General features: G+C 38.6%; 2 protein-coding genes across 3 annotated transcripts; both read left to right on the top strand.

The window, feature by feature from the left end:
• The first annotated feature begins 23,274 nt into the window (after window positions 1-23,274).
• Window positions 23,275-75,107, top strand: tfpia (tissue factor pathway inhibitor a). 2 transcript variants are annotated; one of them, XM_072397902.1, is made up of 7 exons: window positions 23,277-23,598; window positions 48,715-48,918; window positions 63,440-63,616; window positions 64,483-64,560; window positions 66,631-66,690; window positions 69,859-70,047; window positions 72,962-75,107. In XM_072397902.1, exons 1-7 carry the CDS (start codon window positions 23,283-23,285, stop codon window positions 73,027-73,029), a joined length of 1,092 nt encoding a protein of 363 aa, XP_072254003.1. In that variant the 5' UTR covers window positions 23,277-23,282; the 3' UTR covers window positions 73,030-75,107. The 2 variants fall into 2 exon arrangements, with proteins under 2 accessions (XP_072254004.1, XP_072254003.1); XM_072397903.1 differs by lacking the exon at window positions 48,715-48,918 and having other exon boundaries at window positions 23,275-23,598.
• A 2,515-nt stretch (window positions 75,108-77,622) lies between these two features.
• On the top strand, window positions 77,623-110,351 carry calcrla (calcitonin receptor-like a). The gene is made up of 13 exons (XM_072397901.1): window positions 77,623-77,835; window positions 97,268-97,376; window positions 99,530-99,671; window positions 99,911-100,021; window positions 100,517-100,629; window positions 100,980-101,071; window positions 101,174-101,300; window positions 101,477-101,630; window positions 101,709-101,769; window positions 102,005-102,071; window positions 103,772-103,990; window positions 104,698-104,739; window positions 109,435-110,351. Exons 2-13 carry the CDS (start codon window positions 97,302-97,304, stop codon window positions 109,654-109,656), a joined length of 1,425 nt encoding a protein of 474 aa, XP_072254002.1. The 5' UTR covers window positions 77,623-77,835; window positions 97,268-97,301; the 3' UTR covers window positions 109,657-110,351.
• The last annotated feature ends 32,729 nt before the right edge of the window (window positions 110,352-143,080 follow it).

Here is a 143,080-nt window from a genome sequence, read left to right as displayed (position 1 = left end):
CTGGTAATGATGCTCATGGTGAGAGACAACATACTGTCACAAGACAAGGGAAACACAGACTATTTGAACACATGAGGGACCAACGGGAACAGGTGGAAACACTTGCGAATCAGGGAAGACAATCAGATGCTTGACACGGGAGGAAGGGCAAGATACCTGAAACGAGAGGAGAAGGTCAGTGCTTTTTCAAAATAAAACAGGAAATGACGAGACAAGACATGAAACAGAACGTAAATCGTGACAGTTATAGAGATCAGTGCCTTAGATATTTTTATAGTGTTTATTTCTCTGACTGGAGACCTGTTAAGAAGTTTATTAATAAACATCTTATTCTGAAATTGATCCTGCACCTGTGTCCTGCCGGTTCCTGTCACACGGAAACAAGAGCTAACGTTTGCTACAACAGTCCTGGTATAGGCAAACACTGTAGCCAGCCTACAATAGACCAGTTGATGGGATTCAGACCCAAAATAAGTACATCTGCGTCTGACAAATGAACAACTAATGCACTGATAAATATAAATGAACATATTATGTTGCTTAAGTTTACATATGTGTATTATTTGAATTGAAAAACTTTGCTTATATTTTCAAACATTGCTATTTGATAAAAATGTGAACCTCTAATTAGATCTTTTTTTATTGCATTCCACCCCAAATACACACACACACACATATATATATATATATATATATACAGTACATGCATATATACCATTGTGTATGCACACAAACACATTCTGTTTTTTCGACACCACTATGTTCATCATTTTACGCAGCATTCTTGTTTGCACTCTCAGTTCTAGGGGCTCCAGAGCAGTCTCCAGCACATAGCTTCTTTATCAGTTTCTCAAGTGTCTTTGTGTGATGGGATTGATGCTGGTGCCCCAATAGATGGCTGCAAACCTGATTCTACTCTTTACTGCAGATTTATAGACAAAATGCTTTTTTTTGGTGTAGACACTGATGGACCTAAGCTTTCTTGTGAAGTACAGTCTACTTTGTCTCTTCTTGCAGACAGCCTAACTGTAATTACTCACAACCTTCAATTCCTTTTCCCAGGATGAGAAGTGTTTGGATAAAATCCCCAGTCATCTATTTTGTTTTGTTTGCATGCCAAAAAGTAGTCGACCAGTTCCCTGTACTCCCCTGACCATCTGATACAACTGATGCACTCAACAGCTGTAGAGACATTGCATTTCACCTCACTCCCACATTGATGACTATATCTGAGGCAACGTGGGATTTGGTGACTTACCAAAGAACATTTTGACATGTGGAGGAGCTCAGGATTGGACCACTGATTTTCTGGTTGGAAGCCGACCTTGATCAAAGTTTTCCTGGTCCAGTGAAACAAACACTTTCTTTTGGCTTGTTTATATGGTTGTTGATAAACTACACATGCATCCCTGCCATACATACCACTGTTGTACAGTGTTTTGGTTGCCATCTTATTGACTGATTACACTTTCACCCTAAAAATCAACTGTTAAGCTATGTTTGTGCTGACATACAACATAGATAATGTGAATGTGTGTAAGATAGAGAAATGGGCTTGATGCACTATACAAAAAGTGTTTTATGAATGTGTGTCTGAATAAGTGAATATGGCTTGCAGTATGAAGGCATTTTAGGGGTCCTAGAAAAGCAGAATATAAATTCAGTCAATTTACGATTTAAAAAGGGTTACAAACCATGTAGTGTTTACAATTTTTCAAACACTATCTTTTTCTGAAAGGGAGACAGCAAGGTTTTCAAAAAACTAAGGATAATCACTCAATTTACTGACTTCATGAATGTTACTGTGAGATGTAATTTTGCTATTTTCAGTTTTGCCCTATAATCAAATTTAGATAGGTGTAGCTTGGGTTAGCATAAAAACCTTAATTGCACAGCAAATCCTTTGTAGCTCTATTTCTGTATGAAGATATTGTGTGCGCTGAGAATCTATTTCAATTCCTTTGTTTGACTTTAGCCGAGTTTACAAATCCATTTTAATAAAGTTCCGGAGGAGTTCTGCTTTTATGTGGCATAGCAATGCGGCCTATTATACTAAGAGAAATATGCTTCTCAAAAATAACAAGTGTTCTTCTTTGAAATTAGTTCAAATGTAACAACTTTAGCAAAAAGCTTACATTGTAATGTTGATTTAATGCAGTGGTTCACAACAAAGAATACCTCCATTCTAGGGAATGCTTTCACAATATCTTCTCAAGTATTGTGAAAGAGGCTCCTCCCCCAAACAAGTCCATGCAGACATGATCAGTCATTACATTAAATCAATATGCAACCTCTGGTGCTCATGAGAGCAACTGCATGAGAAAATTGAAAATGGCATCCATGACAATAGTGTTGCAAAAGTTTTTATCCCTAACAGTCCGACTAGACATACTCCCTTTTTTCTTGATGTCCATTTCTAGGTTTTGTCTTGTTACTTCTGTGAGTTATTTCTGGTTGATTAGTTACAGCTCCTGGCAAAAGATATTGAAACAACATATTTGGAGGATGTTCCTTCAGCCATCTTCAGCCATTTTATTTCACAGAAAAATGTCATATGACACAAAACTATTGTAATCAACAGCTGAATATTGGAATCGCTCAGTCATGACGAAAAAAAGATGGAATAACCTTGTGATTTTCACAAGTCTGAACATGCAAAGATTCTGCATTTCAGATAACATGATATTTTAGAAAACACAACAACATTTAAAAAAACATGACAAAATTTCAGAAACCACAATGACATTTCAGAAAACGCCATGAGTCGGAGACATCCCAGCCAGAGCCATTCACAGCCCCCATGGACATTATTACATTATTGGTTGCTATAAGCCTACATATTAAAATATTGTGGAGTGTAGGTATGAAGGAGCATTAAATGTGAATACAAAAGTAGTTGCCTACATCAGAGTTGTTTACAAGAGTTAATTTTGTTTTGTCCTAACAAAATCTAAGAGACCAGGGTCACTTCAATGGCACCCATGAGCACCAGTACCTTCTACAGTTCTGTTTCATGAGCGTTCTTCAGACAGACCTGGATGAATGTGTTCACCTCTGGAACATGCTTAGAATCCGGCCCTCCTGGCTTGCCTCTTGTCCTGGTGGAATTCCTCATGAGCTGTATTCACTATCTCATAGGTATATTGTTTGCACTGTGTAGTTAAACTTAAAATAATTTAAAAGAAAGCTCTATACTATACTGATATATTTTAATTAAGAATTAATTTCTGGAATAATGGTCCATAAACCAAATGTCTTGACCTTTTTAGGGCTATCCTTAAGTGTTTTAAAAATTGCCAAGCTGCAAAACTAACTAATGGTTTACAGGTTTGGATCATGAGACTGTGGCTTTGACGTGGATATCCGTGATTATCTTCAGCAGGCAATGCAACAAGGACCTCAAGAACCAGACACCTGGGAGGCAGCATCACAGCTTTTTTAATTACGCTGACGGGAATAGCTGGGCTTTAAATGGGACAGTAGCTTCACAGTGGAGTAGCTGGATCCTTCACTGACTTAGCAGGAGTATGTGTTAGTCTGACTGCTTAAGGGAAGGACAGTGGAACTGTCAAAGAAATGTACAATACAATTTCTGGACAATTTTGAACGAAGATGTTTTAAATTTGTTTTAAAAATGTTATGATAGAGTTAAGAAATCTCTGAAAAACAACTATTTGAAGTTTTATATTTTAATATGTTTATTAAAACCTTTTTATAAACGTCTTTATAATCCTGCATCAATCACTAAAATGAACATTTGGAATGACTGTAAACCAGTAAAAAAATATATTTTTTAGCATTTCGAATCAAATCCAAACTCGGACTGCTTAAGTTGGTCCTTCAGGTGTTTACTTTCTTCCTGTGTGGCATACAGTTCTCTTTTCAGAGCTTCATAGGAGCTGTTGTACTGCAGGTTGAGTTGGTGCATCTCTTTTCTGGACACAAACTTACATTCATCTACAACACAAAAAGGAGATAAATTAACTCATGTGCAACACATGAACTTTCAAACATACAGACACACACACAGACTATCTGTCTTTTTCTCTATCACTCTACTCATCCGACGACCAACCAACACAAACACACACTGTCCCTAACTTATGCATAGCTTCAGAAGAAGCTTCAGAAGAATCTACAGGATCTGCCTGAGGCTTGCTTGTAGTGCAGATAGCAGGGGCCTTATCTTCACCCCGAATTCTCTTTCTTTCATGTCTAGCAGAAACAATACAGTACAGTTTAGTTAAAACCCAAAATAATCCACACATTAAGAGATAATGTAATAACATAATAAAGACGCCCATTCAAATAGATCAGATAGTTAACAAGCTACCCTGAAAGTAGGAAATTACAAATGCATGACAAGACACTGACCTTGCCATCTTTCCTGAGGTGTCTCTGGTGCTGCTGTGTGAGGTGGTGCTCCTGATAAGAGAGAGAAATAAGATTAGCTCTACTTATTGTTTATTTTAACATTTTGCTTAACCTGTTTGCTACTTTACGAGCTCAGCCATAATGAGCACCAATAGCACAAGCATTAATGTTACTTCAGAGTTAAAGAAAATCGTAAACTACATTTAACATTAGCTGTTGGAAGACAATTTCCTGTATGATTTTCAGCCTGAACCAAGAAACCTAAACCAGTCATGCAGCTAATGTTAGTACTTAACAACAAAAGCTAAACTTAACGTTACACCAGAGAGCCAACGTTAAACTTTACAAACATTAAGTAAAAGACAGACAAATTTGATGGCCAGTTAGTTAGCCTATGACCAATTGAGTCACATATTGTCTCTTTAACTGTGGTAAATTCACATGCAGTCCTAACTTACTCATTACCCAGCTGACGTTGACAAACACAAACATATCTGACACGAAGTGGGCACTGCACAGACTCTCGCTGCCTTTAGGACCTTTGGTTCGCCCTTTTAATGGCCTGGAGCCATTATCTTTTTCTCTTTTGGCAAACAGATGAGATCCCCTTGGGATATTACACAATTTCCATCCTTTTGCCGTTTATGCAGTTAAAGCACAACTCCTTGTCATTTTCTTTTCCTGCTTGACTCCGCTTGTGAACAATGACAAATGTTGCGCTTTCTGCCTCCTGGCAGCGCACATATCTGCGATGACATTGCACAGAAACCCAACACAAGAAATGACATGTCACCAGACTTGGGTTCGTCCAATCACAAACAAGAAGTGTTGTTCCCATGGTCCCTACCCTTTCCGTAATCTGAAATGTTGTGTTTTCTGAAATGTCATAGTGTTTTCTGAAATGTCATAGTGTTTTCTGAAATGTCGTTGCGTTTTCTTAAATGTCTTTATGTTTTCTGAAATGTTGTTGTTTTCTTAAATGTCGTCGTGTTTTCTTAAATGTCGTCGTGTTTTCTTAAATGTCGTCGTGTTTTCTTAAATGTCGTCGTTTTCTGAAATGTCGTCGTGTTTTCTTAAATGTTGTCGTGTTTTCTTAAACGTCTTCGTGTTTTGACCCTCAGGGCCACCATAGAAAACACGTCAACCAAGGAAGACATCCCAGAGAACAGAAAATTCAAATCAGTATGCCTAAAAAAGAGAAAATGAACACACACACACAACATGAACAAACCAACAAAAAATAAAAGGAAAGAAAAACAAATAGGCAGAGACAGTGTCAATGTTTCTGACTTGTCAAAGTAAAAAACAGGCCAAGGGTAAAAATGGAATTTGCATCCATATAACCCAAAGAATTATAGTTATTGCTTCCAGTCATTGCTTCTATACTTCAATCAAACTTTCAAATGTTCTCAAGACATTGGGCTAGTCAACTGATGATCTCCAGTTCAGCCAAAAGTATAATTCATAATAGGCCTCAATTTGATTAAATGTTCAGAGCTAAAGTGGGGCAATTGAGTAACGGAGCAGCAGAAGGTAAAAGGTCATCAGTAAAAAAAATAACTACTTCAAAATAACTATTTAACTATCTTCTCTATAATAACTAGATATTTACTGGTACCATTTTGCCATCAAAGTGTGGGACAATGTTGTCACATTTTCACAAAGTGACTTTCTTAGACATATTTATACTTCTAGTCCTGTACACATGCTGCCATCCAAATGCCCACTTGAAGACCAATCAAACTGAGAGAAGGATTTTTGCCAAAAAGCTGAAGTGACACACAATGCCAACACAAAGAAATACACAGATCAACTCACATGGTCTCACATGTACCAGAACATATTCCAAACAACACTTATCTGTCACATATCAGTCATTCCCGTTTAAGTAATGTCACTGTTTTACATGTTTATCATTCAAATATTTGACTTATTATTGCATCTATTTTTTTTTATGCAATTTAATCGATTTAGTATGATCACAACATGTTGAACTTCTTTGGACATTAACATAAGCTTCAAAGTTGATATTGCAGTGCTTTCAGCCCTTTCATACAATGCTATTCAGTTCCTGAAATTACTGCAGTTTTCAGCTTAAGCAGCCTAGGCTGAAACTTGCAGGAGCATAGGCAGCCCAAAGTAAATTGAAAGTTGTTCTTGAACCATTTGTAGTAGCGTAAGACACATGGTCTGACGAAAATTCCGTGATGATTTGGTGCGTACTAAAAAAAAACTAGAAAAAGCTGTGAAACTGCAAAACAGCAGTGAGAATGATGATAAGCAGAATGGGGATAGCTGACCATGCAAAAAAATTTAGCAGAAGTGAGTAATAGTTAAAATGGCTACAGTGTCATATGTAGTAGAGTAGTGGAAGAGAGATGTCCTCACAGTTATTGGAATGTGTGTAAGGAGCTGCAGCTTAATGAGATCACTCTCAGCAGAAAATGGCTACATGAATACCATGACCTTCTGTGAGAAAACTATAAGAGTAAGGAACATAATTTGAAGACTGTCTGCACCAGAAGGGTTAGAGGAACATGGTAATGTAATTTTTATTTCAATGGCGTGAAAGATTTTTTTTTTTTTTTATAAACAGTAGCGAGTTGAACACTCTTGAAGTTGTCTGCTGTCATACCAAACTTCCCATTGGAGTTAGTGAGAGCATTTGAAAGGTTTCTCTCGCTTCAAGGCTCATAGCTGAAATCCTGTAAATGTCAGCTCTTTAGTAGTTACGTTGACTGAAAGAGGACAAATTTTCCTACATTTTAAGGTATAAATTGTTTCTCTACGTTAAACTTGAAGAAAGCCAGAGGAATTTGTTTGAAAAAAAAAAGAGAAAAGCTGAAAGTTATCAGTGCTCATGTCACAGGTGGGAATAAGTTGTTTGTTGCTTGATCCATTATTTGCATGCATAATTATGATTGTGATGTGTTTTTATTTTGTATATAGATGTTATTGCTTGTGGTGTGTTGGGGCCTGGTTTGTTTTTATTTTTTCTCACTCATAGATGGGATCAAGCAAATGAGACTGATGTGATGCACCTGTGACAGACTGGTCTGACTTGAGAGTGATGGGAGGAGGCACAGTGAGGGAGCTGCACGGATCTTTTCGGGTGTAGGTGGCAGGGAGAGGAGAGCAGACAGAAAAAAAGTAACGTGTGGATGGAGGAACACGGAGGGAACAGGCTGCAGTGATAAAAGACCAATGAGTCCACTGAGGAGCAATGTGGAGTAATGGACGGCAAAAAGGCTTGATTCGATGCAAACACACTATTCAATAAAAGCTGTAACTGAGGAAGGACCCAGCACGTCTTGGCCAGAACAAAGGAGTCACCGGTCAGCACCCCCTCCCCATCCAAACTAAAACCCTGGACTTAAGTAGCCTCTCTTCCCCCTTTTTTTTTTGGGACTGGACTGTTTTAGTCACATTTTTATACAAAGGTTGTTGTTGATTTTAAACGAGACTTTAAATGAAAGTAAAAGGAACACTATAATACTATTCACTTGTCCTGTGCCTTTCTCGGTGGTGATAATTGCTGGTGAAAAAGAATCATACACTACTGTGTGACACTCACTCTGCTGGCTGCTCGTTCATAAAAACCAAGAAGGAGCAAAAATGTTTTTTGTTTTTTTTTAAACTGTCATATTTCAAAATTGGCTTGATATTTGAAAAAGCTGAACCATTTGGTAATAGCTGAATGTCTTGTAACCCATTTAAAGTTTGAATGGTGTCTAGCTGAAAGTATGCAGAAGTAATTAGGTTGAAAAGAGGAAGTTTTTGAAGAGTTGAAAGCACTTTCCATTCATTTGATGGACAGGAAAATTTTAATAAAAGTTAAATACTTTTAAGAAGTATAAAAGTTTGAAACATCAAAAGATATTGCATAAATCTCCTGAACGAGCTGAACGTTTTGAGACCAAAATTGTTGAAATCAGTGAACGTATGCAGGAGTATTTAAAGTCCCAAAAATGTATGGAAGAACTAAGATGTTGGAATAATAATAAAGTGAAACAGGAAAACAATCAAATCTGTCTATAGTTAAAATAAATAACAAAACTAAGATCATTAAAAGACGCTTGCAGTGCTACCTAGGTTGGAGCCTAGGACTCTTAAAAGCACATGTTCTTAACAAAAAAAACCAAACAGGTTTGAGCAGATTTCTGTGTGGAGTTTGCATGTTCTCCCCATGTATGCATGGGTTCTCTCCAGGTACTCTGGCTTCCTCCCACCATCCAAAAACATGGATGTTAGGTAAAGTGGTGTCTCTAAAACTGTCCTAAGGAGTGAGTGTGAGCGTGTGTGTGGTTGTGTGTCTCGTTTGGCGGGGTACATCTATCCGGGCTGTACCTCCACCAAACTCGACCGATGACTTCTGGGATAGGCTCCAGCCCCCCGCGACCCGACCAATGGATTAAGTGGGTATAGAAAATGGATGGGTGTTTTCCTTCTATACCAACAATTTGTACTGCAGCAATAATGAAGTATTATTGAACTAAATTGGATTTAATTGAAATTATCTGATTTATTGTAAGTTGTTGGTCATCTGTTTTTCTTGATTATTTTTCAGTTAAAATGAAAAAGAGCCAGTCATAATCGACAGTCAACAGAACTATTTTTTTTTCTCTCTCTTGTCACCACTTAGGCTGGAACAAAAAATAAATAAATAAATAAAAAATCATCATAGGAAAGGAAACTTACACCTAATCTGATCATACTGCCTCTGTGATTTTCAAATACACTGTCCAGGTTCCAAGTATCATGTGCAGCACTAGCATATAGCCTTAAAATAAGAAAAGCACCTGACACAAGTTGAGGAACTATGAAATGTCCAGTTCAAAGTATATTGCTTTACATAAAAGTAGTAACGGTACAGAATACAATATTATACCACCATACTATTATACTATTATACCATACTACCATTCTGTGGAGATGCTAGATTCCTATAAGAATGGCATTACTTCTCATGGCTTCTTGAACTTATTCTTTGCCAATTCAAGGTTTTTAGAGAGGAACATATCAATGTTGTCTTGGTTCAGTCTTGACCGTCTTGGACTGACAATAATCCCTAAAGCACTGAATACTCTCTCAGAAGACCTTCTGTCAAAATCGGATAACTGAGGTAATGTACTTTCATTGGTTTTCCAACAGGAGAGTGGATCCTCCTCAGCACTGAGTTCTGGCATTTTGCTGTATACCAGAATCTCACCATTCACTTGGTGAGAGCCTTGCTTGAGTTGATGTGGCATCAGTGCCTTTCTTTTCTCCTTGTATACTCAAAAACATCTGTTTCAAATCAGTCTTGGACATTTTTGAGGGCTTGTCTTGACTTGAGGCCTCTGCTTTTCTTGGCACATGGGTTGCACTTCCATCATTAGCAGCATTCTTTACTTGGTCCTAAAGACTTTGTTCGACATCATCCTCAAGTGAAATAAAGCTGTCTTTAAACCTTGGGTCAAGGTAGGTGGCAGTGTTCAAAACAAGCTGTAACTCCCTGACATCTTTATGTTGCTTCAGATATTCTTTGATTGAACCCTTCATCTCCCCAGCAAGTGGAGAGTCATCCTTTCCATCTCTGAGACGTGAATATTTTCCACACCAATAGTAAGACAGAGGAGAGGGTCAGTAAAAGGACTCAGTGGTCCAAGGACTTCTTTCACAGTTTCTAAAGTTGTAATGTAAGTGTCTTTGGGCATCAGGTGCCATTTTTTTCTGTCGTCTGCCACACATCTTGCTGTTGCTCCAAAAACATTCCCACCATATCATATGAAGAATTCCAACGAGTGGGTTCATCATGTATGAGTTTATGTTCTGTGAGTAAGAGGTCTGTCTGTTTTTTTCCAAATTGAGTGAAAGCTTTCGTGATCTGGTGAAAGTGGATATGGTTTTCCGAAACCTCAACAGTGCTGCACATACCATGCCAATATTGATGGCTTTGTTGACTGCAAGGTGCAGATTGTGGCCAAAACTTGGGCTCCATGTGTAGTCTTTAAAGACATTCTTGTTGTTGGAGGCATTGTATGTTGTGATGCCTGCCATTCTTGAAATATCTAACTTCATTCCTCTTCAGTCTTCTCTTCAAAGGCCTCCTTCAAACTCTCACTTGTATGTTCTGTGTTCAGGTCGCTACAGCCTAAACACCAGGAGCGCATCTCCCATGACTTTGTTATGTACTGCATAGTAATAGACATGAAGGTGTCTGCAGCTCTGCTTGTCTACAAATCAGTTGTGCAGGCATAAAATGGCTTCTCTCCAAGATGCTGGGTTATGAGGTCTCTAGTTTCAGTGTAGATTTTGGATATCTCTGTGTACATGAAATAATTTCTACTTGGTAGCTGATATCTGGGGTTGATATCAAGCATTTCCCTGGAATCCATGCTTTTCTACAGTGTAGACAAGAACTTGATCGATGCATATGAATTCAGCAACTGCCTTATCCATTTTCCTTGTGTTATGGTTGGCTGTGTGTGTGTTTGCTGACTTTGCTCATGCCTATCCTGGTTGACATCCTCTTCTGTCTGATACTGTGGAAAGGAAAATTTATCAAATTTCAGTTATCAAGTATAGCTCAAAAACTGTAAGAAAACAGTAATTTTTTTTTTTAAAGGCTAACGTTATATTTTGATGACAGATGAAAGACTGAAAGGTAGCCTAGTACTACAAGCTATGATTAAATTACATTACCCTAAACATTATCCTTTAGCATTTAGCAATTGTAGACGTCGTATGTAACATAGTTGGCTAGACAGATTAATTAGTTAACCCTATGGGCCGAAGGCTATTTTGTGGGTGATTTCACTACCTTTATTTAATGGGGAACTCCGGTATTTTTAAGACCTTATTTCTGGCATGAAATACGTTCATCTACTCACCAAGCGCAGTTTGGTGAAAGTCGGCGTCCTTCGGAAGATATTTAAATTCCTCGAGATCCATATAACGGAGTGAATAGGACTTAGACAATGCAGCCTCTTAATAAGGCATTTTCTGTCTTTATTTCACCAATACTTTAAGACGAATGAATGAATTAACGCATACTATTGCAATATTAGCTTATAGCTTCCATGTTGTTGTCCTCCAGGGAAATAGGTGGGCTCAGGGGGCTTTCTACATAGGCACCTACTTGAATGACATCATTGATGCGCGCTTGTATACTCCGTGCTCTGAAACAGTCGGCTAACTTCATACAGAGTTTACTACTGCTAGTTTTGTTCAGCATGTTAGAATGTTTATCAGATTTTGACCACGTGGACGATGACTTTGAGTATACAGATGAGGAGATCTTGGAAAGGAGGATGCAGAAGCAGAGAGAGGAACAGCTGGCCAGAGAACAACAGACTGCTACACGTCCGCGTATCGATGCTAACTGGTGGTGTTCTTGTGGATGATGTTAACCTATGCCAACAGAGGAGGAATGTCTTTGTTGCTCCAAGTGGGATTTTAGGCCAGGAGACACACATCTGGATGTCTCCAGAAATGACTGTCTCATACTCTGGCTCAAAACGGTAAGGACGTCCATTGTACTCATAGTCGTCGTCCACATCATCAAAATTCTGATAAATATTCTAACATGTTGAACAAAACTAGCAGTAGCAAACTCTGTATGAAGTTTTCCGACCGTCTGGAATCAGGCAATATCAGAACCATGATAGTGGGATATTCTATGACTTCATTAGAGTAATTTGAAAAAATATCTGCTTAGTGCCTATCACGCATGTGCACTGTAGCCTTAGCTTACCAGCGCAGAGGTGATCTTCGCACGTCGTTTGAACACAACTTTAGTCTTTGAAATGTAAGCAGACAAATTTTTTGATCTATTTCAAAACCGGATAACTCACGCTGTCACAGAGAAACAAGATATACTTACGGAAAGGGTACGTTCTGCTGTTTAGTTTGATATATGTTGGATTGTGTAGTGATGGGGACTTCGCAACTTATTCAGCCATACTTTGTAAAGACGTAACTTTGATCTGTTTGTTTGTTGTCTTCATTATGTGATTATTTCGGTATGTACAGGTTGGAAGTTGGAAAAAGCCTGTATAAAGACAGGTGTGCCAGGTGGTTAGAGGATCCAGAGTGGAAATTTCACATTAGAGACAGCAGGAGTTGAAGGAGTTATTCACACTCTGTACTATGCCTGTACATTAATCTACGATACAATACGATACAAGATATTCAGCCAACGATTCGATATGATTTTATACACTTACATCATTTTCTGAAAGATTTTAAAGGGACAGTGTGATTTGACATGAATCGTCGCTGATTGGACTGGTGGTCCGTCCTTTGAACTGGAATGACAACACCGCCAGACAAACAGAAACAAACAAACATGTCACAAACGTGTCTTCAGCGTACGCAGACTCATGTTTATGTTGTGAATATTACATAATCAACCTGCTTGTTTTACTTGCTAAATACCATATACACAACTCCAAATTCTATAATCACAAACCATCTTTTAATTTTTGAGAAGAAGCTCAAACAATAGGGGAATTCCCACTGTAGGAACCTTTTGCAGTTCCTATAACCTTTTCAGGAACTCGGCCGTTTTTTCGCGCATTCGGACATACAGGAACAAGGGACCACTGCCCTCAGTTCCTATAACCATTTTAGCTCCTTCTCCGAGGCAGGGTCTTTTCTGGGTTCCATAGGAACACATATGACATTGGTGTTTGGTGGCTGGTAGCTACGCCCCTTGTCTGAAATATTTACTCATACGACACGGACACAACCGGCGCATGTTTAATAAGTTAAACTTACACGTTGTCTCCTTTGTATGCGGTGCTCTGCTCTCCTTCTTTCCTTCATGAAACGAAGAAGTATCGCCTGCTGCTCGATTCTTTGTCTCCTGATTCTCGCTGTGTGCTCCTCCGGCCTCGCCTGATTTGATCGTCCATGATTAATATCACCGTCATGCAGACCATAAACACGGTGGCCTCCTCGCTCTCCATGTTAGCTTCTTGGTGGTATTATTGTCTTCTGTCCTTACTTTTCACGGGTTTTGTTGTTGAGTGTGGCACTACAGTAACACGTCACTGTCGCAGACGGTTGCGTTACATCAGTCCCGACCAAGGTCCCCGACTTATGTGCGAATGCAAAATTGAACTGTTCCCCTGGGGAAGGGCAGTTCTTATAACTAAATTTGAGGTGGACAGTTCTTAGAACTACGTTCTTAGAACTCTCTGTCCGAATACGCCTAATACATTGCAACAATCCTACACGCTATAAACAGAAAAGCCATCAAAACCACTGAGCTGTGCACTTTATAAAACATTTTTATTAACTAATTATAACTGTTTTGTATGATGTGATTCCCCCCGGGTATTGTATTGCATTATGTTAATGTTCTGTGTTTTCACTAATTGATGTCTGACTTTTCAATAAAGTTTGCTTAAGAAAAAAAAAACGATACTCGCAAATGAAAAATCGATACTTTATCAACAAAAAATCAATATGTATCGCAGTATCGATAAAATCGCCCATCCCTACTCTGTACATTGATTTACAAATGGTCATATATTTCAGCCCATCAGTTCCTAAAGTATATTCAATGTTATAAAGGGGCACTGAGTTGAACTGGTGTGAATGAGATGTAGTAGAAAAAAAGACCATAACCGGTATGGAAAGCTTCAGGCTTATCATTTTATTACCGGCTCATATGATATGTTTTAGGCCATCTGAGGATTTCTGATAGTGCTAACATACAGCAACTGTTACCGGAGCCCAGTGGAATACAAGAAAATAAAGAGCTCTTGAGCAGAGCTTATTCTAAGTCTCCTGAGTCGAGCGGCAACAGGACAAGAAATGATTGCTTTGAGGACTGAGACTTAAGCCTGACAAAACACCACAGTTGTCCTGCAACTAGGTTTCTGTTTCACATGCAGGAAAATTTAATATATATTTAATTATTTATTCATGTATTCATTTAAAAATTGATCTGTCGTTTTGTGAGGAAAAGAAAGTAATGGACATTATATTATCTTTGTAACTCACAAGCTCATAGAAGAGGAAGTTTTTTGGTCACTGACAAACAAATTCTATTGCTAACCTGCACTGCTAATAAACCATTGTAGTAGCAGCAACATTTTCAATTTCTAGATGTGGGTTATTGGAGCTGGTGACATCAGAGTGGAAATCCTGAGCACTGAAATATAAAAAGTAGTTATAGATCCTAGTGACGTGGAAGAGTTTATACATAAATAGAAGGACATTGTCACAGCGTGAAATTAATGCACACAAATGATAAAAATGAATGGTGCAATGCCAGCAGGCTAGTTCAGACAGTCAGTTTGAGTTGGAATGCTTCTTCAAACTCCACACACACATTCATCAAATGTATCCTTTCAATTTGGACAGTATATCTAAGCTTCAATGTCCCTTGCTTACTCTATAATTTCCATATTGCTTCGTCCGCATGCTGTCTACTAATATTTTCAGCCTGTCCACCTCCCCAGCATCAACCTGTAGGCTCTGGAGCAGAATGCACTCATCACTCCAATAGCATACTTTATTTGGATGGATAAGTGGCTATTTATTGTCACAGGTTCCATAATATTTATGAGTTCTAATGTTCACTAAGATCATGTGTTCATGATTGGAGAGTCACAAAGATGTGTTAAGTCTTTTCACATCCAATACAATCACATTCCAAACATTCTCAATTGGATTAAATATTATGTGGTCACCAATCCATGTCCAAAAATAATGTCTCATGTTCCCCTAATAACTCTTTTACAATTTGACGTTCTGTTTCATGTCTTGTCTCATCATTTCCTGTTTTATTTTGAAAAGTCACTGACCTTCCCCTCTCGTTTCAGGTATCTTGCCCTTCCTCCCGTGTCAGGCGTCTGATCGTCTTCCCTGATTCCCAAGTGTTTCCCAAGTGTTTCCACCTGTTCCCCTTGGTCCCTCATGTGTTCAAATAGTCTGTGTTTCCCTTGTCTTGTGCCAGTATGTTGTCTCCACTCATGAGCCTCATTACCAGCCTTACTTCGACCCATAGATTCCACGAGCCTGCAGTGAGTGATTCTCCTGCAGTGCTATCTTGTTTGTAATTTATTCTTTTTCTTAGTCATAGTTTATTTATTCTATATGGTAAGTTTCATAGCCTTGTGTGTTCCTCCGTTTTCAAGGAGAGATTTTTGTTGCAACCTTTCATAGTCGCCTCCGTTTTCAAGGAGAGATTTTTGTTTATAGTTAAAGTTTCATAGAGCCTCTGTTTTATAAGAGTGCGTCCTTTGTTAAATCCGCCTCATTAGGAGAGTGTGTCTTTGTTTAGTTAAATTGTTCATAGCGTTTCTGTTTCCCTCCTGAGTTGGAGCGGTTTATGTTTTGTAGATTTCATAGCTGCACTCATCCTCCCCCATAGTTACGGAGGTGAGCGCTTAGGTCTTTCACAGCCTTTACTTTGCTCTGCTTGGAGATCCTCGTCCTGCCTTGCTGTGCTCTGTGTGTTTATTATAAACATCTCTTTGAATCCAAACTGACCCTGCACCTGAGTCCGAGGTTCCTGACAAATCCAAGCATTGTCATCTTGAGATATGCACATATCATCATACTGAAAAAATATATTGATGAAATGTGGTCATTCAGTATATTAGGTATTACAAATTCTCTCTGACAGAAACATGGTTTTCCATCAAGATGACTATGTTACCTTACCATCAACTCCACAATTTTGTTGTACCCTAATGTACAATGACAATAACGTTTATTTTATTCTACTGTTCTAAATGAATACACTCCTCCCATTCAATCCTATGAAAATACCAATTTTCATATATCCCATAGCCCTGGAAGAGGAGGAGGAGTTGCAGCCGTAGCTAAATCATGCATTCATTTAGGCTTTTGAATGTTCTTCAATTTGAAAGCCAAAAACATGTTAAAATCTTTCAAAAGCCTCACATTCATGATCACTGCATTCCCCACACTGCTTAGCAGTTGTTGTTTTATGGACTTTTTAAAACATAAAACATAAAAACTAGGGAAAATGTCTGTCTTTTAATTCCAGATGCTGATAGAAATTCATAGATTATCACTACTACTCAAGAAAGTAGAGTACGATGTAATTCATTCTCTTTTTCAGAACAGCTTTTCGCTCATTGATCTGTCTGAGTTGATGTCAACAGTTTGTGTTTCACAATCATCTTCATATCTGTTGGATCCCACACAAACCCAGCTGTTTAACCCTGTAAGACCCACAGTTGCAAATTTACAACATCACTTTTAACAATGCTATTGGACAGAAAATGTGTTTATAGGTCCGGTCATCTGGCCTTGAATTCACTCTACCTGCAAATTTCCCATTGAGCTCTCCTTTTTTTGCATAACCGGATTTGTCAGGATTAAAGGGAACTCCAATATTTTTAAACCTAGACCTTATTTCTGGCATGAAATACATTTATCTACTCACCGAGAACAGTTTGGCAAAAGTCGGCGTCCTTCGGAAACTATTTAGATAACTTGCGATCGGCATATATCAATATAACGGAGTGAACAGGGCAGGGACGATGCAGCCTCTAAAGGCATTATCTGTCTTTATTTCACCAATACTTTAAGATACTATAGCTCTGTTAGCTCATAGGTGCTTTTATGTGGCTACTTGCAGCTGTAGGAGAGCTAACGGAGGGATTTCTACACAAGCACTCTACTGGGACACGCCCCCCTGGAGCACAGTTTATTTAGTAATTTCTCTGTGACAGTCAGCTAACTTCACACGGAGTTTGCTTCTGTTAGTTTTGTGCAACATGGCAGGATATTTTTCAAATTTTGACAATGTGAACGACGAATTTGAGGAAGATGGATGTTCTTACCGGAGTGAATGAGCTGTACTGCAGTCATGTGTGTCGATGAAGTCGTCCCAGTAGAGTGTCTATTCAGTTACTGACCTATATCTAACTTACCTTTCATTGTTAAAATTCTTAAATAGTCCTTAATCAACTTATTATCCACTTGAAAAACAGTTTATATGAGGAATTTCTCTCTGGTTCTAAAGTAGACCAGATCATTGAAACTGTATTGATTAAAGTCACTAATTGTTGTTTCTGTGTTGGTCCTGTTTGATCTCAGTGCAGCTTTTTAGACCCTTGAACATCTTATTACATAGACTTGAACATTTTATTGGGATCACGGGTACTGCTTTGGACTGAGGTAGGTCATATCTATCTAATAGATTCCATTATGTACATGGTGTGTCCTCTTCTCGTAACAGTTTGTTATGGTGTCCCACAAGGTTCTTGACTTGGACTTGTAACTTGGAAAGTTAATGTCTCAGTAATAGACACCCTTAGATTTTGTTTTTCCACACCTTGACTGGTCAGAACTCTTTTATCAGCATGTGTCATGATTATGCCTGGCTGTGGTGTTTTGGTGTGCTGAGTTGCAGGTTGGGTTGAGTATGCTGCAGAGTTTCCTTCTGAGCAGAGTCTGGCCGCTCCTGCATATACACCTGTTCTTCATCTACCATTGTTATGAGGACCTGCAGAAGCAACCAGCCTTTGCTGGAATATCTTCATCTTCCATGTGATAATCAGGGCTTCTCTGAGTTGCGCCTGCGTTCAGTATGAAAGAAGTTACTCATCTGTTAATCCTGCTACCTCATCATTCCCTGCTTCCTGGTTTGTTTATCTTCCATAGTTCAACTTCCTTCTACCTCCTCGAGTCAGTTTTCTGCAGATTACTTGTATTGGATCTACTGCTATTGCCTGCCTGCTCACCCTCCTGTTTCTCCAGCCTTCCTTGGCCACAGCCAGCACCTCCCTCAAATATTACACCTTCATCAAACCAAGTTCGGAAAATCAGTATTCCCAAAACATTGTGGATTCAAGTTGATGTCAGAAGAGAACACTTCTACAAGGACTAACGCCTATATCCATCGTTCAATGACTCAACCACCGGTTTGTATTGCCCCGTGTACTCTCCATATCCACCTGAGAAAGAATAAACCCTCTTTGCATCTTTTACAACATTTCTTGAGTCTGCTTTGGAGTCTGTTTTAACTTGGGCTCTTCAAACCATGACCTTATGAGGAAGCCCTAATGTTAATATTAGCATGGAGGCCATAATGTCATGGCTAACTACACAGTCTCTTTTGCAATCTGAACAATTTCACCAAGTAAGAAAAGTTGAGCAGTGTTTTTTTTGTTTTCTGTCCCTCCAAAGTTTTTTTTATTCATTTAATGTTTTATCATTAATTTTCTAATGTTTCAAACAAATGTCATTGTAAAAGCTGACACTCCTTTGAAGTTATCATTGACTTTTTTGCTGTAAACAAATCTCTACCAATAAAAGTGTGTGTGTGTGATATATATATATGTAGTTTGTGTGTCCATATGTATATATGAGATTAATAAAACAGAGGCCACAACCTTCAAAATTGCCAGAAAGTCATTTCCTGAGAAATGAAAATGGACCATGTCACCATTTTATCTGCTACAAGCTACAGTGTCAGATATCTTCTGCTCAAACATTATTTCAAGCGCAAAATATTAAGGTCAAAATATGGTGAGGGGAAAATTAGCACACAGGAAATTCCATCAGCTTGTCTGCAGATTTGACAATGACTTTTAATTTCTTTTTCTCCACAACTTTCCACACTGAAGGTGGAGGATGGCAGAGGCACAGTTTCCATGAGCGGTGTGAGTAATGGCTCTGCAAGCTTAATTTCACAGACAGGCACATTCTTGTCCACTGACATCCCACACGTGAACAAAGGCACAATAAAGAATGCACACCCAGAAACACACTGGCTGAGACTGTGGACTGATTTGTTACAAGTGAATCACTCTTTTCTCTAAAAGAACAAATCTGCTAGAGAATTTAGCTGTTTCCCAGGGTAGCTTACTTTATTTCAGAAACCTTAAGTGAGTAATATCACCTTAAAGAAAATCAGCTGACCCACTACTTTCAGTCTTATTCACTGTTGCCTCTTACATGATATCAGATCAAAAATGGTAAAAATGCTGAATTGTCTCATATCAAAGAGAATTGCTCTGTTACTAATACACTTATGTGCAGTCTTGCAGACTTGTTTCTATACAATACTGAAATGTAGTCCTACAATAAATGTTATTTGAAGAAGTAAAAACAAGTGATCAAAATGACTTGCTTAAGATTTAGAAAACTGTATTTGTAGAAGTCATTTTCACTTCTGTGAGTTCAGACAACAAACATACAACCAGGGAAAACTTAAGGTACAAAGACAGCTGATTTTTTTGCCATCTGCCAGGTAGTTCCGTACCAAAAGCCTGTCCTTCTTCCATTGCTGTGCTACTTGAGAAGAATGTCAAAGCTTTTCATACTACACAAAATGAGACAATGTTGACTACATACATGCAAGAGGGTGTCCTGTGTGAACTAGTGTGGCTGGCATCCAAGCAGTCTCCAGGGCATCTGCATGCTAATGCATAAAAAGAGGGAGAGATTGATTTGATAATGCCCCACAGCTGCACTAATCAGTCTGTGAAACCACACCTCAGTATCACAGCACATTGTGGCTGACATCATTAAAGTTACTGTGGCATTTCTTTGTGACCTCACTGAGCGATATCTTAACCGACTGTGACACCCCTCTATGTAGTGAGTCAGACATTTTGTAATGCAGTTCTCAATTTCAACCGGAACTTTTTATTTACAATGTGGTGCGCTACAAACTCATCACATGCTACACCAAAAGTAGTGTACAGAAGCTGTACGATACATGGGAAAACTTGGACTTTCACCCTTTGCGGTTTGAACCCAGAAGATATGGAGCTGACAGTGTGCCACTGCTAGCCACAGTTAATGTTTGCAGCTCAACATGCATGTTTTTGGATGGTGGGAGGAAGCCAGAGTGCCCAGAGAGAACCCACGCATACATGGGGAGAACATGCAAACTCCAAATCGAACTGGATTTTAAGTATTTGAAGATTATCATTTAGTTACAGCTTGAGGTTACTCAGATTTGTATCATAACACTTTCTATCAGTACAACATGGTCTCAACTTTAATAAAGCTAAGTTGAGTCGTCCATCATCTCAGATTTAATGTGCCTTTCTGCCGGGCATTTGCTCATGCACCGTATAACTGAGTATCTGGAGCTTAATTATGAAGCACTGCTGAATTCAAAAAGTGTTAAGATACATCAGCAGCCAGCTGCCCATATTCTATAGTGAGAAAGTGAACTATTGAATAACCTGAACACAGATTCTACAATAATTTACAGTAATTTATCATTCTGCAGCTAATTTATGCTCCTAGCAAACGGTTGCCAGTTAACAGTGCAGACATGAATGATGTTAGCAATCATTTTACTTGATGTTTGTGTTCAGTTAGTTCAGTACTTTGGCTGCTATCTTTATAACTCTATTTTGATCTCACCAGCTACTGAAAGGAAATACTCTGTCTCCGTTAGACTTGCTAACTTGTCATTAACAGATAGCCTAAAGACAGATTGTTGTTGGGTAGGTTGTAGACTCTGAGCTTGTTGGTGCTGTTTTCTCAAAACGCTAAATGTTTGCAGTAGGTAGCAAATGATTAGATAAACCAGAGAGTAAATTATAAATGTGTTGCTGGTGCTCTAACACCCAGGCAATAAAGTTCAGGGGTTTAAAATGCTTTCAAGAAATTTTCCAAGGTGCAGAGTTGGGCCACAAGTGGTAGTGGATAGATCCTTCAAGTACCTCCCAATCTTTCAGAGTTTCAATCCATAATACTGAGTTTAAAAATAAGTCAAACACAAAGAAACAAACACTAAAAAATAAATATGAATAATACAGTGCCACTTTATTCAAGTCACTTGCACACTGTGTTAATGAGTTAGAATATGCCAGGCCTTCTGTGTCTCAGGATATGAAGCACAGACATTGACCCATGAAAACGAAACAGTCATAGTTTGCTCAGGGTGTGTTGTTGTGATTCAGTTGATTCATACAGTTAACAACATTTCCTTAAAAGTATTACCGTCAGCTATCTTCATCATATTTAGAGATACACAACACTGTTTTCTCTTTTTATCATCATATTGCCAAACATAAACCCTTGCTTTCCTGGTTTGCATCACAGAGGATGTTCAAAACAGTCACTCAAGGAAGCTAACCAAGTATGACAACTAGCCTGCGCCCAACTGCCTACGAACTTAATGACAGCAGTTGCCACGTAGGCTGTCTCCTCTCCCTAAGCTGACATCAAGCCAAATACTAGTTTTCTTCTGTCCAGACTCTCCAAGCTGTTCTGCTGTAGACTTTAACCAAGACACTCTGTCACAGTCTTGTCTGGAAATTTAAATTAGGTTATGGCAACTGATGATGGCACACAAAAGTGTGGTCATTTCAGTTTCAATTCACCATATTGACTCATTATTATAATATTATTTTTGGACTGGAGGCCCTTGCATTGTATGTGATGCCCTGCTCTGAAACCAAGCAGCAGCTGAGAATAACTTTATTAAATTATATAGAAGCTGTCCCTTGACTAAAGATAGGTGGTTTTAAACCCTATCATTCTGTTGTATATAATGGAATGACCACAGTGTTAAACAACAACCAACCGATGAACAATGAGAAAGCATGAATGCATATTTACAACAATGGAGGAGACACAAATGTGGCTACAAAAAGTCCCTTTCACATACTTTTCATTAATCTGGTGGCAACTGACTGTGTCAGTGTGGGTAAATTACCCCCAATGCTTTTCTGTAACATCTAGAGATGGAAATCTCACTAGGTCTCACCTCGTGACATAAATGTATCACTTTCAATACGGCACACGTGTGAGCTTTTTCATAACAGTTGCAAGCTTGGCATGCTACAACAAATTGCTATGGCGATATGACATGTTGTCAAGAAACTAACTCTATGTGGACTTTGTCAGAGAATTCTCTTGACTCACTATCCAGTCTTGTGCAAATGGCAAATATCTTGAACACTCTGTGGCTCTTTCTGTCACTTTCACAGGCATGTCTGAATAAAGTGCGAGGAAGTGTGATGAGGCAAAGAGCATAGTATGAGGTGGCAGTAGCTCAGGAGGAAGAGCTGTTGTCTGCCAATTGATGGCTTGATTCTGGTTTATCTAATCGAAAGTGTACTTGGATGAACCCCATGTTGCTAACCATCGTAAATGAAATCATTGAGGGCGAAATAGCTGGAAGACTGTTAGCTGTTTTTGTATGTTTCCTCTGAAATAACTAAATAGTCAGAACTGCTTGCAATATCACTGCAAACTGAGGAGGTTAAACATCAATTCCATTAATCCTGTGCCAAATAGCACAATGTGTGCAAAGAGATTAAATCTAATGTTGGCATGAGTACACCTTATAGTCTACGGTCTGCTGTGGATGGCTGTAACATAAAAACAAACTATCTTTGCTAAACATTTACTAATGTCCAGACAATTTGTTTCTTTACTTGTTACCCCTTGTGATTCGGTACATAAATAGGGAATTTAACAGTGTAATGACTTTTTTCATGTTATGACAGAATAATGTTCAGAGACTGAAGCCTAGTATTTCAACATAAATGTAATCTTGAAGCTCAATTGCAGCATTGCCTGTGGGAGCTGAGCTAAGGTTTCAGAACCTCTCCCAAGGCTATAAATCCAGTCGCATTCCCTGACTGAAACAGACGGCCAGTCTTGGCTTCTCGTGAAAATTTCTCATTATTTTGAGACGTATTCCTGTAGATTAAAGACGTGTTAAGGCGAAGAAAAGAAGCAACCCTAGGCTCTGTTTGCAACAGTGTACAGGCTCAAAAGAGATGAAAGCGAACTTGTGTGTGTTTCGAGGTTTTACTTTGAGGTGCTGTTGGTCGATCCCACATCTATTATCATTGTTATAGCTTCACAAGCATTACGTCATGCTTCTGAACTGGCAATAATGATTACATGATATCCAGTGTCAGTCGTCGTTAGCATTCAATAAATAGCCTGATTGGTATATGGGTGAGGTTAAATATCTGTATTTATTTTTAATGAATCATGACAGATTGACATTATTGAGAATTTCACTTTCATGGTGCCCTGCAGCTGACGTTTTTATCAAACGGAAGTACGCAACCGAGCACAGACACACATATACACAGACACTTGCTGACACACTCAAACTTCAGCCTTACAACTTGAAGTTTTCCTCTTGTCCTTACACTTCGCGTGGATCAGCTCCGTACTGCGGCATGTCTCTGACCAAGTGGTGGATTTTGTGTGCCGTCTTGCTCAGCTGTCTCTCCCGTCCTGGGTCTTGCAGAAGAAACAGAGGTAAGACGACTGATTAAAAAAGTGGGGGAAATGACATAAAGGGGAAAAAAGCAATGAGTAGATTTTTATTAGAGGAGGATACCCCGCGTTCACATTTCCTCTGAGTTGTTGTACAGTTGCTGGAAGTTTTTCCCTGAAACGTGTGCGTAAAATGGCACTGCGTCCAGTATTCGAGCAGTTTCAAGTCCTTGCTTTTGTTTAGCTTTGTTGGAATCTTCGATTATTATTTTTTTTTGCTACCTGTTTTTTTATGATCTGTTCATTTAATATCTAATTTTTATTTGAAAATTCAAGCATGAACTTGTTTTCAACCAGGATTTGCGCCTCAAAGTTGAACTGGATAACTTCTCTAAAACTTCATAACATATTTTTATTTATTTATTTATTTATTCATTCATTTATTTATTTGTCTTTGTTTAATATGTATTTCGTCATTATGTGCAACACTAATATCAAAGTGTCCCTACACTCTTAAGAGTTCTGAGGTCCTGCGTGGTATTAATACGCTTTAGTTGTGCTGAAAGCTGTTTATGTCCTCACTATTGACGTGAGAGATGTGGTGTCAGACGAGGCCGAAGTCCACACCAGCAGCAGTTCTCATACCGGCCACCTGGACCGCCAAGACACCCCTCCTGTCCTGTTGTATCATAACAACAGACTTGTAACGAGGCTGTTGATGACGCATAGCCAACAGGCTGTGAAAGATCTGATTGAGACAGGTCTTGTTTGAAGTGTATGTGATACCCTGATTTCCTGCAAGCAAATGTCGATTTCTGTAAAATAAGCAGTGAATAGGGAAGTCCAGAGACATCACTCCTAGTGTGGTAGGTCAAACTTTGGCTTGAGGCAGCTGGGAGGTTTTGGTGATTAAATGCAACACTTACTCCAAGCCTTAAATGTCAGTGTCTGCCTTCTCTTATCTTAAACTGACGTACAGTGTTTTTACGCATCATTTCCCAGTATAGACAGAGCATTTTCAGGCTATGATTAGAATGTGTTATCGCGGAAGCCTGGAAATCCTCTTATGGTGACAGCAGTTTAATGTGCTTCCCCACATGTGTGGGAAATGTGGCCCAGCGATTGTGACAAACAGATGAAAGCAATATTCTACCACAAATACTTTCTTTTTGGGCTTAATTAAAAGCCAGCAAAGGTAAAACTGCTCTTCCTACTTACATATATTGTGACTACTTAAACACTTCATGAGCCTTGAGGCAGAATTCAGCTGTGGCTCCCTTTTGACTCCATTGATTTCATCCATTCTATTTATTTTGTATACCCATCTGTGTTTTAGTGTCTTTTACACACACTTCTTAAAGTCTCTACAGATGGTAGCTTTTAATTATTTTCCCCACAAACCAGAGACAAACTAATGTGCATCCAATATACAATTTCATTATGATTTGTATTATAACCTGATTTATTTGATTAATCCGACTACATTCATTGGAATTGGATTGGAATGGATTGCATTGTTGAATGCATCCCACTGAGATGGGCTTGTGAGAAGAGCTAATGCGGAAAAAGTCAGACCCAGATTGTCTTTCTCCTGAAAAGTTTTGGTGTTGTTTTCGGTGCAATTGTTTAATTTCCTGAGCTTGGGAATTGTATTTGAATTTTCACTCTATATATGAATTGGACTAATTTTGAATTTAACTAATTGGATTTGATTGGATTATGATTACAATGAATTGGACTCTAATTGGTTTGAACGTTATCATTGAAGTGCCTTGAGATGACATTTGTTGTGATTTGGTGCTATATAAACAGACTAAATTGAAATTGAAATGATACGTGGAAACGGCTATACTATTCAGCCCAGCAACTACTTTTACTTACCTATACTAGCAATCTGGTTCTCTCTCTCATGACAATAACTTCATGGGTGAGAGATGAAAAGTGCAAAAAGTTGTATCCACAGAGCTTTTCTGACTCTGTAAGAGTCGGAGCCACCTCGATGAAGAATGACAATACTTTAAAGAAATTCATGTGTTCATTCCTCAGTTGTACTGTCGCTTCTATGACAAATAACTGATTGACGGCATGTATTAATCCTTTAAGGTAAATATATGCTGTTTGAGCACCTTGAAACAAAGCTTTGCATTGAAAGTGCTACACAATTACCACGTTTGATTGTGTTTTAAGAGGAGTCATCACAGTTTTAATAAGATTCTTAAGTTGAATGTATTCTAATTTGTTCATTCATAAAAGTCTAACTGTTTTCATCCCCTTTCCTGAAAAAAAGCTTTTAATTTATCTGAATTTTAAAAGGCATTTTCCAGCATGTCGCCTTTATTTGACTCTTAACTCAATCGACTTAACTTTTGGCCACATGAAAACAAATATATTACATGCTTAAATATATATCTGTAAATACAGAAAGGCAAATCATACTGTCACACTGGCCTTCATCAAGGTTTTCTTTTTAAAAAGAGGATCAAAAGCTTTTACTATTTGCATATCACATTGTATGTTCTCTCTTGAAGGTGACGCTTTTAGGAACTTGCTTAGCCTTTTTGGAGATGAATATCAACATGATCTTAGCACGGTCCTTGCTAGCTTTACTCTAATTGTCTCATGGAACTGTAAACATTGTGTCTAATTAATTTGTACAGAATTTTAATTAAATGCTGACTTGTTGTTTGAAGTGGTCCTGTTTTTGTGAGCCTCAGGCAATAGACGGAGAAAAAATGGTTGAGCATGTGCCATCTTAATTATCGTTTGCAGGAAGGAGTAGACTTCAGATAAGCACTTCCCTGAGACTGTAACAGATGTTTTTAATACCGTCTATCATACAGGCCTTAGTTTCATACTGTCGAAACAGTTCCACTATGCAAAAGCAGCAGCACTTCCCGGGGGTCAAACCAGCAGTATAATACAGACTGCTAAAAGTAAAACTGTTAAGTAAACTTGGCCCCTCCTTTCTTTAGCTGCATATTTGCAGTTGTCCTAAAGGGACTGACAAAAGAGATATAGATGGCCAGTTACAGAAAGATTCAACAATTTATGTGACTTACTTGTTTCACAATAGTTTATTCTAAAGCACAGATAAATACATGCATCTGGCCCGTGCATATAAATGCACCACCACATACTTTCACTGGGTCATGTTTCACTTAGAATGCCTTAGAATGCATGAAACTTTCTGTTTGTGCATGCAAACAAACAAAACCTCAGTTTTAAGTTTTAAAGTGCTAATTCTCAGGTAGCATTTTGTGACAAAGCGAGATCTGCCAACTAAATTAAGTAACAGCTACATGTAAACCAACACCAGTAGTGTTATCCTATAGGACAGTCTTGATATCCTTTGTTGAAAATGAAAACACATCATGAATTTTCATTTTCCAAAGTTGCTCTCCTATGGAATCAATGCATTTTGAAAATCATATGAAAAAACTGTTGTGTTTTTGTATTCTCTACTTGCTTATGTAGTGTCCTGAGGACTATTTTTTCTAATTGTCCGTCTTACCAGTGATCCCAGCAGACAAAGAACTGAGTGGACTGGAACATGTGGTAACCATGATGTAAGAATTTGGGATTGGTTGGTGGACTTGAGCAGTAAAACCTGACGGGTACGTTGGACCCAATCAGGATAACTTGGGATTTTAACTTGCTCTAAGACTTGATTTGCTGCCTAAAACCCTGAAACTTGTCATGGATCCAACTTGTGTCCGAAGTGTCTAAGGCTGGATAAAGATTTGTTTCAAAAGACTTGAGATTTACACCTATAGAATATGTTTTATATTTTATTCTAAGTTATGACTTGCTCTGTCTGATACTGGGTGAAAACATCAGTATCCGGTCAGGTGAAATCCCTGTCACAGTCTGAAACAAATCATCTTAGCATGAAGGTGGGTGCAACTTCAGCATTATTTGATATTAAAAACTTCTGATCACTGCCACAGTGCTCTGATCTGAAGAGTGCAGACTCTTTTTATCGCAGTACAGGATCGCTCCTGACAGCATAGAGACAAAAAGCTTTCAATCCCAGATACAGACAAATACACGACCGCCTTCATGCAGAGCACTGTGAACGGGGATTTCATCTTCCACTATCATCTTATACGGATGTTTTTATCCAATGATTCTTCCTCTCTACAATCCAAGGACATTATTTTGACTTCCTCTTGAAAGACTTGGAAGAGTACTTGGTCTTTTTAACTTCCAAAGAGATCCATTGAGAGATCTCAAAGTATCTTTGTTGGCCTATGGTAATACATTGCAAATGCATGACAAAGACTTAAAATAATGTACCATTACAGTGTTTCATTTTCTTAATTATGAGAATAACATTTGAACAAACATGTGAACAAACATTTACAATACGTTTTGTGGACTGATACTTGACATTCAGTTTTTAGAGACTGGGATGTAGCATGTCAACTTCTATGATATTTCAAATTGTCCCAACACATCAGTTTTTGTCAGAATTATTTGAAGGGGTGTTTTTACACAAGGAGGGATCATTTGAAAAATAAGAATCATTGCAGAAATGACTTATGTGCGTATAATAACAGCAGAAAAAAAAAAACATATAGATATATACTGTGTATTATCTGTAGCAAAAACAAATGTAATCCCTTTAATAGCCGCCATTTTTTCTTTTGTCAGCTTTCACTCAGCCCTCCTACTATTGCTGCCCATTTTCTGGATAAAATCTGACAATGACGTGACATAGAAACAAACTTGATCAAATCCTATTGATGAAGGTGGATTAGTATTGGCGCTCCCAGCCTGCTGCCACCCATAAGAGTTATGTTACTGTAACTCATGACGGCAGAGTCTTGAATTCTGCTTGACGCCTACAGCTGTTATGCAGGTTTGTGAGTTATGTTGTGTTTTGCATCTGTCTTTTCCTGTCACCATCTAAAGTGCAGGGAAGACATGCAGTGTTCTTACCTATAGTAACAGTGTGCACACAGAAACACATCTGCATCAGGATGCCCCATAGCTGAGTGGGAATCATAAAGCCATTGTGACATGTCCATTTGGAATTTGACTGACTTGGACCTTGTTTTATTTGACTGACCAGCTTTTGAATGCCACAGAGTTCAAAAGTCGTTGCTGATTAATCTCCTGCAGAATATAAAGTCAAGGACACCCTGGTGCGTAACATGACAGCGAGAATATGAGCATAGGGCATAAATGAAAATATTTCTTTGGGCAGCACAGATGAAGCACAGATAAGAAAACAGGGGATAAACAATGCCCTTTGAATCAGACAAAACACTCTAGACAGAGACAATAGACTATGGCACAGCATATAACATTTCCATATGTGAGTCATACTAAGAAGAATACACTTATTCCATGGAACAATTGAATCACTGTTGAAACACTTACAGATATAATGACTACACTGCAGTATGGTGAGTAGTGTCCTCTGGGAAGAAGAACCTGTCCACTCGAGTTTGACACAGCTAGGGAGATGACAGATGCACTCAGAGGAGCATCGGCCCCAGGTTAATCTGGAGTCCTGTGCACTGTCGTCTGTAACTTAGCTCTGTATTTAGAGAGGACACTCTTTCCGTTTGTCATCCATGTTTTTGTTCTCCATAGTAAAGAATGTTACAAAAAGTTTGTTTGTGGTATTGAGACAGACATATCAGCTGAATTTTCTGCTATCTTTTAGGAAATTATACTACGTTTGCCTTTTTAACAATAAACACAACTTTTTAACATTTGTGACATACAAAATCCTGCTTGTCGAGTTTACCTTTGAATGTCAGATTTCAGGCAAGGGCACAGAAATAACCCCCTTTAGCTGAGGAATATGAAAATGCCTCTGTTATACCACTGTTATGAGTGTTAGGTGAAACAAATATAAGATAAAGATGCTTATGTTTGGAGGAGAACAAAAACAATAAAACCATATTTTAAAAAAATCGAAAACAAAAAAAAAAACAGTTGTTTAAAGCCTACATGTCATATTTGTAGATAAAAGGGTGTAAAGGTGAATCATCAATCATGGGACTTAACTGTTGTACATACTATTTTATTTGTCACTCTATTGTAAAAATAGGGCACAATTTATTGAAAGAGAATCTTCTCACAGATGGGAATTTCTGAATTTCTGGCCTTTTTTTCATTAGTCTGGTTTAATTTGTTTTCCTTTTGAACGGATTTAATAATTTTGAACTGATCTAAAATACCAATGTTAACCTGGACTAAGAAGAGCAGTATGATTTAAGGTCAAACTCAAAGTTGTTCTTCAAATTCAATATTTCAGAGAGGACTGGTTCAGTTCTGAGTATATTAGGATACGCAGCTTCATGCTGTGCTTGATATTTAATGCTGACTGGCCTAACAGGGACGCTGTCTTCAAAGGTCAGATTCCTCAAAATAAGACATGCTGCTTTCCCTGTTGTGGTGGTTTATTTGAAACAGGCTTATATGGCCAGTGTTGACATGTTTCATTTCTGATATTGGTGATGTGTCTTTATCATTCCAGGAGCATAACCACACAAAATAAGCCTTAGATCTCCTTTCATCTGAGCTTGAACATTGTGTTGAGTCCTGACATTGTCCAAAGCAGGGGACACATTACTGCTGTCTCTCCAAAGCTTACAGGGCCTTTTATCTCTTCAAATTTGACATGTAACTGGCATTTTCTGCAGGGGTGATTGACACCAACAAGGATACTAATTAGAACTGTATATATGCCTTCAAGACTCACTGGAGTTTATTTAAAAAAGATAGTGATGTTTCTTTTGCGCATGGAAATTTGTGCAGTTAAGTTCAGCCTGGTGTCTGTGGATGGATAAGACCTTAGTACAGTTTCCTGTATGACCAGTGTTAACGATAAATGTGAGTTTTATTCAAGAGGGGGAATTTCAGGAAGTCATTATCTTACAGGATACAGAATTTGTAGGAGATAAGTTTCTTAATATAGAAATAAATAGTGTTCAGATGTCTAATGGAAAGGTGGTTGGGTTACTGTGTTCTTTTCTTTTTACCAAAGTTTGCAGAATATTAAAACTCATCTCAGCATGACTGTTCTCATGTTTTTAATGTTTCACGGGTGTGCAGAGAATAAGGTCTTGGTCTTTGCCACATCAGCAGACACACTCACTTACTGTAAGTGCTCTGTTGGACTACCTGCTGTGTTAATATTTGAATTTTGTATAGCACCTCTGGATCATAAATTTTGAGGCTGTAGTGCATGTGTGAAAACAGCTGTAATTATTCAAAAGGAAAAAAAAAGCTCTTTGTTCTTCATCAGAAGGTTTGTTGACCAATTGACTAATTTTACTCAACTATTACCAGCTTAAGTCAGCAGAGCGAACAAGTTGATCGCTCTGCTGACTTTAGGTGAACCATGTCCGGGGTGACCCATGTCCGAACTTGTTGAAAGGAAATCACTTTGTGTTCAGTTTGTGCAAGTTCAGACAAAGTAAAAGTGGAGCATGGTGGACAAATAAGTTAATATGAAAAGTACTACATGAAAGAAATAAATGAAGTGTGAAAAATGACAAGTGGAGGCTGATTTAGCATCAAAACTTGAAGTGAAGAGATAGTTATCGGGTACCTGCACTGTGTAGTTCTGTTTTTTTCAGCTGTGCAACATTTAACAATATGAATGCACACATGAGAGCAGTGTCAGTTTCAAAAACAATACTTGATGTTTCAGTGCTGCGAGAAATAACAAAAGGACAGCCACTTATTTTTCTTCTTTACCCTTGCAGGGCTCTGAGTCCAAAAACATTAGTACGTAACCCAGTTCATCTCTTTGGTGCAGCCTGAAATATTGCAATAAGTACTGGATGGATTCCAGTTATCTTTTGTACAGACATTCATGTTGTCCAGATGATGAATTCTAATGACTTTGACATCCTTTAGCTGTGTCTTAATGGCCGCAGCAATGATGAGGTGGTTGATAAATGTCTATAGGACCCAAGTTTCACAGCAGCAATTTTTACAATGTGAGCAGTGTAAATTATTGTTACTGTTTCACATGACATGTCTGAAGGTTTGATATTGGGGCTCCTTTTTGTAGTAGGTTTTGCTGCTCAATGAGCTTTTAGGATAATTATTATAGCTGCTAAATGTTCCGGCATTATCAAGGTTAGCAGAGACGTGCTCATCAGAAAATACATTTTTTGTGTTTTTATCCACATCTCCAAAGCTTAGAGTCACAATTTATGGTTAGAAACTGTGAGATGGAAAGGTATCCCTCATACCCCAATTTCTTTAAGTCGGGCAGTTTCTATAATATAGAAAATATGCAGGCCATGTATATTTTCTAACCCTTACCATCTGATTGCAACTCCCAACCCTAACCTTTCATGAGTGACAGTGAAGTAGAAAAATCCATTCATCCATTATGTTCGGCTTATCCGAGATCAAGTTGTGCGGAAACAAGTCCAAGAGGAAAACCCGGACATCCCTCTCCCTAGTGACACTCTCCAGCTGCTCATGGGGGATCCCAATGTGTTTCCAAGACCAGGAGGGATAAATAATCCCTTCAGCAAGTTCTGGGCCTTCCCCTGCAGACTTGCATGAATTTGCATACAATTGCATTTTTAATGGACTTCTAAAATTGATTTTGTGTTAAATTTAGGCAGACATGATCGTAGTTTGCAATTAGAAAGCTCCTGGAACTAGGTATACTATTTCCTTCCTTGGTGAAGATGCTGCCCATGTATTTGCGAACCATGCTAATCTTTTTTGTTGAGAATGTTAGTGATTGGGCATTGGGCACTGATTTAGAAAAAGTGGTGATAAATCAAAAGTAGACTGCAGTCTGAGCTGAACTTTCAGTTGCGACTCTAGCAGCAGCAGGATTGATCCCTCAGAGGAACGCATGTTTTCAAACTTTCCGTCTAACTTTCACTCCTCTCTTGTTAACAGAAGAAGCGTTTCCTTTTCTTCTCTGTATTGTTTGAATAATAACCTGCAGTGAAAAAGACAAAAAGTACAAAATACAAAAAGATTCCCTAACTGAGTGCATCTACAGCACAGTCAGCTGAGAATGACATTGGCACAGATGGGAAATGAGCCACTTTTAATGATTGCAAAAATACTACCCGGCAGGTAGTTGTTCTTTTTATGTCACAGATCATGTCAGTTGTTGGTGTCGACACAGATGCAGGATCAAGTTCAATGCAACGGTATTTATTAATGCACAGGTGGTTGAGGATCTCCAGACAGAGCAAACAAAAGGGCTCTGAAACTCCTGAAACACTCCCCTCAAGAACTATGGTTGATGGGGAGTGCAGCTATGAAAATGATCCAAATCAAAACTCTCTCCACTCTAGAAGGAAAACAGAAAGGCTATGAAAAGATAAAATAATCAGTCACACTCTCCTAATGACACCGACTTAAACAAAAGACGCTCACTCTTAAACAGAGGCACTATGAAACGTTAATCATTAACAAGATCTTCAAGAACAAAACTCTAAATCACTCCACTAGTGGAGGAACTATTAAACTTTAACAATTAACAAACACAACGCTTCTCTAACGGAGGTGACTATGAAAAAGGTTACAAATCAAAATCACTCCCAAAACAGAGGAACAAAAACAGACTATGAAACTTATCGCGGTTAACCTAGAACTAAGGAATAAATGACAAATCAAAGGATATGCTCTGCAGGAGGATCGCTGCACTGCAGACTCAAGGATTCTATGGCTGTGGATACTGTGAATCAAGGAGGCTAGAGTGAGGCTCATGACCGAACACACTGGCACAAGGCAAGGGAGACGCAGACTATTTGAGCACAAGAGGAGCCATGGGGAACAGGTGGAAACACTTTGGGAATCAGGGAAGACAATCAGACGCTTGACATAGGAGGAAGAGCAAGGTACCTGAAATGAGAGGGAAGTTAATATTTCAAAATAAAACAGGAAATGACAAGACAAGACATGAATCAAAGCATAAGTCGTGACAGTTGGGCTATTTGAATTGCTGGATTTCCTTTTGCATGTTGTTCTGATAAACAAAGATTTTACATTTTATAGCACAGATGTCTATAAACAGTGGTCAAACTCTTCTGAATACTTTGATAAGAAGTAGCACTTCATTAAAGTCGTGTAACACTGTTTTGCAAGATGTGCATCATTGGCGATAAAATAGCAGAGGTGTGGAGGCCTGTTACTGTATCATAATGTCCTTTCTAAATATTGTCTGTTGTGTAGTTCCATCCGCCTGAGGCCCATAAAAATAAAACTGTTTTAACACCAAAAGCCTAAAAGTTGCGATATCATGAAGGTATGTTATTACACTGCATCCTGCCAGCTGTGTTGGACAAGCTTGTCTCTTTTTTGTCTGCAATTTGTTGTTGTTAGTTTCAGAACCTCCATGTGAGACACTACCATTGGTAAATGTGTGTTTCTATAAAGAATTGATGAGCTGTACTTGTCTGTTGTTTATCTGGGCGACACCTTGAGTACAGGCATGTTCGTCAAACGAGTGAGGAGATGCAGCTCTTGACTAGCCCAGCGAGGAGCTGTGGCTTAGCTGACCAACCAGCAAGCAATGCATTTATAATACTGTAGAAAGCTATAGAAAGTAAATACATTACCATTCTGATAATTCCATTTGCGTGTGACCTTGTCACATTGTATAATCAAGCTTGAGAACTTTTCACATTACCCCAATATTAGACTTTTCCATAGCAAAGCAGAGTCAGCATCATCTGCTGGTTGGAGAAGTGGGGGTTATGAGATTTCTTTTGTTTTCTAGAAAATACTTTTTGACAACAATTTTGACAAATTAACTGATGAACATCATATGTTCAAACCTGACCTATAACGAGAACCTTGCATATCTTTAAGCAGACTCTATAGATGAGTGACAAGATTTTAGCAACTGGAAGCTTTGTGGTTTCCATTTGTAGCATTTGTAACCTGAGTAGTGTAGTTAGAAAAGTGATATTCTAAAGTCATCAGCTGAATCACCTGTGTTCAAACACTGACCAGGGCATGGAACAATAGGTCCTCGGATATCCATTATTTTGATACCTACTGGCTTAACTTGAAGCCTCCTAAAAATTGGTTTTCGCCATTATAGGTTAAGGAGACTGCAGTTGATAGGCTCTGAGACCGAAAAAGTTAAGACAACAAAATTATTAGATATGTGAGCCATGAACACCTGAAAAACAGGCAGTCTATAATTAAACGATGCAAAAGATATCACTGTGACACACAAGTTTTCATCTTACACACTATTTATTTATTTTATTAGTTATTTTTTGCTGTATGTGTTTATAGAAGCTGTCTCATACTGAGACAAAGAGCAACTTTATTTATTTATTTTTATTTACTTATTTGTTTTCTTTATATTTTTACAGGGAAGAAAAATTAGGATGTACTTTTTAAAAACCTGCATTAATCTTGAGGTTATGTAGTAGATCAACTTTATGTCTTTTACCTCAAACATAAGATGATGTTTACTACGTTCAATGGGTGTGCAGTAATGCTGTAATATTTTATGCATAGTTGAAAGTTCCCTGCTTCTCCTCAATCAGTTACATTTTAATGCAGCCTCATTATAGTTTGTCAGTGTTCTTTGTCATGAAATCCTTTGAGTTGAACATTTTCCATTACTGGTTTCAACACCTCCGTTCTTGAGAGTCATTTGGTTGTTGTTGTGAGTGATGCAATGAATAATTCACTCAGTCGTTCATAACTGGGACTTCCTCAATTTAACAGATGGTGCTGTGCCACTTTCTCCCCAAAGTGCCATGTGCAGTTTATGGCCAACTCATGTCCGCATCATTGTTTTCCATATGTTCATGTGGACTGAGGAGTCACCATCTCCTGTCAAATTAAAGGGGTCAGACAAACAGTTTACTCCCCACAGATGCATGATTCATTTCCTCAACAGGCACATGGAAGCTTGTGGATATATATTGCCAAGCTGTATTTCAGCCAATCACACACGTTGCCCAGCTGGTTATCTGAGAACCAGCTGACACAGCCTCTTAATTGGCATTGTGTGGGATTGTTTGGTTTACCAGTATTTGTAATTTACAAATGTCAGAACATGGATTTGATAGAATCACTGAGATGAGAAGGATTTCTGGTTTTCTTATTTGTATCATTATATAGACCTGATGGGAGGCAGGTAGGGGCTCAACTTAGATATTGCGAGCAAAATATGATGCTGCTGCAGTGAGACAGGATTACCACCACTGAGCTGATGTGGGAAAGTTAGTTGCACTGACAAAAACAGCTATTCAGGTTCACTGGGCATATAGAGGAACGTTAAAGCCTTGAGGCGTACAGAATGGATTTTTTCGTCACTTTGTCTTCCTGCGGTCTTCTGTTGGAAAGAACAAAACAAAAGAAGAAAATAACCAACCTTAAGGGGTTCTGGATGAAAAGACAAGCTGAGATTAATTGTAAACCTATTTGGCATGGACAGATGAATCCACAAACGCTATCAAATGGAGCAACAATTAATTTGCTTATCATATCTCTCCTCCCCTACCACCTGCTGTACCAACTCTGATTAAAAATGCAAGGGTTTCACAAGCCTTTTAGATAATTAAGCAGGTTTCCCTGCAGCCTAACAATTGAAGAGCAGATCAGAGTCACAGTCTGTGTTAGGAACACTAGATAACACACACAGAGACTCAAAAGCTCATTTTGGTGAAAGATAGCATTATCTATCACGTGACTGTGTTTTTCCACTTTCCACTGCATTGGTTATGTTATCCACCATGTGCTGAGATATACAGGACCATGTGTGTTGCGGACCAAACATGAATAGATTAACTACTCTCTCAGCCCTCAGGCGAGCCCCCAGACTGTTGTTCTTTGAAAGCCATTATTGTTCATAGAAATGGCAACACATTTCTCCTAAAGGCATGAACTCGTCCGTGTTTCACAGGGATTCCTTTGATCTGCCGACTAAAATCTTCTGGAAAGTGCCCGAGGCTTACTTTAATGTCCTACCATGAGGATCCTCTGGAAGGAATGCTGCAGGAATGAGGCCATCTGAATTAATCTGAGCGATCCTTGTCATCGTTGAGTTAGACTTTTTCTGTTTCCCTTTTTTTTCAGTTTGCCTCTTACTGAGCTGATCTGGGTTTTTTTCGTTCTGGGTATCCTCCGTGATGTTAATCTTTGCTTTGCTCTGGTTGTATTTAATTCAGTTTCTTGGAGACTCTTCATAAACAAGGGCATTTGAGACAAATTGACACTCACATTATCAAAAGGGCCTGAATTATGAAGCAGCTTTAACGTGTCCATGGTAACTTTAGGTTATCTGGTTTAACTAACTAGCAATCAACATCACACTGTGATATCACACCATTTAGTAATTAGATACAGGTTTTCCAGACTATGGTTAATGTAAAAAGGTGATGTTGGCATTACATGAACAATCACAATCACAATCATGAATCTGAAGCTACAAATTGCTCAAAAAACAAAGAAAACAAACTAAGCATTAACAAATATACAGAGTTCGGTATTTAATCTCCAATGCAGGCCGAAAGCAACTCAGCAGCTGCAGTTAAAGCAGGAAAAAAATGAATAAAGGAAAACGCTGACTGTCTGTTTCCTAGCTTTAAAATGTTAAAATAAGAAGGGTTTCTTGTCTTAAAAAGTGAGCAGGAATAAGCTTTCTCTGTTTTAGGCTACACAAGCATTTTCCTTCAAATTGAATATCATAAAAACACATAAAAAGACAAGGGACTCTCACTGTCCAGACACCAATGGTGGTGTAAGTTTCCAGTTCTTAAGAAGATTGATTGGTCAAGGGGCAGTGTTCTCATCTTGAACATGTTCTGCTTCAGATCGGGTTAGAACTAGTTGCCACAGTAATTTACCTGTGCAAAACGGACCAGTGTCATGACACTGAGTTGAAACTGAAGTTGCCACACTGAGAAACTAACCCTACTTCTTTTTACATGCTCCAGTTTTACCCTAGACAGCAGGTGCAGCAGATTCATTTTACTTTATTTGACTAAGATGCTTTAGAAAGGATTATTGAAAACACTTCCTTTTTGTTTTTGTCTTACATATTTACACATCCTGGTTCTCTCCGGGTACTTCAGATTCCTCCCACCGCCCAAAAACTTGCATGTTAGGTTAACTGGTGTCTCTAAAAATTGTCCTTAGGAGTGAGTGTGAGCGTGGATGGTGGTTTGTCTCGTTTGTCTCTGTGTGGTCCTGTGGCCTCTCGCCCGATGACCGCTGGGATAGGCTTCAGCCCCCCGCGACCCGACCGACGGATTAAGCAGGTATGGAAAATTGATGGATGGATGGATGGATATTTATACATACTGTTAGCAAATACTGTCTATGTACAGGGCTAACCATGAAGATCAGTAAGGCTGAATGTTGTGCACAAAATTTTAAACGTCTTTTGAATTTAATGCAAATTACCAATTTTTTTTAATCGGAATAGTAACAAAATTCACAACGTGAACAACAAAAATAAGCATTTAATGTAAATATACACAAAACACAGAAATTTGCCCACAATTCATGGCACCCTTTACTTATTTTTAGTTCAGACATCTAGAATCTTCTTGCATGTGTCTGGTATTAGTTTCTGCCACTCTCCCAAAAAGTTTTTTTTTTTCTGTGGCAGATTTCAGCTCTTTTATAAGATTTTTAATGGCGTATAGGTTGGGCAAGTTGCTGCCACTTTAAGTGTTTCTCTTTTCATCCACTTTTTCATGCTTTTGCATGTGATTCACAAGGGCTAAGACCTGCACCTCAAACCTAGCTTTTTGACAGAGTAAACATTGGATGTAGAATGTCGAGAAATCTTCATTATTTATCATTCCTTTGATATATTCAGTGCCTCCAGTAGAAGATGCAGCTGAGCAGCCCCACAGCACGGTAAAACATCCATAATTGTTTTATTGCTGTTGGGTAGGGTGTTCTTTTCCTTATCTGCTTCATCTCACTGCATGAAAAGGACTATCTGCGCAATGGATCATTATGGCAGAAAGACCGACCCTTTTTCATTTTGTGACCAACCCTTTTGAGGAACTAATTTAAATTTTAATGATCAACTTGCCAAGTTATTTCTGAAGATTATCAAAAGTCTTTGCTTACAACTCAGGGTTTCTAGTTCTGCATCTGGGTCTTGAGTAGGTTTAGTGTGGCGGTGGGCAACATTTTATCCCAAATGGTTATTTTTGATGGATTTTTAAGGGTCACGCATATTGGATACTTTGATTGAAACATGAGCTTTTGCCAGGAAATGACCTTTAAAGAAAGTCTTGCCCTATTTTGAAAGCTTGTGTGACAGCATGTCGCTAACACATGCTAATACTCTTTACGAAAGTTAGCCTGCTTAGTTTAAAGGTATCTATTGATGCTGTTTGCAGGCTTTTTGAAAAGAAAAATAAATAACAAAGACACATACCAGTATACAATCTGACAAGGTGTTGACTCATATATTATTGTTTATCACTGTAGAAACAGCTCACTTACCTCTTTGCCAATAAAATAAGCATTGACACATTCTTTTTCTAGTCTTTAGAGGGTTGTGCTGGCTGCTTTTATCAATTTTTGCATACTGTCTCACTAATGTCACCAGCAGGATTCTCACTGGCATCCTCACTGCCATATACATTAATAGCAGATGAATTAGCCAAACCAGCAAAAAGTAAATTTGGCCTTTAGTGGCACTGTGATGCACCTGCCTCACCCCTTTTTCATCCCTCAACATCTTGGCATGACCTCTGCGTTTAGCGGTATGTTTTCTACATTACTGTTCCATCTATTTCTGTTTTGAAGTAGCTGATCGATTTATTTATGAGAAAGGGACAGGTACAGACCTACGAGCACATAAGCTAACTCAGATAGTGATACATGAAAACTATTAGGCGAGACCAATCATGTTAAATCCACCTCTGTTCTGATACTGCTAATTGAAGTACTAGTAGCAACTGTCCCGAAGACAGTATTCTAAAGAGAACTGGGAAAACTCCTGGTACCCTTGATGGTCCATCCGTATAGTAAATATGTATTTAAAAGCACTGGAAATTAACTCCAGAGAGATTAGGAAAAACTCAATAGTGAGGTCTCGTCCTATTATCACTTTAAAGATTAAACATACCAAGATATCCTATTTTTTTACTCAACACATTCTTTTTAGGGCAGTTTGAAATTCATGCATCTTTTGTGGCTTGGCATCTTAATCTTTTTGGTCACTTTACACACCAGATAGATTTTTTTTTATTGGCAGTTGTCTCAGCTCATACTAAGAAAAATAATTACATCCTTTTATGCTCTCCATAATAGAATTACATCCTTGAAAACTACATTAAAGAGTAGAGTATGTGTAGACATAAACACTGCTAGTTTAAAGTCTTGAAATATCCAGTCATTCCTTTTGAATGAGTAGGTGAACATACGCATAATGACAGTAACGTCATCCTCTGTGAGGTCAGCTGTAAATCCTTGGGATAGGCTGTGACTCACCCTCAGCTCTTTGTCCACTGGCCTCAGGGCATGGCTCTGATAAACACTAACAGCATTTCTTATGTAGCACGCCTACCTACAATGGCACAGTCAATGCACCCTTTTGGTTTCCTCATAAAAGCATATGCATACTGCTCTGACTGTGCTGCAATTCAACCTGAACTAGTCACTGGAGACTAAGGCATATGTGGTATGACCATATGTGTGAGCTGAGCATGCTTATCTTCACATTTGTTCCTCTAATTTTATACATTTTCCACCTTTTACCTTTAATTTAGCTTAAGTACGTGTGATTATTTCTTGTGACTTTGCTTTCCAAGCTGTTCCTCCATACATTCTGATAAAAAAAAGAAACATTTTTATTTCCCCCTCCATGCGTATGGTTTGTAAAAAAAATAATGTCTTACATCCTTTTTGTTAATGCCAGTGGATTTTGGATCAATGGAAGGAAAAATTTGGAAGTCTGCAGGAAAAAGAGAACCACACTTCAAAGAGAACCCGACAACCCTTGGACTACACTAACCTGTGATTCACATCAATAAAATTGTGTTTATTTATATACCATCTAATCACAATAAAAATAATCAAAAGTAAACCAGTTAAGGTGACATTTTCTAAAAAGTTAGTTCAGGAAAATAAGGAAATAACTGAACACATCAAAACTCAGAATCAGAAATAGAATCAGGGACGGCAGCCATCTTCCTCAATCAGCTGAGGTGTGAGAGGACAGGACAGTGACAAAAACAAACACAAAAAGAGCTATGATGGCACATGGAAAGTAAAGACAGCAAAGGAATGAGCTTTAGTGTCCCCTGTAGCGTAGGTCTACTTAACATAACTATAGCTAAGCCAGACCTAACTTTTAAACTAATCCTAAACTTTGAAAGGTTGTCTGCCTGTGATACTTTACCATCTCACCACCAGGGATTGTCGGTTTGGAAGTTTCTTTAGATAGATAGGTAGCTAGGTGTTAGATGCATAGCTACATGGCAGAGTTAGCTAATTACTAAATGCTAATACGCTCTAGTATTTATAAAATTATGATGTTGGAGACAGGATCAATTTTGTTCAAGCTGTTCAGCTGTGTTAGCAAGCAATAATATTTGGATTGTCCAACAAATTCTGAGCACACAAACACACAAAAGAGGGACATTTTAATGATCTAACTCCTAATGCAAAACCAACATATTTGTCTATCTTGTCAGATATTTCTGCATTAAATATAACATGTAAAGGCTGTGTTTTGAAGAAAATCTCAATTTTATTCCCACAGAGTAAATGTAAACGTAAATGCACTACAACTGGGATAAGTTCTGGGATGTTTTTAAAGCAATCTTTACTCTTTTTTTATTTCAAATACCCACCACCTGAATGTGCTTGTGCTTATCCTGTAAAACTCTAAAATCCATGGCCATTGATGTAACTTTCTTGCTATTTTACCCTATGTAAATAAGAGTAATGACCTCAGAAGTACCTATGAGCTCTGGAGTGTTGGTTCACTGAATTATAAATAGCTATTTCTGTATGCATATTTGCTATGGGAAGGAAGTGTTTGAGATGTTTCTCCTGAAAATCACCATCTGCCTGAATATGTCATGAAAAACGTAACAATACCAAAGTAACAAAAAGCAAAATGTGTAACTCATAATTACGGAGGGCATGTTTTTAATTCTGGTTTTATTCTGGTCAATCATTTCTTATTTTTCAAAAATGTGCTCAAGTATTCACTTTTTCAGTGGCGTGAGCAAATGTCATGCAGAAACTATTACTTCATGGGAACCACATTAAGAAATTACTATTTTTTCCCATGCAGCACAAAGTCATAAAACGGATAATATGTATGACTAAAAGACTGTCAACACTGGCATTGCTATGCTCTTTTTTCTCTTTTCTGCCTTTTTTTCCCCTCGTCTTTTTTAAGTTTCTCCACTAAACTTTCCCCCTGAAAGTGTTTACTCTGCATTTTGTCTTTTATCAATTCACTTGGTAATGGGATTTTTCCTGTAGTTTGCTGTCATATGCCTTCTGTACCAAAGGTAATTCAACCCCCTTTGCAAAGGGATCTTGAAGTGAAGCAAAAGAACAATCTGATTATATTCCAAACAAGTTTGGACTGGTCCTCAAACAGACTCAACCTGCCTGTATCAAGAATTACTGAGGTTCTTGGCACAGCACTGAGCAACTTAGATCTTTATCCAAATGTGTTTGTTAGTAAATCTTGGCCAGGCTGTAGCTGTCAGCACTACTCAAGGGACTAGCTGCCCATTTAGATTTGATTAATTTAAAATCTACTTCCCTGTTCAGCATGGTCCATAATTCAAGGAGTTGGCTCACTTGTAAGTTAGCTTCCAAGGACTTTGCTGATGTATTGTCTGAACAGGACTATGTTTACCTACGCTCTCTTCAATAAAGTGGAGGATAACTGATGACAGACCTGGAGCTCTGAAAGATGTAGATTGCTCATAAAGACTGCCTGCTTTTAAAAGCTTGTCTGTAAGGGGTGTGTTGTTCATGTATTTCACGCTTTTGTTTAATCTGTTGTACTACAAATGTTCTTTTCTAACCATCACATTCCATGATGCTTAAAAGAGCTTATAGGAAAACAGTGATACAATCAATCACTTGAAATGTACTTGTGTAGTTGCATGTCACTTAGCTCTTCCTTCCAATTTTTTTTTACTTACCCAAGATCTCTAGATATATTAAAGGAAAGATAATTGAAATGGCAATAAAAACACAATGCAACAATTTGCTAATCTCATAAATGAAAATTGTATCCACAATCTAACATGGGAAACATATCACTTTTTAAAGTGAGACATTTTACTATTCTGTGAAAAACATTGGCCCATTTTGAATATGATAACAGCAACATATCTCCAAAAATTTGGGACATGGGCATCTAAAGGCTGGAAAAATCAGTGATACTATAAAGTACGCGATAAAGAAACAGGTAGAGGAGCATGTTGTAAATAATCAAGTTAATTAACAACAGGTCTATTTTCTTGCTTGTGTTGTCTTTTGCATTTCAGTGTGCATTTATTTACAATTCAGTTTATACTCACATTATACATGCTTTCACAAGCAGTGCCAGAAAGTCACACTTTTTGTAATTGAATTAGGTCAGACTTTGTAATATCTACAAATAATTTCTAACAAATGTAAATGGATAGGCACACTCAGTAGAGGTGGGTCTTAATTTGGCATATGGTCCGTTTTTCAAAAGAATCCAAGAGATCATGTTATAATAATTATCAATTAGGTAACACAGCAGTTCAAATTTTTCTGCTTTATGGATTTAAAAAAAAAAAGCTATTAGATTACCTGAATGAAATGTAAAAAACTGCCGCAGCATTTTGGATTGTATTGCAAATGCAGCTCCTCCTCCCACACTCACAGTGGACAGCACATAGGCAGGTGTTAAGGCAGAGTCTGTAAGAAGAGCAAAATATTAAATGTTTTCAATTTTTCTAAGAACTGCATTCACAGAAAACAAAAGGAGCAGTAAAACAGTATTTGAGACTCTGATATTAGGCTAAAATGGAACAAGCACAGACAGCTAATGCAGTGGAATGAAGTCACACAGTTGAGCAAAGCAAACAAACACAAACACTGGATGTGAAAAGAGTTAGAAGAAAATTGATTACTCAAATTGATGACAATATGACCCAATAGAAGCTTACCAACAAGTATTAGTCTGTAAAAACAAAACGCTTGAGAAACTTCCAGTAAAAGACATAACTACAGTGCGTTAGTTAAGCCTATTATGAATCGCTGTAAGAGATCTCGGACTATTGTACCTCACCTGATATAATTCCGGTCTCATGCAAATGGCTAATACTGTGTGAGCACTGGGGTTATCACTGTCATGTATGTGTCTGAATGAAGCTCCAGGGAATGTTATAATTATTATCTATGTCTGAATTACTGAATGAATTAATGAATATAGTCATAGTTTAACAAGTTGATAAAAGTATTGTTGTTGTTTATCACATGTCTGAAAGGTACTTAGATGACTTCACATGTTTCGATGTCTGTTTCTGAAATAAACTGTTTATTTTAACTTCTATCATTGGCTACTTTTAGATGGCTTCATATTGTTGTCTGGACATTGGACAAAAATGATTGAAGAACATATTACTTGTACTTTGGCCTGGCTCAGACAGGAGGAGCAAAAATCAATAAGGACTTGTTGTCTGTCCTGTCCTCAGACAGCCAAATCCTGGTTTATTGAACATCCTTATGTACTAGGCTTTACCAAAGGCCAGTTTGCACCATGTCTGTTTTTAGACTTATCTGAAATGAATAACATGAGGCTTTTAATGACAAAAAAAGAGAGCAAACCGTCTTGAATTTCCATCATTTCCCTGTATATTTAATTAAGGTTCAGAAAGCATGTGTGTTTACGTACAGTTGCTAAAATGGAACCCAGATCATCTTGTCAATGTCTGATGTATTATGTGGGAAGTTATACTCTCTGCCTTTGTATAAAGCAAATGAAAAATATACCATGAGATTCTGCTGCAAATGTCCACTGCCCACAGCACACATCCAAAGCACCATCGCAGGTCTGTTCAAAAGGTGATTGAGAGTGTTTGACTGGTGCCCCCAATGCCTGTTAACAATTTAGGGATGGATAGGCGAGAGGAATGTAGGTTAAAGTAGTTAGCCGCTGCCCTCGTTACCTTGTCTGGCAGAGGGAAGATTTGTGGACTGCTGTGCCGATAGCACAGGTCCCCACTGGAGAATGTGTTTTGTTAGAAATTTTTTCCTTTAAGCTTTTAAGTCACATCAAGAAAAAAAATCTTTTATATTACATGTAACTGCTTTTGAATGATGGTGCAGTTACTTAGCTTTGGAAAATGAGGCCAAACTACTTCACCAGTAATAACAAATCTGTGAACTACACAGGAGACAGCAAAATTATCACATCCAGACTTGGGCTGGTGACCAACCCTTTAAAGCCATAGCTAGAAACACAGCAGCACATTGTAGTAAATGCTAACATCAGTTTAATAGGGACAGATGCAAGAAAAAAAAACTGATGAACAAGGGATGACTTTCAAACATTATATTTGACGGTGAGAGTCTGATGGATTGTCTCTGTTAGGTGGAGATGTGAATGAAGGAAGAGGATTAGATAGGATCCCCATGAGTGTAGTGGTGGTAGATGAGCAGTGTTAAGAAGTGGCAGAGACTTCTGATGAGGCTCCATTGGCATCAGGAACATGTGGAGATGAGCTGGATGCAGGTTGGGGAGATTGACAGAATAGAGGAGAATTTTAAAGTGACCGTATGATTGGCTTAAAAAGTTGCAAGCAAGAAGACTATTGGACCAGAGTAGTGACAACATAATTACGAATGAGCTGAGCATGACAGTGTGGGAAAACAGAAGTAATACATTGAATGAGGATGAAAAGCCCAAATTCCTGAGAATGGGGGCAGACATGATGGCACAGATCTTCCTTAATGAACTCACACGAAAGCTTCATTAGAGTAGTATGCTGCCAGTGACAGTGTTTATAATACCTTATTTTTATGATATAAGTTTTTGTTTAATCGGTTGAAATCACAAAGCTAAAAAGAGGTCAACACCTGATAAGTACAGCTACATTAGAGAGCATTATACAAATCAGAGAAGTTAGAGTAAGAGTAAAGTTAGAGTAAAGCATACAAGTTAGAGAACCACCAGTTCTGCAACAGTTAATTCTGAGAGGAACATGATCCTTAGCAGATATAATGATGTTCCAGCTATAAGATTATCAAAGTCATAACTACACATCCTCTGGTGACCATGAATATCTTCAAAAGGTATCCATCTGAAACATAGTGAGATAATTGATTCTATAGATAAACCTTTGACAGCTTTAACACAAGCCAGAAAGCTTCAACCTGTGGAAAGAACATCTCTATATTTCCAGATCCAAAAACACCACCCTGTTTGTGATGCTAGAGGAAAACATTCCACAGCAGGCAGGATTCAACCTCAGATGACAATGTGTAGAATTGAATCCATAAAGTCAGTTTTACAAACTTTTTTTTTATGACTAACTGATCAACCTATTACAGTTGACAGCTTTAGAGGCAAATTACTAGCATCTGTCTCTTAGCAACATCCCTGCCCAGGGTCAGTCACAGTCAAGCAGATTATTTTTAAGCCAGACTCAAACAGTAAGATATTTATGACTCAGACAAACATTGCTGCGTTGAGACAAAAACATCAGATTGTGGCAAAATCTCAGCTTCAGTGAATGGGTTGTTTGTTCAGAGAGAACAGCAACAGCATGTGCTCATTCACTCTGAAGTTGTCAAATTTTGTTATTTTTTTGTCACAAATGAATGTTTGGAAAATTGTGTGAAAATATCCAAATATTTTGAGATAATGAAAAAGGAAATCAGTTTCAAATTGAGGATCATATATGAAAATAAAGAAGATATAAAATTGTGTCTGAACTTGGAGTACCTGATTTGAAACAGTAGGCGTTTTCTTAAGGGATCTCAAGAGAATCCAGACAAGAAATACACATTGGACCTGTGAAAAGATTAATCTACACACTAAGCAGGAACCATTTAGGATGGTAGATTATATTTTTAGGCGTTACACCTCTTGTGAATCTTTAATGTTCAATTGCAATAGGGTGGAAGGGGGGGGGGGGGGGGGGGGGGGGTGCAAAAACCTTCTGACAGCAACTCAGATTACCCGGCCTTTTTGGAGTCTCTGGGTGGCATCATCAAGGGGGTGTCACCTGGGGAATTCTTTGTTCTTCTGGGGGACTTCAATACCCATATTGGCAATGATGGAGTGACCTGGAGAGGTGTGATTGGGAGGAATGGCCTCCTGGATCTGAATCCAAGTGGTGTCTTGTTTTTGGACTTTTGTGCTGGCCAACAAACACCATATTCGAGCATAAGGTGGTCCATAAGCCCACCTTAGGCCTGGTACCAGTTGATGATCAACTTTGTAGTCGTATCATCAGACCTGCGGCTTATGTCTTGGACACTCAGGTGAAGAGAGAGGCAGAGCTGTCAACTGATTACTACCTGGTGGTGAGTTGGATCCATGGGGGGAGAGACTGCTGGAAAGACTTGGTAAGCCCAAACCAGTAGTGAGGGTGAACTGGGAACGTCTGGTGGAAGCCCCTCTCCATGAGGTCTTTAACTTGCTCCTTCGGGAGAATTTTTCTCACATACCAGACGAGGTTGGGGACATGGAATCTGAATGAACCATGTTCAGGACCTCCATTGCAGATGCAGCTTCCAAAAGTTGTGGCCTGAAGGTTGTCTGTGCCTGTCGTGATAGTAACTGGAGGATCCACTGGTGGACGTAGGGGGTGAGGGAAGCCGTCAAGCTGAAGAAGGAGGCCTTTCGGGCGTGGTTGTCCCAGGGGTCACCTGAAGCAGCTGACAGTTGGCAAAAAGCTTCCAGATGGCAAAGCATCAGGGGTGAACAAGATTTTCCCTTATAATACTAATGGCTCTGGACATGGTGGGGCTGGCTGGTCACACTACCCCAGGAGAGTTTACTTAAGAGTGTTTGAGTGGAAACTCCGACCGATTGTCAGACCTTAGATTCAGGAGGATCAGTGAGGTTTTTGCCTTGGTCGTGGAACAGTGGAGCAGATCTTTATCCTTGCAGATTTAATGAGGGGATCATGGGAGTTTGTCCATCCAGTGTGTGTTTTTCTTTAATAGTCTTTTGTTTTTCTTCTCCCGTTTAATTTGTTTTGCCTTTGCTCTTATTTTACCCCCTCTTCTGGTGTAATAATTTTGTTGTTGAGTTTGTGTTTGTTCTATGTTCTGATGAAAAATAAAAAAGCAAAAAAAATTTAAAAGAATATAACATGAATGATACATGACATGTCATTAAAGTTATTAAATATCAGCATGTGCAATACAGAGAGCAGATTTTAAACACCGTCACTCAGAATATGATCATATTCAACACCCTCTGATCTGATTCAACATTGACCAATGAAGCCACAGCACCTCTGTAGGTGAGAATAACAGAGAGCTGACCTAAAAACAACAGGGACAAGGGCAAGGGCAGAGAAAGACATTTCCCACGTTGAGATAGGGATTGAACATTCACAACAGACTTTGGCAGAGCTCAAAGGATTCGGAGTCACCCTTTTCCAGCTTTTTATGAATGATAATGACATTAGCGAGCTGTGTCTGTGCAGATCCTCGTAGTACACAATATGAATAACGTGATCTGAGTCTCTATCTACTAGTAATCAAACACGTTCTCCACATCGGGGCAGATTATTTAAGAGTGAAAATCCAGTCTCTCAGTCTGTGCAATAAATAAACCAAATTGCTGCAGTGCAAAGTATTACTGTGGCTTCCATGCTGTGAATATTTTTGCTTTCACTCCATCTTCTCCCCCCAGCAGCCTCTTGCCTGATTTAGTTCTTATGGAGGTGCTCAGTGATGGTTACTTATTCTCAATGTGAGTCCAAGAAATTAATAATTAAAAATAAGTCTACATTCTGAGCCCTGTGCCCAGAGTTGTATTTTATTTAATACATTGTATTTAAAATCTGCAGCTCTTTCACAGTCTCCCTCTGCGACCCAGAAAAACAAGACAGTAAGCTGTTGAACACTATAGTCAACTTCACCTTGTTTCAAAAGCCTGAGGTTAGAGTTTGATGGTGTGGACCCCCCCCCCCCACACACACACAAACAAAATGATACTGAAAATTTTTTCTTCCTCTCCCACCTCAGAGCATGAAGCGCAACCTGAGCTCTTCATCTTCAAAGAGTTGTGTGCCCTGAAAGATGAGCCGGGGCCATGCAAGGCAATCAAGGACAGATTCTTCTTCAATGTCAACACGGGACTCTGTGAGCAGTTTGAATATGGAGGCTGTAGGGGTAATGCCAACAACTTTGAGACCTTGGAAGAGTGTGAGGAAACATGTGTTGTCTCAGGTGAGTCTGAAACCATTACAATGTGGATTTTGGCATATTTATTGTATTTCAGTTTGATTAAACCATGACTAAAGATCCCAATATTTTGATACACAAGAAAAAAATGAATAAAAGATCACATTTTATAGCTTTGCATTGTATAGCTGTTTTGTGTAAATGTTCGTTTTTTTTATTGCCACCTAAGGCATAAAATCCTATTAGTAATTTTGTTGCTATGCAGCTAACACGGAACATTGCCAGCACATTAATTCGAAAAAGTTTTACTGAGGGCATCTGCTTAAAGGAAAAAAAAGGCAACCATACTGTATTACATATAGATTACAAAAAACTAAAGTGCTGATAAATTAAATGTGAATTAATCATTCATAACTTTTAAACAGGTGCTCAGACCTGGGTTTTTAAAAAAAGAAAAACTTTTTTGGTTTTAGTGATTAACAACCTCTTACAACATGATGGTTTTGTTACATATTGGTAAGGGCTTATTGGCACAAAAAATACACTGCTGTTCCTCTTTGGGAATTCAGTCATACCAAACAGAGGTGGAGCAGCACTGTATCAAAAGCATCTGCTGAATGCCATTTCCAATACTTCGTTCTTCAGTGAGAACTTTTATTGATGAGTCGAAAACACTGAGAGGACTGATCGTTTTCTCGGAAGGAGGAGAACATCTTACACCCGAGATTTCGACAATCTGCACACAACATCTGCTCACAGTCCTTAATAAGATGGCAATCTCATCATCCCAAGCAATCTAACCTGTTAGTATGCAATTACATTTGAAAGAGTTAGGGAAAACTGCATTGATCAGAGAAGTGAATATAACAAAGAGTTGAGGGTATGGCTGTCTGTGTTTTACATCTGAAGTTGGTGCAAGTGCTATTTTTGTGCTGCCAATCAATGAACAAGCAGTGTGCATCCGCCTAAGACTTATTGTAAAAAATACTGGATCGAAGGTGCTTGTTTTTAGCTCAGCTAGAGTAAAAAAAAACAAGTAGAAATGTCGCCAAAAATACTTTTATCCAACCTGATTCTGGTTTGGTGGAGAGAGGAGCTTCTGCATGGCAGTGTTACCAGATAAGTGTTGATTTCAAAATGAAATGTAATTTATTATCTGGAATTGGAATATGCATCTATGACTTATAATGATGCTGCTGTTGGTAGTTTTTTGATTAGTTCTATTGTCAATATTGTTAAAGGGAAACATCTAATTCAAATCTAATGTCAGTGACGGGAAGATGGTGAAAGAGGTGGTGCAAGAGGTTCCTTTTTTTCAACTCTTTTTTTGCACCTTTTTTGTTAGATGGAAAATTTTACCCAGCCGTCATCATTGCTAAGTTACCCTCATATTCATTCACATCGCCACAAGTTCAAGCATGCTTTGTGGTATCTATTTATTTTTCCCATTGTATTGCTTGACTGAAATTAATCCCCACATTCAGGAAATAGTGATAATAACCTCAATTTCAACAGTAAATTCTGGCGCAATATCTTTGATGTTTTTAAACAATACAAGACCGGCTGAAAACATACAGGTGTGAATATGACTAAAGCGTCATGCACTGACATTGTGTGGGTGGACCCCCTGGTGCTTTGTCCTCAACAATTTGTAGCACCAGTCTGACTTGGAGACCTAGTAACATACAATTTACATAGCACTTTCAACATGGTACAAGTCTGAACCGCTGCACAGATGTCGCATTAACAGACAGACAGGCAAAGCAAATATGGGTTACTTTTCACAGATTATCAGCTCTTCAAAGGAAAACTAGTCTAATTCTGTTATTAATTACACAACAACATTGTACAAACTTTTCCTCCTCTTAGCTTTTACTTCTGATTATTAGCTGCAACACAGAGTGATTTAGTTCACATAATCTAAGACCAATCAAAGAGAAAATTGTGCTTGAAAGAATTTGAGCTGCAGCTGAAACTTCTCATCTCCCCATATGTCAATATTTTAAACTGCTCTCATTCACCACATTTTGTTTCACCACAATGTTTCTTACTCCAAGTGTTTTTTTTCTCCAATTCAACATTTTATGAGAAAACTATAACTATAGTAGAACTTGGGAAAATTAGTAAAATTTTCAGTGACTAAAGTCTGTGAAGGATCAAGCAGTCATATTAACAAACATGACATTTATGGTATAATCTGACCAGCTAATTGAAGCAATAAGCATTCGACCTGTGCATAAAGTAATCCTTTGGCATAGAGTTTGATGTTAGGTTTTTGCATGCAAGTCCATCTATGTTGTTCAAATACCCAAAATCCTTCACTCTGCATGAGGGAGAGTAACACAGGCAGATATCTCTCGGTAAGCATTGTCCTCCCTCCTCACTTTAAGCTTTCTCACTTCAAGTTGAGCTCAAAAGTTCACAATAAAAAAAGTATCAGAGTTTCATGCACCTTAAAACACAAAATTCAGGAAACTAGGACAAGTTTAACATTAAGAAATATGGGTCCACACAGGGATTGTTATGCTAAAGAGATTTTCAGCTGTTGTGTTGATGAAGATTCTCAATCATCCAGGTCATGGTAATCATAAGAGCTTGAATAAGGGCAACAGGACTTCTTCTTGGATCTTGAAGATGTTTCACATCTCATCCGACAGGCTTCTTCAGTTCTTAACTAGATGGTGGGGAGTATCAGCTTATAAGCAGAGAGAGTCGTTACAGTCACATGTGTCATTGAATCTCCTGATCAATGTGCATGTTGTTAGAGTCATCTGAAAGGTCTGTCTGCCTGAAAGGACAAGTTTTGGTCACAGGATCCAAGGTGCGATTAAGTATGAAACTGCTTGGGGAGGACAGATAATTCCTGCATTGTAGGTGCTGGGAAGGTGATACCTGAGACTACCTCCTCTGTTGAAAGATGTTTTTTCCAGTTTAACATAGATGGCTTTATTGACTTCTTTCCCAAATCCTCTGTCTTTTCTGTCCAGAAATCAAGCTCTTATGACTCAGCTGTTGTGTTTCAGTTTAAGTTGCAGCTGAGACTTTCTGTTAATTTTTGTTAGCTTGATTGGAATTTTAAATGGTTAAACCTTTTCTTATGGGAAATTTGTCATTCTCTGAGAACTTACATGTAGTTGTGAAACTTCTCTCAGAGACAGCAGTGATGGTGTGGAGATGGCATCATCAGCTGAAGTGAAAACTCACACTCTTCTTTTTAAGTCAATGACAACTATGCTGCTAAACCCTTTTCAAATATTTTGCACAGACCAAGGCTCTTTCTGTCACTTTCACAGGCATGTCTGTCGGAACAGTATAGAAAGAGTGATAAGTGTCTGAAAGACAAAATGTCCTCATTTTAATAGATTGATAAAGCCCTGAATGTTATGTATCACATGAAAGGGGCTTGAGAAAGTAAAAATAAAATCGTAAAGCCGCCATTGATTTAGCAGCACCATCATTATTCAGTATTTGGAAAAGCACAGGCCAGCCAAGTGCAGCCTTGACAGTGAAGCAGTACGTTCTGTCATTGACCACAGTGCACACATCTTTTCTTTGTGTGGTACTTCATTATTATATCATAAAACTGTTGCACTGAAATGCAATCAAAGCTGCAATAATTAGACCTTTCACACGTGGGAGTTCAGTTTATTCGCAGCTGCTCTGCAGTGGCATTGAGCAGGGTGGAACAGTTCTGAAAAACATGTCAATATGAGGAAACCTGAGAATGACACATGAACATCTCTGTCTCTTCCAGAAAGGCTATGTACAGTGTGTAACAGTATCTGCCTTCTGCAGAAAGCATATGATACATTTTTGTACTTTGATATGTCAGATCAACATGAATTATGCCTTTGCATGCAATGTGATAACACATCTGCATGGCATGTTATTCCATAATATGACAAAGTGCTTTCTGCCACTGGCAAACATTAACCTTCACCTTACTGCATGCTATGTGTTCCAATATGCTGCCAGACAAGAGGACCATGAATGAATTTGCATTCAGCAGGCTTTGCCACATCCATTTTAGCATTCTCCACACAAACAAATCTGTTTGCTGTTTTTTGAACATATACTAAATGTAACTAAATTAAACAGATCTATAAAACTTGCACATTGTCACAATGTATATATACAATATATACACATACATATATGTATATATTTTCTCTTATATACAGTAAAATCCACTAAATAAAATAAAGTCTTTTGCAGCTCTTAGTGCTATTCAATAATGTGAATCCATGTTTTGTTTGTATCATTTGTTCATGCATTCACAGTGTGGTATATGTGAAGGAACATGTAGCAACAACAACTACATGTGCTCTACAGTAGGGTTGCACTGCTCAGCACAAGGTTTTCAGAACATATAAAAAGACAGTGAGGCCTATCCACTCTAACAACAGAGCTTTTGAAGCTGTGAACACTACAATGTTTGGTCAAATTATCAGAGATGTGCCAGTCATTCCACTGCAAATACTCTTCTTTTCTTTCTGTGCAGAGAAAGGAGTATTTCATTAAATTCAAACAACTTTATTTGTTCCCATGGGGAAATTAAAAGCATGCAGAGCAGTTGTTAAAACACATGTCAAGGTAAGTGTGTAAACAAGAAGTAAAGAGTAAAAAGTTAAGTTAAAAAAGGAGGACATTTGAGAAGTATATACATAAAGTGCAATGGATGAAGCATGACGTAGTTACAATAGTTTGTGCAAAATCTCAGGCAGTGAAGAAAATGGAGATATATTGGTAATAAGTAAATGAATGTTGTACAAGTATGGGTGGATGAAATGTTTATCAATGTGGCAGCAGTATTCATTTCGGTGTGAGTGTGTGTTTGGGGTGGGATGGGGGTGTCAGTGTTCAGGAGTCTGATTCTGGGTGTGATTTTTGAGTGTGGGGAGGTGGGGGGGCAGGGATGGTTGAGGAGCTGGACAGCCCTTGTTTGTGAGTCTCTGTGGAAACGCTACCTTTTGGTCTATACTCAGAATGTCACGGGCATGAGCCAAAACAAGGGAAGGACTCAATAGCAAGATTCAAAGAATGTAAGAATTATTTTATTGTCTTGTCAGCCAGAGGTAATATGGAATCCGGGGTCACAGGTAAGGAGAGAACAGGATGGCGCTGGAGACTTAGATGGCAGGAGTAACTGGATGGAGAGAGAGAGGTTAGCTTATGGTCCAAACAGATTGTATCCTGATAAAGAAGGAGTGAAGGCAGCCTTACTGTGAGCTGGTGGAAATAGGCTGAAGGGGGAGGTCAAGTCTGACTGGCTGGAGGTGTGTACCAGGAGAGATGGTGAGTGAGCAGGCAGGTGGGAAACGGACACGGAGGTGAGTACGATGAAGGTTCAGTAGCAGGTTGGTTGATAGAGGTGACCAGGTAAACCAACAGGATCTCGGAGGAGACGTCGCTGGAATGAGGGAATAAAGGTGAGTGCACAGGAAAGTTTAATCTTTACAGAAAGCGTAAAGCGGCCTGATTACCTCGGGAAATGGTACAACGATCTGGCGAAAACTGGTGCTCCTGCAGCTCCTTAAGTCTGGATCTTAATGACTGAAGATGAAGCACAGGTGTGGCAGCAGGCAGCAACCAGAAAATCTGTGATGAGGGATGGATCCAAGATGTGAGAACCCATGAACGTTCCTCCGGGCCATAACCTTCCCAATTACAAGGTGCTGCGTGCCTCGACCTTGACGGCAGACATCCAGAATCCGGTTTACTGTATAGGCAGGGAGGTCATCAATCAACGGGGGGGATGGTGGGGATTGAGCCGGAGGGCACAGAGGACTGGTGGAATCTGGCTTAATCTGGGAGACATGGAAAGTGGGATGGATACGAAAGGAAGACGGTAATTTTAATCTTACAGCAGCGGGACTGATGACAGACTGAATCTCGAATGGTCCAATGAAACGGGGAGAGAGTTTTCTGGTGGTAGCCCTAAAAGGAACATCTTTAGAGTTAAGCCAGACTTTCTGGCCAGAAACATATTGAGGAGCTGGTGATCTATGACGGTCAGCTTGGCGACAGTTTTGGTCAGCAGTGCGCTGAAGTGCGTCACGGACAGTGACCCATGTCTGCTGAGCCCGTTGCAGGTGATGCTGGACAGAAAGAACGTTGAAATCACCCTCCAGCTCGGGGAAAAGGGGTGGTTGGTACCCCACTGAGCTCTCGAATGGAGAGAGTCCAGTAGCTGCGGAAGTGAGTGAATTATGGGCATATTCGATCCAAGGTAACTGCTGACTCCAAGTGGAAGGGTCCTGAGCGGTAACGCACCTGATGGCAGCCTCCTATTCCTGGTTAAGGCGTTCTGTTTGACCATTGGTTTGGAGATGATAGCCAGAACTCAAGCAGACCTTGGCCCCCGAGGCTGGAACAGAAAGTCTAACAATTTCAGTGGGGATGCCATGACGTCGGAAAACATGGGTGGTTTATAGAGCCGCTGTCTCCAATGCAGAGGGAAGCTTCTTAAGAGGAACAAAGTGAGCCGCTTTAGAGAAGCGGTCAATTATGGTGAGAATGGTTGTGTGATCCTTGGAAGACGATTGACCAGTGACAGAATCTAGAGCAATGTGTGACCAAGGTAGAAATTGGAGGAAGCTAGGAGGGGGTCAGTTGCCACTTTTATTAAAAGCACACACTGAGCATGCAGAAACACATCTTTGAACATCGGAGTCCATGGAAGGCCACCAGAAATATCTCTTAAGGAGGGAAATGGTCCTTTGACTACCGGGATGGCAGGTAAACTTGGCTGTGTGAGTCCAATGAATAACAGCAGACCTAGCTGAAGTAGCAACATAGCGTCGGTTAGGTGGACCATTACCTGGATCAGGATCTGTGCTAAGACCTTGCTGGATCCGGTCCTCCACGGCCCAAGTCACTCCTAACACGCATGAAGGAGGCAGGATGTTTACGGGGACATCAGGGTAGGTCCTGAGAAAACTGTCGAGAAAGGGCGTCAGGCTTCACATTGCGGGTGCTAGGGCGGTAGGTAATAGAGAAGTTGAAGCAACCAAAAAACAAAGCCCAGCATGCTTGCCGAGAGTTCAATCGTTTGGCATCTCAGAGATAAATCAAGTTTTTGTGATCATTCCAGACACAAAAGGCTGTTAAGCCCCCTCCAGCCAGTGCCCTTCCAATGCCAATTTCACAGCCAATAGTTCTCTATTACCAACATCATAATTTCTTTCAGCAGGGGACAGCTTGCGAGAGAAAAAGTGCACGGATGCATCTTTCTTTCGGACCGCTGAGACAGGACCGCCCCCACACCGGAATCCGATGCATCTACCACAAACTGTTGGTCGGGATCAGGTTGAACAAGGATGGGAGCAGAAGTGAACCGTCTTTTCAAGGTGATAAAAGTGGTAGCCTCTGGCGACCACAGAAAGGGCAACTTGGTGGAAGTCAGACGAGTAAGAGGCGCTGCTACTTGACTGTAATTTTGTATGAAACGTCGGTAGAAATGAGCAAAGCCCAAAAATCTTTGCAGTTACTTGCGGGACGTTGGAACTGGCCACTCGGCAACAGCTTGAATCTTTTGGGGGTCCGTCTTCACCTGCCCACCCTCGAATACAAATCCCAGAAGCTAAACTGAAGAGGCGTGGAATTCACAATTCTCGAGCTTAACGTATAAACAATTCTCCAACAGCCTTTGTAGCACATTCAGTTAAAAAATAAACAGATATTGCGTAATCGTATATTAAACCTTGAGATATAGATATATAACATATTCTTGCTCCAAAACACAAACAGGGTATATTTGGATTTCTCTGTATGACATAGAAGTAGTGTCTGTCTCACTTCACTTTGTACCATTTGTTTTTTATTGTCAGGAAACCACTCATCATTAGGTGCAGATATTTTTCTAAACGTAATGTGCAAACGTAAATGTAAATACATTTAACAAAGAAAAATTTGGTATGACCTCCATTATTCTTCAACAGAGCCTGAACTCTCAGAATTTCTTTAATTTTTTTTTTAAGCAGTCTTCAGGAATAGTTTTTTCAGACTTCTTGAAGGACATCCAAAAGCTGTTCTTTGGATGTTGGCTGCCTTTTGTTCTGTTCTCTGTCAAGATCATCCCACATGCACTGGGTAGTGTCGTGGTATGGTTGCTGTCTTTCATGTGGGTGACCAGGGTTTGAATCCTGACCCTCTGCGTGAAAGGTACTATCTCCAGTAGGAGTCCTTAGGCAAGACCCCCTTACGATACCTTCACACCTGGGATATGAGTGCAAGGTGCTTTGGATAAAAGCATCTGCCAAATGCATAAACATTGCTTAAAAATTGGTGCAGTCTGGGCTCAGAGGAAGTCAAGTCATAACTGATAGTGTTCCACTAGAAGTGTGTTTGTCTATTGAGCTGTGTTTTTACAACTTCTGGGGTGTGTAAGGGATAAACACATGTTCCTAGAGACCAAACATATGCTGCCCTGACAGCACTACAGGGTGGATACAAATCTGACCACTTTTTGATGTTTTTAATTTCTTCAGTTTTGACAACACTGGCTGAGATGCAGCCCAAAACCATGACAGAGCCCCAATCACGTTTTACAGATGGCTATTGATGCTCACTGCTGTTCCTAGTCTATTCTACCCTCTGCCCGACACAACATTGATATTAACCAGTAAGTTCAAATGTGGATTTATCACTCCTGAAGACTTTTTGCAGCTGATTTTGAGCCCATTCCGTGTGTGATTTCGCATACCATAGACTTTTCTCCTTGTTTTCTTCCTTTGAGACAATTTCTGTACTCTAGGTGGAAGTGATAGAAGAAGATACAGTACATATGCTGTTTTAGGAACTCTGGGATGGACAAATGCAGCTGGCTTCTCTAAACAAACATAGTTTTAGACAAACAAGTCTAAAAGTTGCTGAGTTTTGGAGGTAATGTTTTTAAAAAACAAGTAATTTATGTGTCACAGCATAGCAGGAACCTTTAGCCATTTTATTTCTAAGAATCACATTTATAGCATATTTTCATGTTTAATAAATTTGATGTTTTGTTCTTAAATTAAATCTTTTACTATTTTTAACACATGCACAGCCAATGTTTGGTTCGTGTTTTATCAAACGACAAACAAGCAATTAAGAGGTAGGCATGGCAGGTAGGGTAATGGCCAACTCTAAAACATTTTCTTTCTGCTGAAAGACCTCTCCTTTTACCATGGATATCACTGTTTCACTCGGTTATGTCCTTTCACTGTCATTTTTTCCACTGTTCTTCTCATGTTTCTTTGGCTACACGTATGCACCAGTGTTACATGTTTAGGTTTAGGAAAAATGAATAAATGGTTATGTTTAGGAGATGGAACACCTGATTAAGGTTCGGGAAAAAATAAAGGAGAAAAGAACATTTCTGGTTTGCTTTGTGTGAATAAGGTCACAAACAAACTGGAGAGCTTCTCTCTTATATTGGAACTAACAAACATTCTGATCCAGTGCTCTGTGTTACGCTAAATGTCCCCGTAGGAGTGGATATGAAGGCATTCCGATAGTCAGAACCAATCAACCAATGTGATTGGGTCTGACAATTAAACTGCACTGTAATTGGTTATCTTTCATTTGACCCACACCAGTTTGTTTTAATCAAACTAAAACAGTCAAGTGTGAACACACCCTTACATAATCTGCTTGTTTCTAACAAATCATCACTCTATAAATAGTGACATATATCTCTGATTTCATATGTGATTAGTACAGCGTCAGTCTATGAGATATTTTACTGGGCTATGAGGGGAGACAATATAGCCATGAAACATGCATTGCTCATCACTGTCTCATGCTCACATCATTAATGTCATTTTCCAAGCGGGAATCTCAAACAATCCCTTTTTACAGTGTTTTTGCTTATCTTATAGGATGGAAAATTCAAAACCCATAAGTTATGACATTTTCAGGCATTTAGTGATGCTTGAAGAAGAGTTTCTAAGCCTATTTACCCCCAGTTTCTGTTTTACATTTAATAGTTTGTCATTCATTTATCGATGTAGAAAATACGCAGCAGATAAACAGCACATGAAAATGACTACGAATGGTAATCTTTAGTTGCAGACGTGGCAGGCCGCTTAACTCCCAGACATGTTTAATCTCAGAGAATTATTTAGCCATTCCAATTTATTGCACCTTTTTCTGTCATTAAAATTTTTCTGCTGAGATAACACAGTCATATTTTCTCTCCTCCGAGGTCAAATTGCAAACACCGGCCTTTAACACTGAGACTTCCATCCCTTACACTGGGCTTATGTTCTTATGTTTTTCAAAAGTCAAAAATAGCATCATAAAAAGTTCTGACTTTTCATAATAAAGAAGATGAAGATGATGTTATGGTTGAACTTCCTAACTCGCTGAGTTCTTTGTAGTTCCTGTGTCTCACCCCAGTGGTCACTGTTATTTTAATACAGATTATATTTTAAATGAAAATAAAGGATGAGAGATCAAATGTCTTTTCTTTCTATATGATGACTTTAAAACACATATCGCCACTTCCACCTTCACAGCTTTAATAGAAAAGTACATTTTGAATTATTCATCACAGCACTCCTCCAGAGAGAGAACTAGCCTTTACCCTTTTCACACGTGTTTGCCTAGTGCTTTAAAGACAAAGTCACCTCATAAAACATATTTAGATGTTACAATGATCGCATTTTAATCACGGTCGCCCTTCAGTGGAGTGTGGCTATTCAAAGACTTAAACAGATAAACCAAACTGAGGGAGCACAGCTGTAAGATATCCCCCGGCAGTCATATTAGAAATCTTTAGATGCTGGGTAATAGTGAGTTTGGAGAAGAAACAGCATATAATTAGTCACAAGTCTGAAGGCTTAGCAGAATACTAAGTAAGCTTCTACCATGTTTGATTAATTGTTTATTTTCTTTGTTGGCTTGTTTGTCAATAAATAACATTCTGTGGTCAGTTGATTGCCACAGTCTTGATTTAACTCCTTTATCTCTAGCAGCAAAGCACAGACCATAAACGCATGTTTAAAAATGTTCATCTATTTGTAAAATGTCAAATTGCTTGATCAAATCACATATTGTTTTAGAATGAAACCCATATGTCCTAGTGCACAGGCTTAAAAACAGTAGATAACTGAACACTCTTAGTTTACAGTGTAGAAAGGAAACCGAGAAAAGGCCAGAATTGAGAGCAACAGGGTGCAAATACAAATCCTCAGTTACTTCAGCACCACGGACAGTGGTGCATCAAGATAATGGCTTACAGCTCTTAGGCTCAATACTTCAACATTTTATACATGCAAGCAGCGTGCGATTTGTGAAAAAACCAGTAGGGGGGATAATTTTGAGAAACATTTAATTCAGAAAATTTACCACACAGCAGTGTGAAAACATGAAAACTGTTGATTGTTGTGTAGATAAACCTTACACTTAGGCTACATAACGTAGGCAGTAGGCCTATTTTGAACGTGAACTTAACCACTGCATTTGCAGTAATATTTTCTCATAGTATTGTTTTTAAATTTGCTAAATTTTAATTTATCCCGTTATCAGTTCAACAGAAAATATGAAATACCACAATGTGCTGTCAAGATAATTACATTTTTTTTTTTAAACGGTTAATCGGGTAGACTATAGTTCAGACTATGAAAACAGTATCTATCTCCATTTGATTTAAGCTTTCTTTTTGGCACGGATCATGCAGAAAGGAAGTTGGACTTGTGAAACGCAAAAAAATCCTGTTGGTTTTCAAAGTAAAACTGCTTTCTGTGAGCGTGACGCCTCTGACTTGCTCCCGGCAGATAAAAATTACAGCACAATCAAAATAAACATGGACCTTTTGTATTATGTTTGTTAGTAATTACGATGAAATGGTGAAAATACTTTAGGTGGGGGGATAAATTTTGTCCCCACCGAGGATAAAAATAATTCAGCAGAGGATAGGACGTGTAAACCAGAGGGGCATGCAAGTAATACTGAGAAGAGGATTTGACTTTCTGGAGTCATTGTACAGCTGGGGGGACAGCACAGTGGGCAATGCCCAGTGATTTCAAAGTGAGTCGGGCAACATGAGTCAGTTCATTTATTGCATGCTCTACTTAACACTGTACAAGGTCATACTACATCATAACTTCTATGCACATGGGAAAGTTGTTAATATTTGACAGCAGCTGGACTTTCGGATGTTCAAGTAATACCCTAAATAAGACCCTGTACCCAGATGCAAAAAACATTTTTGGAGGGCTGACAAGGAAACAGTAAGAAAATGGGGAATGCAGGGTGCGAGAACAGGAACATGCATACCCACAGACTATACGGACAGGCAGAGACTGTAGACAGAGCAGTAAGAGTGAAAGAGGAGGGATCTTGAATCTCAGGGATTGTTAACAACTGATGGTGTAATTCTGTCTCTGCACTCCTGTTGTTGAATTGTTGGCTGTAAATTTCTACCAAATTTTCTACTATGAGAGTTCACTTGTTTTACACTACATGTCATTAGCTCAGGTATTGCAACGCTACAAACGCAACAGCAGATACTAGAGATCTAAACCATGCCTCTCTCTGCTACACAAGTTTGTCAACTTGTTTATTTATTTTCCTCAATAATTTATACTGAAACAATGTAGTTTCACGTTGGGGATTAATAAAGTATTATTTATCCATCATTCCCCTTTTTATACTCACCTAATCCAATTTAAGTTTGCGGGGGGCTGGCACCTATCCCAGCTGCCACTGGACAAGGGGTGGTGCACACCCTGGACAAGTCCATCACAGAGCCACTCATAGACAAACTAGATAAGCACCTATGCACACTCACACCTCACTCCTAGATTCAATGTAGAATAACTTGACATGCATGTTTTTGGGCGGTAGGAGGACCCAGAGAGAACCAATGCATGCAAGGGGAGAACATGCAAACTCCACAGAGAAAGCATTTTTAAGTTCAGCTTTATTTAAACTTGATACAGAGAGGTCCCATGGACAGCAGTGTTATCCACCACATCACGATTACAACCAAATAATTTCTATTCTTAAACACAATAGACCAACCAATACAAATACAGTCACAAATAAACAGGAAACTCAGTTTATGCAATGTTTTCTCTGTTCTTTCTTGTTTTGTTTTTTTTAAGTCAGTTTCTTTGTGAGTCTTTGTAACTTTCCTTTCTGAAAAAAACTGAAAGAAACTGAAAAGTAAAATTTATCTATTCCAAACAAAGTGAGGATGATTCTTTATGATGCAGAATTCACCAGACTGTTTGGTACATGGTAAAATAAAGCTACCATGAAAAATGAACATCCTCAGGCCCAACAACTTTCAAGATAGAGCTATACATTTTATATTTCACATCTAAGTTTAGCCAGAAGGAAAACTATAGACTGTCATGTTCTCTGATGTAAAGAAACTTCATTCACTTGCTGTGTTTAAAATCTACTCAGATAAATCTAACTACTACTTATGTAGTATTCTCATCATTTAACAAAAGATTTGTTGCTGTGAATAACATGACAGCTGTTGCACAATTTAACTCAACAGTTCAATATCAACATGAATTTTTGTGATGTGCGAAAAATATTTTAACTTTTATCTTCCAATTAATTAATACAAAATGTGTCAAGATTGTCGAGGAGCAGACACAAGTGAAAGACTACGACGACAGAGGCAAAAGCTGGCAGATGTTTTTTTTAAAAACACTCAAACAGAGTAACATGGAAAATCCTACAGGCAATGGGAAAAACAGCAACATGAAATGATCCGACAATGACCAATAGAAAACCATGAGTATATATATATGTACAGCGGGAGTAGGGAGGGAATGGAAAACAGGTGAGGCATCACAAAAGAAAACAGACTAGATGTGACACAGGATCTAAATACAACTGAATACACAAGAGGGAAAACTCAATAAAATAAAGTAGGAAGAAGAAAACTGATACAAGATGAAGGTAAATAACTGACAGAAATTAACTAAAATACAGAACATGATATAGCATAGAAACTAATGAACCAAAGAACAAAAACATGGACCACGACTAATGCCTTGTTTGAGATTTGATTTTCTGCTCTGTTCAGCTGATTCATATAAGATCAAAATAAATGTATTTGTTATCTATAAATAGTTATTTGTCTCATTGATGCAGTTAAAAAATAAATAAATTCTGTTACATGATTCAAGACACTTACGTATTATCTATAATAAAATCCATTGAAATTTAGGATTTATTTTAATATAGCATTTTGTCATTCTTAGAATTATTAAAACATTGTATGGCAGCTAATGGAGCTGCTGCAGGTCTGCTTGATTTATACTTGATTGTCAGCCTTTTTTCCTTTGTTGCAATGCATTACGGTATATATTTGCAGGGTTAGATACAATTAATTCTACACTAGCTGTCATTGAAGACTTTGAGTGCACTATATAGGGTACATAAAATCTCACTATACATTCGGACAGCCCTAAAAAATGGCAAATTCACTTTGTATTCAGTCCTTTGGGTAATTGTAAGGGATTTGGGATACAGCCACTGATTATCTACAGCTCTGTATGCATTTTAATAAATAACATGCTATAATGGAATCCTTACTTTTTTCTTTGTCATCCTTTCATAGATGACAAGAACCCATGTCATTTACCAGAGGCCCCTGGCCCCTGTCGAGGACTGGTGACACGCTACTTCTTTGACAGCAATAGTCAGCAGTGCAAGCATTTCTTTTATGGTGGCTGCTTTGGAAATGCCAACAACTTCAGGAGCATGGCTGATTGCCAAGCGAAATGTCAGAACCCAGGTAGGCCAGCTGAAGAACCCAGCTGAACTTTTGCTCTCTTAGTGTAAGGACTGACAGGCACCCAAACTGCCAACACAGCATTGTTAGGTCCTATTCAAAACCACAAGTAAAAGTTCAGCCCAAAAATTAGGCTGGTCACAAGATGAATTGGTTTTGTTTTTTTAAAAGTTCCAGACTGAGTAGTATACATTTCCATACATTTTTAGAATCTACACCTTATATTTAATCATTTTAGTCTTTGTTTTAGTCTTGAGCGCTTAAGTTTGGAAAACAAAAATAATTACTTTCCAGCCTTTACCTTAGAGTATTATGGAAGACTTCAGGATCTATAGCCAGCGGAGGCACAGCAGATCAAAGTTCCCACACAGCTATGAAAAACAACATAATGAAAGTAGTTGCCTCAGAAAAATGACTTTCTGATAGATTTTCAGCAGTGTATGAAATCACATTTGTCTTTGATTTAGCATTTATAACGTTTTTACTAACAAAAGCAGTCTTAATTAAACTAAACTGGAGCATGACTTAGAAGTCAATTAGGTATTGAAGTTGTCAGGGAACATAACAAGCACGTTGTTAGACTGTGACTATTTTAGTCAGCATCTGATTTAATACAAAGAAAAATCAATGACTGCCCCATTACCCTCTCTCTTTTTATTATTTTCATCTTGAGTCTCTTATTTTAATTTGCAGACCAAAACCCATGCTGGCCAAACAGAAATTTGACTAAGGTTACGTTTTAGTTCGAACAAAATTTGTTCTCAGTAGGTGTAGCCCTTTTGATCAATGTTATGTGGATAGCAATGTAAACACTGTTTTATTAACATTGTATTTTTTGTTGCTGTCTTTTTTTGTATGTGTATGTACAGTTAAACCTACCATGGCACCAGAAGTGCACACACAGCCTGCTAATGAAGCCAGTGTTGTGCAGTCAACCGTTGTAACTGGTAAAACTGAATACCCACTACACTCTACTTTTGGAGAAGTAGGCTATGAAAAATTTTGTTTGTTGATGTACCTTTAAAAAAAGTGTTATAACTTCTCAACACATCCATTCATTGCAAGTAAAAAAGTTGTTGTTCTAGAGCAGGGGGTCGGCAACCCGTGGCTCCAGAGCCACATGCGGTGCTTTTGTCCTTATGCTGCCGCTCCGCATGGCTTGGGAAAATAAATGAAAAAGTATCCAATTTAAGTGTATTTTATTTGTGTTAGTTTTCTTATTGTAGTTCTAAATTGGAAGATTATTGTGATCTTGAAATATTAAATAAAACTGTATTTTATTATTTTTTGTTGCTCAAAATATGCTCACACTCGCCGAAAGCCTCTATATACCTGCCAAAACGCTGTGCATTTATCAAGACTTTCAACCCCAGGTAGGCCAAGTATAGAGAAATGTAAGAAAAGAAAAATATTCTTAAGAAAATATAACATTTAATGATGCCTGGGCAGATTCATTCACACCTCTGACAAGAGTGGCTTACCAGTATGCCTAATTTGTGGTGAGAAAGAGACTTTCAACTCAGCATGTTTTTTTTAACAGTTCAAAATGTGTTCATTACATAAATAAAATTTAATTTTCTTTGTTGCACTTCATGGATTTCGTAAGCAACATGCTATAGTTGTTCATACAAAGCGTAAAGGTAAAAAAACAACATCTTCATTTTAGATGTCAAAAAGTATTTGCAGCTCCCAGTGTTTTCTTTTCCATGGAAACACAGAAATAAATGGTGGTCCAAATGTCTCTTTGAGTGTTAAAGGTTGCCGACCCCTGTTCTAGAGTAACATGAGAAGATTGATGGAAGCAGTTAGCTTAGCTTGGCATGTTTAGAAACTGGGGTAATTTAGCTATAAATGCTGGAAACAGAGATATATTCTCATAAGGACGAAGCTAAATTACATAGAGTGGAAGTATCAGACTGGTAATGTATTCACCTTCTATGGCTTTCAACAACATTAAAAAGGAACTGCTCACCAGCCAAGAGCTCTTGCAGGTGGGCTTTCGGCTCAGGCAGCAAGTTTTGCTAGCTCTTTCCCCCCAACTGAGGCCAGCTGAGGGAGCCCGTTGTTCAGTCCTCCCACCTTGTTCAGCTGCAAGCTCTGTTAGCTCACAAGATACCGGCTGATCACTCAAACAAGCCAATATCACCAGAACTGTGGGAATCTTTTCACTTCGCCTTCTTGGCTGGTTCAACTGAAAGCTAATTTGGCAAACTTAAAATCACAGCCAAGCAACAGCTCGGTTACTTCTCAGGTGAGGTTGTGGCTTCCATGTTGGCTAGCTTCCAGACCAGCTGGAGGCTCCCGCTTCTTGCTTGGCTGGCCAAGAGCTGGAAATCTTCGCTCAGCCTTGGTTCTACTGTCTTCTTCCTCTACCTTGGGCTAACTTGATACTCTAGTTTTATCAGTGCCTCACAGAGGATGCAACTTAGCTGTACGGCCCCAACCTACAAGTACTCAAAGTTGCTTCCTGAAAACATCTCACTCCAGTGTCGACACAAGTGGCAGACCTTTCAGTAGCTAATCCTTAATTTCCTTTTGGGAGGCATAAAGTATCTATCAATCTATCTATCTAAATATCTATATAGATATAGATATTTTTGTGCTGCCTGACCTAACCTTTCTGAGGATATAGGTGGTGCTCTGAAGATTCAAAGCAGAAATATTCAGCCATTGCAATCATGACTGATTTTACTCATGATAAGCATTTCAAAACATTAAAAAAATACACATATATATTATACACATATTAACAATGATAAAAGTTTTTTTTAGCTGAGGGGGATTTCAGCAACACTCTTAAGGAGAATTCTTAAAACTGTTTGCGTATGTGATGGATCAAAAAGGATGTCCCCATGTGAAAATTGTAGCAGTTGTTTTAACTTGAGCAAGCTGTTCAGGTCTTCTCCCTAATATGTTTCTGTTCCTTTTTAACAGACATGAATGTACTGGCATATGTCGGCGTTGGAAGGAAAGCTAATTGAGGGATATTGATCCATTAACATATGTTTATTTTTCAGGGGAATTGTCTGTAAGCGAACCTCAGGTGCAGGTGAATGGCTCTAGTCAAGAGAGAAATGGTAAGAGTATGCCTTTAAATGTCTGTTAATACAGGATCCCACATGAAAAAGAAAAAATAATAAACAAAAAATGCCCCTCCCCCAAAAAAAAACATTTCATAGGACTGTATGAATCAATCTGAAGTTCTGGTGGCAGTCAGGGCCACATAGACAGAGCTAATCAGACCCCTGCAGCTGCTGTCTACTGTTGGGGCCAGTGTACAGAGTCAGATAAAGTTAGGTCCAGCTGAATTATAGTATTATTAACAGCCGGCACACAAGTACAGTTTTAGTTATGTATCATAAATCAAAGTGAAAAATATTTAGAGCTAACAGTTTACAGCATAAAATTAATTCAGACAGAAAAGCACAGAGTCTAAAGAAGTGCTTTCACTGTTAAATGTGTTCTGAAATGTGTGAAAGATTAAATGTTGTGAGGTGTAATTAAATCACACATGTTGTGCACCCAGTCCATGCTGAATTCTGACATTAGCTGAGACCTCAAATTAAGTACCGGCATGTTCTTCCAGAAGTGATGAAAAAATGTCAAGCTGCAGTGATGCATAGATGGTAGACAGCTTGTAAAATTGCTTTTGTTGTGAAGAGCAAAAGACAGAAACAAAGTGCATCAGTGTCTCCCTGACTCATCACATTTGTCACAAAGTCCCACTTATTAATTTCTTGGTATTGGCTGAAAGGAAGCGTATATCCGAGCTGTCATGTTCCAAGGCTGTTTGAGCAGCAGTGGGAGACAAGAGGAGAACCAGGTCCATCTCACTCAACTCAGTCAGAGTGATAATTCTAAGAATTCCATTTCACTCCTGTCAGAAAATATTGAGAGGGAAAGATTCAGGATGAGTCACCTCCATAGTTCTAGCTCCTGTCAGTGCTTTCTTAGAATTACATTTTGGCTGAGATACTCAGCATTTAACAAAGCATCAATGAATGCAGGTTTCACTGCTAAGCTGAATTGGAATATCTGAATTTCACACTCAGAGTTTAAAAATGAGCATGAGAGAGCTCGATATCACCGTGGTGAAATCAGAGACTGACATCTTGTGGCTGTGCAATAAAGTACACTTTTAGTAACTGTTGGTGGGCTGTGTCAGCGGCAGCTCTGGATCAGCATTTGTTCTAAACATATGCTCATATTGAAATTGGCAGTAAGCCATACTGCTGTTATACATAAACAATAGTGTTACTACATTAGTAGTAAGTCTACAACTGAGGTTTCTTGAACCTCTACACAGTTAATCCTTCAGTTTTTTGTGATAGTTTAAATAAGTGAAAATAAAATTAAAAAAAGAAAAAGTAGTGGTTTAACAGGCTAAAAGGTGATGGCATGTTTTTATGTGAAAGATTAAAATATAATTCTAAAATATGTGACCTGAAAGGAAAGTAGTGCATACATATTTATTCATTCTGAAAATCCAAATTATGATTTGTGCCAGCGAAATACTTTCAGATGTCACATAATTAAGTCTCCCGGCATGTAATTTTCTTCTTTCATCTGTTACGATTAAAAACTATGGCACTGGAGAAGTTGTTTGCATGTGGAAGCTGCTGATTGAGGTTTCTAAAGCCAAAGTAATGCCTTGATTTGAAGAGGAGATGTCGAGGATGCAGAGCACGAACAAAACAGAGAGAGAGGATGAGTACGTTTAAACCATTTTGTCCCTTGATCAGCAAGGGAGGTGTGAGATCAATGGCAGATAGAATAGATGAGCCTGGAGCCTTGATGTGGAAGCAGGAATATCAGACAGGCAAAATAATTTTTTTCACTGAAACATGGCAGCAGGAACAACTCTAGCACCTCTTTAAGTTTTAAAATATATAGGCAGACAGTCATTACAGACAGAGTCTAAATGCTTGTCAGCTGATTTTTTTTAACTTGATCTATTTTGTTATGTATTACAAAAATTCATCTTTAATAATTTTCTGCAACAATATATTATCCCTACGAAGCTTAAGGATTCTCTCCGGGTACTCCGGCTTCCTTCCACCATTCAAAAACATGCATGTTAGGTTAATTGATATCTCTAAAATTGTCTTTAGGAGTGAGTGTGAGCGTGTGTGTGGTTGTTTGTCTCGTTTGTCTCTGTGTGGCCCTGTGATGGACTGGCGACCTGTCCAGGGTGTACCCTGCCTCTTGCCTGATGATCGCTGGGAAAGGCTCCAGCCCCCCCACCCAACCAACAAATAAGCATACTGCTAAAGCAACACCCAGGTTTAAGGGAACCATTGGAATGATCTAGTCAAATCCCAGATCTCAATTCCTTTGAAAATCTGTGGTATGTTGCTTAGCACTAGCAGAAGTCATTTAGCTTGAAAGGCCTGGAGCAGTTCTGCCTTTAAGACTGGGCAAAAAAAATAAATAAATAAATAAAAAAAAATCACCCTGCTAAAATCTGCTGAGCCATTCACGATACATACCAAGAGACCTGCACTTGTGACTCCTGCGAAAGGGGGCTCAACAAAATATCGACTTTTGTGGAGTGAGTACTTACTTTCAAAACGTAGTACTTAGTATTCTTGATTGTTTCACAATTCTAAATATTTTGCAACTTACAAATGTTATGTTGATCTAATTATACAAACTTACCAAAAATCCATTTTAATTCCATGTTGTATAGAAATGTAAAAAAATGACGAAGTTCCTGAATGCATTCTTAAGACTAATCAAAGATGATAGCTTTCACAGCCCTGAGGATAGCCATGATAACAACTTTTTTTTTTTTAAAAATCGGTTGGTTTAAGTCTGAGCGCCTGCAGACATCAGACAAATATGTTCCTGTCAGACCAAAGGCTGACACTAAAAGAACCCATGTGGATTTTTAAACCCACACAGATGAAAAGCAGTCAGCTTCATCTACTTTAAGAAAAGTTTCTGTGTGGTTCTGTGATGGAAGGTGACTCCTCCAGGATGTAACAGCTGGGATAGGCTACCCCCACCCCCCACAACCCTGAGTTGGATTAGGCAGGCACAAGAAAGGAATGAATGGATAGATGGATCCACTTGAACAATATTCTCCACCCCTTCTGGATCATGCAACCAAATTGCAATGGTCCTAATCTAACAAAATCCAGAATTGTATACCATTATCATTTGAATTTCAACTGAATGTGAAAGAAACACAGATTTTTTTAAAATTAAATTAATTGTTTGTTGCCTCTTACTGTGACTTACAGACTTCAGTCGTTCAGACATGTGCCTTAGCCCTGTGGAAAGGGGGACGTGTCATGGAGCTGAGAGGAGATTTGCATACAACCCAGAAACCAGGAGATGCCAGATGTTTTTCTACAGCGGCTGTGGGGGAAACAACAACAACTTTCCATACCGAAAACACTGCGTTCACAAGTGTATTAAAAGCAAAAAGGGTACGGTCATTGTAAGAGATCAGGGGTACGTTTCACAAAGTAGGCTAAGTGAAAACTGAGTTTATTAACCCTGGAATGAGGGAAACTGAGTTTTCCATTTCACAAAGGGCGGTAACTGAAACCAGACAGAGCAGTAACTCTAGCCTGTTTCAGAGAGAGAGGTAACTTAACTAACTAACTAACCGCTAACTGTCAGTTACTGTGGTAACTAACCTGATCGGGTCCAGGTTTTTCTCATTGAACCAAGAGTTTCTCTCTGTCTCCACCCTCTTTCAGCCACACACGCCATTTGATTTCCTCATTCATTCATTCAGTCAGCAGGCGAGTTTTGGCGTAGCCTAGTTCTTATAGTTCTCGAAGTCACTAACATGGCATATCCTTTTGACAAAGATCCCGTGGATGAAGGTACAGCATTACTGCGCAGAGAATTAAATATTTGTCAGGAGATGGTTATCATAATGTTTTAGCATTTCCAGACAATTATCTTTTTGAGCGGCACCATCAGAATCTGTCGGGACAAAAGAAAAAAAATATGACATAAAAGTCAAATAAATATTTGTATTAATAGGCTTAAAAAAGATATCCACAGGCCTATTACATTTTATAAAAGGCACTTGTGTCTTGGGGGGTGGACTAAGAGGATGAGCTCTCTCCAGGGATTCCCTCAGCCACTGGCCTTCCAATATTCTGGCTTAGGGCCAGTTCTTCTGCCTCCTTAGAGGTGGCGGTGCTTGGCCAGCACCCGTTTCACGGGCATCTGCCTTCTTTCTGTTGGCTGAGTAGAAGTCTGTGTTAGTTTAAATAGACTTAATTATTTAACAGAACATGATATAGATGAGAAGACATGTATGTGTGTGAAAACAGCATTATGTTGGGGATAAAACAACTGCACAGTCAAATAGCCACTTAATATTTACTTTACAGTGTAAAACATGATGAAAATTAGGTACCTCCATGCCGAGATCTTACCTGTTTGAACAATGGGCCTCATGCAAGAACTGTTCGTACGAACAGATTTGTTCTTAAGTCGTGGGTACGAGTTATTTAAGAGAATTTGCGCATTCCCCAATGTTTTCGTATTTTAAGTTTTCTTTCAGGTACGAACAGAATTTATGAGTGATCCAGACCTGTCGTCGTTAGAATTTCAGGCTCTTGGAAGAGAGCGTGTGTTCCGAGACTGTGTAGATATCCTTGCGGAGACAGACTAATGGCTGACGTCGCGATTTAGAATGCCAAGGACTGTGCTGCTGCAAATATGCAGTTTGCTAAAGCCACAACTCCAGAGAGAAACACGCCGATCAAACCCAATTCCACCACACGTGCAGGTCCAGGTCCTGGTCCTCACCCCCATTTTTGGCCACTGGAACCTTTCAGAGGGAGATTGGAGACAGATCGGGTGTGTCCCAGTCCTCAAAGCTCTCATCAGTTTATCACCCATGGCACATCAAATTCATATACACTGCTGTCGAACAAGAACAAATTAAGGACTTTCATGCCGTGGTTGGACTGCCAAACGTAATCGGAGTAATAAACTGCACACATATACGCATCATTCAAAGCACCATATTATTCTGGCATGCTGCATTTTGCACATTATTGCCATGAATGAGGGTCTCCTACTAACTGAAACAGCCCAGGCAGACAACATGCCAGAAGACCCCCTCATGGACCGCCCCATCAAAGTGCCATGATGATAAGCCAACAACTGATTGCACAGCTTTAGTTGCAGTCATCGACCGCCTGGCCATGGCGAGACTTTTTTTTTTTTTTATGCCATTCTCATATCAAACAATTTCTTCTTTATTTCGGTGACATTATGAACTATAGGTGACACGGAATTAACAGCACTTGTAATTGCTTACCATTTCTTCGCTGTAGCAGGTCCCGTAATTCCACTGCTGACAAAGCTATAAATGACAGATTTTCGTTTTTGGATCTCTGAAAGCAGAACTTAAATCTCAGAGCCTGTAAAGTTGTTCTTTTTGCGCCTTGGTGCCAGTCTCATGCCTCAACACTCAACACTTCCTGGCACAAGAAAGAGGAAGCGTAGCCTTATATGGTATTATTTTGGGCGTGAAGTATGCAAATTTACTATTATCGTGCATGTGCACTTGAATATGTACGTATGGCATTCATCATTTACGCTGGTCGTTTACACACTTTTTCCGAAGTTAAGGCGTTTACGAAAAAAGTAAGAGAAATTTAGAATAAAAATACGAAAATGTTCTTGCATGAGGCCCAATGTTTTTACATTTCATCTTAAGCTGCTGCCAAGTGCGCTTCTCCCCCACGGGATTGCACCTAAATTAAATAAATGAATAGGCTACAATTCAAGTAGTTTTCCCCTGTAATATTATTGTGATTGCAAAGGACTACATTTAAACTTACGCATTGACCCGGAGCAGCAATGTTCTCCCACGCCGTCTCCCTCTCTTTTGCAGCTGCAGCGGTGTTGCACTTCTTTCTAAAAACGTGTTGAAACTCGCCGTATGAGCGCATTAAGATATCCAATTCAAGGTTGGTGAAAAACGTAGCTCTCCTGTTCCCTCGTTGCCATGGTGGCTCTCGTCGAATCGGGGCTCCACTGATGCTGGTTTTTTATAGTTGTGGCGCACGCGCTTAACTCCAGGTGAAACTACTCAGTTGACTAAACTAACTGAAATCAGCGTTGCTGGAACCGGAAACTCACAGTTTTCTATCTCAGAGTAGATCAACTCCGAGTTCAGGGTTAGTCTCAGAGTTTGTTGAACCTGAACCTGCTTTGTGAAACGGACCCCAGCTCTAAAGTGTGTGTTTTCATTGTTGAGCAATTCAAACAGAAAAGGAAACAAATCTCGAATACTTTACTTTCATTCATTACAATGAATTAATTTGTCAATGTGATCCAAAGTTAATTTTGTTGGTTCTGTTGCAGGTCACATCAAGGGGATGATCCGAATAAGGAAGAAAAATGTGGACAGCATTGTGAACCGCTCAGTCTGAACACTTGGATCTGCGTGAGGTTCCTGCGCTAATACTGTGCGCTGACTTGTATTTATGTCTTTATTGTAGTTTTGGTTTTACTTGTATCTCCTGCTCTGTAGTGCTGCAGTATATTGCAAATCAACTCTACTTTAAGGCCTGTCATCACTTTTCTTTACATAACCCCATATAAATTAGGTTAATTTCTTGTAACTGATCACCAGACTCGTCCTGCAATATCTGTTTGATTCAATAAAAGTTTGCTCAAAAAGCATTGATCCACCATGCTAAACTAGGGCTGCACTTTACATCATTTGGTGACAATAGGTCATTCAGGAATCTGTATATGGGAACAGAGTTTCTTGTCTATGATCCTGTAGTCATTTGAAAAATACCACCACTTCTCGAACTCAACAGCTCCTTGTCTGTCATCAACTCAACCAAACTTGACAGATAATGCGACCATTTGACCATCTGTTCAGGCTGTATGGTCATAATTGGGTTGTACTTCCAGACTTTTCCCAGGAGCACTCCATTATCTCACATTCTGGTCTTGGGTGTGTGGCAGCACATTTTTCACTAATTACCACATCCCGTTTCTGGTAGCTTTTTGTTGTATAATGCCATGATTTAGTGGTGATGGAAATTAGCACAGAAAAAAAATTGAAATAGTGAAACGCTACATGTGTGCTGAGCTAATTACAAAGATATTCTTGCCAAAACAAAATAAAATCATCTAGTAACCAAAAAACTAAGCACTTGTAACTTTTACACATCATGAATCGATTAAAAACAGGCTGACTGTATATCATATATATGAAGAAAACTTTGACTTTGATATAATCAGTCCTATATACCCCTGTGAATAAAGTCAGATAGTCTGAAAAAGGGATATTTTCAATTACTTCAATTACTTTTCAAAGATAAATATAGGTTAATCTAAAATGATTCTTTCTGAGATGATGATATATTGACCTTGAAAAGTCCTGTCCTGAAGCTACAGTAATGCTCAGAGGGTCACTTGGTCCATAAAGCCACATGTCCATATGATTCTCAGTTATGAATCTCAGTACATTCCCATTTTAGATGTAAACAATCACTTATTAGTCATTTTCATATAACATATCATATGCAAGTAGTGCACCACAACATGACCATTAAAGCAACAATAAAGGCGTGCAGTTTTACCAAATATGAAACTGAATCACTCATCATTAAAGTTGAAAAAATATTTAATCAGTTTTATTTCTTGGTCTTAGTTGTAGAATCAGGAAGAGAACAAAAGCGCCGCCCAGTGAAAACAAATGATTGATTGATTACGCATCTGGACCATAGACTTACAAAAGAAAAGAAACATCCCATATTATATTTTGTTTCACATCTTGCTAAATTGCTCATGTTGCAGCTGCTAAAGGATAATGCTCAGGACAGCCTATGTTGTTGATGTTTAATATACCAGAGAAGGTTTGATGAGCACGTAAAAGTTTAGCATGAAGAAAAACTTATTTAAAAGAGGTTTTTCTAGTTTTATTACTTGTGTAAAAATAATTGTAGTCAGATTTACTTTTATAGTGACTGAATTGTTTTGAAATGTCATTGACAAAGACATTTGTTCTGTTGTTTGCATCTAATTGTTTCTCTACAAATATTTTTGTCTTGACTTCTAAAAGTGACTTTAAAAGAAACTTTTTTTTGGCAATGTTTTGTTCAGCAACGTTACTAACGCTTCTACTTCATATATACTGTAGGAAACTTTTCTATAATGGTTTAGGTATAGTTGAGCAATATATATATATATATATATATAGCTCTCACTGTGGGTAACAATTTATGATCCTGTAAGAATGAAAACAATTTCTGATTGCTTTATTTTATGAACCTGTTTTTCCCTTCAAATCTCTTCAACTTTAATCAACAACTACTGCATTACTCTTGTTGCGTTGATAAAGTAGAACACAAGGGGGCAGTGTTGTATAAAGAAAGCGGGTTATCAGTGGCCCTGCTTGGCCATACAGCATGTGCTTTAATGTTCCATTTCATAACTATGATTGTAAAGTATTTGAAATGTAAGAGTGCTAAATAATAAAAACAGCCAATCCAATATTCTTCCGTCCTGTTTTTATTAATTTATTTAAATTTTCAATAAGACAGTGTCTCTAATGAATATCAGATGCTTCACTGTGAAACAAGCAAATCCAGGGAGTTGTAGCAAACCCCACATTGAAGAGTTTATCTATATTTTATAAGCTGAATATTGAATCTGTCAAGGAAAAGAGTAAAGTTAAGTAAATCTCACAATCAGAGAGTGCTAAGGAGTACATGTACAAGTATGAAGAAATATTTGCAGTAGCATTCAGATCTTTTATGTGAGGAATTAAGTTTTACAACTGAGTAATAACACTACTAAAACAATTAACAGTGCACTCTTTAGTACTTGTTCATCTAATGACTGTGCTGTGAAAGGGAATACTTGTAGTTTCAAACTCAGAGAAAACTATCGCCTGACTCTGTAGCCCCTCACAGTCAATGAGCATTACTTTATTTATCTACATGCTGTTTTAGTTTTATGGCCCATAACTTTTAACTCTCCACTCTTGCTTGATTGTTTTTCTTGATCTCTGTGTTGCCCCTGTGATGGACTGGTGTCCTGTCCTAGCCCAGTGACAGCTGGGAAAGGCTTCAGGCCCCCTGAGATTCTGAAGAGAATGAAGCTGGTATGGAAAATGAAGGAATTCATTAACGTTCCACTATTTAATTGAGTCTAACAGTTAGGACCAATGTGGTGTTTAGCAGCAACACCTGCACTTTACAGTTTACCTTTACACTTTACACGACTAAGTGAAACAGTGTGAGTCTATAATACAACAGTCAGTCATAACATATTGCCTATTTAGCAACAGCACTCCCCTTGTACCAGCCTCCCCAAGAAAAACATGTCGAAGACACACTGCACAGGAGGGGCCACAGAACATGGCGAAGTGTCTAAGGTGTTCGCCTCACCTCCGAATTCCCAAGATGTCAAACTAATGGGATCTCACGGCATGGGTGGGAAGCAAGCCCAATCCACAAAGACCCCACACCACAGATCCCAAAGGATCTATTGCTAACGTTCCAGTCCAAGACACTGTTGGATGTGTCTTGTCCACCATGCCTTGATGGGTCAAAAGTCGTTTGGCTGCAGGAGGAGGCACTCCTCAGCGTTAAGTTAACGCTTGATAAACTTTTAACTAATTGGTGTAGCTGTTGCCTTATGAGTAAGTGAACAAGCTGTGATTTAAGACACAGTCCATAAAAAGGATGAATGAATGCTGCTCCCACATTTATCATGAAGAAAAAAAAAATTTGTCTATGGATGTTTAGCAAGACCATGTAAGGTGACTCCAAATTAAATGGAGAACAATATTCAGCTTTTGATAATAACACAAATGTTTTATTAGTAACATTTAGTGCTGTGCAAATGTCTTTCACCAGCCCTTATTTATATTTTGCTTCCAGGGAGCCAAATTTTCTTGCAATCTCTTGAAGTGGTCTTGTGCAACAGTTCTCCAGGCTTTCTGGAGGTTTTTTAAAGCTTTTATATGTACATTGGGTGCTTTTTCATTTATTTCCAATTCCTGAACCTGAACCATTTTCAGAAGAATTTGCTTGTGTCGTTTGTGTTGACCTATGAATCACTCAAGCATAGACACCTAACTCAAGGGTTGAACCAGTGTTTTGTCTACAGATAACAGACAACTTAGCAAATAATATAGTTTCAATTGTAAATAAGCTAGCCTCAAAGACACGTTTTCCATGTCTTTATTGCATTTAAGAAAAAATGTAAACTATAACACAGTAAAACAGGCAAATACTAGTGTTCAGAGCCTACAAAGTGATTCCCAAAGAACTATTTGCCAAAAACACATAGTGTGCAGTGTGACCATGATAAAATGCCTATGAAACTGGACAAATGAAGGACAAACGAAGAAGAAGGCAGGCCTAATAAACTACCTACAGCAACTGAACAGTATCTGACAGTGACCTCACTAAGAAATAGGGTGAAAATACATAAAAGAGAACAGGACAAAAGGGGCCAGCATCCAAAGAAGAGCTTTGAAATGTTCTTGAAAACTGTCCCTAGTTTTCTTAAAACTAAAATTCTAAAATGAAAGAAAGGTTGTCTTAGAGGGTTCAGGTTGTGTTGACGAAAAAAAGTCTAAATACTAACTTTCAAATAAATACATAATCTTTTGATAAATTGTTGCAATCATTACCTTTTTTTCCTATGTATAGATAAGAGGAGGCTCAAAGCTGAATGCATTTTGGGCATTTCTAAAATTCTGCTTTTGCTCTTCAAACGTTCTCACAAACCATCACTGACATGTTGGACTTGGAGGGGATAAAATGCCAGAAAAGATCCCCGAACGCTGCACAGCTCGTTTCTCCCTTAAGGTGAGCAAGACTGCATGTTATGCAGCTGTCTATAGATGTGCCAACTGTGGTGAGTTAGTGGGAAACAGCCTTTTCCAGAATAAACCACAATTTAATTACATAAACAAAACCCACTTGTCTGCTCGGGGAGTGTGGGAGTTAACAGGCCAACCATCCAGCGCCATGTGAAACTCGCCACAGATTCCAGGTCCTCAGCTGTAGGCTACAGTGTGATGTAACAGGAAGTAGTGGGTTGACTTCCAACGTCAACCTGACAGCCGTTTCTCCTGCGCTCATTGAGCGCTGGAGATTCGCTGTGGTCGGTCCGACTGAACCAAAGCCGAGGACAAGAGGACGCTTTTGGGATTTCCTTCGGAGTTCATACCGGTTCAAACCGCTGCAGGATTAAACTCTCTGGTAGGACGCGCTGAAATGGAGTGTGACTTTTTGTGCAGTGTGCTGCGCTCATTCCATGTTTTCTAGAGATATACTGTAGGTTGGTGCCGAACGCATTGAACGCTAAGGTGACAGGGAATCCGTCGCTGTACTTAGACAACATTTGGCTACACAAACGCGCCGTGCCGAGTAAATTTCATGAGCTATACAGACTCAGTATTCAGTTTTAGGTGAATGAAGTCACTACGTGATCGAGCGTTCATTATTGTCGAGTGTTGCAGACTCCTGAGGCTTAATTCTGTTTGCACGCTATAGTAATGCGTAAATGCCCCGCAAAGGGTTAAAATTGTGCAGTTTTTTTTCTTTGACATTACATTGTTGTGAACATGTATGCACTGCTGACTCAGCTGTGGCTGTTACAGCCACGGAACAACCCAGACCGGTCATCCATCCCACACACTGACATATCGTTTGTACAGAAGTGCAGCAGGATTTCAACGTTTATTCAACTGGTGCCTTCAGCTCTGAGACCTTCATTCAAGAGATGGTCACCGGTTGCTAAATAGTCTGCAGGGTTACATAAGCAGCAGATTTTGACATGCTGGAAGTTTGTGGGCTGAACAGTTAAGAAAGGAGGGGATGATGATGGTGATGATGGTTTTGATGATGATTGTGTGTAGGAGGAGGGTATTATGATGATAGCCACTATTGGCAGAGAATACTTGGCTCAGGAAAGATGCAATGGAGTCTCAGTGAGGGAGGTGACCACAAAGATAACTCCCAGTCTGAGGCCAACTGGCTTTTCAGAGCAGTTTTTGTTCACATGAGTGAACTCTTTATGTCATTGCCTCAGTCTTGCTGCACTTACTGCACATTTGTGGCTGCTATTATATCTTTGATAGGCTCTGATAACCAGGATATGTTCACTAAATTTTGTCAGATGACAAATGTTACTATGTTCACTGTCATATTGGTGAATAACGGAACGGCAATGATTAAAGAACTGAACTGATTGCAAAAAATGTTCTAGTCTTTTGCTATATCTTAAAATGTTTTATAATCTGTTTCATAATATGAAACAGAAATGTTTCATATTATGTTTTTGGAAACCAAAGAAGTAAGAAATTAAGATAACATAAGTTAGTAAAGGAAATAATTAGGCCATTGTTAAAAACTGAGAAGCAAGTGGATACTTTAGTTCCTTTAAAATCTGCGTTGTGTCCTCAGCTGATGTCTGGAACCTAATCAGGGAATTACATTGTCTTAATCAAGCCAAACAGAAAATAAAAAGTGGGTGAATAGAAAGAAAGAGGTGATCAAATAGCTGTATTAAAATGCTTTTTGAAGCTGATTCTGTTGGTTTTTAGGCCCTGAAATCTTTCCACCCACCTCCCATGAGCCATATTGGGACAACCTTTGGATTAAATATTCATACAGCTGATGCAGAAGTGGTCCAATGTTAAAGGACAACTTTTGTGTATTTCATAGCTGCCAGTTTCTTTGAAAAAAAAAACCTGCAGTATCTGACTAACAGGAATGACAGCAGGTTAGTTCAAACTGTGGTGACTTGCTTTCTCTCCCTGTTTAAATTTGTCACAGTTTAGACTTTTTGATGGGTCTCCCCTGGCGATTTCTGTTTATGCACAGAATGTAAAGCACTTCAAAACGCACTCAAAGAACTATGAATTTATCTGCATGTTCATGACAAAACATTTACTATTACTGACTTTAACATTTTCTTCAAAATTACTGTAGTCTTTCTCTGTGTCATCAGAAATCAAATAAATGACGTGCTCCAGGATGCCGGACATAGGCATTGTACAGATAAATTCAAATTAAAAAGCACCAGAACATATGCTCTCAACTTTTCCTCTTTTTCTATTACCTTTTTATGTTTTACGCATAAATGTATATATGCAATTTAAAAATCTAAAAGTATGCCAGAAAATGGCAGAAATTTTTTTTCCTACAAAGACTCGGCTTCGAAAGAAAATGCAGGGATCTCTAGCATAACATTTTAATAATAAAAAATAAAAAAAACTCAAAGAAAACCTCTGATTTCTTATCAGAGCTGTTGAATTTTTCATGTTATCTAATACATACTCAGCTTTACTCAAGAGATTGGAGTAGAAGCCAGTGGGCAGAAAGATTTTGGCTGTAAAAGCCCAAAGTTTCAATGGCATTAGTTATTCCTATAAATTGATTGCATACTTTACTTAGTCATATAAATTCTTTACATTTCATTTGTAAAACTTGGAGTATTTCACATTGGTTTGCTACTGCAAAAAACAAAAGTTTAGTAAAGGACCTTATCAACAATAAAATTACGGTGTGTCTGGGCCTTCGTTAGACAAAACTGTGACTCTGCTGTAAACGGGGAAGGTAAATAATTAATTCATCAGTTCATTTATGCAGCTGGATGTGTGAGTGCAGCCCCAGATTATGCTCTTGAAACACTTTATAAACCAACAACTACGTTTCACATGGAGGCTCAGAATTGATAAGAGTACCAACCTGTGGAAAAAAGTGGATGTGACAAATCGGTTATCAGTCTGCACTGCAGCTAGAAGTTCGCCATCAGTCCTGCTGTGCGTGCCTGTTGTGTGATGCTTGTAGTCTACTGGTTCACAACAGCCTGTTTGATAGTTGTATGTATTCCCTTCCTGTTGTTATAGTGTTCATGTGTGTTCTGCGAAATTATTTTAGATTGTTGTCACAGATCAGACATTGAATATAACCATTGATGGTTATGTCCACCTTTGTCTGGGATGGTGGATGCTGCACCAATTTCTCAGCATTAAGTTCCTGTTATTAGACTAGCAGCACATCAATATTAATAAGAAATGCTAAAAAGTAAGATTGCTGAATCAGTGTGTTTTGTTCATTCTGCATACATTTCAGCTTATCAATATCGACATTTAGCAGGCATATCAGATGAGTCCATGGGGCCATTTTGTATTGACCTCTTCAAATGGCCTCAGCCTACAATCAGTAGAAGTGGAATATTCTTGCCATGCACTGCATTCAGGTGTCAGACTATTCAACTCAGAGTTTATTACCCATGTCAAGAAGAAAAGATCTTTGGAGAAACAAAGATCTTGACAGTTCTTCTCCAGAGCCCTTACAATCTCCACTGTGCAATGGCTCTTTTCTTAAAGCAGTGCCTTTTGAAGTCTGTGCCAGTGTAATCCCATTCACTCTGTGGCTCTTATATTGTAACTTTACAGTCGAGCAGCAAATGGATAATTGTTATGTTGCTGTATGGTGTTTTCTGATGGGATTATGTGTGTACAAGTGATGCCTCACTACTCCTCATTAGTCTTAAGACTAATGATGATTTTCATGAAACCTGACCTCTCATAAATCATCAAGGCATAGTGGCCTCCTTCAGCCTGTCCATTATTGATTTTCCTGTAATGTCAAATTTTCTCCCTGTTGAAGATTTAGAGGTTTGAGAGCTCTTGCATTTTAAAGGAAAATGACCACCAACTTCAGTTTTTTTACAGACCTGTATACCATTATTGGCATACAACTGTCTGCTTACCGCAGAAGTCATATTACGTTAAAGCACAACAATGTACGCATGCAGCACTCCCCTTCGGCACTGTATGTAGTTTCAGGGATGGGAAACCTTTAGAAGGAATTTTTCCACTCATACATTATGAAGATTTTTTCCCCCACTTTGACCCAGTTTGAATTTAGCTCAAGGTGGTTAATGGTGTAGCAGATGTGTGTAGTGATTGGCACTTTGAGTCGCTGTAGTTTGTCGAGGATAGAGTAGTGGGAAGAGGCTGTGTGGTTTTAAATAGCCTTCCATGTGGTGTGAGCTAAAGAAACTGTCAGTGACTTCAACATCCATATTTACTGTATGGGATGAGCTTCTGGTATACAAATGAAAGGATAGTTCTTGGGAAGCTCTGGGTGTTTGTGTTCCAAAGGTGAGTCTGTGTTACTGTGCAGTAGTTGCAAAAGACAAGTTCCACTTCTGTGTTTTTTACTGTCCCATATAATGAAATTGCCATATTATTTTGGAGGATTTGACAGAAAAGACAATTAATGAATAATTTGTTTTACATGTGCAGATATTCCTTTTCATTTCAAAAAGCTCCCTTTCTAAGCACTTCAAACTGCTTTGGATCCTTCCAGTTCTCATTTTCTGGTGCTGTGAGCAAATATCTGCTGCAGACATTGCTCTTGAGTCTCCAATTATCCAACTTACTCTACTGTGAAAATATGACTATTATGACTGTCAAGCTCATGCTGCTTTAAGCTGTGCTGAAAATGTATCCACATTGTTGTGGTTAATTGGTTTCAGCGGTTGTTGTTATCTTGAATTCATTGTTTTTTTTATTTCTTATTCCAACTTACATACTTGATCTTGTAGAAAAATAAGTTGGTAACCACAAAGGATAACGGGCATCTTTTTGTAAAAACAGTAAAGTGTAAGTGTACATAATGCAGCTAATTCCCAATAAAACTGCTCTAATTCACGTTTTTCTGTATCTCTTGTCAAAACGCAGCCCATTAGAAATATGTATCAACTCGCAGTTAAAGCATCTTTAGACTGACGTTCTTCTCTAATAAAATCTCTTTATAACTACAGTGTCATCTGACAAAATCGCTATTCAAGTAACTTAAAGACGATTTGGAATGAATTCAGCTCTACCATATCTGTACGCAACCTGTCTTGAACATTTTCTCACACAGACCAGTGTTGCAGCATCTGACTTACTTGGGTAATTAACTCCATTCCACTCCCATATACACAATGGTCCAATTTAACATGACATCAGAAATTATTGAATTGTGGTAGTCCAATTAAAACATGACTTTTAAAATACAAGTGAACCTGTTTGTCCAATTGAATTCGTACTGAATAAGAATTTTTAAAGTCGGACTAACGGCCAGATAAGGCGGTTGCATGACTATTGACTATTCAGATTCTTACTCTCTATTCCATAACTAATACATCCTTAGTTTTGATTCCAAAATGGTGAGAAAAAAGGACATCTAATGTTGAGACAGCTAGAAGTATCTTTGTTCTGAACGTTCAAATTCAAAATGTCAATTTTGTGTTTATAGGAAATCTCATGTAAACTATTAGCTGTTTGAGGTGCAGTGCAATCAGCTACACATGTGCTGACAGAGAGGTTGCCTTTTATTTGCAGATTAGTAGCCTTTCCAGTGGGGATTCTAACTTACCCATCTTTCCTTCAAGATCTGTCCAGAGGTGGACCAAGGAATTGATAAGAAAAATGTAACCATTTTTTTACTGGGTACTTTCTTATTGATTCCTGTTTGAAATTGAGTTTCGATTCCCTATCGGCAACATGTGAGCTTGCTGCTGTGGCATGTGTTAATAATTCATGAGCAGACTGACAAAAAACTCATGGTGATCAGTTGATGGGAATCATCTTCAACAAGTGCCCAGAACTTTCTAGCTTCTGCTTAAAGGGGAAGTTTTTTTTTTTTCTTTATTGTTTTTTTTTTTTTTTTTAAACCTGGACCTTATTTCTTGCATAAAATACGTTCATCTACTCCCCAATAACAGTCAGCGTCCTTCGGGAAGATATGTAGGTTACTGAAGATCCGCCTATATCCATATAAAGGGAGAGAACGGGGCATAGATAATACAGCCTCTATAGAAGGCATTATCTCTCTTTATTTCACCAATACTTTAAGCCAAATGAATGACTGAACGCGTTGTGCTGTTAAATAAATAATAAGCTGCGCTGCAGCGGGACGCGTCAATGACATCCTCCAGGTAAACTCGTGTGTAGAAAGCCCCCGATAAGCCCCTCAATAGCCGGCAGCTCTGAACTAACAGTGCAATAGTACGCGTTCATTCATTCACTCTTCTTAAAGTATTGATGAAATAAAGACAGATAATGCCTTATTTAGAGGCTGTATTGTCAATGCCCTGTTCTCTCCTGTTATATGGATCTCCAGTAATCTAAATACCTTCCGAAAGACGCCAACTTTCACCAAACTGTTATCGGTGAGTAGATGAATGTATTTTATGCCAGAAATAAGGTCCAGGTTTAAAAGAAATTAACTTCCCTTTTAAACTTCAGTTACTCTTTTCCTTTTCCTTTATGACAGCACATTTAAAGGTTTTCGGACTAAACCAGCCAGCTGATGTTTTCAGTTTTTCAGTTCAAACATCAGAAGCCTCTAAGAAGCTGTGGGTATCGTATTTTCTCTTTTTCTAAATATTTTATCAGGGATGGAGAGATGAATCATTAATGGAGAAAGTCCTACATGGGATAGATATATTATGTAAAAAAGCAGTTTAAGTACTTTGATTATAAATTGGCACTGACAACTTTTATCAGCAGGTTTTTTTTGTTTTTTTTTCAAAAGTCTAATAATTCAGGACTACATTTTTTGACGTGGGCAACCACACACAGGAAAGCAGTTACTTTGGAAGGTTTCGCAGTTCGGAAATGCTGGGAATCCCGTGGAGACTGTGTCCCCTGTCTGTGTGTGGGAAATGGAAAAGTGTATGCTTTTTGTTTGTTACATTTCATGGCATGCCAAAATTCCTCAAATAATGTACAAGGCTTTTTCTTTTTCAGTTTCAAGCCTTTATTTTAAATTCTCATTGTTAATTGTATGACTTTTCATATTTTTTGAGAATGCCTTATTTAAATTTGTGTGTATATAAACACTTGCACCTCATTTTTACATATCTGTATATCCAATATGCGAGTCAGTTAGAAATCCATTCCATCCTACAGTTTGTGGAGCTCTGTAATTCAATTCCATTCAATTAAATTTTATTTATATAGCGCCAAATTACAATTGTCATGTCAAGGCACTTAAATAATATAGTCCAATTCAAGCCAATTGGAATTCAATTAAATGTAATCATAATCCAATGAAATCCAATTAATAAATTTAAAAATAATCCAATTCATTCATATAGCGCCAATTCAAAAACAATATCCTAGCTAAGGAAACCAACAGATTGCATCGAAACTTGTCTTCAGTCCAATCTCCCGTTCTGAGTGTGCCTGTGGCGACTGTGGAAAGGAACGACTCCCTTTTAACAGGAAGAAACCTCTGGCAGAACCAGACTCAGGAAGGGTGGCCATCCGCCTCGACCAGCTGGGGTTTGAGAAGACAGAAAATAGGGAAAAGAGAGGAGAAAAACACCATAACGCCATTCAAAGGATACCTGTTGGAACAGGGAAACACAAGTTAATAAGCACAATAATGTCACATGTACATAATATCAATTGAGAAATTAAACAGGGGGAAAAAGAGAGCAAAGTGAAGAAAGGTGTGACAGATGAGGTCCCCCAGCAGTCTAAGCCTATAGCAGCTTAACTATGGGATGCTTCAGGATCACCTGAGCCATCCCTATCTTTATCAAAAAGGAAAGTTTTAAGCCTAATCTTAAAAGTGGAAAGGGTGTCTGCTTCCTGGACATTTACTGGCAGCTGGTTCCACAAGAGAGGGGCCTGATAACTGAAGGCTCTACCTCCCATTCTACTTTTAGAAACTCTGGGAACAACAAGTAAACCTGCAGTTTGGGAGCGAAGTGCTCTGTTAGGAAAATATCTTACAATGAGATCTTTAAGATATGATGGAGCTCGGTCATTAAGAGCTTTATATACGAGGAGAAGAATCTTAAATTCTATTCTGAATTTAACAGGGAGCCAATGAAGAGAAACTAAAACTGGAGAAACATGATATCTCCTGTTAGTTCCCAGCAGAACTCTGGCTGCAGCATTTTGGATCAGCTGGAGGCTTTTCAGAGAATATGTGGTACAGCCCAATAATAAAGAATTACAGTAGAATTACAGAATTACAGTTCTCTGCATCACCCTGAGACAGGATGTTCCTGATTTTAGCAATATTATGAAGGTGAAAGAAGGCCGTCCTAGAAACCAGTTTTATATGTGCGTCAAATGATAAATTCTGGTCAGGACAAGTGTGCAAAATACTGCTGTTGTTTTTTTCCCCCCTCCAGAAAATTTAACTCCAGCTGTGTATTGCAGAGAGAGGGACTGCGATGTCTGCCAAAAAGCTGAATAAGCGAAATAGCAAACAGATTAATGATCTATTAACCTGACAAGCTGTGACTACTCACTTAACACTTCCTGCACCGTTTCAAACTAAAATTCTTCTAGTTTAAGTTTGACAGAAACACTCCTGCTCTTTACTTACTCAGACAATTACTGTGAAATATGTGAATTCACACCATTTACAATAGCTCACCATGCTTTTTCCAGAGTGGTTTAAAATTAAGGTACCAACTTGACAAAAGCTTAATCCAGTACAAAAACATATTTAAAACAGCATGGCTATTTGATTTAATTGAGCACATAAAAGTGGTGTAGAGTGAATTATTTTCACATTGTCAGAGACATTACATTGTCTGTGTGTGTTTGTTTATTCTTTCCTCCCTTCTTTGCTCCCCAGTATTACTCAGTATCACCCAGTATTAGAGGCTGGTTTCTTTTTGTTCATGTCAACTCAACCTGTAGCTTTTAAGAGGCCCCAGCGTTTAATTGAATACCTGTTTTTATTAGAAGAAATCCGGTACATAGAATTGCAATGACCAAATAAACACTTGCTGGAAATTTATTCCTCTAGGCTTTGTAGTTTCATTTGGCTGAAAACCAAAATGTCCCCTGAACAAAACTGTGACATTTTTAACTAGCTTTTGGTTACAGCTAAAATACATACAGATGTGAAAGTTTTCTTCATTCTCTCAGAGAAAATCATAGCTAGAAAGTAGAATTTTTTTTGCAGTTGACAGGTAAATAAAGAAAAATAATAGGGAATTTAGGTTTCATTTGGACATCCTGTTTATTCATATTCAACCGGTGGATGTGAGTGGTCTATTCAAAGCCTTGTTGACACTTGTGATGGTTTTTGGTTGTTTTCTTTTTACTTTGTTGATTAACTTGAAATAAACCAGCCCAGCCCTATACAGTATGTATAGTATGGAAGACATGTAACACATAGATCTGTTAACTTGTCTAAAATATAGTAGTGTTACAGTCCATGGTTGTAAATTCTAAGATGGCAACATACTCCATTGCTGTTATTTTCTGTTGGGCAACATTTACTTGACATGACAGGAATTGCAATACAAATATCAAAGTGTGTAAGTCGAACAGCAGCCATGCAATATGTAAACCTAATCATGTCTTTTGATCTTAACCCTAACCATTGAAAATGCAGTAGAAAACTTAGGAATCATGAGTGAGATGAAAGTAGAAAAGTGCAATGACTGTTAAAAAACAGTGACAAATCGAACTTTGAACTATTCCTGTGTGGGGAAAATGTAGTATTTTGTTTTGTCATGAGATCGTGGAGAACACTTCAAGTGTGGCACACAACTTTAGACATTTGTCTCACAGTTTATTTCTCGTTTTCAGAAACGTTATACCCCTTTTTAACCACTAGGGTTTGGAATTGTTTGAAAATGATCAGTTTAGATTTTTCTTATCAATCCCAGTTTTAATTGACTCCTAGTTTTCTGTTCCAAAAAGGCTTTTAAAAAACTATGTTAAGAAAAAAATCCCTTTATTCTGAACATTTAACATTTTTTATTAATTGTTGTGCTAGTGTGAAGAAATATAAATCACATATATTTATAATCACAAGCTATTTATGTTTATGAACAACTTAATCATGCAGGCAGGTCCAATGTGATCACGTCTGCAGGTCCTGACATAGACTCCCCTTTATTTTCAAAATTAGCTAGCTTAGCTAGAAAAGCGCTATACAAGTACACTCCATTTACCATTTGGTTATGATCAGGAATGTATAAGAAGAATTCTGTGGGTGTCCTGTACCAGGTATGCAAAATACCTATGGTCAGCTATCCCCATTCAGCTTATCAGCATTCTCACTGCTGTTTCGCAGGAACAGCTTTTTCTAGTTCCTATTTGGGATTGAGTTTTGATCCTTGACCTTAGGATACAATTCACCACAGATGTGCTTTTAATTTGTTTCACTTCCACTTACATATCTTGTGGATTCAGCCTTTCCATATGAATCTTCAAACCACAAAGAAAATGCTGTGGTCACTGTTACTGCTGGTGACTATTGCAAAATTTAAATTGTTGGATCTCTGCAATATTAATCTCTATAACACACCAGCTGTACATTGCAACTGGAGTATGATTACAGTAAGGCTGATGCTGTTAAAAAATAAAGACCACGTTAATTATTGATTGTAAAAAGGCATAATAACTCCATTGGATGCACCACATGTCCTTTCACCAATCCACCCTACGACTTGTTATAAAGAAATGGCACAAACCTGCACAGTCACAGAATGCGGGCTTTGGAAGAAGATTGTGAGTGACATAATCTTTCAATATTCATAGTTCCTTGGGATCTGTCCTTTGTCAGAGGATGAAGCTCCAGGGCTTGAGAAAGTATAGTGACAGGCTGTATACCTTGACATCATCTGTTTTGCACAAGTATGACACTTTCACTACTTTTTAAATTTCCCATGAGCACTTTGTGCATTACTGTAGGAATGATTGCTTTTCCTCCTCTCAGCACAATACTTGTGAATAGATCCATGTGCTTGCCCTGAGGATGCTGGCATGCTGGGTGTGAATGCAATGACATGATTACTTTGGTATCTTGGTTGTTGTCTGGCTCAAAACCACAAAAAACAACAACCTCCCTCTTGGTCTGTCAGCGTAAAGAATGGGCCCTGCATTAGTCAGGGTGGATGGATTGTGGGAAAAAAAGCAAGCTTCTCCTTCACATCTGCATGGGGTTGCTATTGCTTTCCCTGACATCTGGTGATGCCCTTGGCAACTTGGAGATCTGCTGTCATGTCCCGGGCTTGATGGTATAATATATCAGGCATATGGGAAAGATATAAAGGCACAGCTGATGTTGTTGGAAATTACCATGAGCTCTATGTGGGTCTGCTGATTGAGAGGCAACTCTATAGTAAACCACTGTTTCACATCAGTTTGTAAAGCTTCTATTTTTGTTACACATGGCCAACATCTCTCTCATAGAGACCAATATGCTGTCATATTCCTTCTTTTTCCCAAACAATCATTAGCTTCCACTGTGTTTGCAGAAAGATCAACAAGAGAGCAAGCTGACCTGGAGCCATTCCTTCTTGTTAGGCCACATGAACTTCATTGTTAGTATTTTTTTGGGGGGGGATCAAATACATTTCTATAAGACTACATATAGAGCACAAAACATGTTGAAGCCAGTAACAATTTTAAAAAGGTCATTATCTGCACTTGTTTTTTAAAAGCAAACACAGATGGTCCAGCTGGATGCAGGCTGTAATCTTGTTATTTCGTTTTGCCTGATTACGACACTAACACCTGTGCTGATGATCATCTTTCCCAGGCTTACTTAATAAGAAATGTAACCATAAGGAGACACAACACTGGGACTCATGTTGGACATTTAGGAATAACATCAAAACTTGATTCACAACTTTATTTATTATCTCTATATACATCCACTTTTGAATTTCATGCCTGCAATACAATAAAAACCAATTTCCAGACATGTTTTAAGGTGTGCTACAGTGAGAGGTTGTTTATACATTCTCCAAACATTCTTTATTGGAAAAATCAGAAATGCAGGCAGGCCAGTCGAGTACTTTTACCTTTGCCTTTGTCAGAATATGGTTTTGCATTGTCTTGTTGAAAAATGGACATCCCTCGAAATGATGTCATCTTGATGGCTGCTTTTCAGCAGTACTGCTGCTGGTACAACTCCATACCATCACAGAGCCTGGCTTCAGGATTTGTTGCCTACAACAGTCTAGATTATTCTATCATTCTTTGGTCTGGACCACATGGTGTCCATTTCTTCTTAAGAATGATCTGGAATACTAATTTGTATGTAGCTCAGCAAAGTGGACACCACCTCTGTACAAAGTTAACATCAGGCGTCTTTTATCCACAGTAACATTTTAGAAGCATTTGTGAGTGCCGGTTTATTGTAGTGCTTGACATAGGTTTCCCTATAGTAGACATTTGTCCACTCCTCCAGATTCCTTGTTCAACCTAGTCTTTAAGGAATATTGATTTTTCAAAAACAATAACTATCATTGGTTCATACTGTCTGAAGAGAAATAAAGTAAATGTTATGTACAAATTGCTTTTTTTTTTTTTTAATTCTATGATATGTGCAATGGGTCCGAAAGGCCTCTGGACCTAATTGGATTGACTTACCTCCAGTTTGAGAGCAAAAAACAAGTGACACTGTGCTATGTGATGTCAAAGTTGTTTTCTGTATAGTCAAAACTTTCCCATATTAAAGAAATGTTGTGGTTATGCTGCCCCTCCCTCTGTATCCGCACTTCCCTTACTGTGGCAGTACTCAGATATGTTTGAATTGTTACTTTTAATTCAGAAATTTCTTAAGTAAAAGGAATTGACCCTTTACCACTTGCTGAACAATGCGGTTTTAAGTTTAGAGCTATATTCTGATATAGCCCAATCAATTATTTAGACATTCAGCATGCTGATCTTTACAACTTAAATAGTTGATCAGGTGTTAATTTTTTTATTGCTTAGAAAACACAACAAATGTAGTTTTTTTTAAGAGAACCCTGAAAGTTGAGCGTGGCAAATACAGTTTAAGAACGTGTCAGCGCTCCCTGGTGTACCATTTACAGCTATTTACTGTATTGTCATGTGATGGGGAAGGTACACCCTTTTTAGACTTTTACATTTTACATATCAGGGTGTAACAAAAAGGATCTGCATTTACTATTATCAGCGTGTTGTAAAGAAAACACTGTGATTTCCACAGCATTATTTTTCATCAAGTGCTGCCTCATGCACACTCTAGACACCTGTTCCCTCACATTTCCTGCTGGGAGAGCCATTCTCTGGCAGAAAGCTTCCCGCTTTGATGTGCTTGTGTGAACAGCAACTAGTGAAAAAGACCAGACCAAATTGTCCACACATTCTCCTGAGCATCTCTGGAGTTTGTGTGCCAGCATAATTGTCCTGTCTAAAATGTAAACATTTAACAAGCTGTTGGGTTTTTTTTATATTTCTGTAAGCTGACCTTGCGGTGAACTTGCACAGACATCCATTGCTGTAAAAATTGGCAACTCATTTGATTGTTCAACGCATGTGAATAATCCTTCCTATTGTAGTTTGCTGGACTTCAAATTGTTTGTAAATGGCCTTATAACCCTTCTGGGATTGTATGGTAAGCAACGATTGTTTCTCTGATAATTGCTGATGTCTTTCCTCTTCGGCATTATGTCTCACCTGAGTGCATTTAATTAACAGCACCGAGCTGTTATTAAACCTCTTAATTCTTACTTTAAAACGAAGGGTGCTTTCTTTTTTCACATGGCTGTTTGTATGTTACCTAATATTGTAGTACTTATAGTTTTAACTTGTAGTAATTATTGTACTTTATATTTACTTGTGGTCCTGGTTGCTTTGTTTGTCCATCCATCCATTTTCTATACCCACTCAATCTGTCGGTCGGTCAGGTCTTTGCCATATTCAGTGAATATATTCAGTGAATATGGCAAAGAATTTTCAGTGAATATGGCAAAGAATTTTATAGATGTATAATGTGAGTTGGTACTTCTGCATGAAGACACTTAGTCTGTTTTAATGGCTTCCTCCATCTCTAGTTAAGCCTGTATTCCACAATAGAAAGAGACAGTAATGAGGTTAGAGGCATTCGCCAGTCGAATGGACATCCGAATGCCATTGGGTGGAACCCATCTTTGATTAGCAAACATCCTGTGATTGCAAACGGATGTTTACAGCCAGCAGAACATGTCTGCAGGAACAGTGGGAGATTATAAGTAGAGGCTGGGTGATGATAAGTTGAGGCAGGGATCTGGCACTGGGTGAGAAGACAACAGACGTTATGTGTAGGCTGTTTTCCTGGGTAACTTTCTGCATGCCAGCAGATGTAATTGGTGATGTTATCTCTTGTGCAAAGTTTACATGACTAACCACTTGAGTGAAAGTCTCTGAGGTACTACAGATAATAGTGGGCCACCCACAGTATGCACTGCTGTGTTGTTACATTTCAAACAGATCAATAATTAAGTGTTATGTTTCTGTGGAGGTTGCTCCCTTAGCGTTGAGCTGCGATTAGCAAACTAAGAAAATAAATAATATGATGCATTTTTTTTCTGTAAATCCTTTTCAAGCTACAATCATTCATGAATCTGTTCTTTATAATGTGCTCTGTTATACTCTTACATTATTGTACCTTGAGCTTGTTCAGTTGCAGCAAAATGTATGGGATTTTGAAATTTAAAGTTACATAAATGGTTATCTGACGTCAGAGATGAAAGAGCAGCAGAAGTACATTTACTACCCTTGCTTTCATGTCTACTGTTCTGGAACATAAAGTGCAATGGGAACTTTCAGGTGGTTGCTAGTCTAGAGTAACATCTAATTCTGGAAAAAAAAAGCTAAAGATTATGCTAAAGCCAAAGGTATATCCAAGCCAAAGACAACTACTGATCTATTGAATGATGAGCTTTTGCTCAGCCAGCAATGGCAAATGAGAACCTGCCTGCTCATTTGACCTCAACTCCTATGTCTAAGGCAACTCCCCATGAGAGCAACTTTTAGGTATTAGAATGAAATGACTGGCATGTCTTGGTGCATGTCGTGGTGAGTGACCCTTTAGACGCTCCTTTAGCTGGGCAGACAGCTTGTGCATTATACTTCCACCACCATTTGTGAATGTGTTATCGTATTCTCTGGCTGCTAACATATTTTTTTGTTGTATAGGGTTAGATAAATTTACAAATTATTTCTTTAGGTTATCGTTTATTTGATTTAGTCTGTGGCATCAAAGATACCAAGGCTTACAATGTAACTAAAAAAGGCTTAATTTTAGGTTCTGCCAAACAGAAATACACAGAATCTCTCATGTTACGTTTAATGTCCTGTCTTATTTTGTCTTATTTTGAAGGTGGTTTTAACAAAACAATTTATATTGCTGTTTTACAAGGTAGTCAGTGGGAGAACTGGTATCAGAGTTATGTTCCTCTACTTGAATGGAAAATAACTATATATGAATTGAGCTTTGAGCTAAAGCAAGATCATTGAAACAACATGTTGCCATTGAGTTTAAATGCTATGAATAAGTTGCAAATAAAAATGGCTGGTTTAGGGCACATGGTACTTCCTCATTTGGTTTGAATACTAGATTCTGGGTTAATTGAAAACAACAAAAGACCACTTTGAATATGATTTTTAAAAAGTACCTGTCTGGAAATGATTGTGCACTGTTCTAAATCTTACAAGAACCAGCCGGGAGAAAAACAAACGCATTAGACTTTTATTATGTTTTATTACAAAACAATTATTTTATTAAGGTATTAAGGGTATTAACTGGCATTAAAAAGTTTAATTAGAAACAAACCACAACTACCAGGCAAGAAACTTTTGATGCATGTTCTTTGTTGAACAGTAGCAAAGGAGTGATTTTCGATTGGATCATCTATCGGTGATCGAATGGAGGATTGTGATCTTTTTTCACATAATTATGTTGTTAGTGCTATATAGTCACCCTATGAAATGAGTTGTTACGTTTTTATTACTTTAAATTTCACCTTTTTATTTACACATACCGCGGTCCGCTCTACACAGAGGCTTACCCGAAAGGACACCACTCGCGTAGCCATATTGGTTACAGTGGCCTAGAAGGGAGAAAGGGTGACGCAAGCGCGATTCGCCGCTCTTTGCAGAGGATCGGCTGATCTGATTAAACTGTTGAAAACTAAGCAACTGCAACTGCAGATCTGAAATCTAACAAAACTGTAGCTTTGTTAGCTGGACAGAAATTACTCAGCGTCATGTTACAGAGATCAGTTGATTTCAATCAAAGTGTAACATGATACTAAGAGGCTTTGAAGATAATGTAAGCCAGATATGACGTGTTGCCTGCTAATGCTATCCCTCTGTCAGACTAAATGCAAACAGCCTTTAGTCTTACGTGGCTAATATTAGCTTTTATTACCACGCAGGTAGCTCCTGGGGTCCACAAAACTCTAATATAATGCAGAACAACTAACAGTGACAGTCTGTGAAACTTATCTTTTCACAGAATATCTAATCAGATGTAACATCTATTTAAAATTTATGTCTGTAAAAGTAACCTCAGAACTATTCCACACTGCTCCTTTAAGGTGATCTTGAATTAATTTAATGCCATAAGATGTTAAAGAAAAAATCTCTAGAACCTGCGCTTTACCGTGTACTTAAATTGTTTCTCATGGAGCAACATGTCTGCATACAGAGCCCTTTGATCTGTGCAACTGAGGAGTGAATATTAAACTCTTAATTACACCCTGTTGCATCTTTTTTTTCTTCTTTCTTTATTTCTGGAGGTACATGCCGCAGACGCATGCTCTCTTTGTCTCCTCTGTTCTTCATCTTCTTGCTTGCTTACCAAACACTTTTCTCTGCGCCACAAGTGGTGTGCTATATTATCTTTCTTTTTAGTCACAAAATAAATAATTCACGCATGTATTTGAACAACAATAACTTTATTAAATCGAGGGATCAGCGTGCATAAATGAAATGCTCCTCACACAAATAATAAAATTTTGAGCCACAGACACTTCTGTCTGTGCATATGTGGCGCAAAACCTATATTTCTAAATAAATAATAGGCTGTAATAGGGATGGAGTGATTTTCGATCAGATTTTCTATCAGCGATCGACAGTGGCCATGATCAAATGATCTGAAGACAGGGCCGATTTCACATCCTACTGACCAGATACATCACTGGTTATGTATGAAAAACAGCACTTGCCAAGAAACTGCTGGGGAACTTTGCAAAATGTTGCCAAGTGTGTGTATTTGAGTGTTTTTATGATCATTTATGTGTATTTGAATACATGTATGACAAAGCAGCTGACCTTTTCTTGGCTGTTTCTAATTTGCAGATCCCCCTAATGTTTTACAATCCCAGTAACCCCCCCCCACACACACACACACACTCACACACACTCACACACACATACACTCACACACACACACACACACACACTCTCCACGACTTTCCTCGCTGTAATGCTCTTGTAACTGTTAGCAGACTCGAGGACCCGTCCCTGGTGACATAGCTGCATGGAGATCAGTGAGAATAAACAGGGTCAAATCTCTATGTTTTGTACTGTAAAGTAATTACCCCCTGCTGCCTCCTCATTTATTCCTCTCTGTGTTGTAATACTGTGCCACATTATAGCATGTAAAATTGATTTAGGAACTAAACAATGAATGTTAAAGCTTTTACGAAAGAGGAAGCTGTATGAAATACTTGCAATATCGTTTAGTATTTAAATATAAATAAGTAGTTATTTACTAATATCTAGACTGAAAAACTCTAACCCTTAACTATTAACTAATGAGTGAGTATAGGGGAACTAATGTTTTAGCCATACTTGTAATAGAAATTACATCCCCAATTCCAACAAAGTTGTGACATTGTGTAAAATGTAAATGAAAACTGAATGCACTGATTTTATTTTTTTTTATTAACAATAAAGCATATAAAACATCTCAAATGTTAAAAGTGCAACACTCATTTCATGAAAAATATTACCTCATGAATTTAATGACAACACATCTCAAAAAGTAGAGAAGGGCCAAGGCTGCTTTTCTTACTATTTTCTTGACAGAAAACTAACTGTTGATCACATAAAATGAAACATTAAACGTGTGAAACTGAGTAGTTGAGCACAGTTCACACAAGCATTCAGTGCTCCACTCTTTATACCTAGTTTACTTTACCAGGCACACTTTCATTTATGCTAATGGATAAATTTGCACTCACTGAGTTTGACATTTAATTATGGTTAACTATGGCATTCAGCCACAGGAATGTTACACCTTGTGTGTTTATTGATGCTATTGTTATTCTGGTTTGTCTTCTAATCTAGCAGCTCTTTGATAGCCTGTGAAGATTCTTTGCACAAGTGGCCTTTATTGACAGTGGAAAGTGGGCAGAGAAAAGGGGATGACCTGTGGCGACGATTCAAACTTGGGCGGACCATTTGTTCAGCTTCTGTACACGGAACGTCCGCTCGACCTGTGAAGCTACCTGGTGTCCTTGCCTATGAAAATAAAAATCTAATTTCACTTAACAAAAAATTAGAAATTGGAACACAGACCTCTACCGATGAGGTCAAATAAGTCATTTGTGTTAATTGTAATTTAATGCACGACAGTAACTGCAGACTAATAATCTTCATATCGTGAACAGTGGTTGATCTTTAGAATCATAAGCAGCTATTTTACATTCTCTTCTTCAGAATGTTCTACCCGTAAGATTTATGGGAGCTAATTTATATTCTCTGTAAAATTCACCTCTTGTAATAATGTATGCTTACAGATAAACACTCTGCATTGATGTGACTTCCCTTTATTTCTGTATTTCTCAGTTGCAGTGGTTTTGTCATGACAGTTTCCAATTAATTAGATTGCAGATGTTTCACATTGAGGTTATCGGGTTACATTCACACTCAGGGGTTCAGGTTCTTGCCCCGTCTCCCCATCCACTGGCTTGTTACGGTTTCAGACTGAAACACTGCTGCCACAAAAACATAGTATGTTATTTATATTAGATATTTAACAGTACTAACTACTTTTTTTCCAGATGCAATAGATGCAAGTACAGGATTTTTGGCCAAACCTGTGATGCATTAATAGAAAAACAGTTTAAGTTGTGTATCTAAAGGAATCTGCGTAAGACACTGGTAAAACTCCACTGTTTTGCAAAGCCAATGTGTGCTACATGAGGGATATATATCTATTTGAATTCTGGCTCATCTGCTATGCAGAGGTCAACAGCTTCACTCTAAACAGCCCTCCAGGGCTTCGCTGTGCACAGATGTAAGCGTTACCTCTAAAAGTGAAATATGCAACACACTCACAATTTACAACTGCTGTCACATTTGAAATTTTGTGCAAAGGATGTATGAACTAAATAACTCCAAGCAGCAGTAAGAATATGAGGTGTGCTGACATGACTTTTGTCAGGAAACATCCCTGGAACAGTCAAGTTGTGTTGGCCTCATTTGAACTGCCTGTTTTTTCAGCTGTGTTGTTCTTTAATCACTGAACCAAGTGCATCTTGGGAGCATTTAATTCCAGAGTGACCTACAGTTACAGAGACAGTGATGGCATGCCACACAGCTTGTACACAGACAATCAGTACATTAGTGTTTGTGTGTCCAACAGTCCAGCTCTTTGCTTTAGCTCAAATTTGAACACAGTTGCTTACCCGTCATTTGGATTGATCCAGAAATCTATATATAATGTTATTTGTAAATAGCCATATCTGTGCTGTTTAGGCTAGGTTAAAAAAACCTTACAGTCTGTTACTGGTTAAATTGACTGTGATGGCAAGTACAGTGGCAACACTTTAGGAGAGATGAGTACTGTGAAGAAGCCTTTATGGAGGTTTTCAGTTGTTTGCTCTCCATTCCAGATCTGCAGTCGCTAAATCACCAACCGGCCTGAAAATGTCTGAGAGGAAGCTGGACCGCTTTAGACAAAGCTGGATGGTGGCATTCGTGCTTCTGTGCAACCTAACGATGGTAGGACTACCTACACGCACATATACACTTACGACTTAATTCAACCTTAGATTTATTTATTGAGTGTATATTGGAAACTTTTTACAGAGCAGAAAAGCCGCTGCTGGAGGTTACTGATTAATTTACTGATCGATTTGATAATTAATTAATTTGATAGATTGTTGTCTGACTTTCTTTACCAGCATGATGAAGAATTTGACAATTTTACCTTGATATATCCCAAGTGGGCTAACACACAGCCAAAATTTTACTCAGTACTTGTATATTACTCATGTTTATTTATATAGAGAGGCATTTTTTGTCTTCTCTTTCTTATTGAAAAATCTAACTGGAATTAAATAAGATTAAGTGAAATGAAAACTTAATTAAATTAAATTATACTTTATTATTCCCAAAGGAAATTGTAATGTTGCAGTAGTTTTTTAAAATCTATATTTTTTAGTAATCATCTTAAACTGTTTTTGTGTGTATGGTTAATGCTGCTGGCAGGAATGACCTCTTGAAACATTTTATGTTGCTGATCTCTGAGCTGAGGAAGCCTCTGATTGAACACACTCCATAGTTTCAACTCTTGTGTCATGTAGCGGGTTGGCAGTATTGTCCATGATATTTATTAATTTGTGCCGCATTTGTCTTTGCACAAACACCAAATACTTTAAAAAAGCATTAAGTAGTCGATATTTGCATATGAATCTTAATCAAGATGGCTTATTTGAAAAAAACTGATGAGCTGCAGGTTAGACGTCTGTCATATTACTGAAAAATGTGTTCAGCCAAACATAACGATAAAAGCAATCACAAAGTCCAAAAAGTTTGAATTACAAATTCACATGAGAAGCTGTGCTCTTGATGCTGGAGGAGTGTCTGCTGAGGACAGATCTCAGATCAGCTCAGATGAACCACATCACAGGGCAAACAGAATGGAAACCACACACCACACTACACTGCTTTGATGCCGAATTACAAAGCTAATAATATTTCATTCACCTTACAGCTTTGGATGAAGTTACCATCATAGTTAAGTTGTTCAGCTTACATTCTCATGGCGGGTATGTCCTGTCGAGGATTCAGCCAAGATATTTGCTGCAACCTGAGTGCACTAGAGGGTGGGGAAGAATCTTTTCTGTGGTTGCGCTAATATATCAGTATATTCTTTGATCTTAGCTCAGTAATAGTTTGAAAAACCACCAGAGATAGAAAATTAGGCAAGTGCTGTTAATGATCCTCAACTTTCTATTGATGTGGCTCTGCACAGAATCACAGAATCAGCCACTGAGGGTTATGACTCCAAACTTTAGTTTTCAGAGTAGGTGCACAGCACTCTGACCTCTGCCAGTATGAAATTGCCTCTCAATCCACCAAGCATTAATCTGATTCTCTGAGCTGCTTGTAGTCCCTCCAATATCTGTAACTTTTTCCACTTTGCTCTTTACAAAATTCACCTGTTTTTTTTTTTTATTCCTCATTAGTTTAAGTAAGCAGGCTGAAAACTAAAAAAATCCTGTGATGAAGGCAGAGCAGGTAGCTAACTAGCTAGCTAGTTGTCAGATTGAAAAAACAAAGAACATACAACATGGTTGGCTTGTCAGACACTAATGGATTGTTAGACCTATTTATAACATCGTACTGAGCAGAATCTGCTTCTGCTCACCTTTCGTACTCACTCCCACTGCATCATCATCACTAAAAATCTGTTTCGCATTAAAACTGAGTCCCAGTATTTGAACATGTTTTAAGTAACTTCTGTGTACTACATGTAACATGTTTACTCGCAGATCTCTGAATTTCCTTTACTCGAACTTGAAGTATTTATTACAAGCATGGAGTACAAAATAAAAGAAAATCATTTCTTGCATAGTTTTCTGTCCTCATGTTGAGTATTTTTGTCTGTGTTTGGGTTTTTTGGTTGCAGACTGATTTTCTCATATCGATAAGCATACTGAAGCTTGTGTGACTTTTAGTTGTCTGCATTTTTGTTTCTTTCTGTTATTCAGGGGATTTTTCTTATTCTTGTGAGTTATTTGAATTCCCCTTTTTGACTTATTCTTGTTTGTGGGTTCTGTCTGAAGTAGAAAATAAAAACATTTATGTAATTCTTTGCTTATGTTATATGTACACTTTCTCTCTTTCTTCTATCCTTGTTTCTGGTGAAGGCGAGCATGGACCCTAATGAAACCCAGCAGGAGCATCCAACTAATGTGTACCATGACACAGGAGTCACCAGGAACAAGATAGTTACAGCACAGTTTGAGTGCTATCAAAAGATAATGAAGGACAACACCCACAGCAGACAAGGTAGTGTTGATGTTGTTTCATGTTTCTGAATGGTAAAGCTTTTCTTGATTGAGTAATGGCAAGAAATAAACTTAAAACACAGCTTGCAAAATTGTACAAGTGTCTTTAATGGATAGTTAATATATTCATTGTCTGAACAGTAAAGCAGAGTGAAGTTTTAGTGTTTATAATGAGGTTGAAGAACAGAGATTGTGCTTCCCAGTTGTTTTTGTGGCTAAGATGCATATCTGTGGTTTCAGAGCCCATGTGTAATCGTACTTGGGATGGCTGGCTATGCTGGGATGACACTAAAGCAGGAGTTATATCTGAGCAGCACTGCCCGGACTACTTCCAGGATTTTGATCCTTCAGGTGAGATGTGCAGCTTATTGTAGCTAAACGTGCAGGGTTCAGTTTTGAGACAAAAACTGAAAGAAGTTGTGATACTCAAATACTCAGTCATAGTGTGCAGGATTGAATGTGATAAAGTTCAAGTTGTCTAGACTGAGAAAGCCCTTTTGACATCATCGGAGATAAAGCACGACAGAACTGCAAAGGACACTACTGATTTCCCTTGCTGAAGGATACTCCTCATGAGTAATAAACTAATCCTCATACAATTTGTTTTTTGAACAGTTTTTTGTTCTAAACTCATCTTAAAATGATTAATTTTCATAATTCCACAGACAATTTTTCATATTGAGTAACCTTAACTGCTTTCTGGAGAATTTAGTTTGATATCTTCTGCCCTTCACATAGTACACGCAGCATGGATACTTAAAGAATTAAGTTTGTTTGAAAATAAATGTGTGAGGTTTGTGGGTTTTTTTTTAAAAAACTTTTTATCCATCAATTTGTGTCCTGCAGAAATGGCCACAAAGATCTGCACTGATAGTGGTCACTGGTTTCTGCATCCTGTGAGCAACCGGACATGGACTAACTTCACTCGCTGCAATGAGCACACCAATGAAGGCAGAGTGGTAGGTAACTTCATAAGAGGGCATTACAGCACCTACAGTGTTAAAACCTGACTCAGGATTACCACTGACCTTTTAGTCAGTGTCGAGCCAATTACTGTACATTTTCTTTGACCAGACGATAGTAAAAGGTCACAAGTGTTCACCTCTTACATGTTGGGTTGTCTTGAATAGACAGCTATTTCACATGTATACCGTAGATTTAACTGAATCTAAACACTAATGTCATTCTTGCATCTGATGAAATGTGCTAAAAGGATTCTGTAGTTCTGCTAAAACTGTATTTTCAGCACGTAGCACATAAAGAAACAGACTAAATCAAGGATTTTGATTTCTGTCTCGTGTCCTTCCAGACGGCGATGAATCTTTTTTACTTAGCCCTCATAGGACACGGACTGTCACTCACCTCCCTCTTAATCTCCCTTGGTATATTCTTCCATTTCAAGTGAGTCCACATTTCTCACTTCAGCATACTTCGTTGAGAAGTCTTTGCATGAATTATACATGATGTGAGGTAACATTTATATTATTATCTTTTTTCTTGCAGAAGTTTGAGTTGCCAAAGGATCACCCTTCACAAAAACCTTTTCTTCTCTTTTGTTCTGAACTCTGTGATCACTATAATTTGGCTGACTGCAGTGGCAAACAACCAGGAGCTGGTGCAGAGGAATCCAGTTAGTTTATTTCTTTATTATTATCCATAGGTCTTTTTCTCTACCAATTCAGTTTTCACTACTGCTTTTTTTTATTTTTAATATATGAACTGAATAAACCGGAAATATGCTTTAAAACTGTCCTGCTTGATACAGCCACCATCTACATTTGTTATGTGTATGTTTTTCTTCCTCAGACAAGCTGTAAAGTGTCCCAGTTTATTCATCTGTACCTGTTTGGCTGTAATTACTTCTGGATGTTGTGTGAGGGAATCTATCTGCACACTCTCATCGTGGTAGCTGTGTTTGCAGAGAAACAGCACCTCATGTGGTACTATCTCCTGGGCTGGGGTAAGTAGGGTATATTGGCTGTGTGAAGCTTTTCAAGATCTACTGTAGGTTTTAACTTCAGTCCTATTTTCTACACAGGCTTTCCTCTCATTCCAGCTTCCATACATGCCATTGCACGGAGTTACTACTACAACGACAAGTGAGTTAAGGCTACTGCTACAGCCAAAAACAATAGTAAATACAACAGAGAACTTCAGATAAATTAAATGACATTAAATAAAAACAAATATTCATATATTCAACAAATAATAGCCTATCTAATGAATCTCTCCACTGAAATCATTTCTGAGAAAAGCTATCTGTGTAATTGGTCACATATCATGTGATGCACTAATACTGTTGTGTAAACCTTTCTGTTTTGTTCTCCATTGTAGCTGTTGGATTAGCGCCAAAACATCGCTACTCTACATCATCCACGGTCCCATATGTGCTGCTCTTTTGGTAAGGAGGCTTACTCTTTCTCCTGACACCAATCAAAAACAACAGATGAAATCACAACATGTCAGTTTACTCAAATAAAGCAACTGACCTGTCCCATGTACCTCTTAATACACTGTTTTTATTGCACAATGAGCACAGTAATCTGCTTTTGTCCTGTAAGTGGACACCATGGGGAGCCTGCAAACAGGCACAGTTTCAGTGCGTGTTAGATTGTGTTTTTCTTGTGAAATCAATTCATCTGCTCCTCTGAGAATCCACCCACGACTCCCTAGGTTTGTGTAGTTTTCTAGGAATTCACCCAATCAGAACACTGCAACACGCTACAGAGACAACTGGTCTCTTTAGACACTTTCAGGACTGAATTAAAATAATTTTAGAAGGTGTCATGGATTTGCATCTAAATCTATTTCTTCTGTGAGGTAAATGATTTGGCAGTTAAGAGTCAGGGTCTCTACAAAAAATATCAGAGTAATGGAAAATGTTGACTTTTTCAACATAAAAATGTTTTTCTTCTTCATGAAACAGTGCTTAAATCAATAAGATTAAAGCCATATTAGGAGTTGGTGTTTGGAACCTTCTTATGGGATGACCGGTAGAAACCATTACTTTTAAACCTATGACCTCTCGGGCCCGTTGTTCTTTTTGTAAATGAAGTGTTTGGTTTCATCATGGCAAGATCAAACAAGCTCCTTAAGACCCACAGGAGAAAAACATTTTTAGATAAATGAACTGTTAAGAAACCCAAGTACAAGTACTAACACTGCCTACGGTGCTATTAGAGCAGAGGTATGCCTCTGTACTTTAAGGAATATCTTGAGGACTCATCTCTTTCGTGAACACCACCTCCCGTAACACCTCTAATACCCTAACTTACCTAACCTGCACTTGTTTGCATTTCTGTGCTTGTTTTACTGATACTCTTTAGTTCAGATAGATTTATATAGATTTACTACTCAATGCATAGACCAGGGTTTTTTACTACACTGAAGCTTTAATGTTATTTCCTCACTCCAGACAGAAGCCTGTGCAAAATAGATAAATGTACATGTACAAGTTGTGCATATTTTAGAAAGCCTGCCAACTTGTTGAGGATTGGCCACATCAGCTACTTTTAGACCTTTTTTTTTAGACCTCTCTTAGAAGACTAAATGGCATCATTTGATCTCAATTAACTTTTAAAGCCATTGGTGCATCCATTTTCAACCAGAAAAGGATTGTGGAAATTATATATCCATGGGAGGTATGATGGAGAAGACTTTTTTTTATGTAGAAGCTAGAGTTGCCAAGAAACATATATGCAAATATTAGACTTCTTGAAATAATGTGCTCTGAATAGACAAATCATACAGCTGTTTGGCCATAGTAACAAAGTTGTTTGGTGCAAACCAGAGACTACTTTTCAGGAGAACCTCTTGTGAAACATGGTGGTAGGGGTGTTATTGTGTGGGGTTGCTGTCTTGCCTCAGGGACTTGGCATCTTGCAATCATTGATTTTACGTTAATCCAGTGCTTGTGAGGCCTTTCACCTATGCTGCAATACAGCTATACTCAGTACAGAAACAGCTCCACCACAGAGTGGATCTGAAAGAATAAATTAGTAATTATGTAATGGCCTTTTTAAAGCATAGATTTGATAATGTATATAAAGTTATATATAATGTATAATAATATGCTGATCTATTGATTTTCTGTCTTATCAGGTCAATTTGTTCTTTCTTCTAAACATTGTGCGAGTTCTCATCACCAAGCTGAAGGTGACCCATCAAGCAGAGTCAAGCCTCTATATGAAGGCAGTGCGAGCCACCCTCATCCTGGTACCTCTACTGGGAATTCAGTACGTCCTGCTTCCCTACAAGCCCCATGGACGAGTATCCTCTGAAATATATGACTACATCATGCACATACTAATGCATTACCAGGTGAGACGGTGGTCATTACTCAGTGTGAAGAGTTAAGTTGCATGGTGTTTTCTTCAGGCCAATTATCTGAGGCTTCCTTGAAAGTATTACTTTAAAAATAACATATTATAGTATTATATATATATATATATACAGTATATACCCGTGCTGTGTAAATGCATGTCCAGTTTATAGTTTTGGAATGGTATTGTAAAAGGTCTCTGCCTGTTATATTCACTATAATATTACCTGTGAAGTGCTGTTACCTTTTAACATATCAATTATTAGGAAACTTGATTATATGCTCGCTCTATTGAAAGAGGCATTCATTTGTCTGAATCGAATTGTTGCCAGGATCTCAGCCTTATTATTTGCTTAGCTTTTAGTTAAGGGAACATTTTAATAAGCCCAGAGGAAAATCTGTTTATGTTGTTGCTCTGTGAAGAAAAGCAGGAAGGAAGACTCGAATTATCTGAGCTGACAGGGGTTAGAAGTCAGTTGGATGCTGACAAGATGTTATCTGGTCATCCTGAGCTGTCCTAGCCTGGTCAGCACAGGAAATATGTCTTGAGCAATAGTCTGCATCAGATCTCAAAATGCCTTTATTTGAATTTAAGTTTATCTGCTTCGTAGCACTTTCGAGTTTAAAATCTTGTCAACAAAAAAACTTGCTTAAGACTTGTTACTAAGTTGTATATCTCTTTTTTGTATTTTGTTTTTTATTCCAGGGTCTGCTTGTTGCTACTATCTTCTGCTTTTTCAATGGAGAAGTAAGTTGGGGTTATTCCCTTTTACTTTGCTTTTTTTTTTTAGACCTGCAAGCACACCAAAAACTATATCACACTTCCCCTTTGTGATCAGGGTTAGAGCCCAGACAACATTCTCAGCCTTGACCCCATGGTGGAGAAGGGCTTCGCCTTGAGAGTCCCAATCCTGCAGTGGCTTTTTTGACTGAAAATGATTGTAAAGCAGTCATGGACTCTAAACTGAATGTTATGTGATTGATATGTATTAAGAATAGCCTGTATTTGCTTGAAGGGAATGTTGTATGAGATTCTCTGAGCAATTTCTTTTTGATCTAGCAAGAAAGGCAGTTAGCACAAAATAGCTCTTTACCACTGTCATTTAATTGACTTCCAAAGTGTCCTTATTCAGAGCTCATTATACAATCAAGGAAACAGTGCATTATTAGGTTTATACTCATTAACATTCGCTCAGGAAAGGGATTCAATTAAATATCTGATCAAAACAGTATCATAAATATAGAATCAACAGCAAAACAGAAACTCTGAAGATGTGATCAAAACCATATGATGACATTAGTTGAAAGGGTTTAACATAAGAAAAAAACTCTTTAACTTCACAAGTCATTATTTCCCAACCTTTTACTTTGTGTCTAGAAAATTCAAGACTCTCAAGTTTTGACCTAGCTTTGTGCCAACTCTTTACACCCGTTTGCTTCTTTCCCTCTCCACATGCTCAATTCTGTTGTATACTGATAACGTCATATTCCTACTAAAGCTGCTGTCATTCATGTACAATTCTATTTCTGTTCAAATCATGAAATAAGTCTGAATTTGTAACTGAAAACACCTGCAGTCATGACTAATGCTCTGCTCTGATAAAATTCACCATCCAGATATGTAAGACAACATCTGTGCTGCAAACTGCATTTATAAGAAGGTTGATCACCCAGACAGGAGGTTAGAAGCGACAGAATTGATCAAACATTTTTTCACAAAAGAACTGCTACAGCTAAGGACAAATCTTGCGACTTTTAGATCAAACCGTAGCTACTTAATAGAAGGGAGAGTTGTCAATAGCCGACAGGCTGGCTTGGCCTCACACAGCCACAGTAACAACAACTGCCAGGGCTGAGACAGTGGAGCAGCAGCTGCCAAACTGTCACAAACAGACATCTATCACTGAAAGAAATGTTTGAAGGATTCTACCTTTCTCTCTGAGTGATCATTGTATCCAAAGTCACTGTACAGATATACTCTAGAACTCAAGTCGATAGCAGTGCTTATAAATTGGGATTAGAGCAGAGCAACAGTCTTGGAATGTTTTAAGATGAATAGTGGCTGAACTCTTAATGGGTCACTTTTCAGTCACAATTCTAGAAAACATAAATAGATAAATATGTGAATCAGAAACTTTAAATTCTACTGTATCCATATCCAGTATTTGTAAGTACAGAGGGCAGGAGAGCAATTAATAGATGTAAAGGTCTTTAACAAAGCAGCAAATGATGTCACGAATATGCCAGAAATCATTTAGCAACATTTAACAATGTGTTTTTTCCAGCTAACGTTAGCTACATCACCTTAAAAAGAGTTGGCAGCACTGGACACTGCAACCTATGACAGAGCCACAGAGCAAGGTGTTTTAAATCGCCAAGCTGAAATCAGTGACAATGTTGATATCCTCTTTTTATGCCGCGACGTCATCAGTCTCACACTCTGAGGCTTGAGAGCGCTGAAACTATGTTTACATGAACACATGTGACATAGTGACATAGTTGAATACTGTCAGTAACTGACATCTCATTGGTTTAATCTATTTAAAAAAACTCCCAATTTGTTACACTCACGACCCATCCAGGGTGTACCCTGCCTCTCGCCCAATGCCAGCTGGGATAGGCACCAACTTCCCTGTGACCCTGACTTGGATTGAGCGGGTATAGGAAATGGATGGATGGATGGATAGACAATTTGTTACACCAGAGGGAGTTTTACTCTTTTAGTTGGCTATTTATCAGTTTATCTCTACCCTGCACTTCTGTGTAGGATTCACTAGTCTCTAGCTAGTTATGCTCCATACTAACTTCTATAAAAATATTACAACTAGAGATCTTGCAAGGATGAAACAATTCAATGAGACTATATTTGTTTAATGGCTTAAAGGGGAACTCCGGCATTTTTAAACTTAGACCTTATTTCTGGCATGAAATACGTTCATCTACTCACGAGAACAGTTTGATCAAATTCAGCATCCTTCTGAAGATATTTAGCTTCCTCGAGATCTATATAACATACTGAACGCGGGCATTGACAATGCAGCCTCTAAATAACGCATTATCTGTCTTTATTTCACCAATACTTTAAGACGAATGAATGAATGAACGTGTACGATTGCACTGTTAGTTCATAGCTGCAATGTTGTTGTTATTGGCGGCTATCGGGGGGCTTATAGAGGGCTTTCTACACACTCGTCTACTGGGATGACGTCATCGACGCCCATCGCTGCAGCGTAGCTCATTCACTCCGGTAAGGACGTCCTTCGTACTCAAAGTTGTCGTCCACGTCGTCAAAATCTGATATTTACCCTGCCATGTTACACAAAACTATCAGAAGCAAACTACGTGTGAAGTTAGCCAACTGTCACAGAGCACGGAGTAAATAAGCTCCACCACAGAGTGGATCTGCTTCTGTACTGAGAAAAGCTGTATTGCAGCATAGGTAAAAGACAAGTCCCTGAGGCAACACAGCAACCCCACACAATAACACCCCTACCACCATGTTTCACAAGAGGTTCTCCTGAAAAGTAGTCTCTGGTTTGCACCAAACAACTTTGTTACTATGGCCAAACAGCTGTATGATTTGTCTATCACTTTTTTTTCACTTTTACGCAGATCTCGAGTAATCTAAATATCTACCGACTTTCACCAAACTGTTCTCGGCGAGTAGATAAATGTATTTCATGCAAGAAATAAGTTCTAGGTTTAAAAATATTGTAGTTCCCCTTTAAGTGTGTTGAACCCTGTTAAAAATAATTTTCCGACTTAAGATACCATCAGACAGACTGTTGTCCAATTCAGTTAAATTCAGTTTATTAATATAGCGCCAAATCACGACAAATGTCATCTCAAGGCACTTCAGTGATGCAGTCCAGTTCAAGCCAATTAGAGTAATTCATTGTAATCATAATCCAATCAAATCCAGTTAAATACATTCAAAATTAGTCCAATTCATACATACATACATGCCAATTCCAAAAACTATTTCCAAGTTAAGGAAACCAACAGACTGCAGCTAAACGTCTTTCGGTCCGACCCCCCCATCCTGAGCGTGCATGAGGCGACTCCCTTTTAACAGGAAGAAAACTCTGGCAGAACCAGACTCAGGAAGGGTGGCCATCCGCCTCGATCAGCTGGGGTTTGAGAAGACAGAAAAGAGGGGAAACAAACACTGTAACACCATTCAAAGATATCTGCTGAGAAAGAGAAACACAAGTTGATGACCACAATAATGCCAAATGTATTTAATATCATATGAAGAATTGATGAAAGGGCAAAGTGATGAAAGGTGTGATTTAGGAGATACTCCAGCAGTCTAAGCCTATAGCAGTTTAACTGTGGGATGTTTCAGGATCACCTGAGCCATCCCTAACTATAAGCTTTATCAAAAAGGAAAGTTTTAAGCCTAATCTTAAAAGTGGAAAGGGTGTCTGCTTCCCGGACATTTACTGGCAGCTGGTTCCACAAGAGAGGGGCCTGATAACTGAAGGCTCTGCCTCCCATTCTACTTTTAGAAACTCTGGGAACAACAAGTAAACCTGCAGTTTGAGAGCAAAGTGCTCTGTTGGAAAATATCTTACAATGAAGATATGGTGGAGCTTGGTCATTAAGAGCTTTATATGTGAGGAGAACAATTTTAAATTATATTCTGAATTTAACAGGGAGCCAATGAAGAGAAGCTAAAACTGGAGAAATATGATCTCTCCTGCTAGTTATCATCAGAACTCTGGCTGCAGCATTTTGGATCAGCTGGAGGTTTTTCAGAGAATTTGTGGGACAGCCTACAACAGCAATAAAGAATTATTAGTGTTCAAGTCCATCAGTGTTCACTTTTACTCAATTATTTTGAGATACAAACATTTCTTAACAGGTTTGTGTTTCAGATAAGTTGATAAATCATTTATAGGATTTACGTATAGAGCTGGAGCCAGTAGGCTGTTGGCAGAGCCTCGCATTTAAACTGCTTTTGAGCTCGGCTGGCTTTTGTGAATAGCTGACAGATGTCTATCACTTACAAAAAATGTTTTAAACAGTCTATTTCTAACTCTCTTTTTGAGCTTCATTGACTAAATAGCCAGGCTAAAGTTTTTTTTGTTGATGTAGTTTCTTTATGTATTTGTTTTTTTTTTTTGTGAGCAAACCACTGTAGACACAGAGGGAGATTGATAAACTACTATGCCCCAATGAATAGTCCCAGTCCTTTTACTAACTTAAGGTGCCATTTTTAGTTCTGTTTGTCCATATGTTTAAAATTGAAGTCTTGCTAACTAGCTAGTGAGGTGTTGGTATGGGTTTTGTTCCCCCTGGAGAAGGAGCCTTGCCCATAATTTTTGGCAGTCAATATACAAAATTACAACAAGGTTGACTCAGACATAGCAGTTCTAGCTGTATGTCAACTATTTTCAAGCATTTTCTTTAATGTCTGAAATGTTGTTCTTCCGGTTAGGTCCAAGCAGTTCTGAGGCGGCACTGGAACCAATATCATATCCAGTTTGGCAGCAGCATAGGAAACCACTCAGATGCCCTGCGCTCAGCCTCCTACACAGCTTCCTCCATCACTGAGGTGCAGGGTTGCTACACCATCGACAGTCACACAGAACACATGAATGGCAAGGGCTGCCATGACACAGACGTCTCCATCTTAAAATCAGACAGCCCCTTTGCCTGACCTCAACACTCATCTCAAACTCTTCTAATCCTTCCACCTTCCTTAAGATCTGCAGCATGTTTGGAGCTCCGTGGAAAGTAGAGATACAGGTCTCTTCTTGTAGATACAAGCAAGAAGAAATGAGTGTGGAAAAGGATTATACACACAAACGGTCACCCGCCCAAAGGAAATGAACATCTGTCAGTCATATCAAAACAGGCCCTTTAACAGCACAGGAAGATGAACTTGGTACAACCATTTTTGTTTTTTCTACAGCTTGCAACGAAGCTGCTTCACATGGACTGTGACGCATTCTGATAATGCCAATATTGTTGCAATCTTTCTGCCTGACAAAATAGTTTTGAATGAATGGTGACTGTTTGTACATTCTTTTGGCATCACATTGCGCGCAAAAAAACCTTTGGTTATACTGTAAATTCCTTTGACGGGGTTAGTGCCAAACCTGAAAATCACACCACCTTCATTTCCTTTATATTTCAGCAAATAATAGAAATGGAAAAAGCTATATTATAATATTAATTTTAAATGTTAAACTTAATTTATCAAAACATATTCCTTTTTATTTAACAAACAGTATTTAATAAAGACAATATACTACACCTTCCTCAAAATTAGTTAAATACTGATATGACTTATTGCCAGTTACAAATAAACCTTAGAACATTCTTTTTTTTTTTTTTTTTTAAGTTTGTTTCTATGTTAGAGTCATGACAGAAACAAACAGAGTTGTAGATGTGGTCATGCTATTGTCTGGACGTGATCCGTGCCAACGGGGCTCCTTCAAACCACATTGTAACATAAAGTTGTGACTGTAATGTCACTTGGCAGCTCAATTTTATCATAGAGAAGCCATTTTGAAATTGCAGAAATATTGCGTTTCAGTATTTGCTCATTACACTTGAATTCAAAAGTTCAATCTCAAGAGCTGTCTTGAACATAAGCACATCACATTCCCTTTCACTGCCGTCTTCACCCTCATGCTTCCCAAACATGTTCTGTATATTTAACCAAGACATAAGCATCACAATATTAAAGACTGAATGGAGCACTGTGTGTAGATGCTAATGAGCAGATGAAATTAAGTTTAAAAAGTTTTGTTTTTGATGAGGCGCACAAGTTAATTTTAACACAGTATTCTCATGCCTTTAAAAGACTTCCATCCGTTTGTACAAGCCATGGTCCTACTCTTTCTTGTGTAGTTTCTTGTGAAAAGGGAACAATTTGCAGACCTTGTTCAGTGCCAAACTGAGATCTTCAGTTGATTCAGAGCTAATTGCCTAAATCTAGTACATTTATGCTTTTTAGTCATTTACATGTTTGCCTCCTCTTTACAGTAGAAACAAAATTATGTACCAAAGAACTTTTCATTTTCAGAAAGAGCCATCATATTTGACGCATTCTATCTTCTGTTGAATGGTCAAAATGAAAAAGAATGCTCAGTGGTCTGTAAGGAGGATTAAATAGTATGTATATTTTCAATTTGCTCTGAAAAAGAAATGGGTGCAACAACAAATATTGATGTAAATGCTAAATCTTCCTTTACACTAAGAGATGAGAAATGATAGAAGAGAGAATAAGCAAGAAAAGCACAATTTTCCTCTGCTGAATACATGAAAGTAATTAAAATTTCATAATTCATCCTGCCTTGAATCTTATTTTCATGAGTTAGTACTCTTTTTTATTATGGAAATGAAAAATGAATGCTCTAATCCTTTTTAGATTCAGTCTTTCTTTTTTTCTAGTTTATCTAACAGTGTACTAGAATTGGAGGACCTCTCGCAAAAAGCTGCCCAAAGAAAGAAAAACTACCACAAAGAAAGGGTTTTTCGCTGCATTCGCATGTTTCCAGAGCCACTCAATCATTATCACATTTGCCTACAGATATGTGGTCATTTCACTCATTCATATTCGCTCATTCAGTTGTTGTTGTTGTTTTAATTTCATTTAAAACATTAAAACATATTGTCCAAAATGCTGGAAACAAGTGTCAGTATCAACGATGTAAATATTTTTGTAAATCTAACATCTCTTAGCAGAAAAGTTGAACATGCAAGTGTGTGTGCATGATTTATATACACATTATTTAGGTGTATACTGTACTCAGAACCATTAAACTACTACTTTGTTTCAGAGAGAGAGTGGGGAGTGGTGTTACTATCCAGGCTCTCTCGACACACTACTGTGTCTCTCGACCCTCACGACATGACATTATCCCCGATGGATTCTGTCAACGTTCTCACTGCGTTCCTTTTGCCTCGGAATTTTGAAGTCAGAGCTGGGAATGTGGTAATACTCATTTAGGTTGCGTTCTAGTACAGTAGTAAGTCAGAAAAAACAGTGCAGATTGGTCACTGACCAGGCTAGCTATTATTAGCAATACAAGTTGATGACATATGAGGCTGCGTTTTGCACATACAGACACTGTAGCTTGGACATGTGCAAATAATCTAATAAGACACAAATGGACACAAGTGCTAATGAGCTGTTGCATGCTGTAACCATCACTGGATTTTGACGTTGGAGCTTATGAGGTTCTTCTAGCTTCCCATGTTAGAAATCTGAGTTTGGGTGACATCCCAGATGATTGGGAACTCTGAAATTCCTACGAACAAGTTCATATGGAACGTGCCACCTATTTTGCCTGTGTTAGAGAGCATAAGGAGGATACACTTAGATATTTTTAAATAGTTTATGAAGACAATGTTCTCCAACATCTTAATGGTCTTTAACATTTCTACGGCTATTTGTTTATCAATGTCCTTGTTTGAAAGTCTCAAGTTTCAGTCTTTAATCTAACTGTGATGACTTAAAGCACTCAATTCTCCACAGAACAAGAAGTGATGTACTGTATGTTGAAGAAACATAAATATCACCCATAAAAAAATGCTTCTTGGTAACCATCATCCAAGGCAGTGGGTTCATTTCAGACACATGAATATGTTCACAGTAATATGTCCACTTAATCGTAAATCCGTCATTGATGGCTGTCACAGAACTACTTTGACTAAGTGATTAATCTGAAATGATAGAATTCTGAAGTCTTCATTGAAATCCATGTATTGTTTGTGATGCATGATAGACATTTATGAAGCTGTAGTGATTTCATCAAAACTGTGTAAAAGTCAGAGGCTTTTGCATGTGTAGTAAATCCTGTGCATCATTTATGTTGTGTATTTGTGTGCAAAATGTTTTCATATGGCTCTTCATAGAGTTTTTAAAGTCCCCAGTGACACTTTGGTAAAATGAGAAGTATAACCAAAGCATTGAGGACACCGTCTGTAGTTTTTGTTTATATTGTATTGTATCTAACTTTGATAGTCTTGACACATAGACTCCACACTACTGTTTGAATGTAATGGTTTTTCTTTTATTCTCTGGATGTGAAGCACATATCTATCTCTCTCTCTCTTTTTCATGTACATGATAGGCATGTATAGATAGATAGATACATAAATAGATGTATATGTATGTTTGTATACATATGATGTCACTTTTTTATCATGTCATTGAGTTAGACAATATTGCTATCTTGTGTGTATCTGCATACAAATACAATATAGCACAGAAATAGTCTTCAGTTCGCCTTTTTTTCCTTGTATATTTTTTTCATTTGTATTTCATGCAAATCCCATCTGCCTTTACACGCATATGAAGTTAAGTGACATCCCATTCTTAATCCATAGGGTTTTAATATGTGATGTCGGCCCACCCTTTGCAGCTATAACAGCTTCAACTGTTCTGGGCAAGCTTTGCACAAGGTTTAGGAGTGTGTTTATGGGTATTTTTGACCATTCTTCCAGAGGCGCATTTGTGAGGTCAGACACTGATGTTGGTCAGAGGGCCTGGCTCACAGTCTCTGCTCTAATTCATCCCAAAGGTGTTCTATCGGGTTGAGGTCAGGACTCTCTGCAGGCCAGTCAAGTTCTTCCACACCAAACTTGCTCTTCCATGTCTTTATGGACCGTGCTTAGTGTACTGGTCATGTTGAAACAGGAAGGGACCATCTCCAAACTGTTTCCACAAAGCCGGGAGCATGAAATTGTCCAAAATCTCTTGGTATGCTGAAGCATTCAGAGTTCCTTTCACTGTAACTAAGGGGCTAAGCCCAGCTCCTGATAAACAACCCAACACCATAATCCCCCCTCCACCAAACTTTACACTTGGCACAATGCAGTCAGATAAATACCGTTCTCCTGGCAAATGCCGAACCCAGACTCGTCTATCAGATTGTCAGATGGAGAAGTGTGATTCATTACTCCAGAGAACACGTCTCCACTGCTCTAGAGTCCAGTGGCAGCGTGCTTTACAACACTGCATCTGACACTTTGCAATACCACTGACAGTTGACTGTGGAATATTTAAAAGCGTGGAAATCTCACAACTGGACTTGTTGCACAGGTGGCATCCTGTCATGGTACCATGCTAGAATCCACTGAGCCCCTGAGAGCGAACCATTCTTTCACAAATGTTTGTAGAAGCAGTCTGCATGCCTAGGTACTTGAATTTAGAAACCTGTGGCCATGGAAGTGATTGGAACACCTGAATTTAATTATTTGTATGGGTGAGTGAATACTTTTGGCAATATAGTGTAAGTGGGCCTTGTCCAAGCAGTGTTTTTTCTTTTTCTCAAACAGGAACTCACTCCAGTTGTGACAAATCACTTTGTTCATCATCGGCAGCTACCAGTTTTTTGCCATTGCCTATCACAAATTAGCTTTTCCTCCTTTTGTTAATGCTTTGTTGCCTGTTCTTGCATATGATATATTAATGATTCTCCATTTCTCAAATGTCTGCCTTCAAATTTCTCACAAAAAGCTTCCACAACCACTTAGAACCACAATCCACAACCACAATCCATTTTCTTCTTGTTACCCTTAAAAAGTGTTCTTAACACATTTTTTATAGCTGTAATATGGCTGATCTTCCATGTAGATAGATCAGCTACACAAATCGATATGAATGGTTGATCTAAAGTTATAAAAACACAATTTAGCGAAGCTTTTAGATACTTAAAAAAACATTTTTAAAAAGGCTGAAAATGATCAGCGTGTCACTCTGCTGGCTCCCCATTCATAAAAACCAAGAAGAATAAAAGTTTAATATTTAAAAAAGAATGAAAGTTAGAAATACCAAAAGACATGGCATAAATTTACTGAACAAGCTGAACGTTTTGAGACCAAAATTGTTGAAATCGGTGACAGTATGCAAGAGTAGTTAAAGTACAAAAAATGTATGGAAACAGGATCACTGTGAAACGCAAATTGATTGATTACATTTCAGTTATTTTATTTGGTTCGGGACAGAGGAAGTTTTACATGTTAAACATTTTATCATGTCTGCCTTGAAATATTTGATGGCTTTTACCATTTTGTCTACGTCTTCCATCTCTAAGCTCGACACACAACATGTTTATATTCACAGTTAAGAAGAGCTAAAGTTATTGCTCATTTTTAAGTGTACTATTGTCCTAGTATGGTATAGTTTGTTATCCAATTTATTGACCAGAGTATGTCAGACACAGTTGATGATGACCTGGGTCTTTTTAGCTTGTTATAGTATTGATTTTTTTTTTTCATTTTTATTGTTACTTCACAGACCAAAACATTTGCTGGTGGGGAATTCATCCACCACTCTCTAACTGTGCAGCAGCACAAAGACATTCCTCTGCATGTAACATGTAACCAATTAAAACTCCATGCACAACTCATATGCTCATGCTCCACTGCAAAAAACAACCTGAACTGATGTGTGGAATTTCTTCTCAGCTTGAGTCATCCCAGCGAAATTTTGCACACATACTTTTTTCTGTCAGTGATGACAACAATGAAGGTACATATGAATGCAGTTCTATGTAAATAGACTTTTTGTGCTGTAAATCTTTTCTCTACTCCCTCCTACATGACAAGGATAAGTAAGGTAGCAAACCATAGCTTGTAAAAAGTGTGGAGAGACTGTTTTAGGGAGCTGGCACATGCACTTAGCCTCAAAAGCAGTGACAGTGTTAAATCCACAAAGTGCAAGAAAGCACTATACAGCTTTTACATTGTTCTTTTGTTCATGCTATGACCAAAATTGGATTATTTGGCACATATGAAAAATTATGTGATTTCTTTTTTTTTTTTTCTCCCCCTTGTCCTGTTCAGCATTATGGCAGCAGAATTGTAGTCTGAATACCTTTGATGCCAAACAGATTTGCTTTGCCAAGGGAAGTTTTATAAATGTAAAGCTCCCCTTGATGCCCATTTATTTATTTCTGTTGAGAATATATGACAAGTAATAGAACTGAACCGGACCGGGGGACAAGGAAAGAAGAAGAGGAAAGAAGAGGAAACAGAACAAAAACAGAAACAAAAACCAGACAACCAGCTGCTACACCTGTAAAAACAAAACAGACAACAATCCATGGCCTCTGAGGGGAATCCAGCCTTAGCGCCACCAGGAGCACCTGAAAGCAGACAAGCAGAGAAAAAACAAACACACAAACAAACAAAAACAAGCACAAGAAGCGGTAATCGCATACAACACAGCTGTGGATATAGATGACCTGAGACGACATGATAATACATCAACTGCTTAGCGAGCATGCTACTGGGCTAATAAATGTGTGTGTGTGTGTGTGTGTGTGTGTGAGAACATGCAACACCCATGGCACAGGACCTACATGATAACCGTGCTTAGTTATGAGTGTATAAGTGTACAGGGCCACAATCCACAGCCCCCCCCCAGCAATCAGAAGCAGGCAGAGAGGGCCACAAGACCCAGGCCACCAGCAGCCCCCACGGAGCACAGAACCCAGGAAGCCCACCGCAGGGGCAACCACGCATCCACCCAGAAGACTGCAGAGGAAGCCCCCGGACAGAGCCCCCATAAGCATAGGGCAGAGGCCCTCCGAGAGCCCGGGGCAACAGCCCACCGACCCCGCCAGGCCCCAGCCGCCCAGACATGGGCCGTGCACTGGACCCGGGCCCCGGGAGCCCGAGCGCCCCCAAACCCCCCGGCAGAGGCCCCACCCAATACCCAGGAGGGCCAAGCGCCCCAGACAGCCACACAGTGGGTCAGCGCCTGCCCCAGCGCCCCTGGCCAAGTGCCCTGGGAGTCAAGACGTGCCCACAGGTGGGTGAAGTCGCGAGCAGCGGGGAGAGGCAACGCCGCCCCCCCATCGGGAGAAGCACAGGCAGGCCAGGCGACAGCAAGTCCCAGATCTAGGCCCAATCATCACCACACACACTTTCACGTCCCATACATCCACACATCCACACGTCCTCCCTCCCTCAACTCCGCTGGGGTGTAGCGCAGCGGGCATTATGTGAAATTATGTGATTTCAAGCAACAGAAAAGTTTTAGAAATAAACATCTTATCATAATCCAAACACAGCTGGGTTTTTTTGTTTGTTTGTTTTAACAATGCTAGTACAATAGTCCAAAATATTTTTTACTCTAATACCAATGATTGTGATAACATTGACAATAATACAAAAAAGTTGCCCACAGTGGGGAATTTAAAGAGAACTATTATTTATTTATCTTTATTTATTTTCTGTTGTGAATTGAAGTGAATATTTGGCTTGCTCTGACTTCTGTCAGCTTTATAGAGGGTTTGAGCTCACTGCAGCTGTCTACTTTATAGTTTTGCTTTGCTCTCACAACTTTGTTTTTGACTGCTGCAGACAGCTGTTTTCAGCTGTGTCCATGAAAAAAGCTTTACAAACAACTTGTACCGAATCAGCACCAACAGCAAAATACATTCATGAGAAAACGAAAGTAGATCCCCTTTAAATTCCAAGGTTTTAATTCACACAACAAAAAAGGACTTTACCAGGTCTTAGAATAAGGTAAACAACATCAGATAAACAGATACATAACATATTAAATGGTAAATGGATTGTACTTGTATAGTGCTCTTCTAGTCTAGCTGATGAGTCAAAGCACTTTTAGACTACATGCCACATCCACCCATTCACTCACAGAGATACAGCACGTATTAGTCTTGTTGTTTTGTTGTTGTTTTACTCATTCCCATACATCCATACTCCAATGGATGCATTTGTAGGCAACGTGGGTTTCAGTGTATTGCCCAAGGACGCTTCGACATGAGGCCCTGGGAAGCTACCAGCCTTCCAATTTGCATGTGACTGCTCTCTTCCACTTTATTATAAAAACTCTCACATCAATCAGTCTCACATCATTGTGGAGGAATTTTGACCTACTCTTCTTTACAACGAGTCTTCAGTGTATTAAAGATTGTGGACATATTTTTATGCACAGCTCTCTTAAGGTCTCACCACAGCATTGCAGTCAATTTCAGTTTCCTGTAGCATGATTCAATTTCAGCAAAGTGTTAGCTGTCAGACGCATGGCCTTATATTTGACTCTAGAATACTTTGGTACAGAGGAGTTCATGGTGACTGAAAACCTGAAATCAGCATCTCTCCACCACCGTGCTTGATAATTGGTATGAGGTGTTTGTACTGATTTGCTGGGTTTAGTTTTCAGCAAATGAGCTGCTGTGCATTGTGACCAAACATCTCCAATTTGGTCTCCAGAAGTCAGACACTGTATTAAAACGCCAGCCGTGCTGCAATGTTCTTTCTCCTGGCAACCCTTCCAAACAAGCCATACTTTTTCTTTTACTTTTTATTCTTTTACTTTTTCTAATTGTGTTGTCAACATTAATAAACTATGTGCATCCATTTAATCTGGAAATAGATGCATATTGATTTTTCATCACAAAGTAAAGCAGCAGAAATAAATTCAGTGAATCAAAAAAAAATAGAATAGAATTGCATTTCTTTCCAATACTTCATCAGACTAAAATGAACTGCTGCAACAATAGATGTTGAATTCCTATCACAGAATTAATTGCTGAATGAGCTGCCTGTTGAGGAAAAAAGTTTATCTTTTGCACTGTGCAGGGGTAAAACAGGCTTAATAAATTTTTGTATTGTGGTCTAAAATCTCATGGATCCACATTTGAAAAGCTGCACAGAATAAGCCGATGCATGGGCTCATTGGTCCCTAATCGCCCCCATCCAGCACCCTCAATGTGTCACGATATGCTTCTTAGCTTTTTGTCACGTTTGTGTTTTTGTCTTGGCTTTTCCTCACTTTCCTCAGTCTCCATTCTGTCCAGTCGTCAGCTCCACTTACTTCACCTGTGGTTCTTCCCTCAGCTGCCTTCACTCACTAATAAACCTCCTCTGCATTTAAACTCCTGGTTGTGAATCACTCATTGTCAGATCCTCACCATCACACCTCATGTTTACTTGGGCTGTACTCGTTCTTGTTTCGTCAGCTCTGTTTGTTTATTTATTTATTTATTTATTTTTTTGATCAGTTTTTGTTGTGTGGTATTCCAGCTGAGCTGGATTTTGTGTTACAGTCTTCTGAATAAATCCAGTTTACTTTTAGTCTGCCTTTTGGGTCCTCTCTCCTCCCGTCCACACCTACACCCATGACACAGTGGAAATAGAATGAAAGAGAGGTCTAAGGCCTAATGAAAATATTTACTCTGACATATGCTGATAACTGCTGTTGTATATATAGAAAAAAAACAATTTACGAAAAAGATGATAAGCGAGATTGTTTGCATTTAGGGAGGCTCGGAAATGTCCATGTAAAGGTCAGAAGAGCAGGATTGTAAAGAATGTAGCTGAAGGCAAAGATCCACTCAGTTAAAACACACTTCAGATAGATTTTCACTTTTGTTTTAGAAAAACAAAGTGACAGAAGAAAAAAGACGTAAGACCTGTACTTGATGTAAATAATAGACTTAATATAATAGATGGATGTGGCCATTACACTACTTTGGCCATTACACTACCACTACTTTGTGGATTTTGAAATGTTAAGTTTGTCATTTAGCCCTCACCATCTTAGGTTTTTGGAGCTGGAATTTTCAGGTAAGATCTGACTAAGAACTCAGTGAGTTCAGTGAATGTCTATGTGGTAGTAAAGACAGTTTCACACACTGCTATGTTGTGTAGATATCAACCTCCATCCTCTCTTATTTTCTGTTCATCTGGTTTAGTACATTTAATTTGAGTGTCTGTACTTTTCTGTTGGGAAACGTAAATGTTAATTCAAATTTATTGACTTTGAATCCACGGTAGCTGGTATGGAGCGTATTTCTAGGAAGTTGTATTAGGAAAATGCTATCTGGGAAATCTGATTTATTACTTTAGCATTCATAATGCTTCAAGAAATCAAACATCTTTCATGCTGCTTTGTGTTTATCTCTCTACCCCCTCCCTCCAAATTGCTTCACAGCTTTGTCAGGTGCTGTCATCTGAGAATCTTGGTGTTGCCTCTTCCTGTGACCATGTGTGGGGTGAGGGGTTCACAAGCCTTCACATTCCTTGGGAAACCCTCAGGGGTTCTTCGGTGTACAGGATGTGACATTGCAAAGCAGTAATTTTTTGTTTTGTTTTCGGGGGACATAATTGAGTTAATGGCAATAGTTAAATTATGAACAAATATTTTTTTTATTTCAGTTTATCAAGACGTCTCCTATAGTTTGATGCACATAGACTGTAATGAAGATGGAATGGAAAAAAACATGTTTACACCAGTCAAGTCCCCTGAGTTTTGTAGAGATTGGAGTCAGCTAATGTGACCCTGGAGGTGGACACATCCAGTAAGAGAAGAAGAGGGAATGTTACTGAGAGGTGACCCTTTGGTCACAAGTAATTTGAACTGAGTTGGTACGTCAGAAGAGGACAGGTTGACTGTGACTGAGAGTAGTAGATTAGTCAGTGGAGACCTTTTTGTTTGGTATTTTGAAGTCTTATGCATCTCAAGCTGCATGAGTTGAGGTGTAAAACAACTTGTCCCCTTAAAAAATGTTAGTATCACATCAACATGCCACAAGTACAAACTATACTGTATTTATGTGCATGTTGATTTAACAATTATCATAAGTAGATATGTTCTCTGATATTTTTATTTCACAAAATCTCCCACTTTGACATATGTTAGTATTCACCAGAGTAGGAAAGAGGATAGTTGTACTCATTCAAACTCCCCTGCTTTTTGTTTAATAAAAGTCTCTCTCAGCAGCTTTCATCCGTATTGGCCTTATTAACCTGTGAAAGTATGCCATGTCTGTGAATCTAAATTCAGCTGGTAGAGCTTCCAGGAACTGCTAATGCACATCAGCCAAAGAGCTGTCTGGCAGCTGGTGTCAGAGAGTGCGATGACAGGTGTATCGTAACAGTGGCAGGGACACTACAGAAAGTGAGAAAAGATGGATAAGCTGTGACTGAGCTTTTGCATGTGTGAAATTAGAGCCGTTTGTGTGCATATGTGTGTGTTGCATCATGTTTGTGTCTTTCTCACATAGTTTTGGACTTACACATGGCAAATTGTGTGCATGTTTCAGGTTTGTGGACTGGAAGATCTATACTCTATTATTTTCTTTTTTTATAAATGGTCTATCTTACAAGTATATGCAAGTTGTGCATGTTGTATCCATAACAACGCACAATGTGTAATGTAACAACCATACTTCCTATGCCCTTGGATTTGACACCAGAGGTTTAGGGATTTAACTCCTTACTAAACCTGTCTCTTGGAACCCGGAAGAGCATTTCAGCTGACATCAATGCCATCGGGACATCTTCCATCTGTTCCACCATGGGAGGATCAGTTCCAAATCTGCTTTGTTTGCTTAATTTAGAGACTTGCATACTTTAATTGACCAACAACGACAAACAAAAAAAATTTTGCAAATTTGAATACACAAATAAATACTTGCAGGAGGTTTCTAGGGATCGTGATGTCATTCAGCAGCTTTAATACCTTTGCTTTGTTAAGATTTTCATGGAAGTTTGAGCATTCATAGTTTTTCTGAGGATGAATCCTAATGGCTTTGTGATACCTTGAATTTGATTATTTCACCACAAACAGGCTTTCATTGAACAGGTTTTTCTTAACCAGTATCTCCTTACAAGAATGGCACAAATTTTATTGTACATCCCAGCTTTGGTGGTCTCCTCAAGTTCGAACTTTTCCTACCAGTTCATTCTTAGCATTAGTTTTGGATAAAGATCGCGACCTTCTCGGTTTTAGCCTGAATTGCTTTGGTAATCTCACTTTTTAAGTAGTTTCAAAGACCTTTTTATTAAAAAACTTCAAAATGACCAACAAAACTAATAACATCATCCTGAGATTCACTTTGGAAGAAATTACTAGCTTTAACTTGGTTGGCTTTGCGTAATGTTTACCAGTTGTTTGCTCTGCACATGTAGACGAAATCAGGTTTTCTTAAGTGAGGTCTGTCATTCAGACAGTCACTGTAATGTCGAACAATTTACACACTTCCTCACAATTTAGCAAAGAGAGGAGGGAAGAGGCTTGTTTGTGGAACCAATCATTCAGGATGTCTGCTAACAAGACAAACTCCAGAGCATAGCTCTTCAATCACACAAGGAAATGTCTTTCCAGGCTGCCCACTGAGAGGACCAAAATCTTCCTGTAAATGTGGAAAAACACTGCCTTAAAGCATATGCTTTCTTTGTTTGTTGTCAGAGAGATAACAATGTTTATCTTGTTACCCATAGCAGTTGAGTGTTATTTGATGGGAATATGATATGAGGGAAATGACAATATAAAGCTTGAAAATAGTCGGTATATATCTTATCTGCAAATCCATGTCTTGGAACTGGAATGCCATGTGATATAAGTAACATGCATTACAAAAATACTTTTCAATAATTAACATTACATAATCTAAAAATAGAAATGTGTAAATTAAAACTGATTACTTTCTTTTGTTTATAAAACATGTTGAGGTAAAAAACTGTCTATTTGCCAACTTGTGAGACATCTAATCAACTATAAACAGCATTGGTTATTTGCATTTCTGGAAATAATTCCTAATTTTGAGATATCATTTTTACTAAATCTGATCATGTAGCAAAGCAAGATATACAACTCTGAATTGATCAAAAAAATATTAAAATGCAATCAGTATTTAACACCTTTATATTGTTGATTATATAAGACAATATCAAGAGTATAGACATTAGAATAAAGGTATAATCTATGTTTTAAGCCCTTATCTGGCTCAACTGCCCCCAACCCCAGCCTGTCAAATGCTGTATCCCCCAGGATACAGATATCAAGGCCTGCTAGATAAACATCCTGCCCAGAGTTAGAGAGCTCTGTCTCAGGCCTTGACAATTCAATGAGACATGCCAGCGAAAAACACCAAGAATGGAACAGAACAAAGCATTTGAAGGTTCTGAAATGACTTTCTAAAGTAGCAGTAACAATGACTATTTTCAGACTGCAAACAGACAATGAGGAGCCAAGCCAGCCTGTTGAAGGTGGAGACCACATTGGACGTTTGTTCATGAAGGGCGTTACAACCTGTGTTGACATTTAAAAAACATATAACATAGATTTCATGACAGCAAATGCAAGCGTCAAAATAGCATCTATTGATTTGCAGCCATAGAGAACTCCATGAATTAAAAGAATGGGACACATATTGACTGATCAGATTTAATAGATAAAAACGTCTGCATTTGGAGGATGAAGAGGGTGGAGTTGTTGTTACAAAGTTAACTGACAACTTGTAGAGTCAAACTGAAGTTCCATCTTGACCACTGGTGTCTTGAAGTAACTTTACTGTAGTTTTTGCATTCAGTTGCTGTTTCCTCGTCCTTTCACTTGCTGTTTTGGTTATGCATTTAAAAAGACATGGTAAAGGTTAGAAGAAACACCATGGCTTGCATTAAAACATACTCTAATAATATATTGCTTCATGCTTTTTCTTGGTTTACTGGTTGATGAGTTCCACCCCTCTGGCTAAACACACAAAAACGTGGTGGACACACAAATGAGACATCTGACTGAAATAGATTACTTTGAAAGAAAAAAATTAAAACAACAAATACATGCAAATGAATACATGAAAAAAAAGATGTATTTTATCCCTAACTACTAAACTATAATCTATCATTTATTAGAGATGATTTACTATATTTATATATAATTTCCCAAATCTAGTAGTTTTGATTTTGAAACCTAAATATATATTGTATAGAGCTGGTCCACTGTTCCTGTTCTCAGCAGGGTCCTAGAGGGTGCATGAGAGTTTGCCCAACCAGTTTACATGTTTTTTGTGGACTTGGAGAAGATGTTCAACTGTGTCCCTTGGGGAGTCCTGATGGGGTCTGCTCGGTCTCTGTATGACCGGTGTCAAAGTTTGGTCCGCATTGTCAGCAGTAAGTCAGATGTGTTTCTGGTGAGGGTTGAACTCCAAATCCGTGATTGTCCATCCGAGATGGTCCTCAGCCAGAAAAGGGTGGCATGCCCTCTCCGGGTTGGGAATGAGACCCTTCCAAAAGTGGAGCAGTTCAAGTATTTTGTGGTTTTTGATCGGTGCAGCGTCAGCAGTGATGCAGGCTCTGCATCGGTCTGTCGTGGTGAAAAAGGAGCTGAGCCAGAAGGATAAGCTCTCGATTTACCGGTCAATTTCCGTTCCTACCCTCATGGGTCACGAGCTGTGGGTAGTGACCGAAAGAACGAAATTGAGGAAACAAGCGGCCAAAATGTGCTTCCTCAGCAGGGTGTTTGGGCTTAAATATAGGGTGAGAAGATTGATCATCCAGGAGGGTCACAGAGTAGATCTGCTGCTTCTCCGCATCGAGAGGAGCCAGATGAGGTGGCTCGGTCATCTGGTTAGGATGCCTCCCTGGTGAGCACGTCCCACTGGGAGGAGACCACGGGGAAGACCCACAACACGTTTGAGAGACTATGTCTCTCGACTGACCTGGGAATGCCTCGGGGTACCCCCGGAAGAACTGGAGGAAGTGGCCAAGGACAGGGACGTCTAGGCTTCTTTGCTCAAGCTGTTGCCTCCGCTGACTCGACCCTGGAGAAGCGGCAGATGATGGATGGATGGGATATATAATATTAATTGTAAACAAGTTATGCTATTGTCTAAACTCAGCAGGAAAGTTAAATTGGCCTGTTTGGATTAAAGTGGAGTTTGTTTCATTCATTCATTCAGTGAGGAGAAAGCAAGTTCCATTTTTGTTATTCTGAAGTGTTCAGCAGTCCAAGCATTCAAAAGGCAATGCAAAAGTTTTTATGCAGTAGTTTAAGATGGTGTCACAGTTTCAATAGCGTTTAAGAGCATTTTGAACATCCTAAACATCCTATGAACTAAACAGTATTGAACAATATTAACCAACACTTTCTAGTTACATGTAATTTGTTCAGGTACAACATTTCAAAAGATTTCTAAATGAGCTAAAACCTCAGAGGAAGTCAGTGCAAGGACAAAATAATTTAAGGTGGATAAAAAATCATCATCTTTTACATCTTGGTGGACTGACTGCTGGAGGGATGGCAATCCACTTCCTTGCCACAGACGAGGTGCCCTTGAGCAAGACACCTACCCCCATGCTCGTTAGGTACTGTGATTGGCTGCCCACCGCTCCAGTGAATGGCCTCTGTCTCCATGAGTGTGTGACCATGTGCATGTGTGTGTTCAACAGGTGCCAACCTGGATGGGTCGAATATGACAATAAAGTAATCTTAATCTTAATTAATCTTTGATATACTGTTTAAATATTTACCACTTTGTACATTGCATCAGAATGCGCTGTGTTTTTGTTAAGAAAGAATTGGATGGATGGATTATTGTTAATATTATTTAGCAGGTACTGTTTTGTTACAATATTAGGGTATATAAAAAACACTGGGGACATTATTATTAAGATTAATTCAAGAGATTAATTATTATTTTAATGAAAACTAATTTGGGTGTACTTAATGCTTCTCTGTTGAGATACTTAAGAGCACCGCTGAAAAATGTTTCACTTTTGACTTGCAGGAAAGTAAATTAACAAGTGTATAGTATTCCCTGATAAACTGCAGTTAATTTGAGATCAGATTTCTAGAAATGAAAATTTCTAGTTGCACACCTGTTGATCCCAGTGGTCCACTGTGGATGTTCATTCATTACAATTTAGGAATTTAAAGAAATTTAATTTATTTTTTTTTTCAATACTGCACTGCACTGTATCAGCTGTGTCATAGTCTGGACATAGCTGTTATTGTCAGTCATTTAATGAAATGGAAAATCTTCCACCTTAACTATCATTGCTATCCACAATAGCTGCAAAACATTTTACATATGCCAAAAAGAAGGAAGAAATAAAGAGGCAGTGATTTCGCTGCCACCAGAGATTATTTTTATGGCTCCAAGCAGGAAGTCTGAGCAACATGTCTTGTTATCTGAATAATTCAAGTCAGAAAAACTGTATACCACAGTAAGCAATGTTCCAAGTAGCATTGCCATGGTATTAGAGATCACCTTACAAAGCAGCCCACTGTGCACAGCACTTAGACGTGCTGTAGGAAGCAGATAATTTTAAAGTATTGCAGCATAAAGATGACTGCAAAAAGTATTGGAATGCACACAGGTGTTACTTTATCATTGCTTTCTCTCTTTAAGTTATGTATGATACAGTTCATGTATGTACCAGAAGTTTTTAACAAATTCTCAAAGCAACCAATGGTTATATGGTCGTTTAAAGAATGCACAGTAACATTTTTGGATCTGATGCTCCACAGCCAACTTAATTCTGGAGTATACTTGCAATCAAACTACAATAGATGATATGCACACTCTTCAGTATTCTGCCTTACGCAAAATAATCACTTCCAGTGCTACCCAGTATCTACTGAAGGCTATGGTATTTACTATATAACTTCAGAACATATCCAAACCATCAACTATGTTAGCAGCATGATTCAAGGACTGTGTCATATATTGTTGACAAAAAAGAAAAGAGAAAAAAGGGGATTGAGACGATATGTTCGCTTCAGGGAGAAATTGTCTAGTTATATAGTTACTCTAAATGGTATTTCCTTGGCTTCTAGTTCTACAGTGAACCTTGGAGTCATTTTTTACCAGAATTTATCATTTGACGCACATATAAAACTGGTTTCTAGGACGGCCTTCTTTCACCTTCGTAATATTGCTAAAATCAGGAACATCCTGTCTCAGGGTGATGCAGAGAAACTAGTTCATGCATTTGTTACTTCAAGATTGGACTACTGTAATTCCTTATTATTGGGCTGTCCCACATATTCTCTGAAAAGCCTCCAGCTGATCCAAAATGCTGCAGCCAGAGTTCTGATGAGAACTAACAGGAGAGATCACGTTTCTCCAGTTTTAGTTTCTCTTCATTGGCTCCCTGTTAAATTCAGAATAGAATTTAAGAATATTCTCCTCACATATAAAGTTCTTAATGACCGAGCTCCATCATATCTTAAAGATCTCATTGTAAGATATTTTCTTAACAGAGCACTTCGCTCCCAAACTGCAAGTTTATTTGTTGTTCCCAGAGTTTCTAAAAGTAGAATGGGAGGCAGAGCCTTCAGTTATCAGGCCCCTCTCTTGTGGAATAAGCTGCCAGTAAATGTGCGGGAAGCAGACACCCTTTCCACTTTTAAGATTAGGCTTAAAACTTTCCTTTTTGATAAAGCTTATAGTTAGGGATGGCTCAGGTAATCCTGAAACATCCCATAGTTAAGCTGCTATAGGCTTAGACTGTCACACCTTTCCTCACTTTGCTCTCTTTTTCCCCCTGTTTAATTTCTCAAATGATTTTATGTACATGTGATATTGTGATTATTAACTTGTGTTTCCTTGTTCCAACAGTTATCCTTTGAATGGCGTTATGGTGTTTTTCCCCCGTCTTTTCCCTCTTTTCTGTCTTCTCAAACCCCAGCTGGTCGAGGCGGATGGCCACCCTTCCTGAGTCTGGTTCTGCCAGAGGTTTCTCCCTGTTAAAAGGGAGTCGTTCCTTTCCACAGTCGCCACAGGCTCGCTCAGGACGGGAGATTGGACTGAAGACAAGTTTCGGTGCAATCTGTTGGTTTCCTTAGCTAGGATATTATTTTTGAATCGGCTCCATATGAATGAATTGGATTTTGATTACAATGAATTGAATTCCAATTGGCTTGAATTGGACTATATTACTTAAGTGCCTTCAGATGACAATTGTTGTAATCTGGCGCTATATAAATAAAATTGAATTGAATTGAATGTTTCAAGTGACGTCCAAAATGAGAATCAGACTCATTATCTTTTTTGCCATTGTAAATAGATACAATTGAATTGAAATGCAGTCCAAAACATTAAAAAGTGCATCTAAAACCTCTGACATAGTAAAGAAATAAATTACAGGTAATAAAAAGCTAAAAAAGCAACAGTCCCCATTGCAAACATTCAAGCACATATAATGATAGCTGATACTGCATGAAGGGAAATTAAATAATGCATAGTTTAATGCCCTAATGGCACTATCATAACAACTATTTTTAAGCCTGTTCGTTCTCACTCTTAATGCCCTGAAACATCTGCCAGAGGGCAACAGTTCAAACTGGGTCCCTAAGAATGTTTTGAGCTTTTTTAAAACTGTGGGAGAGTACTGATCCTCCACGGACGAGAGCGGGCAACAGATGATCCTCTGCGACATAGTCATTACTCTCTGGAGCGGTTTCCTGTCTCTTGCTGTGCAGCTGGAGCGCCATACAGGACAGGTTGTCCTGAATGTGCACCCTGCAGTTATGGGGGGTCTACTCTCACTTTCCGGGAGTGCTCATTTAGGAAGTCCTTATTGCTCAAGATGGGACACAGTGAATTTATGTAGCTACTGCCTCTTGGTTGCTCTGGCAACACAGTACAGTACTCAATCACAGGACCTGAATGCAATGTTTATCTCCCTTAGTAGGCTCTGCACTTCTTTGGTCATCCAGGGCTCTTTGTTTGGATAAGCCCAGATACACTCCAGAGCTCCAGAGCTTGATGTATCTCAGGAAAACTGTTTCGCAACACTCTAAGTATTGAGGCTCCAAACATCCCAGTTTGTTGTCTCAAAGCAGTCCTGCTGCATAGGCACCTTCAGGATAAGTTGAAGATGAACACTTTACCTGAGGGGAATCTATGCTGGGATTAAGAGCTTGGACATGTGGTCTGAGTGGCTTTGCTCTGAAGCCCATCTTGATGTTAGACATGTCCATTGTATTTTTACTCCAGTTGAAATGTTAATGTAATTTTGGGTGCACTGCCTGTAAGTTAGCATGGTTGAAGTTCCTTGTAATGATAGAAACAGCCACAGGACACATACTCTGCTGACCGCTAATGGTGTAATCTAAAATTCCAACTGCTGAGCTCGCATTAGCATCAGCTGCAATATACACAGTCACTGTGACAACAGTGAACTCCTGAGAAAGATATATACTTTACAATGTTGTTTGTTGCAAACCTGTAGTTTCAATTCATCCATCTTGTTGCAAGGGATCTTTCATTGGTGATAAAGACGCTAGGAAGTGGCGATTTGTGTGGCCGCCTATGTGGCCTAATCAGTACACATGCTCCACAGCCTCACTTTTGCCTCCTCTCGCTGCACTGGCTTTGCTGCCTTACTGCGTGGATGGTAAATCAATGGAGAGCCAGGAGGCCTAGCGATATCCAGTTTCCAGATGTTGTGAAAAAACACAGGTGTAACAGCTTGTTAACTGAGTATCTCTTTTCAGTGAGATCACACCAGCCGTAAACATTGTTTACCTGGCAGAATGTTGTTGGAACAACATACAACTCACACACAAACAGACAAACAAAGCACTGAACCCCAGCATCTCTCTGTGCCACCATCTTACTAAGCTTCTTTAGAAGACCTTAGCATATTAGCAATTAGCTGATGCTAGTACAATTAACTGTAGCCTGTTTGCATTCGTCACAATTTTTCTGACATCATTCACTGACAAGAAACACAAAATAGTTTCTATAAGAGAGATTCATGGAATCCTCCCCATTATTATCAATGATGTATCATCAAATATAGCAGCTTTAAAAGTATCTTAAGAACCTGATTTGTATTCAGACTGTTTCTGTCCAGCTTTTTCTAAAGCATCAACTTGTATTTTAGACCCAATCCCAACCAGTGTTCACAGAGATTTTCCCTTTAATTAACACTTCTATATTCAATTTTATCAAACTATCTTTGTTGACAGGCTATGTACCACAGAATCTCATGGTTGCTGTAATTAAATTGTTCCATTCCATCGGTTCCAGTTAGCTTACCACTGCAACTGTTCCATAGAGGACGCCGTGTCTTCTACACTCCACCTGAGCTTGGAACATCTGGACAAGGACAACACCAACGTGCGAATCATCCCACAGAACCTGGTGAACAACTGACTCCCCCCCCCCCCCCCACCCCACCCACCCACCCACCCAGAAAACGCCTCCAGCGTCATTCAGAATAGAATTAAAAATTCTGTTATTCACATATAGAGCTCTTAATGACCAAGCTCCATCATGTCTTAAAGGGGAACTCTGGTATTTTTAAATCTAGACCTTATTTCTGGCATGAAATACATTTATCTACTCACCAAGAACAGTTTGGCGAAAGTCGGCGTCCTTCGGAAGTTATTTAGATAACTCGCGATCCGTGTGGATGAAGTCGTCCCAGTAGAGTGCCTGTGTAGAAATCCCTTTGTCTTAAAGTATTGGTGAAATAAAGACAGATAATGCCTTATTTAGAGGCTGCATCATCCCTGCCCCGTTCACTCTGTTATATGGATATACGCAAGTTATCTAAATAGCTTCTGATGGACGCCGACTTTCGCCAAACTGTTCTCAGTGAGTGGATAAATCTATTTCATGCCAGAAATAAGGTCTAGCTTTAAAAATACTGGAGTTCCTCTTTAACCATTGACATCTCCACTGTCACCACGTCCCCACAGGTTAAGAGTCTGGGTGTCATCCTCAACAGTACTCTATCTTTTCATTCCCATATCAATAACATCACCCGGTCTGCATATTTTCACCTACGCAACATCAACCACCTCTGCCCCTCCCTCAACCCCCATACCACTTCTATTCTTGTTCATAGCCTCGTCACTTCTTACCTGGACTACTGCAATTCTCTACTCTCTGGTGTCACTTACAAATACATAAACTCCAGCTTCAAATCCAAACTCAAAACTTACCTATTCAAAACTGCCTTTTCCCTATGATTTAATTTGCATTGTGTAATTTTGAGTGTTTTTTGTTTTCTGATCACTTTACTCCTCATTGTTATCATAGTTTGTGTAGTGTGGTATTTAGCCAATGTATGGTGACCTTGAGTGCCCAGAAAGGTGCCTATAAATAAAATGTATTATTACTATTATTATTATTATTATTATTATTATTATTATTATTACAAGAATTTATAGAAATTTGCATAGTCGTGGAGAGCCTTATTCAATCCCAATCCAAAAACCTTTGGTATTCTCTCTAATCTCTCTCTAATCTCAGTCATTTTGTTCAGGGTTCCAAGTGGGTGGATCTTATCCCAGCTTCAGTTGGATAAGATTAATTTTACACGAATGTGTTTAAACTCTGGGAGGAAACTAGACCAACCTGAGAAGGCACAGAAATCTCTCAACAGAGGTTTAAACAAGTAACCTTCTTTGGGTAAGGTCCAAGCCACTCACCGCTATGCTACTCTCTTTGTTACTGAATTTAGCTCTAACTAATCCTAGTAAGTCTGACAGATCTATTGCCAAACTTAATTTTATTGATGTCTGATTCAGAACAGAATCATCTATTAACTCCACTCACCTGTGCACACAGCTGCCTCTCATCACTTGCAATCAGCCCAGCATATAGTCACCAGCTCCACACTCACTCCTTTGCCAGATTGTTCTTTGCCATGCAAGTCTTTCCAGAGTTCTCCTGCCAGCTTTACCGGTACCGACCTCGCCTGTCCCTGATTCCCTGCTTCGTCTGCCTCCTGGTAATTCGACCCAGCCTTCTGTCCCTGACCAAGAAATTTGCCTCTCCTCTCCTGATTCCTGTTTGCCGGTTTCTAAACCGTTTGTCTGTCTGCCAGAGTCTCACTAAAGCCTTGAACTTTTTACCACTGTCTTCTGACTCCTTTGTACTGCAATTGGGTCCATACACCACCCGTTACAACTTGGATCTTTTTTTTTTATCATGTGCCATATAATGATGTATGTGCACATGTGGACTTTACAGCAGGAGTCTGTTTAACCTGCTGAAGAAAGTATGTTTCAGTTCGCCCATCTTAAGACAGTGGTCTTACATATACAGTAAGTTACACATATAAAGTGAGAATGGATGGTTTTTGAATAGCCAGTGACTTGACTTAAAGCAGACATTGTGCAGGTTTGTCACAAGCTGACACAATTCCAGAGGTCCTGATGAAATGCGATGAAGATGTGAGTTTTTAATTAGCTTCTTCTTTTTTGACCATTAATATATACCTTTATTCAAAGCAGACAGTTTTATGATGTTGACTTACTTCAGTCCAACCCTCTCCTCTTCAGGTTTAGCCTCTTTTGAGATTGGTAAACCAAACCAATGGGCTTGCAGTTTAATTCTGAAGGTCAGATAGTTCATATCCCTCTATTACGGAACAGTTTTGTTCCAAATGTGTTGAACCTGCCCCCGTAACATCATAGATGGAGTGAAGTCCTGGCCATTCAGCAGGGCTGATATGCCATTCAAAAATCACATTATAACATTTCTGTCACACATTGACTCTGTAGAGCCGAGGCTTCACATTCGGTCCATCCTTATATTTTTTGTTCACATCAAGAACTGTTGCTAACATGGTCAAAGTTGAACGGATCTTTATTTTTGAAATGGCAGAATGCTGTCATGCCTTTAATCTTCCAACTGGGAAAACACTTAAAGAATGTCAATTAGAGCTATATACTTCAGACAAAGTACAGGTGGAGCAATAGTACATTTTTATTTTCTTAAGGGAAGTACACTATTGTAACGTAGTTACACTAACTCTTAGTTTGCTTTTATTTTTTATTTTGGTTCCATGTCACTTCAATAACTCTCCTGTCATTTCAGATTCTGCCTTTCATCCCTGTCATACAATCAACTAATTTCCCCCACCTGGTTTTCCCCGCCCATCTCCTCTTCACCTGCAGTCCATTTGCTCATTAGTTCCTCAGTATATGTTCTAGTCCATTTTCACTTGATCCCTGCCAGATTGTTTTGTGTTGTACTTTGCCAAGCTCGCCAGCATTTCCAGTTCTGCCTTCTTGTTCTGACACTGTTTTGCCTTTCTTGAACTACAGATACCTGCCTGCCCCTTCCCCTTTGTTTTGTTCGCCTAATTCTGATGTCCTGGTTTTGACTCTGCCTGTTTTTTGGACCAAGTAAACTGGTCTTCCCTTGCAACTTGTCTGCCTCGTTGTCGGGCTTTTGGGTTCTCCTTTGCCAGCACCAGTGACCGTGACAATTAGATTGCCAAAAGAATTCACTCAGCCATCCAAATAAATAAATTCAGGTGTTCCAATCACTTCCATGACCAAAGGTGCATACATCTAAGAACATAGGCATGCAGACTGCTTCTACAAACATTTGTGAAAGAATGGGTCACTCTCAGGAGCTCAGTGAATTCCAGTGTGGTACCGTAATAGGATGATACCTGTACAACAAGTCCAGTCGTGACATTTCCTTGCTACTAAATATTCCACATTCAACTGTGAGTTTTGTTATTGTTACGTCTGGTACTCCACAAAAAGCAAGACTCAAATGCAGGACTCCAAAACAAGGTTTAGGGTTCAAATAAAACTCAGTTTATTAGCCAAAAAGGGAATACACGAATATCAGTCAGTCCAAGCAAACAAATTCAACAAGGGCAAGGCAAAGGCGGAAGTCAGTGAGCAGGCAAAAATCCAATAAACCAGGGAATCCAATAACAATGAAAGACTAAATAAGGCTAGAACATAAGACACAGAGGATCAAATATGAACAGGCACAGAGAGGAGGAGAAGCACATATTAAATACATAAGAGAAGGGAGAGGTAACCAGACAAGTGAATCTAATGAGGGCGGGGCAGATAATCAAACTGAGGAGAAAACACAGGGGCAGGAAGTGAAGCGATCTGAAATGAGAGGAGAGGCAAGTTTCTCAACAAAACAGGAAACATAAATCATGACCTTAAGAGAATCGACGAGATATGTAAATTATAACAAAGTGGAAGCGATTGGGAACAACAGCTGCCCAGCTGCGAAGTCGTAGGCCACATAAAATGTCAGAGTGGGGTCAACCGATGCTGAGGCGCATACTGCACAGAGGTCACCACTTCTCTGCTGAGTCAATTGCTACACACCTCCAAACTTCATGTGGCCTTCAGATTAGCTCAAGAATAGTGCGTAGAGAGCTTTGTGGAATGGGTTTCCATGGGCGAGCAGCTGCATCTGAGACATATATCACCAAGTGCAATGCAAAGCAGTCGTGTAAAGCACGCCGCCACTGGACTCTAGAGCAGTGGAGACGCATTTTCTGGAGTGACAAATTACTCTTCTCCATCTGACAATCTGATGGACGAGTCTGGGTTTGGCAGTTGTCAGGAGAACGGTACATGTCTGACTGCATTGTGCCAAGTGTAAAGTTTGGTGGAGGAAGGATTATGATGTGGGGTTGTTTTTCAGGAGTTGGGCTTGGTCCCTTAGTTCCAGTGAAAGGAACTCTGAATGCTTCAACATACTAAGAGATTTTGATTTTGGACTATTTCATGTTCCCAACTTTGTGGAAACAGTTTTGGGATGGCCCCTTCCTGTTCCATATGACTATGCACCAGTGCACAAAGCAAGGTCCATAAAGATATGGATGAGCGAGTTTGGTGTGGAAGAACTTGACTGGCCTGCACAGAGTCCTTTAGGATGAATTAGAGAGGAGACTGCGGGCCAGGCCTTTTCGTCCAACATCAGTGTCTGACCTCACAAATGTGCTTCTGGGAGAATGGTCAAAAATTCCCATAAACACACTCCTAAACCTTGTCGAAAACTTGCATTGAAGAGTTGAAGCTGTCATAGCTGCAAAGGGTGGGCGGACATCATATTAAACCCTATGGATTAAGAATGGGATGTCACTTAAATTCATATGCATGCAAAGCGAATACTTTTGGCAGTATAGTGTATATAAACTCTGATAGGAACTTTCTGTTCTTAGCAAAGCAAAAGCAAAATAATTTAAACTTCCTGCCTCTGAGATATTGAATGCAGCATTAATTGCACCTGAAGTTGAATGTAGATTTACACAAGTAGGTTGCTCTATAGTACTTTAAGGTGGAAGTTTGAAGTAGAAATGTACTGCAAATCTGAACAGCAGCTCAATGAGACATTTTCAAACTAATACTATTTAATTATAAATTTTCTAAAAAGAAATTAATCACATTTGCCACAGGTTACTTTTTCAAGGGACTGCATGGTGGCGTGGTGGTCTCACAGAGAGAGGGTTCCGGGTTCAACTCCCAGCTGGGGCCTTTCTGTGTGGAGTTTGCATGTTCTCCCCGTGTATGCGTGGGTTCTTTCCGGCTTCCTCCCACTGTCCAAAAACATGCACGTTAAGTTAATTGGTGACTCTAAAAATGTCCCTAGGAGTGAGTATGAGTGTGTGTGTGTGGTTGTCTGTCTCTGTGTGGCCCTGTGATGGACTGGCGACCTGTCCAGGGTGTACCCCAACTCTCACCCAATGGCCGCTGGGATAGGCTCCAGCCCCCCCGCGACTGGACCGACGGATTAAGCGGGTATAGGAAATGGATGTATAAAATATAACCCATTATGTACCTGCTTTGATTTGTTAAGTACTATGTAGAGCTTCATATACTTTTCAGAGCATTTCTTTACAACCACCAAAGCAACTTATATCCATCCAATTTCTTCCTTCTTGAGACAGTGCTTTTAAGACATATTTCAAGATAGTTTATCTGTTTCTAGAAATGTAATCATTGAGTAAAAATGTGTTTGATTCAATTTCTTATAATTAGTGTACTGAATTCTTTTGTTGTTTATTTATTTACAAATTAAAAGATCAATTTGAAAAAATTATATATATAAAGTATTATAATAACTCTGGAAATGGTAGTGTGGAAAATGAAGCCCAACCAAAGATCCATGCTGTTGTTTAAGGCCACTGAGGGATGGCTTTAGAACTTAATTAAGACATAAAAAAGTCTACTGTAATGTTTACAGGAATAAATTATATCTAATGCAGAATTCTAATTTTTTCATCCAGATAGGTCCACTGCTGCTGCATGAATGACTCATCATAACAATGACTAACATAATGTGACCTGCGAGCACTCTTCAAGTGACAGTGCACTCAGAGATAAAATAGTTTGTTTTCATAATTTTGCATTATGGAAAAAAGACAACTCAGCCCACTCACAATTTCAAGTACTCACAGACAGGATTTAATGGGTTTCAGGAATAGTCCAGCCACCCCTACTCAGTGCTCATGCACACTGAATGCCCATGCGCATAAAGAGTCTGAACACTTCATTTATAAGTCTTGGACATAAGTTGTAAATGTGCCATAGGTGGTAAATCTGAAGTCTTGTCCTGAGTTGATTTCTGAGTTTTGCATCACAGTCACTGGCAAAGGAGAACCCAAAAGCCCAACAATGAGGCATGCGAGATCAGTTTACTTAGTCCAAAAAGATCAGTTTACTTAGTCCAGGCAGAGTCAAAACCAGGAGATCAATCTCGTTGATCACCTGGTTATCGTGCATGTTTTTAAAAACACGATGGAAATAGGTCACTAAATCACTGTTAGAGGGACTTTCACCTGTGGCAGCTCAGGAAACTGAGGGGAAACTTGTTGAAGGAGGATTTTGTACTCATTTGGTTCAAAGTGTGAAAAGGTCTGGTTGATCCAAAGTACAATGTTTTCTCACATACTCTTAAGTGGTTTTGTAGCCTAAACCCAATCAAACTCTATTTGAGACAACACTACTCTGTCAAGCCTCTACCACACTCATTAGTTGCACATGCAAAATTAGTTGATATTTTACAGTATCATCTCACATTGGCAGTCACTGATGTAGGTAATTTCCCACTTAGAAATGTAGTTTTAAGGAGTTTGACTGAGTTGTTCTTCAGTTGTTTAGCTATGAGATATTAACGGTTACCATGATGGTCAATGCCAAAGTCTGAGAGAGAATTTCAGCTTTGGTATTACTATTTTCTGGAATTGACTTAATTTTTGTCCTACCGATGAGTCACAAGGATTTACATCCCTACAAATGATGACACGATCCTCCATGACCTCTTGTTGCCATTACAGATCCAGCTTTTATGTTTGATTTGTGACCTCAGATTATCACCAGTTCAGATAACAGTGACAGCAGCCACAAGAAACAAGTATTTCATGTGTATAATAATTACCTCATCATCATTCTCTTTGGTACTGACACAGCGCTATTTCAATTTGTGAAGAAGTGAAAACAATGAGAATAATGGAGTAAGAGTTACAAAAGTAAGATAAGAAAAAAACTATAAAGTCTATCAAACTGATATTAAAAGATAACAGATGATTTAGCCTCATCCAAATTGTTTGAAGGTTTACAAGGTCTAATTGCAAAGGCCAAATCATTTGTCTTTATTCTGCTGCCAGAAAAACGCTAATAAAAGATTACTGGAAGGCCTGAGTCTCAGTTGGAGTTTAAACAGCTGCCTCATCGGGTTACACTGCTTCTGCACTTGAAAAGGAAGAGCTTTAATACAAGTGTGGCCAAAGATACTGGGAAACTGAACAACCACTGCTTTGCATCACTCTGCGCCAGGGATGTCCATGGCTGGCTCCAAATGTAAACTCAAATGAAATCTAATAAACACTACTGTAATACTTAAATGTTTAAAAAGATTCATGCATTTTTACAGTGTTAAACATCATCCATTAATCTTCTATAATAAAAAAAACACAGTATTTTTGCATGTAAACTGTTCAGTTCAATTCAGTTTTTATTTATATGGTGCCAAATCACAGCAAATGTCATCTCAAGGTACAAATTTAAACATTATGTTTAAGTAGAATGACAAACAGAAAAAACCTTCACTTGCACTAATCAGCTAAATTTCTGCCAAGCTATATGAACAACACCCCAATCCATTCATGGTGATCTCTGAAGACATCTACCACACTATTCTCTGCTACACTTCAACTTTCTAAATGTCTGTCATGTGATTTTTTTTTTTTTTACTTTGTTATCTATTGATAAACATAGCATTTCTTTAAAAACAAACCATTGCAGTATAATTTCCCTTCCTGGAATTAATAAAGTCTGCTCACGAGTCTGTCTGGTTTGAGCCTATCTCATAGAAAAATTCTTATCTTTTATGCCAACATAATCATTTCTACTTCTTTGTAACTGCTTATGTTGCAGATATTGTACCTGTGCATTAAGAACACAATGTTTAAAACTGGATACTATTGCAAGTTTGTCGTTGAATTAAGATTTAACAGCTCTCTTACAGAGTTAAAGAAGTTCAGGAGATTTTAAAATGAACAGGTAGAGCATTTAAAATTTTTGCTCCTTTAACAGAAAAACTTACTGAACAAAATATCTTTTGCAAATTGAGACTTTATCATTTCTAACTGAAGCAGGTCTGAGACCAAATCTGATGCTTTTTTCTAAATTTGAGGTGAGCTCTTCTGCAACATCACAAGTTTCATCCGAAACGTAAGCAGAAAATGTAGAATTGAACTTGGTCATGGCTTTCGTGACATCTGATTGGTTAACTTCCCTAATCTTAAAGGAAAAAATTGTTGGCAACCTATAAAGGGACAGAGGTGACGTTTTCACCAATTCTGGGTTAATATTTATCATTAGTATCTATATTTGATCTTATTAAACCATTAAACTATTTGACTACAGCAGATGAAACAATTGATCATTTCTCTTAACAGAGAAGCAAAGTGTTTTACAGAAAGGTTGAAAGTGAGTTAGAATATTAGCAAAAACAGTGATGAAATGTGTGATATGTGAGTCAGTAATCCCCAATGGCTTACAGAAAGAGGATAACTCAAAGAAATATAACAAGTCATAACAAGTCAAGTCAAAGTTTACTTTGATGGTGCATATAAAAACAACCATAGTGGACCAGAGAACTGTACAAGCTGAACAAAATATGAATATTACTAGCAACTTAGTAATTAAAGACCAAAAGGAAAACTAATCCTTCCACACAATCTGTTCAGATATGCTGCATTATTGAGCCATGGATAATGTCATGTCTCAACAGGAGGGATGGTACATGTCATAGAACACACATTCACAACATATGGATTTTTAAATTCCTCTGAAAAATGTTTGTTCAATGTGTACAGTCCCACAAGGCAATCTAAGACCAAGAAGAGGACAGTTTCCAAAACCAGAGTATCCATTTCAACATATTTGCATGGATTTTATTGAACTTAGTAAATGTGATGGAAAGAAATACTGTTGAATGATAACTGATATGCACACAAAATGAGTTGGAACTCAACTTGTGCACACCCAGATGTACTGACAGTAGCCATGATTTGGCATCCCAGAAAGAATGCACAGTGACAACAGAACACACTTTGTAAACAACGCTATCACTCTGATGGCTAAGAACCTAAATATAGAACTAAAATAATCACTGTGCATATCATCAACAATCAGCACTATTGGTGGAAAGATTCAAAAACTTGGTTCACTGTCTACTACTTGTGCAGCTAAATAGCACATGGTACCAACAAGCACAGGTCTTACACCATTTGAGATGATGTATGGAAGACCCTTATGTCATTCCACAACTGAGTCACTCACCAGGAGTGATGAAGAAACTCTGGCTGATTACCGGTACATGAGAAAAATGTAAAAACTTACAAAAGTGTCTAATCTATTAATTCTATTCCAAACAGAAACAGCCCACATCTTTGGTGGATCCTGGAGATTGAGTCTTCATCAAAGTTATCAAAAAGAAGACCTGGTTCAGCCCTAGGTGGAAACGTACATATCAAGTTATCCTCACCACCCCAATTGCCGTGAAAATTGTTGAGAGGACCTAGATCCATTTGTAACATTTCAAAAAGGCACAACAACTAATTCAAGCAAAGCCTGAATCAGTTGAGTTGTAGATATTCTGAACCCGCTACCTCAGTCGTGTAAGTCTGAATGCAGAGGAAGTGACATTAATAGGAACACTTCATGACGCAGGGGGTGATAGGCAGAAGGTCGCAGGAGTCAGTGAAGCAACCAACGACACTCTCTGACCTCTGCCTGCTCCAACGACTGAGGAAGAAGAGGGGGATGAAGACTGAGATAAAGCTGATTAAGGTTTGCTGAATTAAATTACTTCAAAATGGACAGATTAAGAGACCCTGACACCCATTTAGACAGCCTGGCATGTGTGGCCTACGAGGAACAATGTGTTGTCTGACATGTTTAGATGTTCTTGTTGTTTTCCCTGCTATGTTTTAAGGTACAGGAAATGAAAGCCTCCAGGGAGGCAAGGTAACAGTGTATTTGTGTGAGGGAGAGAGCACTACCTTCCTCAAAGACTTATGCGCCACTGGCAAATGCAACGGTAAAGATCAATATTATTCTGCAAATGGATTATAGCCAGTCTAGCTCACCTCCACCACCATCTAGACCCATAGTAACTTATCTTAATATCTCTGACCTCCAAACTGTGGTAAGGATTGAAACTGATTTTACTGATAAGAATGGATGACTGGACTGGCTCATTTTCCCAGCCCACGAAACTGGACCAAAACAAAACTGTTTATCTTGCGTATCTTAAGTTTGGGCACAGTTCCATTCCCATCAGACCCTAACATTAATCCCACAGACTATAAGTGTGTCTTACAGTCGTTTACAACTCCTAAACTTCCATGAAACTGTACCACCCTACTCTATCTGTTTCCCCCGGCGGCTGTAGTTCATCTTTCCCCGTCTGCTGGCAATTACACCTGCAACCATCGAAGTGGAAATGGAATGAACGTAGGAAATCCGTCATGGTGTAATGTCACTATAACGCTTGAGAATAACTCCAGTCTCATGAATTTTTATTCTTTTCATGTGTTGTAATATCTTTTGGATTTTGAAGTTTCCAGTAAGTATAAACAGGATTTAAAGATTCAAAGGAGGGGAATTATAGAAAAATTCTTATCTTTTATGCCCACATAATTATTTCTACTTCTGTGTAACTGCTTATGTTGCAAATATTGTACCTGTGTATGAGAATAACAGCTGCACTCAAAGAAGGAACGAGATGCCAGAAGGGTGAATTCCTCGGCCTTGGCCCTGAGGTCACAACTGCCTGCGACTATAAGATGATCAAAGAATTGTTTCTTCATTTTAAGAAGCGACTCGTATCAACAGATATGCAGGCTTCTTCGAATCTACCCCATAAAAGTTTCCTGTAATCGCTGAATCTCTGAACATTTGCATCCCAGTCTCTGTGTGTAAACTGTTCCCTTGTTGCAAAATGATTAATTGTCCTGTGTTTGTGAAATTCAGACAATATTCTTGACTATTCCTGATGGATGTCACAACACCAGCTAATCAGCTTCACAGTTTATGAATGTAGAGGGTATCTTTGAAGTGTAGTCCTAAGTTTAAAAAGGTCCAAAAAAAGAGGCTCTCATACAAAGGCTCCTCTACTGTTCTTTGGGTTAGGATTAGGGGATGGGTGGAGGCTCGACACCAAACTTGGAATCCCCTCATAATTTGATCCAGATTTTCTTTGTTGCTTTGTTATGAAAAACAAACACTTGGTTATTGTTGGAGCCTTTCTTTGTGGAGTTTGCATGTTCTCCCCGTGTATGTGGGAGTTCTCTCCCCGGTTACTCCAGCTTCCTCCCACTGCTCCAAAACATGCATTTTAGGTTAATTGGTGACTCTAAAATTGCCCCTAGGAGTGCATGGGAGTGTGGATGGTTGTTTGCCTCATTTGCCTCTTTGTGGCCCTGTGATGGACTGGCGACCTGTACAGGGTGTATCCTGCCTCTTACCCAAAGACACCTGGGATAGGCTCAAGCCAGTCCTCAACCCTGAACTGGATTAAGCGGGTATAGAAAATGGAGGGAAGGATTTATTGTATCAAGAATATCAAAAGAAAAATGTATTGTTTACTGCGTGACTTGCCCTTTTGAGTAATGTTGAAGTTGTGGTGGAGCCAACTTGACATATCGAACACTCTGCAGATTAATGAAGCGACTTTAACTCACCTCATATTAGTATTTGAAACAAACATTTAATGGATATTTTGTCATCTGTTCAACACTGCTGTTTCACAAGTTTGACTTTCTTTTCTTTCAAAGAGGTGATATTAAAATTGTTGCACCCTCTCCTCCTGCAGTGGTTGAAAGCCACAACAAAAAATGAGCACTGAGAGTTTGTTATACACAGTTACAATCTATACAATGCAATTGCTATAATGATTTAAAAAAAACAAAACATTTTTATAATTCATAATATAACTTAGGTTCGTTCCAGGGATGCATTGATATTGTATGAATATTAAATTATATTCATGAATATAATTTAATACTAACAGCCAAAAGTTCATTTTCTCAAAAGTAGTTAATTGGTGTTTTGATTTTGAACTACAACAGAAGGTGATAGAATGGGCTTTAAATAGCAGCACAGGTGAAAGATATTTTTGAAAAATAAAAATAAAACAGATTTTGCATTGGTTTGTATTGGGGGATTGCAACCTTGCGGTAAGACGTATTGCATCACTTCCTGTTGCCTTGTGTATGTACTGTGACATTTCTTGCTCCTCTTGAACTACTAATAATCACCTTATTTCTCCCTATAATTTACACATTTTGCATAGTTAACTCTATCGCATACTTGTTATATTCTAACACTCACTCTTACAGATCTTTAGTCTTTATTTTTCACTTTTTAGCGGTGTGTCGGTTTCTCTAGCATATTATGGCTACCAGTTCTCTTCCTCCATCTCCTGCTTTCACCTGCTCTGTGTGTCAGATGTTTAGGTACTCCTCTGCCTCCTTTAGTGATAATGGTACATGTAACAAATGTAGTCTTTTTGTAGTTTTGGAGGTGAGGTTATCTGAATTGGAAGCTCGGCTCTGCACTGTTGAAAACCACCCGATAGCGAGCCAGGCCCCTTTAGCCAGTGCAGAGGCAACTAAACTAGCCTAGCTCTATTAGTCGTCCCCTTGCAGATCCCGAGCAGCCGGGACCTCAGAGTGGCTGGGTGACTGTTAGGAAGAGGAGTCATAGTCCTAAAGTCAAGCCCGTGGTTCACCATCAACCTGTCCACATTTCAAATAGATTTTCCCCACTCAGCGACACACTCGCTGAGGACAAAACCCTGGTAATTGGCAGCTCTATAGTCAGAAACGTGGCATTAGCGACAACAGCGACCATAGTCAAATATATTCCAGGGGCCAGAGTGGGCGACATAGAATCTTATTTAAAACTGCTGGCAAAGGATAAGCATAAATACAATAAAATAATTATTCACGTCGGCGGTAATGACACCCGGTTACGCCAATCGGAGGTCATTAAAATTGTAATTTTGTAATTTTGCCAAAGCAATGTCGGACTCCGTAGTTTTCTCTGAACCCCTGCCAAATCT

Source organism: Leuresthes tenuis, unplaced genomic scaffold (assembly GCF_036924035.1).
Source record: "Leuresthes tenuis unplaced genomic scaffold, fLeuTen1.0.hap1 SCAF_12, whole genome shotgun sequence".
Classification (NCBI taxonomy): domain Eukaryota; kingdom Metazoa; phylum Chordata; class Actinopteri; order Atheriniformes; family Atherinopsidae; genus Leuresthes; species Leuresthes tenuis.
This window is presented reverse-complemented; position numbering and strand designations above follow the sequence as displayed.

Excerpts from the sequence above, each read along its gene's own strand:
- tfpia (XM_072397902.1), top strand. The coding sequence starts at position 23,283 with ATGGGTGAGGTTAAATATCTGTATTTATTTTTAATGAATCATGACAGA. Across the intron at positions 64,561-66,630 it reads GCAGTCAACCGTTGTAACTG|GGGAATTGTCTGTAAGCGAA; the intron begins GTAAAACTGAAT and ends TTTATTTTTCAG. Across the intron at positions 70,048-72,961 it reads GTGTATTAAAAGCAAAAAGG|GTCACATCAAGGGGATGATC; the intron begins GTACGGTCATTG and ends GTTCTGTTGCAG.
- calcrla (XM_072397901.1), top strand. The coding sequence starts at position 97,302 with ATGTCTGAGAGGAAGCTGGACCGCTTTAGACAAAGCTGGATGGTGGCA. Across the intron at positions 101,770-102,004 it reads AGTTACTACTACAACGACAA|CTGTTGGATTAGCGCCAAAA; the intron begins GTGAGTTAAGGC and ends TCTCCATTGTAG. Across the intron at positions 103,991-104,697 it reads ACATACTAATGCATTACCAG|GGTCTGCTTGTTGCTACTAT; the intron begins GTGAGACGGTGG and ends TTTTTATTCCAG.